Genomic DNA, 144,179 nt, shown 5'->3' with positions numbered 1-144,179 from the left:
ATAAACCCCTAGTGGCAAACACAAGGCCTGAGGGCCAAGTCAGGCCTGTAGCACAATCATATTCAGCACGCAAAATTATTTTAACTTTGTATTTATATTAGATAATTTCAAAATGAGCTGCACTATAATGTAATTAGTGCCACCGCTTCCAACAATGATCTAAGGAACAGTACCAAAAAAACAAACAAACAAACAGATGCCAGGTGTCTAGCTCAATCAAATGGGACTTTTTAAAAAAAAAATCTACTGTATGTTAGGGACATTTAAAGGTTTAACTGTGATCTGCAGCTAATGCCATCTAGTGTTCTATATAAAAATTTTCTTTGAATCGTTCAAGTTTTCATTGCCTGTTTTTTGCCACTGTAATTTTGGCATATTTAGAATAAACAATGGCCAATTTAGAATATAAAATATTAAGTAAAAATGAAACAAAACCACTGCTGGTCCACAGATTTATTGAGATTTCTGTAGCTCACTCAGACAGAAATTCAGAATGGAAACACAGCAACTACCAAACATCCACAACTATGGATAACTTTATACCGGATGCCTCATCATGGCAACTTATGCTGCATGCCTAACAGCTCTTCTACCACTCAGGAGCTTCTAACCAGTTAGACAAAACTTTTTTTTTTCCTCCTTTGTTTAAAATTGTACTTCAAGGGAAAAACTGCTGCAAGTCATCAGCTTTTACTGTGTTGTACAGCACACATTCAGAAAAGACATTAAGATAGAATCACACCAATTAAAAAAATAAATAAAATTCTGCATGTTCAAAATAGTGTCGCAGTATTTGAGTCTCAAGGCCATAAATTAACAGCTTTATCATTTTGACTGTGTCTTGTCTTGGTCTAAGTAATGCAACCGTAATAATAATATAAAATGTGTGATTGAAGGTCAACAAAACCTTCAAAGAGAATAAAACAGTCCTACATGTTAAATAAAAATCTGTTTAAAATCTGTTTCTACTTAATCTTTCCTTAGCGGATTTGATTTGTTTGTTGTTCATTGGTACCACATTTCAAACATTCCCTGAGGGCAGATCAGAATGTTATTATTAGTGTGTTTTGGATTAATAATATAATGTATATTGTTTGGTATATATTCAGTTGACTTTAGGTTTTGATTCTGACTGTTTTAGAGGAGACAGACAGAAGAACCCCATTTCCTTCCATAAATTACAACGCAAAGTTGGACTACAACTGTACCATAGTAAAACAGTCATGGTCTTGACCTTGACTCAGACTCGACTGTTACAAAGTCCAAGCCTCAGCTCAGACTCGCCTCTTGTGGCCTTAACTACAACACTACATTAAGATGCAAAACAGTCATTCAGAGTGGTTTGATGAGACAAACCTACAAAGTCAGAACTGTTCCCTCACAGAATGTTACTGCTTGACATTGTTATGAATACAGTGCCTGATCTCTGAGATATTGAGTGCATTTACATGCACATAGTACTCCAATCATAATCTGATTTCTGCAGTTTTCTGATTATTCAGGTGGTCAAGTAAATAGCACACTCCGATTTCTTAGATCAGAGTAAGGTCTAGAAATTCGATTAAGAAATCTGACAGAGAGCTGGATTTTAGCTCAGTAATCAGATTCCTCAGTGCATGTGAACTCTTACTCTGATTTCTTTCAGATTTCTCAATCTGTGCATGTGCAAAAACAGACAGCAGCACCAGAAATAAGCAGGAAGTGTTTAACACAACACCCAAGAGACAGCAATAAAACTCTCTGAGTGACGCTGGAACCAAACACATGCTTGACGAAATGAAAGACTTAAAATATCTGATCTTCTAGATGATATATGTTAATATTTTCAAGTAAAGCGATGCTTAAAAAAAAGCCACAACATGAAGTTTGAGTTTTACAATACATTTACATCACGTCTTATTTTGTGAGTTTATTTCTACAGTTACTGGATTATTATGTGCATGTAAATACACTCACTAGCCATGTTTACATGCAGCCTAATAATCTGTTAATAATTTGACTAATAGCTCAATAAGAATAGAATACTTCCAATTGTGGTGTTTACATGGAACAGTCTAGTCCGATTCAGAATACAATTTCTATCTGATTGAACAAGGTGGATAACCATGTAAATAAGTCATTAAATAGAAGAACAATGCACACGTAAACGCCTGTATCTGATTACATTCCCAATTGGAATGTGTAAGTACGTTCTACGCATGTGCGTCGCGTCACAACAAAAGTTTATAACATTGCGGAACAGAAACTGGTCTGCAGAGGAGAAAGTTCATGCTCTGAAGTTTAAAAGACGGTCGTGGGACGGACTTCCAGCATGTGTCTCAGAACATGATGCCTTCTTCTCGCTGTATAAGCACATGTGAAGTATGTTTTTCTGAGTCTGACTTAATTTTAAAGCATGTAAAACCACAAGTGTGCCAGCTGGAAACTCATCTCATGCTGACTGGACCTCATGAGCGTCATTCCGGATTGGATTACTTGTAGTGAGCATGTAAACAATCATCAAATTGTTAAATAGAGTGTGCATATAAACACCTCAGTGTGAATCTGTATTCGGACTGTATTGAATCGGATTGGCAAAAATGCATGTAAACATAACCAAGGTCTCACGACAGTTTTAAAACGTTTGATCTTAAATGTATTTTAAAATCATTTAAATTCCTGCTGTGTTGCATGGGTGCACAACTCTGGAGGGCTGGTGTGCAACAGTTTGGTGATTCACCTGCTTGAACACACCTGATTACACTTTACTGTTAATTGACAGGTCTAGTGAGTGTGTTGGAGTAGAAACACAATCAGGACACCAGCCCAGGACCAGAGTTGTGCACCCTTGCTGTAGCGGTACATGCAGGGTGAGGCAAAATAGCTCCTTAATTTTTAATCTTACAACTTATTTACAGAATAGTTGAGTTTACACAAGCCATGGCAAGTTTATAAGACATTTTCAGCAGAGTGAACCCATATCTGCTCTGAAGGGCACATCTGATACTGAAACTGTGATGCATTCTGCAAATACCATGACCCTGACTTTTATTCACAAAACTCAGCACAAGGCTCAGAGTTATATGAATAAAAGAGCCCATATCATGGAGAACTGAATTCTCAGCGACAGTGTCAAAAACATGATCAATTTTTAAGGGATAAAGAGAGGTTTAAAAAGGTAAAAAAAATTTAAAAAAAAATCTTACTCTGGTTTCAGCCACGACTCGGACTCCACCACTAGATAATCTTTTTTCTCAACTCATTTATGACGATACATGTATATTAAAAAAACAAAAAACATACACGTCATAAATGCCAGAAATAAATGAAACGTTCAAAAAATGTAGGATGATAAATGAGAAGGATTTGTGTGTTCAATGCCTTCTCATGTTTCAGATGTTGAGTGAACCAATTTTCTCTCTCTCCTCTGCTAAAGCAGTTTTTTTTTTAGTAAAACCTCACAGCATGCGTCACTTACGTCACACGGTGAGCTGATCGCAACTCACTCACATTCCATCGATAATGAAGAACAGAACATACAGAGACACAGAGGCGCAGCCAGGATGAAGATGCAGAAGGCTCAAAGATTCTCATGTAAGAAGTGATCATAATCATTTAAAGCAGAAACACTTTCCAACATCAGAGACGTGCCAGCCTCTTCATTTTGCAGTAGTGAAATAAATAAGCGGAAATTAAAGTATGATAAAAGTTCCCATTAGTAGGAAATGGCTGGCACAGATTGTGCTGAGCTTAAAATCCACCTTCTTCTGCCTTTGGGGTCTATATTTGGGGTCATAATGTATAAACTAACATGAAGACTCAGATACAAAAGGAACTCATACATTTTAAAACTGACGTGCAGTTGCACCGAATGAGCACTGAAATTTTACTATTTTTTATTTTTGGCCTTCTTACATTGTTTTGTAACAGAACCTGCTTTATATATTTATTTACCCCATTTTTTTTTGGGTAAATGTATTTTTCCCTCCATGTTTGGTTGCTTTAGCTTTATCGTATTAGTTGTAAAAGTAAAAAAAAAAACAAAAAAAACCCCTAAGTTAAACATAAATAAATAGATAAAAAGTTTATTTTAAGACAGTGGTGAACAATATCATATTGTTATTGACAATTTGTTTCTGAGCATATTGTCAATTCTGAATGCTACCAAATTGCACATTTAGCATGATTAGCCCTGTTCAATTGGACTTATCGTAGCGCAGCGTGTGAAACGAGAAAAACAAACACTCTACTGCAGTTGTTTTTTTTTATGTGGCTCTACTGGTTTCTGTTCCAACCTAACAACCCTCAGAAGTCCAACAGGGGGCCTAAACCGGATTGATAAAGGTTACTAAAGGTTATTAATCTCCTGCTGACCAGAGCTGCTTCTGGCCTAGTCATATTTAGCCCTGTCTGTGTCTATGCTGTACAAAAATGGTTATGGTTGGCTTTTCATGTAAGGTCTTGTTATAAACAACTGGCTACTGTCAAACTTTGCAAGAGTGCAGATTTACTGCTAGGTTAATAATCTGCTTTTACTAGAAGGTCTCATGTGCCTTACAGCGCTTCCTGGAGCAGAACACACAGTCATATGAGAGAGAGAGCAAGAAAGAGCGATCGGGAGAGAGAGCGGGAGAGAGGGAGAATTTATACTACACAAGAGTGAGTACACATTCTAAGTAATCCCTCACAGTATAGTGCTGCCAGATGGTTGCTATAGTACACTGGGCAGCTGTTAGGCAGTTATTGGGTGGTTTCTAGGTTCTTGCAATGACATTACAAGGTGTTTGCTATGGTGCCACATGGGACCATATGGTGCCACACAGTGTTACTACCAAGTGGTTGCTCTAGTGTTTCGGGTGGTTGCTAAGGTGATGCTAGAACCTTAGATGCCTGTTAGGGTGCTGCTTAGTAGTTCATATGTTGTTTCAGGTGGTTGCTAGAGTGTTTCAGATGGCTGCTAGGATGTTGCCATGGTATCCCATGTGGTTGCTAGGCAGCTCTTTTGGTGTTGCTAGGTTCCTGCATAGCCATGTGAAATCACTAATTATATGTATGAATTAGCATGCAATTTTTTGTTAACTATTCATGATGGAATACATATGCTTAAATGAGTAAATTCAATGAATTACTAGGGTGCTGCTAGATGGTTGCTCTGGTATGTTGGGCAGCTGTTAAGTAGTTGTTGGGAGGCTCCTAATTTGTTGCAAAGGCATTACAAGGTGGCTGCTATAGCTATGTTTGCTTTTATGGTGCTAGCTCACTGTACATTAATTTGTACTTTTAGTGAATATATGACAAAGTTTATTTGGTTGCAAAGAAACAACTGCATTCAGTTACTGTTAGAATAACTATCGACATCAACAAAACTATTATTTTGAAGAAATTTTCCTGAAGCTTTGCAAAAAGGCCACACTATGGTTTAAGTCAACAACTTATTTGATTCCAACAATGAATGTTAAAATGTTCTGATTTCACAGAACTAATAACTTTCAGTATGTTTTCAGCCCTAGAGACACACTTGCAGAGGAGTGAGAAATACCCGTGGCCTCAGGTCTAACTGGGTTCAGAGCAGAGGCTGCTGAAGGAGGGGAAAAAAAAAAAAAAAAACTCAAAAATCCCCAAACCAATCATCACATGCTCACTGGTCAGATGACAACCACTGAGAGACAACATAACAGACTTTTCTAAGTATGTCTGCACATAAGCATAACACCCAGACTCTACACACAGCAAAATCAACAACCCTAAACAAACTCCACCAGCGTTAAACGAGCAGTGCTGTGCAAAACTGAACACCAACTTCCAGTGAAAATGGCCATTATCTTTGAGAGAGAGGAGAAAATCAAGCTACTTCAGATCTGAACATCCACAGGAGTTTGTCCATCCTTCCACTGTGAGAGGATGACATAACCCTATAGGTCTGAAAGGATGTGTAGCCATCAAGAAGAACTTCACTGAGAAAAGGAGATGGACACATCAAACAAAGGCGCTGACTGATGGACTGACCACCCCAGAGTCCAGACCTCAACACCGCTGAAAGTGTCTGTTTACTTCAGAAAATGATCAACCAGCTTCTAAGACTGAACTCTGGAGGTGTGTCTGCAGATTCTTTGAGAAACTGAAAGTGAGTCTCCTAAAGGAACTGAAGCTGTACTAAAGGCATGATGTTTACATGAAATTGTATTTCGTTTTTGAGGCTCATGTGTAACTCTTAATATTTAATGTTTTATGTTTTTTCTTTACATAAAAAAACATGTAACTTGTACTTAATGGCTATCAAAAACAAATGTAATATGATGCTAGAATTATGCAACTTTGCAAGTATGCAAATAATTCAGAAGCTGTGCAAAACACACAAGGAAATATGTCTAGAAAGATAAACAGGTGACTTCTAAATGTTTTTGAAGGCTGTACAGCACTGAGAGCAAAGTTACAATAAAATAATCTAGAGACCGAATAAAGGGAAAATTCCATTAATAAATAATTACAGTATATTGTTCATCATTTAATAACTTCTGATTGTTCTCAAAATACTTGACATGGTAAATAAAAATTCTGAAATACATTTACAGTCTGATTTATGTTAAATCCATAGTTATAAGTGAAATTAACTAAAAACTGCCAATGAAAGGTGATTTGAAAATGAGCAGAAGTGCAAATAGCACAACTGTTAACCTTTAATTTTGAACAACCACCCCCACCACCACCCCCACCACCCCCAGCATGATGTTACCTGAGCATTTTTCCTTTCACCTGTAGGCCCACAGTCTTAAAGGTTCCCAACTGCTTCCCAGCTTCAGCGTACAACAGTAGGAAAAGCGCTTGGTCACCGATATAGAACCTTTAGGTTATGTGGAGGTTCTTTTTACTTCTTTCTCTGTTCTATAGTTTTGCTCTAAAGACCCCTTTTGGAATTCATTTAGCATCTTTACATTATTAACATCAGCATCTAGCTAAGATCACCACGGCTGTCAAATAAATTAAAATAATTGACTGTGATTAATAGCATCAGTTTCTCATGATTAATCATGTTTTTTCAATCAATTTGTTCAAACATGACCCTAAAAAAAGTTTCCATTTAAACAGTAGTGTATACAAACCTGAACATGAAAATGTGAGTTCAGACTGAACATTTTCCAATTTTTATCACTGATGGTCACAGAGAGCAACAGTGTCTGCATGTTCCAACCAATCACTGAACATTATATATACGGTCAATGTTCCCAACTCCTCCACAACTGTAGCTTCTCACTCTCGTTTCAAGCAGTTACATCACGTCTCACTGAGTGCATTAATATGCACTCAATAATGTGATCATAATTTCTGCAGTTATCTGATTATTCCAATGGTCATGTAAACAGCACAAATCAATTTCTTAGATTGGATTAAAGCCTACAAATAGAGAGACAGATAAAAAAAAAGCTGGATTTTAGCTCAGTAATCAGATTTCTCAGTGCATGTGAACTCTTACTCTGATTTATTAGTCTGTGCATATGCAAAAACAGACAGCAATACCAAAAATGAGCGAGCAACATCGCCTATGGCAGCAGAACACTTTTGGAGAGACGCGGAAACCAAAGATATGCTTGACAAAATTAAGGATTTAAATTTTCTTCATCTTATAGATGATGTATATTCATTATGTCAGGTAAATTGACAATTCTTAAAGTTTTACATTGTGTTTATGTCACGTTTTCTTCTTTAAGCTTATTCACTGGTTGCAAAGCAGAAATCAGATTAATATCTGACTCATATAGACCCAGTTTCCCCATTATCTGAGTACTCAAGAGCATGGAAACATGATCGGATTACTAACAAAATGCAATTTTCTGCAGTTATCGGATTATTAAGTGCCTGTAAACACACTCACTGATTTATCCACAGGTCTTATCCTTAGCGACCCCTCCTGGAGAACATTCAGACTGCAACACGTGCTCTAAACAAGCAAGGTTTAAATTCAAGTCTACATGCTTTACAGATTGAGTACTAAGGTCGGAAGATAAATAAATATTTTAAAATAATTAAAAAGTGCAGCTTTCCTACACCACCAGCACAACCTCAGAGACTGTTTTCAGCACGCTCAGAACAAAACACCAATAAAAAAAAAACAGTCGGCGGCAGCTCCTTGCACAGATGACTGAAGATCCTCTTACACACCTTTCTCCAGGAACCCATTTCAGCACAGTTATAACAATGAAGGCCGCAGTATGTGCGCATAATACAGTGGGGTAATTAATCAAATTCTATCTTCAAATTACGATTTTGTAGTGGTTGGATAGTGTAGTGGTTAACACCTCTGCCTTCTATGCTGTAGGCTGGGGTTCAATCCCCCACCTGGGTAAGCACCCTACACTATACCAATAAGGGTCCTTGGGCAAGACTCCTAACACCACCTTCGCCTACTTGTGTAAAATGATCAAATTGTAAGTCGCTCTGGATAAGAGCGTCAGCCAAATGCTGTAAATGTAAATGACTTTGAACAATTATAAATACAAGATAATGGAGACAAAACAATATTGTGCCACATTTAGTCTTGCAGTATAAATCTAGTGCACCTTTTCCCCTTATTTTTTTATTTGTTTTCACTTAATTTATTTTATATTTTATTTCAAGGAAATCAACTTAATTTTTCTATGTTCAATAAATGCATGCTGTGTCCAAAGTCAACAAGTAATCATGTCAAATAATCTCAATAAGACACTGTTCATGAGCCGATTACTTGGATCACTACTAAAAACACTAAAAAGTGCAGTGAAGTGGGTCTCCAGGAGCAGGGTTGAGTAACACCGTCATAGAGGGGCACTCTTGAGCACTCTGTCAAGAGTAAAATGAGACCTGTAGAGCAGGGGTGCTCAATGCTGGTCCTGGAGAGTTCAAAAACCCTTCTGGCTCTAATATTCGAATCCCTGAAGGCTGTCACTGCCTGGATGGAGCCAAACTCTGCAGGGTGGTAGATGTCCAGCACCAGGATCAAGCGCTCCTGCCCTACAGCCTTGTGGTTCTCACGTGCATGCACAAGTGTGGAATGCAGGACTGTGAGTGTGCCGTATGAGACTGGGCTTTAGATCCTCCCTACTGAAAACAATCATAGAAACCATTCAAAGTTTTTTTGGCTCATGACAGCGTTTAACAGTGAGTAAAGCAATTCTGCATTTTCTTGATGGGCTAATATCACAGTGTTAAAGATTCTGATGGTTTAACACAGGGGTGCTCAATCCTGGTCCTGGAGATCTACCACCCCGGAGAGATCAGATCCAGCAAACCTGGCTCATATATTCAGATGCTTATGAAGGCCTTAATTACACTGTATTTGCTTGTCTGCCTTCACACGCATACAAACTCGAGTGACATCCCATTCTTAATCCATGGGATTTAATATGATGTTGGCCCACCCTTTGCAGCTATAACAGCGTCAACTCTTCTGGGGAGGTTTTCCACAAGGGTTAGGAGTGTGTTTATGGGAATTTTTGACCATTCTTCCAAAAACGCATTTGTGAGGTCAGACACTGATTTTGGACAAGAAGGCCTGGCTCAGAATCTCTGCTCTAATTCATCCCAAAAGTGTTCTATTGGGTTGAGGCCAAGACTCCACACCAAACTCGCTGATCCCTGGACCTTGCTTTGTGTACAGGTGCACAGTTATGTTGGAACAGGAAGGGGCCATCCCCAAATCTCTTGGTCTGCTGAAGCATTAAGAGTTCTTTTCACTGGAACTAAAGGACCAAGCCCAACTCCTGAAAAACAACCCCACAGCATAACTCCCCCCTTCACCATACACTTGGCACAATGCAGTCAGACTAGTACCGTTGGCAATCACCAAACCCAGAGTCATCAATCAGATTGCCAGACGGAGAAGCATGATTCGTCACTCCAGAGAACACGTCTCCACTGCTCTAGAGTCCAGTGGCGGTACTTTACACCACCGCGTTCAACGCTTTGCATTGCGCTTGGTGATGCAGCTGCTCGGCCATAGAAACCTATTCCATGAAGCTCTATACGCTGTTATAGAGCTGATATGAAGGCCACATGAAATTTAGATGTCTGTAGTGACTAACTCTGCAGAAAGTTGGTGACCTCATCACCCACTGATCCCACTCTGTCATTTTACGTGGTCTACCACTTCATGGCTGAGCTGTCGTTCCCAATCATTTCCACTTTGTTATAATACCACCGACAGTTGACTCTGGAACATTCAGTAGTGAGGAAATTTCACGACTGGACTGGACTCCTATCACAGTACCATGCTGGAATTCACTGAGCTCCTGAGAGCGACCAATTCTTTCACTAATGTTTGTAGAAGCAGTCTGCAGGCCTAGGTGCTCGGTTTTACACACGTGTGGCCATGGATGAGTAATTAAGGTCGGTGGGACCTTCTGCGTTATAACACATGATCATACCGGTGTTTTAAAGCTGCAGCTTCAGAGTCTTGACTTAATTTATTCCACAATTCCAGCTTGTTCTACAGTAAACTACACCCAGCAGCTTAGAGACCACAGAATGAAGTTTGTGCAGATCTCCTCGCTGCTGAAAAAGACCATTAGGATTAAAACCTGGTTGTGCTTTCAGAACAATATTGGTTTTATGTACCTGGTTTTGGTTACCATTAGAGACAACTCGTTTACTGAAGAACACCTGTAGGAAGCCATCAGGTGCATTTTGAATCATCCATTTTCACCAGTTACACCATTAGGAGGTTTTATATTGTGATATCAACCCATCAAAAAAAGCCAAAACACATTACAAAACCATCGGGAACTAACACTTTTTTCCCAGCAAAAACTTATTTCAGTATTGTACTTTATTTGAACTTATTGTGGGGTTTTATGTGCCAAACAGACCCATAATTAGTTGTACTGGACCGCTTTCCAGTCTCTTTTAGCCCTTAAGATTAAACAGGCTGGTTTAGTTATTGTGGCTTTTCGATGTATGAAAAATGAGCTCTGTTCTGATTGGCTGTCCTTTTGTAATAGAACATCTTTAGATACCATTGAGAAACCATCAAATGGATCTGGACTCTGTCCTAGAACACCTGTTAACGCAGTACAATCCTTTACACAGCTGTGAAAAGTGTTGCTGTTGTTTTTAATGCGCTTTTTAACAGGTTGATATCACAGTGTAAAGGATTCTAATGGGTTAACAAATGACAAATGACTGATTTTAAATGGTTTCTATTGGAAACCATTAATTCCAATCCCATCAGCAAAAAAGCAAAAAACACTCAGTTTTAATCCTAATGGACCTTTTTCTTCTTTTTTTTTTTTTTTTTTATTTTCTTTAAAGAGCAAGACCAAAAGCAAACATATCACAGCATTAATTACAAGAAAATAGAGAACAGCACTGTCTATGCTCAAAATTTTTCCCCATTTTCTCCCCCAAACATTTTGGTCCACCCCCAATCATACCAACCCACAGAGGAGCAAAACAGAATAACATATAATGGACCTTTTTCAACAGGGAACCCATCAGCAAAACACTAAACCCCATAAGTGACTGCTGGACACTTGAACAGAAACTTAATGGCTTGCTTTTTGTCAGCAGAGCTTTTTTGGCTTCTTTGATTTTTTTTTTTTAACCTAAAGCCACAGTGAAACATGTTCGTGTGCGCTGGAAACTTTTCCCTAAACAAGAAATGAACTTCCTGTTTGGTTTTGCTCGGGCTGACAGTCTGAGGGACTAAAGCGGAGCTTCACAGAGGAGGAAAACTCCCAAAGCTCTGGCCAACTAACCGCAGCTAGTCGAGTTCAGGGAGGTAATTCAGACTAACCTGGTCTTTCTCGCTCTTCCCAGCTCCGTTTCTGTTATCTTCGTTTTCTTTCTCTGTCAGAGTCATGACTTCTCTGTCCACTCCCTACAGGCGCTGTACGGTACTGGACTTCCAGAGGGGGCCAGTCAGAACCGGTGGGTCTCCACAGCCATCTACTCCAGGCTGACCTCCAAACGCGCTTCGGGATGTAGCCGCTCCCTGCGCCAGCTCGAGCTCTACCGCTCTGTCGACCATCCGGGAACCTTCCCCTCAGAGCGGCCACGCCCAACACAGGTGGAGGAGGCTGGTCTGGAGAGGAGGGAAGTGTTTTTTAAAGGAGGGATTTTTTTAGGACTTTTTTTATTGAGGAGATTATTCCAAACAATTATAACACATCACTACAACATATACCACTACTACACTAAATGGGTGAATTAACAGCAGCAAAGTACTCTAAAATAACAAATTAAAAGTCAAACAATAGATACATAAATATATATATAATATATATATATATATATATATATATATATATATATATAATATATTCACATATTAGGGGAATTAAAATACAAGGAGGAGGATGGTTGCAGGCAGTTCAGGGAAAAATTGCAACAGGCCCTTGGGGGCAGTGAGAAGCTACCTGAGGACTGGGAAACTACAGCTAAGGTGGTGAGAGAAACTGGCAAAAATGTGTTGGGTGTGTCGTCTGGTCAGAGGAAAGAAGACAAGGAAAGTTGGTGGTGGAATGAGGAAGTCCAGGAGAGTATTCAGAAGAAGAAGGCAACTAAGAAAAAGTGGGATAACCAGAGAGATGAAGGAAGTAGGCAGGAGTTCTGTGAGGCTAGTCGCATAGCGAAAAGAATGGTGGCAAAGGCAAAGGCTCAGGCCTATGATGAGCTGTATGAGAGGCTGGACAGTAAAGAAGGAGTAAAGGACTTGTATCGTTTGGCTAAACAGAGAGATAGGGCTGGAAAGGATGTACAGCAGGTTAGGCTGATAATAATGGAGAGGGAAATGTACTAGTGAGTGAACAGAGAGTGATGAGTAGATGGAAGGAGTACTTTGAAGAACTAATGAATGAGGAAAACGAGAGAGAGAGGAGGACAATGGGGGGAGAGATACTGGATCAGGAAGTGCAGAGAATTAGTAAGGTGAAAGTGAGGGCAGCTTTAAAAAGGATGAAGAATGGAAAGGCAGTTGGTCCAGATGACATACCTGTAGAGGTATGGAGATGTTTAGGAGAGAGGCAGTGGACTTTTTAACCAGGTTGTTTAACAAAATCCTGGAGAGTGAGAGGATGCCTGATGACTGGAGAAGTAGTGTACTGGTCCCAATTTTTAAGAACAAGGGTGATGTGCAGAGCTGCAGTAACTACAGAGGTATAAAGTTGATGAGCCACACCATGAAGGTATGGGAAAGAGTTGTTGAAGCAAGGCTAAGGCGAGAGGTTCAGATCAGTGAGCAGCAGTTTGGTTTCATGCCCAGAAAGTGAAATGCCCAATTTTTGCATTGAGAGTGTTGGTAGAAAAGTACAGAGAAGGTCAGAAAGAGCTACATTGTGTCGTAGTGGATCTAGAGAAGGCATATGAAAGGGTGCCAAGAGAGGAACTGTGGTACTGTATGAGGAAGTCAGGTGTAGCTGAAAAGTATGTTTGAGTGGTGCAGGACATGTATGAGGATAGTGAGACAGTAGTGAGGTGTGCAGTTGGAGTGACAAATGGTTTCAAGGTGAAGGTAGGGTTACATCAGTGATCAGCTTTAAGCCCATTCTTGTTTGCAATAGTGATGGAAAGGTTGACAGATAAGGTCAGGCAGGAGGCTCCATGGACCATGATGTTTGCAGATGACATTGTAATTTGTGGTGAGAGTAGATAGCAGGTGGAAGAGAATCTGGAGAGGTGGAGGTTTGCACTGGAGAGGAGAGGAATGAAGGTCAGTAGAGACAAGACGGAATACATGTGTGTGAATGAGAGAGAGGCAGGTGGAAAGGTGAAGATGCAAGGAGTAGAGGTCGTAAAGGTGGATGACTTCAAATATCTTGGGTCAACCATCCAGAGCAATGGACAGTGTAGAAAAGAGGTGAAGAAGAGGGTGCAGGCAAGATGGAGTGGGTGGAGACGGGTGTCAGGGCTGATGTGTGACAGAAGGATAGCAGCAAGAGTGAAAGGGAAGGTTTACAAGACAGTCGTGCGTCCTGCTATGATGTATGGTTTGGAGACTGTGGCTCTGTCTAAAAGACAGGAGGCTGAGCTAGAGGTGGTGGATATGAAGATGCTGATGGACAAGATTAGAAATGAGCAGATCAGAGGGACAGTGAAGGTGGAGCAGTTTGGAGATAAAGCCAGAGAGGCCAGGTTGAGATGGTTTGGACATGTGTTGAGGAGGAATAGTGGATATATTGGTCAAAGAATGTTGGAGATGGAGCTGCCGGGTAGAAGGAGAAGCGGTAGACCTCAAAGAAGGTTTATGGATGTAGTGAAGGTGGACATGGAGATGGTTGGTGTAAAAGTAGAGGAGGCAGTGGATAGGGCAAGATGGAGGCAGATGATCCGCTGTGGCGACCCCTAAAGGGAGCAGCCGAAAGAAGAAGATAAAAATACAATACAAATACAAAATACAAAAATTTAAGCAAAGTGATGCTCTTCTTATCATTTATCAGCTTAAGAGAGGTAACCAAATACTCAATTTCTATGAGTGAATGGTGATTCTAGGAAATATAGAAAAAGAAACAGACTTAGCCGAGACCAGAAAAGAGACACAAAGATGCAGTCATAAAACAAGCAAACTACACAGTTAGAAATAAAGGTTCTGTTTAGGTACATTTGTCATTTATCAAGGTACAAACAATGTAAATGTTCCCTCAAAGGTACAACAGTGGTTTTGTGGTCCAATTGTGTACCTTAAATAAGTCTTATTCAGTGAAAAATACATATTTGAACCCTTTTTATAACCGAATGTTTTAAAACAGAACAATAAAATAAAAAGGCTGGGGACATGATGTAGTATGTAAAACATGTTTTTAAAACGTAATTTTCAGTCCCCACATACAGTCAGTATAAGGGAAATTCTGCCCATTCACACTAAAGTTATAAGGAGTGTTTCCACACAGGCCTAATGGCTTTTGAATGAGGCCACAAAACAGGACAGCCAATAAGAATAAGCTCATTTGCATATATTAGTCCTAAAGCCACAGTAACTAAACCAGCCTGTTTAAATTTAAGGGCTAGAGACTGGAAAATGGTTGTGCTTGCTGCATAAAATCACATTATAAGCTAAGTACTATAGTACTAAAGTACAATACTGAAAAAAAGTTTCCTAATATCCCTGCTGAAAAACATAGACATGTGGTTTTGTAATATTTGTTTTGGCTTTGGCTTCATTCTTTTCCAATCTTGCTTCTGAAGTCTCCACAGCACATTTTAAATTTTTCTTGCTATAACACGCCCATTTCAACCTCAGTAAGGGCTTCCTAATGAACTAATAGGTTGTCATTCATAAGCTGAATCAGTTAATCCAGAGAAAAGAAATACCCTAAATATTCTTAGGTCTCCTCTTGATCTCAGGTATTTCTCCTAGATGTGGTTAAGTCCCGTTTGAAATCAGAACTCTGAAATTCAGCTCTAGAGAAATAAATAACACTCATAATTTTTTCATTTTGATCAAAATAATGTCACACATATAGATGGACCTGGATAAACTGAATAATATTCCCCAAAGAAAAGAGTAAGAGCTCATAGTTTTGTTATACAGCTCTATTCTATATTACAGAACTCTCTCAGCTGTCTGTCAGTGCAGAAGGAGAACTCATGCTTTTCTCCTTGATCACCAGAACTTCTCACAAAGAAATGCTGGTGTTAATCTTCTCTTTTCTCCCAGGGCAGGTTTAGGAGAATATACAATATGCAGTGATGTGGCCCCTTCCGCACTTTATTATAACCATTTCCTGATTGAACTCATAACAGTCAAAGTTCAACAGTTTTTTTTTTGCCCAAGGCCTTAAGCTTAGTCATTCTCACTACAGTCTACATCCCACCACAGGCAGATACAGACAGATGTACGAGACCATTAATGGACTTGGGAATGTTCACCCTGAGCCTGCTTTCACTCTTGACCACTGTTACACCATAATCAAGAACAGTTACAAACCCCCTCACCCTGCCTTCGGCAAAACTGATCACACATCTATTCTTCTCCTGTCCACATACAAACAAAGACTTAAACAGGCAAAACGAGCTCTCAGATCAGTGGAGTGAGGAGGCCATCTTCACACTTCAGGACTGCTTTGAATCCACAGACTGGAAGATGTTCCGTGATGCGGCTGGCACAGACATCAACGAATACACTGACCTCATCACAAGCTGCATGAGTAAATGCACTGAAGACATTGTAACAAAAATCAATGTCAGATCATTTCCCAACCAGGTTCGAGCCAAACTAAGAGCTCGGGCTGCTGCCTACAACTCAGGTGACCCAGCTAGCTACATGAAGGCCAGATATGACCTTCAGAGGACCATCAGGCTGGCCAAAAGGAGCTACAGGGACAGAGTGGAATCCAACTATCGTGGCTCTGAGCTCAGACATATGAGGAGAGCTGCACTCTAGCCATTCCATTGTCTGAGGTGGTGAGATCCTTCAGGGCAGTTAACCCGCGTAAGGCACCCAGTCCCGATGGCGTTCACAGCCGTGTACATGTGGCAACCAGCTGGCTGAGGTTTTCTCTGATATCTTTAAACTCTCCTTAAGACTGTCAGTGATTCCCAAGTGCTTTAAGGAAACCACAATTGTTCCAGTCCCCAAGAAATCATCTGTCACCTGCCTGAATGACTACCGCCCTGTTGTACTGACATCTACAGTTATGAAGTGCTTCAAGCAGCTGGTCAAAGGTCACATCTGCTCAACGCTTCCAGCCACCATGGACCCTCACCAATTTGCATACTGCTCTAACAGATCCACAGACGACGCCATTGCACTAACAATACACACTGGTCTTACACACCTGGTCAGAAAGAACACATATGTAAGAATTCTGTTCATAGATTACAGCTCAGCATTCAACACAATCATCCCTGCTAAATTCATTCCTAAGCTCACAGGGTTTGAACTCTCATCTCTGCAACTGGATACTGGACTTCCTGATGAACAGACCCCAGGTGGTGAAAGTTGGGAACAGCTTCTCTTCCACACTGACTCTGAGCACAGGGGCTCCCCAGGGATGTGTGCTCAGCCCCCTCCTGTACTCCCTGTATACACATAACTGTAACAAACTACTAAACTTACAGCACATCTACCAGTCCCGCTGCCTCAGGAACATCAAAAAGATCGTCAGACAGCGTCACCCAGAACACAGCCTGTTCACCATCCTGCCATCAGGCAGGAGATTTCACAGCGTCGAGGTCAGAACAACCTGCTTAATGAATAGTTTCTACCCACAGGCTGTCAGGCTTCTGAACCAGCTGTGAAGCTGTGGGTCTTTCCCCAACTGCAATTTCACTCAGCCACTCTTTCATTATTATTATTATTATATCATATCATCTCTGCTATGGACAATAACACCTTAAGACTAAGTCACTTTAAAGAACAATAACACTGAGTCACTTAAGTCACTTTAAAATGTATATTGACTCTATATTTTGTGTATATTTAATATATTTTGAATTTGTTTTTTTATATTTAACTTTTACTTATTTACTTTCTGTAGAGTGATTATCTGACCACATGTTGTGCAAATGACAAATAAACTTGAAACATAGAGTCCTTATATGGAACCAAAAACAATCTATTTTCAATGTTTTGTTTTTGTGATGTCACAACACATTTGTGTTTATCTGACTATTTCTTGTACAGCAGTATATGCCCACCAACTCACACTGGAGAGACCTTATAACTCTTAATAAATAAAGCTTTTTTGAAAGAGGTGCATTTAGGGCAGCCAATCAGAGCAGACCATTAACACTCCAGTCTTAAAGGCACAGTAGGTTGGACAACATCAGTACTCCTGAATCAGCTATTCATTGTGTGTGTTGTGTTACCCTTATGAGCTGATTTAGGTGTTGTAAAGATGACTTAATGCTGAATGCAGTGCTGTGGCTATCCAGGATGTGTATGTATGAGCTAGAAGGGAAGTTCATCATGAAACCTGATTCCGTATGTTACTCGCATGTTACAACCATGTGCTGCTCCCTGTTAAAGAAACAGGACACCTCAGCTAGTGTGTAGTAAAAGGTTTAGTGGGTGGGTACCGGCATTAAATTACCACTGTAAGTGAAGATAACCTTTGCAGGTAGGATGAAAAGCTTAATTCATGCTTTTTTTTTAACATTGCAAACCCTTGTTATTCCTTTCAGAAGTATTTTCACCATCTCTCCAGGGGCGTTCACGTTTAATGAGACTTGTACAACCTGGTCATGCTGGTTTTCATGAGTTTGTGGTTACCACATCCAGGAAAAAGATTTCAGGCGTGCTGGCATTTGGCTTTGTGCTAGAGACAATGAACCATGGAAGCTGAAGGCTGATCAGTATTCAGGGGTGTCCAGTGGTCACACAGCGAACAGGAAACCACAATGGCAGACCACGATAACACAGCAGAGGCCCTGGAGGAGGACATTTCCGCTCTTACACAGTTTAGCACTGGGATATCTGCACTGCTGTTTGGGGAAAATGTCATGACGTACAGCACTGTGAAAAAGTCAGACACCAACCTTCATTTAAGTTCCACTCAAGCAGCCACTGAGTACAAGCTATTCATTCTTTAGGGGTATTTCTGAGGAGATTAGGTATAAGGCAATCACCTTGCATAATGGAGAAAGTAAAAAAAGAGTAGATAAAAAAAGCAGGTTTTTCAACAATAACATTTAAAAAGTAATTAAAAGCAAGTGAGAAAATAGGCCTCCTAACAACTACCTGGAAGACCCGGTAGACACCAAAACTGCCCCCATCAGCTGAACAGCACTTAAAGCTTTTATCTTTGAGAGAAAGGAGAAAATCAAGCTGCTTCAGACCTGAAAACATCCACAGGTGTTTCTGTCCATCCTTCCACTGTCAACTCCGACTCAGCACTATGGGTCTGAAAGGATGTGTAGCTGTTCAAGAAGAACCTCACTGAGAAAAGGAGACGGACACAAACAAAGAAGCTGAACAATGGACTGACCACCCCAGAGTATAGACTTCTGCAGAAAATGCCAGACCAACTTCTAAGACTGTACTTTGGAGGTGAGTCTGCAGATTTACTTGAGGAACCGACAGTGAGTCTACTGAAAAGAATGGAAGCTGGAATAAAGGTAAAGTGTGGACACATTAAATACTGAAAAATATTATATTTAGTTGTTGAAGCTTTTCAACAAAATGTTTTTTGCTCATTTCCTGATACTGAAAAATGAATAAGTTGTACTTAAAGGCTGTCAAAGGTGGTCTCTGACTTTTGCACTGTACTGCACGTTTACATATCATACACTCACCGGCCACTTTATTAGGTTCAGTTGCTTGTTAACAGAAATAGCTAATCAGTCAATCACGTGGCCACAACTCAACACATTTAGGCATGTAGAGGTGGTCAAGATAACTTGCTGAAGTGCAGACCGAGCATCAGAATGGGGAAGAAAGGTGATTTAAGAGACTTTGAACGTGGCGTGGTTGTTGGTGCCAGACGGGCTGGTCTGAGTATTTCAGAAACTGCTGATCTACTGGGATTTTCATGCACAACCATCTCTACAGAGAATGGTCCGAAAAAGAGAAAATATCCAGTGAGCAGTCAGTTGTGTGGACGAAAATGCCTTGCTGATGTGAGAGGTCAGAGGAGAATGGGCAGACTGGTCCGAGATGATAGAAAGGCAACAGTAACTCAAATAACCAACCAGAATCTCTGAGGAATGTTTCCACACCTTGTTGAAAGTATGCCACGAAGAATTAAGGCAGTTCTGAAGGCAAAAGGGGGTCCAACCTTTTCTTTAGTATGGATTTAAAGGGCCACCAACTGTTCCTTTTTAAATAAACAAAAGTTTGATGCTGTATGTAAACACTGTTTTAAAGTTTTAAAGTGTACCATCCACACCCAAGTCCACATAGTCACACCCACTACAGAGAACTCATTGGAATATGGCAAAATAAAATATCAAATATATAATGTGCTGTATCTTTTGCACAGGCCACATTTTCCATTCTTTCCCCAACATGTTAAATTCAGCAAATAAACAGTAACTGTGTATTAAAATATGCTGAAGTGTGTTCTCTGTAGATGACGTGTTGACTTAATTTCAACATGTGTCTTGACCAGGGATGCCAAAACTTATGCATACAACTGTATTTGGAAATTATGCTGCAAAACCAGCCTTACTTATGTTGGTTGTTTTTGTGATGTCACATAAAACAACACATTTACATATCTGCTTATTCCAGCTGCAGCAGATCAGAGCTCATGTACATATGTCAGTCTTAATGGGACAGACAAAACAGCCTGTTTAATAAGGCATAAAGAGAGGTTTGAAAATGGTCATGTTAATATGAATTATGTTAATGAGGACAAACATCAACCAGAGGAAGTAAATGGCCCTTTAAGCTACTCTATATAAGATTAAGAGACCCTTATTAGTCCCACAACAGGGAAATTTCACCTCCGCATTTAACCCATCCGTGAAGTGAAACACCACATACACTCTAGTGAGCACACACACACTAGGGGGCAGTGAGCACACTTGCCCGGAGCGGTGGGCAGTCCAATCCGCAGCGCCCAGGGAGCAGTTGGGGGTTAGGTATCTTGCTCAAGGACACCTCAGTCATGTGCTGTCGGCTCTTGGGATCGAACCAGCGACCTTCCGGTGACAAGGTTGGTTCCCTAACCTCCAGCCCACGACTGCCCCTATACACATCCATACACATATGGATATATGGAAACGGATTTAATATGCGCTCTTAAAAGTGATAGTTCTTCAAGGGTTCTTCAAGGATTCTATATAGAACCATGAACACTGCATGATTAAAGTGTTCTTCAGATTGATGGACAGTAGTTGATAATTCACTCAAATTTACTCATAAGACATGTCCTTCATTACGTTTTGACTGAGTCATTTTTAAATGCTCTTTCACTGAGCTCACAATCATCAGATTTAGCCACACAGGGAAGGAGACCAAATCACAACCCATGTTAATAAATGTTCTTCCACATGTTCCACACTGAAAGGATGTGTAGCTGTTATGAAGCCCTTATTGAGAAAAGGAGACAGACTCATCAAACAATGAAGTTGAACAGTGGACTGAATACCCCAGAGTCCAGGCCTCAACATCACTGAATGTGTTTGATTACTTCAGAAAATGATCAACCAACTTCTAAGATAAGATTAAGTGACTCTTATTAGTCCCACCTTCCGCCCAATGACTGCTGGGATAGGCTCCAACACCACCCTGCAACCCTGACAGAGGTTACAACTGTGTTCCCTGACTGATATTGAAATGCACCCTTGAGGGTACCACCCCAGTGACAAGAGGGGTACTGCCCGAGTGGCAGTTTACTACCTTTTTCTCTGAGAATGTAAGCCTAAGTCCCTATCCTGAAAACCAACCCAAAGTGTCCCATCTTATTGTTTTATCTCGTTCTAATATTTTTCTATCTTGTGTTTTTTTTACTCTTTATCTCTTCTACTTTCTCAGATATTGATATATAGTTGTACTAATGAAGATAGCACTTCTGAACTGTACTTCATAATCAACTTGGAGGGTGGAAAATATTAAAATTGTAAACTGCACCTTCTACATCCTTGAAATAAAATGAAAAGAGTAGTTTTAAATGCCCAACAGCACAAGCATGCCCAGCTCTCCAGCAGGAAACATAGGAGCCACAATCCTGCAACAGCCGCAGCTATGAGCCCTGAGTTTAATAACACAGCTCAGAGGATGGAAACACCTCTGACGTCAAAGACGGCAGAAAAAAGGTGAGATTTCATGTCGTGGCTTGCCAATAACTGTATGTTGCACCATAATAAGACAGGTGGGGAAAAAAACTGTAGCTCAAATAAGCATTGGATTGGTATGGTAGAAATTTATATTTTAAGAAAGATAATGTAATTTTCTTGTTCACTCACTGTTGGTACTGCATGTCTCAACCCAGCTGCTGCTTGGACATCGGCCGATCCTGATATTATCATAGCTACCCATGAGTCATGGATGTAAAACTGTTTACATAGCGTAGGCGTGTCTAATAGAGCGGGCAATAAATGGACTCTGTGTCTGATCCCCTCATACCGACACAGCTCACTACCACATCAGTGTCACTAAGAATGATCCACCACTCAAATAATACCTGCTCTATGGTGGTCCTGTGGGGGTCCTGACCACTGAAGAAGAGGGTGAAGGGATAGCAATTTCTGCAGAGACTAAAATCTGACATTATAGAACTACAAAGTGCATTTATCATCTTATGCAAACACTTTAACACCCCTGGTCAAATTACAGTATTACTGTGGGGGTGTGGGTGGCTGGAGTAGTGGACCACTGATGGCACATTGTCATAAAAATCAGTGAAAGACAGATTGACTTAACAGGAAAAAGAGAAGTATAACATATTTTCAAATAGCAAGCAAAAATCATTTAAGCTCTACAGTATCATAACATTACATGCACTTAATCAGATAACTGGAGAAAATCAGATTTTGTCAGTGATCTGATCAACAGGTTTACATACACTTGAGTAATCAGATAATGTGAAACTCCAGGTCTACATGAGTCCAATTTTTTGCAACCAGCCAATGAACTCACAGAATAAGACATGAAGTAACGTCATGCAGTGGCTTTTTTTTCCAAAACATTGCGCCGCTTTACCTGAAAATATGAACCTACATCATCTAGAACATGAAGAATATTTAAATTCTTAATTTTGTCACGCATGTATTTGGTTTCGGCGTCAACACTGCTCGCTTATTTCTGGTACTGCAGTCTGTTTCGCACATGCACAGACTACAAAATCTGAAAGAAATCAGAGTAAGAGTTTACACTGAGAAAATCAGATTACTGAGCTAAAATCCAGCCTCTTCATCAGATTTCTTAAGATTTATAGACCTTACTCTGATCTAAGAAATCAGAGTGTGCTGTTTACATGACTATTTGCATATTCAGATAACTGCAGAAATCAGATTATGATTGGATTATTGAGTGCACGTAAACACACTCGATGACACCAAAAGGCAGCCTTGTCCATTTTTCACCTCTTGCCTCTAGAAACAACATTTACACTCCTTCCCCAAAAGGTGTTCACTTGCAAGTGACCGCTGTGAGACATTGAGCTGTAGAAACATTGAGCTGTAGAAACATTTCACTTAATTCGCCACTATTCTGCCTGATGTCTGGTATCAAACAAGCTTACATTAGCATTTATATTTTTGTTTACTGACACACGTTGCATATTGCTCAACAAAAATCCCAAACATAGCTGTGATAAAAAAAACTCCCAATTTTTTTAAGCAGAAAGGTTGTTTTCCTGTAGGCCTTGAGACAGAAAGGTTTAAGCACCCCTGCTATGGAGGAAACCAGCTCAAATCTGCACATTTTAGTGCGCTATATTTTTTTATTTTTTTTTGCTGAGATTGGAAAAAATTAAACATAAAATATACTTTTGCACAGGCATATTTTTCCCCAGTATGTTAAATTCAGCAAATAAACAGGAACTGTGGATTACTGTACTGATTTGGGATCAGTTTACGCCTTTTACACTTCCACTCAATAGAACTAAATCCAGTGACTTCAGGTCAGTATTTTTACTCTGAGATCCTTGATAAATGTGGGCCAATGGGTGTAGACAGGTAGGTGTTTTTAATAAAGTGACCAGTAAGTTTATAAATATGCAGAGATATGTAAGTATATGAGGATATATAAGCAAGAATCTATATTTACTTTTGTTAATCTGTTCTTTTTTGCTTATAATTAAAACTAATAAGTTTTATGGAGACTTCTTATTTGTGTGTTACCTAACCAGATTCCACATTTACTACCTACTACCTACCACTACCTATTTTCAGAAAGTTTCTGGTCAATTTCATCAGTCATGATGTGGGGTACTTTTGCAGGTCAGCGCTGCTAGTCTCATTCTGTAACCCTCAGGGACCCCAGCCTCAGGTTGCCAGGCTCTCTGCAAAGAAGTTCTCAAAGTTGTAACTAAGTGACGAGCAGTCAGATAACCCTGCTGAGACACAGACAGGAAAAAACAGTGAGTCAGCGCTCTTGTATTGGAAGCTGCGGCTCAGCTTTTTATCTCAAAACTGGCAAATGACCCTCATTACAGTATCCTGAAGCACATGCAAGCCTGCCTGGGTAACATACTTTCGCTAATGTACTTTTACAAGCCTGGACAGTGGAGTTTGTCTCTGCATGACTGGCTTTAAGCTACCAGACAAAATTCAACAAATAATTTATTCTGTTCATTAAAATAAAAACAATATATAAAATGACCTTAAACAAACTGTTACCTATCTTAAACATGCACACATTTTTATGCTTAAGTTTGAGTTGAATCTGCACTTGATCTATCCATGCCACACCTACAAATGCATTCTTTATAGAACAGTACCAGAATCCCAGTAAACATGAGAAATTGAAGCTATCTTTGTTTAGAGTCGCCAGGGCTGCATGTAATTGCAAATTTTCCTTCAGTAAAGATTCCTAAACAATACTTTTTCTCCCATAACTTTTAAAATGACAAACTAAAGGTGGATGTGGCTTAAACCAGAAACGAGTATGAGGTGCTGGCAGCAGGTGTATTGACCACAGAACTGCAGACTAACTAAGAAATGTTAATAACGTTTATATGGTTGCTGTCAGAACAAATTTTGTGTCTCCATTTTTGTTGCTTTAATTTTTTGACATTTGAAAATAAAAGCTGTCTCTGAAAATTTCATGAAGCACAGACCAGCAAAAATGGTCCAAAGCTGATAAATATAAAATATCTTTACATTAATTTACATTAAAATTCACAATGTCTTTTCCTTCCTTCACCTGTTAGCAAGTTATCATGGAAATACAAGGTTTTGTTCTAACAGTAGTAATATGAGATAACATTTAGACAGCCAATCAGCAGTCTAGATTTTGGAAGAAGCATGCCTAATGGCTCACTGACGCTCATATTACTGACTACTTAGGTACTGAAATTTGCTATCAAATGACTATTTTTTGATACTTAAGGATGAGACTATGGAGTTAACTGAAACAAAGCAGGTTAGAAGTGACTAGGCCTGAATGTCGTTCAGCATCTTTTGATATCTAAGCAAATACCACACCTGTAATATCAACTCCTTAATAATACTTTTCCAGTCTTTCTTCTAAATTACACACAAAACAGGGCGTGGCTTAAACCTGAAATAAGTGGGGTGTGCTGGAAGTGGGCATTCTGGACTGGACTGACTGCAAGAAGCATGTTTATAATTAGATTATTTAGGTAGCCCATCAGCAGCTTAGATTTAGGCCCAACCTCATTTCACCCCTTGCCCCTGCCACTTAGCCCTCTGTTTTGCATGTTGACGTCTAGGGGTACGGTGTCCCGATTCTTGTTGAGACAGAAAGGTAGGGCGAAGTGTTAGGGCTACATAGCCCTCCAAACGGAGGTTTGACAAAGGTTCAAGAAGCTGGTGCATATCTGACTTCAGACTACATTGGACTATATAGCCCAGCAGTGAGGAGCCGAACTTCACCTTCCTCTGCGATCACTGCACACTGGCAGGGTCGCACTAGTAACCTGATAATGAAGTAATGTTTCGTCCCAAATTCGTAGGGCAAGATTTCAACCACTACCAACTCGGCTCCAATGGGTTAGGGTGACACTCGAAAACAAGTGGTAGGGGTGAAAAGAAGAAATGCGACTGGGCCTAAGGAACAAGCATGTATCGACCTCAGAACTTTAGTCAGCGTTATGCCCATATTAGGACCTCTATGAAATTTATGTATAAGCTTCTTGTCTCTCTGACAAAAATTAAGCGGCCTATCCTGCGTACATTTTCCTCTGAACGTCACTGGATCGTCTGAATTATAAGATTGTCAAGGACTTCAAGTGTGGATACTGCTACATCCATGCCAACAGCAAGCTGACACGCCTGTGCAACTGAAATGATGCTGATGTACACCGTGAGCGTGCAACAGTTACACAATAACAGCAGCTACTCCAAAAGCACTGCCAAAGCAACTCAACTACCACATTTTGGTGAGGTTGCGTATCTTGTGATTTAGCGTGAAGCAGTGTTAGCTTGCAATAAGCAAAATTCAAATTTTGACTCCATAACATAGTAATTCAGAGGATCCAGCGACAGTCAGAGGCAAAATTAACATTACACTCGATGGTTCTTCAAGGGTCGTTAGTAAAGATGATGGTTCTATATAGAACCATGAACACTCAAAGAACACTCTACATGATTAAAGGGTTCTTTGCATCATGACAGGGTTCTTCAGATTGCTGTAGATGGTTCTACATAGGACCTTTTTGAAAAGGGTTCTTCTATTGTTATGATGTCAAGTTTGCAATAATAGAAGAAACCCTTTTGGGTGCTATATAGAACCCTTTTCAAAAAGTTTCTATACAGATTCTCCATCAATCTGAAGAACACTTTCACGATGCAAAGAACACTTTAATTTGAATGTTCATGGTTCTGTACAGAACCATTTTTTTTATTCAAGAACCCTTGAAGAACCATGGTAGTAGGACAAAACAGGCTTGGAACATTTTGCTTACCACATGATGCAATTTTGAAATTCCCATTTAATTTTTCCTCACAGAAACACAAGCATGACGCTGACTAGAGTAATGAGACCATTTCAGTTCACAGAGACTGATGAGTCTGATCACTTAAAGTATTGAAATTTGGTATAGAATGAAACAGAATGTTTAGATCAGTGGTCTCCAGCCCCGGTTGCGGAGGATGATTCCTGCAGAGTTTAGTTCCAAGCACAATTTGCTACACCTGCTCCAGAATTAGAATTTACGACCATTTTCACTGTTTGCACACTGTGAAATTAGACCTCTGCATTCAACCCATCCGTGCAGTGAAACACCCACATACATGCACACTAGTGAACACACACACTAGGGGGAAGTGAGCACACTTGCCTGGAGCAGTGGGCAGCCCTATCCACAGTGCCCAGGGAGCAATTGGGGGCTAGGTGCCTTGTGCAAGGGCACTTCAGTCATGGACTGTCAGCCAAAGGGATCAAACCGGCAACCTTCCGGTCAGAGGGCTGGTTCCCTAACCTCCAGCCCACGACTGCCCCCTGTCCCCTAATCAACCTCTTCCCAAGTCTCTGATTCACTGGATTAGAGGTATAAGAGTTAATCAAGGCATGGAGCAGCTTACTGGATACAGGTTGGAACTAAACTTTGCAGGAAAGTGGCCCTCCCTAACAAGGGATAAAAAGCACTGGTTTAAATACTTGGGGACTGGACTACGCCAGTCAAAACAAGGCAGTTTAGAAAAGTGTAGCAGAGTATATTTAGGAACGTGTCTAGAATTAGGATCAAGCTTGTGTATTGGCTCATGGACGCTGAGAAGTCTGACTAAAGACTCAAGCTTGGTTTTGAATGACAAATGTTGATACTCTGTGGTACTGATGTAATTCAGATGGCACCACAAAAGTACTCTTTTGATAAGCAGGCCTAGAAAGGACAGCAACACCAACCCTGCTAATGACAAATCTGACTATTTTTTGTATCTTTTAAAATAATACAGAAAGTTATGCTTGTCCAACTCAGCAACAATAACTACGAAAAATAACACTTGCAAATGAAGCATATATGGGTCAACTACTGTGGGAAAACCTCATAGCGTAACAACCTCTATTCGGAAGCTATAGGCTGACCGTGACCCTGTCTATGTGGGCCTTTTATGGCCCTAATAAGCGCACACATATTCTAAAACTATAAACAGATATTTGCCTGCCATTCTCTGCAAAAACAAAGAAAAGAAAGCAAGATTAAACAGAAAGTCTCACACACCTGTAGTGCCCAAAAGCTGTCTCTGTATGTATCAGAGTAATAAAAGAACAAAGACAAAATGTGGATGTGTTCATCACTTCATACTAAGTTTGTATTTGGGGGTCTCTAGGTTTTGTTTTTTTGTTAACCATACTCTGAGTCACACTTAATCATTTAATCATACATCTGGATTGCGAGACAAAAGACAGACAGAGGAAGGGGAATGGAGTACATGTTTACACAACGTCAGCACACAGGGCGTAACTCTCGCTCGGTTGCTTTGATGGGTTACAGTCACGTGCAAGATAGAGGGAGGGTCCTCAAAATACTCGTCCAATCAGAATGGGGCATTAAAGCGGTCTATGTCCAGTCACGCTGAGGAGTGCAGGGAGGCGGACTCGCGCTCTTCCTTTTCCTCCTCGTCCATTTTGCGCCCATGCTTCCGGAAATACTTGTACCTCTGGACGTAGAGCTTGACCAGGTTGCTCACCTTCACTGGATTAATCTCACCCGTCCTACTGTGACAAATCTGAAAGACAAAAAAATGACAAAAATTTAATTAATGACTCACAGAAACACATTATTTATAATTATTTCAGTCATATGACTTTTGTGCAGCAGCCGTGGACTGTCCTGCAGTGCCTCAGTTGGTGTGACGATTGATGGTGGTGAATACTAGAACTGAAAAACATTTCAAACACAGAAATAACAGGTCTAGATGTGTATATGGGCGTTTTCAAACTTTTTCAGCCATTTCAATGTCCGAAAGTAGACTCCCGAGTCCATTTTGCTGAGTCATGGTTTTTTGTGCATATGTGAACAAGCCAAACAAACTCAGAACCCTTTAAACAGGCCCAACAGTCTGGTGGTTCCACTCAGCAGCTGAAAGGTTAGATTTATCATGCAACGCTGCCCACCTTACAAACACTGCACTCACCGTGAGTAGCGTGAGAGGGGTCTGAGCTCTAGAAAGACCAGAATGAAACCTGAATCCTCGTTATAATTCACTTACATTGTCAGCACAAAAAGAGGTAATTTGCAGTTGGTTCCCTTACAGGTTCACTTTAATAAAACTCAGTTCAGTTCATTTAAAAAGAATTACATGTGAAAATCCTATAATTCAGTATGATTGGTGAACTATTTGGGCCGTTATGCTTAGTTATCAGTTTGATTAGTTTTGATAGCTTTTCCACAGCAGACATTAAAGGGAAATTCCACATTAGTTTTTGGATGTTTTTTGGTAAAATTAAGAGGTTAAGATGTAGTCTAAGTGTTGGCCTTATGATGATCTGTGGCCAGGAGTCCAAGAACGCACAGTTGGCCTCGCTCACTGAGTGGGTAGGATTGGGGGCCCCCACGTCTCACTCCTATCAGAATTTATCCTGAGAAGGTGTCTGTTAGCTGACGGAACAGAATTTTATTATTATGTTTTTTGTTTAGTAAAATGACAGATGCATGTGGTTTAGTTTACATTCAATTCAAGAAGTTTTAGAGAAAAGGGGAGAGAAAATAACCTTACTATCACTTGTTTCCAAATAGTTACAGCTGGATCAAGACTACAATATAACCATATTTAATACAATTTAGGACTGTATAACTGTATTCGCTTGGTCTTGACTCAGACTTTTCCCTAACAGACTTGACTACAACACTAATAGACATGACACAAACTACAAAGTGATGACGTGACTTCAGAGGTCTATAGAAGCCCATATTAAACAATGTAGTTCAAACTTTCTGTGCAAGAAGCAGCTCATCTGTAGCTATGCGCACGCAACTTTTTCTATATTCTATATTTATATATATTTTCTATATTGATCACATTGTGCAAAACTGCCACTAGAAAAAGAGTAATCCATCATTTTTGTCTGCTTGTTTGGTTTCTGCTTTCACAAATATCCTCTTTATTACAGGATTAAAAAAGGCCAGTAAACAAAGCTTTTAGAAACTGATCCTAGCATAACGTCATCATGCCTTTTGTGAATACAAGAATGCAAACAGAGGTTAGGGCTGGCCGAGCTCCCATCGCCGAAACAGATTTACAGAGAGAATCTGTGTTTACCTTGTGCACAGCTTTTCTCAAGATGTCCTTGTACTCTTCTTTGTTGATGTCTTTGCGCTGGTAGTAGGGTTTGATGGCCAACTTCACTTCCTCTACTGCCCTCTCCTGGGTGTGTAGCTTCTTCAAATACTGAGGGAGAGTTAAGATTTGGGGTAAAACTTCTTTGAGTGACAGGAGTAACATTCAGTGAATAGTATGGCTATACCTATGTGGAAACTGTGGACCAACGCTGATATCCGACATTTTTCATGTATCTTCAGATACATAAACATTTACAAATTGTTTATAAATTTACTGGGACATCTACTTTAGCATCATGGCACATGATATTTATTTCTATATAGTTACATACGTTGTAAAATAACTAAAATACAGACACAGTAACCCTGAATTGCTGCACCTCAGGTTACAATAAATACATAATTTTAAATATTGGTGAAATAGAAATATCTGTCCAATATTTGGCACTTATCTTTCAATATCAATATGAATACAACATCACTGCACATCCCTAGATCCCTTACAGAAAGTAGCACCAACAGAAGAAAATACCTTATCAGGGTCTTTACTTTCACTGTCCCAGCCTGTCTCATTTGCTCCCCCTGTTGACACAGACAGACCTGTAGGCAACGGAGGAGGTGGCGTCTGTGCACATCCACCACCCAGTGAAAGTCCAGGGTGTAAATGAGAAGGTGGGGTTTTAGTACAGCCGACCAATGGGAGCGAGCCGTGGAGAATAAACTGAGCTGGCGCAGGACCTGAAGGTGGAGCATGTGATGGAGGAGGAGGAACTTGTGTGGAGGAAGAAGAGGAGGAGGAAGAAGGATGTGTCTGCGACTGATTCTGGTTAGCCTGAGAGAGAATCTGAGAGAAAATATGGCGGAAATACTCATTTATTTTCAATTTTTACAGAAAAACAAACAAACAGAAAAACATATGAAAGTACACAGGAACTCACCTGACTTGTGGCCTGAATAAACTCCTGTGCTTTGGCTCGGCTGGCAATATTGGCCTCTTCCATCTTAAACAGGAGAGCCGTCACTGCAGGAGAGATTCTGAATTAGGCTTTCATATATGTAGCATTTAAGGAGTTTTAAATCATACCTGTGACTATTCTGCTTCATTATTTTTACATCTACATCATGTCAACTGATTTCTTTTGCCAAAATCCCACAGTTCCTCTCTATACTACACCTACACTGCACAGACTGTCCTATTGACTGTTCATTACAATCTAAGGTTTTCATAGGTGAGAACTGAGTAAAAATTTGTTCACAATGATGATAGGAACCTAATGTTCAAAACATTAATGCAATCACTGAAAGTTATTAAATTAAACAGTTATAACATGCTGCCTGGTGCATGATACACACATTTATGGTTAGTTAATGATTTGGTCTAAAACATTTTTTTTTTAATCAATTCATGGGAGAGATGTACATTGGGGACCATGGTAAAACAAATTAGTCTCCAAAGAAAGCTTATTTTTCAGAAGGTACCATTTATGATCAGTAACATTACATGTGAAAACTTAGAAGACTCAACGATTTCACATGAAAGCATTCTGAATCACCCTGTTTACATCTTAATGACAGAAATATGCAAATTTTTAAAAACTGGTGGAATTCCAACAACAGGAATGAAAAACTCACTTTTAAAAGCCAGAGAACTGGATAATTTCATTGTTTGTCTTATTTCTAATATATCTGATTGAACTGATCATTCAGAACACTTGATTCAATTAATTGAACGGCTGAATCAGGTGAAGACACAGTGGTCCTCCAGGACTGGAGTTTGAGAACCCTGCTTTAAACAGTATGAACGCAATATAAGGGGAAAAAAAAGCTTACATGCTAAAACACCTCCAGCGGTGCAGTCTACCCCTGCCTGCAGGCTCCAGGGCAAAGGCGGGGCTGCAGGGGGCGGGGGTGGAGGAGGCGGCGGCTTACTGACAGAGGATGAAGACACGGAAGATGAGGAGGATGAGGAAGGGTCTGCAGCTGGAGGAGGAATGGAATGAGAGAGGGAAGCAGCAACCAAGGCCGATGAAGAAGTGGAGCACGGTGGCGATGTTTTCTGGTCATCTGAGGGGGGGGGCTTGGAGGCAGACTGGGATATGCTGTCCCCTCTTGACTGTGGAGGGCTAGGGGGAGACTTTGAGGGTGCATGGAGCAAGGATTGGGACTGAGCTGGGCACTCCTCTGAAAGAAACGAGGGTTCTGGTGTTTTGCAACTGCTGTCCACAGTCTGAGAGTCTGGAGATGATTCCCTTGTATCTCGTGAGGGTGGCAAAGAAAGCGGAGGGGTGTGGGGGGGTGAGGACGATGGGGGAAGGACGCTTGTAGATGAGGATGAGGACGATGATGATGATGATGATGACGGTGTGGGGCCAGGGAGAGCAGAAGGAGGACTGGAAGGTTTAGGACCAACTCCACTCAAAGGCTGAATATCTGCTGTCGCTCCAGCCCAACCGGAGCCCAAAGTGCTACTGTTGGTGCCTTTAATATCAGGCCCGTCCACTGCTAGGCCTTTTTCCCGGGGTTTCTTTCCTGGCCTCCGCCTACGCTTGGCTGCTGAAGATGATGTGGGTGAGGACGCAGATGATGATGTGGAGGTGGTAGAGCTTGGCTTGGCTTTCTTTGACTTAAGTCCTGCTGGGTTAGCTGAAGAAAGTGGTGCAAGGGTATTGCGTTGTTTGCTAGTCTTACTAAGATCCTTGGCTCTGCCAGGCAGGGACAGCGGCTCTGAGCAAGGCTTCAGGAAAGGCGATCGACTCTCGTTGTCCCGACGGAACACGACAGCTATAGACCCTCCCACTACTGAGGGTCCTGCAGCTCCACCCACGACCCCACTAGGTCCCAATAGGTCGATGCCCAATTTGCCAGAGTTCCCTGTGGTGCTGCTAACACCCTCGCGCACCAGCACTGATACTTTAGACTGGAGTTTAGCCTTCCTGCTGCTTCCACCTAACTTCTTGGATCTGCCAGAACGTCCTGACTCCTTCTTGCCTCCTTTTTCTTTGCCTGCCTTGCGTCTTTTGCCTGTAGATGAGGAGGCAGCAGGTGGAAGGGAAGTAGTGTTACCAGAAGAAGCAGACAGAGGCGGGGAGAGTGAGGGCAAGAGGTTTTTGCTTTTCGCTTTGGGTCTGTGAGATGATGATGAGGTGGATGACTCTGACTGGCCTGTCTTTTTGTTGGATCTGGATTTCTTCTTTTCATGGCGCCGGCTGCTTTTGGGGGCTGTGGCCTTGGGTTTGGGACTAGGGAGAGGGGGTTCAGGAGGAGGAGGTGGGAGCAGAGGTGAATCCTCCAATGAAGGGTAATCGGAGTCCAGTGCCTCTCCATCCAGAGATAGCATGTCAGGTTCTGGTCGGTCTGAATGACGGTCAGATTCGTAACTGTGGTAACGTGGAGGGCTTAGCGAGGAAGGACGCGACCTGCTCCTGCAGTCCTCATCCATTCTTTCATCATCAGAGCGTCTCCTCCGTTTCCTCTTTCGCTTGCGGGGTTTGTCCGAGCTTTGTCCAGGACTTCGTTGGTGGTCCTGGCCATGAGCTGGAGAACTGGGGACCGTAGTGGTGGGTGTAGAGGTAACAGTGATGGTGCGTTTAATGGCAAAAAGATCCGACCCGTTTAGATCCTGAATAGATGGAGGTACAACCGGTCGACCATCTCTTCTCCTGTCCCTCTCTCTTTCTCGTTCTCTTTCCTTCTCCCTATCTCTCCTCTCACTGCTTTCTCTTCTCCTTTTTGCATTGCCCCTTTCTCTGCTACTGGACCTCCTGCTTTCTTCATCCCGATCTCTTTTACTTCTCTCTTTTCTTCTGGAGTCTCTCTCTCTTTCCCTGTCCCTGTCATCTCTCCTCCTGTCCCTGTATCGGTCTCTTTCCCGATCTCTGTCTCTATCTCTCTCCTTGTCTCTTTCTTTGTCCTTGTCTCTGTCCCGTTCTCGTCCTCGATGGCGACCCTCCGAAGGGCTGGACCAGGACCTGCAGCTGCGTGCATGTCGCGATGCATTTTGGGAGTGGGAGTGGGAGGAAGGTTCCGGAGTATTGTTACGTCTGCTCTTTCTCTTGCGACTGTCACTTCTGCTGCTCCTCCTCCTGTCCTTGTCCTTCTCTTTTCCACTTCTTCTACTCTTTCTCTCACGATCCCTCTCTTTGCTTTCTCCACTCCCTCCACCTGATTCCCCTTTTCCCTCTTTCCTCTTTTTCCGTTTCTCTTTGTCTTCTCCTTTGCCCTCTTTCCGCTTGCGTCGGTCCCTCTCCTTGGAGCTCTTTGACGATTTGCGACTCCTGGCTTTTTCTGTGGACTGGAGTTGTGAGGCAGGAGGTGAGGGAGGAGGTAGTGGCAGAGTAGAGGGTGGAGGAGGTGAAATGGAGGCGGAAGAAGGGCAAGATCGGAACCTCTCTTTTCGCCTGCTGGTAAGTTTTCTCCTCAAGTCCCCCATGCCTACCGGGGGTGCTGGTTCCCTATCCCACTCCCCCTCAGTTCGGACTGACACAAAACCTTCACCATCCAGAACTCGCAAGATCCTCTCGGGTTTGAGGCCTCCACCCTGAAGGAATGGAGGACTTCCAGAGGATGGAAGCAGTACCTCCCTTCTTCTCTCTATTTCTCTTTCCCTCCCTCTGTCACTAGCACCCACTATCTCACCTTCTTCTATCTCAGAGTCATGCTCAGAGTCATCCTGTGTCCTCTGACACATTCCTTTCCCTCTCTCCCTCGGGGGTTTGACCCTGTTTAACTCTGTGCATGCATCCTCATCCTCGGGAGGTGGAACTAAGGTCTCTGTTGAGTCTGGAGGTGGACCTCCTGGCTCAGCAGCTGCCTCCAGCTCCAGTTCTTTATCTTCCTTCACCTCACAAGGTATGCTACTCACAGTACTTCCCTCTTCCTCCATCTCCATCTCTCCTTCCTCCTCTTTCTCTGAGGCTGGCGAGCCAGTGGGTTCAAAGGGGTCATACTTATCTCCCTCATCTTCTTCTTCCTCCTCATCCTGACCTGTGCCTTGTTCTCCCTCTCCATCTGTAGGGTGAAAGGGGTCATAGATCTCCATCTCTGCGCCCTCCATTTGGTCATCGCCATGCAGGTGGGGGGATGAGGAAACATGGCGCAATAGATCCAAAGAAGACGAGGGAGGCACAGAGAGTGAAGATGGAGCTAGAGATGATGAAGTGGACGAAACTCCATCTCCCGCCGCTCTGCTGACCATACCGTCCCCAGCATGGCCATCATCCTCGTCCTCATGATAGCCCGTCCCTCTACCACCAGGGGAGCAAGAGGAGGGAGAGGAGGAGGGGGAAGAGGGTGCAGAAGAGGGGGAGGAAGGTGATGTAGAAGGAGAAGTAGGCACAGGGCTTTTGGCAGTCTCTGTTTCCCTCTGAGAGGTGCAGAGAGAAGATGGCCTGGGCATTTGTGCTGCAGTCCACGTGGGGAAAGGGACAGGGGGAAAAAGGCAGTCTGTATAGTCCCTCTGTGATCCAGGGGCTGCCGTGGAAAGGAACTGTCTGTCAAATGCGTATCCTGACAACACAGAAAGGAAAGTAAGGCAATTCAGATAAATCTATAAATCATCTGTAAAGAAAAAAGCCAAACAAAAAAAAAGAAGAGTCTGGGCCTGGAGGGCCAGAGTAAAACACAATGTCCATTTCCCTTTCTTCTCTTTCTTTCTTAAGCAGAAAAAAACACCAAATCATGTAGTAGTCTGGCCCTCCAGGCCCAGAGCTGGAACTAAAGGACTATAAATAACATAAGGGAGCATATATGTTCTTGCCTGTCTTGAAACGAGGGGCAACAGGCACCAAAAAAGCCAGCGATGAAGCTTCGTCTACTCTCACCTCTGCTGTAAGCTCCCCATCAAAGTCACTTCGAAAAGAAAACAACACATTTTGCATATATACATCCTTAACAACTGGCTCATATGAAGGCACGTGTTTCAGTGTGGCAGATACCTACAAAACCATAATATCTTACAGTCTTGTGAAAACATAAATGTGGCGTTTTGTGAATTGTCTCTAGATTGTTTTTGTCTTCCTGTGACGACACGTAACGAGTGCCCAAATGGTGTCCATATTCAAACACTGACACCTCAACGGTTAACCAAGAACTTTAGTCTAGTACCTATGCACATACCTACTTCATAATATACATAAGTACTTTTTATTCTCTTACACCTACCTGTCGGCAAAATGTTGTTCAGAGCACTGCTGAGGCATAAGGAATGTAGTGTCAGAGGAAGTAGCAGCAGAAGCCTCCTATACAAGCACAACACAAACACACACACAATGCACTTGGGTCAACTTGGGCAAATCTGCCAAGCTCGTTGCATTACAGGCAGATGGTCCGAATTAAAGAGGAGGAACAAGTACATCACACTTCCATTGACAGATTGATGCTTTGGCCATTTCACATTTACCAGCTCACTGGGCTCATCATCTGTGGTCTCTCTGTTTCCTTGGTAACACCTTAGGCCAGTCGTCCTTCTGGCTGCCTCAGACTCCTCCTCTTCTTCTTCCACTTCATCTGAATGTTGTTCAGGCTGTGACAAGACACAAAGGAAACTGTGAGAAACTAACAAACTGCAACATATGGACTGACGTGGGCAGATCAATCTATCTAGCATGTCCAGATGTTGAGGTCATTTAAACAACTACTAACCTGAGCTTCTAGGAGGCCCGCTTCATCCTAATCAAACTCTCCCTCTGAACCCATCTAGAAGTAGTGGAATGAAAATCCACAACCTTCCAGATAGCAAAGTTGGACAAGTGGGCGAAATAGCATGGTGCGTTGGCACCATATAAGTTTCCACCACTTAAGCGTGTGATTAAATAGGCAGAACAAACATGAGACAAAATTAACTTACTTCTGTGCTTAGAAAAGATCTCCATCTGTCTTGAGGGTTCAAGTCAAAAGGCTCCAAAGCTAAATTACTCTTGGAGCAAGCTTTCTGGTTAAATGTAAGCATGACATCAGGACTAAATGACAAAGTAAACTGGAATTTTGCACTGGAAAGGGTCTTCCGATTGTCTTTTTAATGTTTCCCACCTTAATCACAGTCACTGAAAACACTGGATGTGATTATATGCAACACAACAACTTGAAAATGAGTGTTCTAACAATCTGTACTACCCATTAAATAGTAGCCTCAAGTTGATTGCAGAGACACAGGTTAATATTACCGCTAACCCCTGATAACGTGATTTAAGCTTCAAAATATCCTAGTTATTATTTTAGTGTCAGTAATTTTTTCTGATATGAGGATTTAGACTGTAACCTACTGATACATTTCAAGACTTAGTATTTCTGTTAAGGCGTTTCAGACGATCAAAATATTCTACCTATATGTTTCAAGGTTGATCGTATTTTTGATAAGGTGAGTCTAAAGGTGCTAAATGTAGTTGTACTGCTGATAGCATTTTCTGATCTTGTGATTTAGGTTATCTAAATATTCTACCTGTAGTTTTATAGCTGGTGTCATCTTCTGACACAGTGATTCAGTCCATCAGAATATCCTACCTGTAGTTGTAATGCTTGTAGCATTTTCTAACACAGTGATTTAGTCTATCAAAACATCATACCCGTAGTTTTACTGCGGGCAGCATTTTCTGACACAGTGATTTTGGCTATCAAAACATCTCACCTACAGTTTAATGCGGAAAGCTATAATTACGTGCTACAGTAGGACGTTTCCCACTGTAGGGTAGGTTAGTTAGCCAAGGTAACGTTAGCACAATCGGTCAGGACACCGGTGCCGGTTTTCTGTTTATCCCACAAAGCTAGCAGTTCACTTGGCTACTTAAGCTGCAGTAAACAACGACATCATCGCTGAAATCGCCCAGTTCTCCTTAACGAATATCTAGAACACAATAACAGCAAACGCTAAACGCAGCCAATCTCAGCTGTCCAGTCCGTATCTAACTTCTGTCTTGGCTATGGCGAACTGGCTAGCTGCACAGCCAGCTAACCAAGCTATATTAGCTCACCGTGTTGTTTTAAATTATCACTGAACAAATGTAATAAACTCTACTGCCACCGCAGGCACAATAATGGTGTACTCCAACGGACAGCTCCTAACATAATCTCTCTAAAAGAAAAGTATCAAGCGTATTTGCTTTATCCAGCTGCATCACGGTGGCTTTAGCTGCTCGATCGATTGCCTCCAATTTGATATTCAGCTAGCAGCTAAAACTCAAACAAACCGTGAAATTACTCACCCTCAGCGGGTAAAGACAAGTCGGTAGGTTGAAATCCAAAATGGTGACCTTCCTAAAGCTTTCTTAAAGTACCTCAATAATCTCTAAAACACGGTATAAAAGGCTGAAACATTTTTTTTCTGTTAAGAACACAATAAGAGGCCCATCCCATCCTAATCCGCCATTTTACTTCCCTCACTGTAAACCAGCCGACGGGTGCTCATGGGAAACGTAGTTTTTAGCGCGGCTTGTGTAGTTTATGTTTATGAATTTATTACTCCGAGGCTCTTTCACTTTACATGCAAACCATACTTCCTACTTAAGGAAAGGATCTGTGTTTTAATCATAATCCATAGTGAATTTCCATGCTGCAAAAAAATAATGGAAACCATCAAAAGCTCTCCTAATGGGATCTAAAGGTCTTCTACATTCTAGAGGTCTGAATCTGATGGTTCCAGTGGTTCTTTTTCAACAGAGACCCAATATTTCATGTACTAAATAACATTTTTATGTACTACAAAACATTTTTGTACTAAATGCAAATAGTATTAATGTTTCTAACACAATTATATACATTGAATGTAATGCCTATGCATTACGAGATAATTATGAGATAATAAACGTTTACAAAAAAGTGTTTTTGTACAGAAGTCTATAGAGGCCATAAGCTGTTGCTATAATTTTCTGGATTGTTCTCTTAAAATCACAAGATAATTAACTTGTTATCTCAAGATAAAAACTTGTTTATCTTGAGGTAATAATAAGATAACAAGAAGATAAACAGTATATGGAGGTCCAGAGATGATAAGAGGTAGTTATTACTTTTTTGAATTGTTATTTTGAGATAATGAGTCAATTATTTTCTTATCTCAAGAAAACAAAATTGTTATCTTGAAATAACATATTTTTTATTATCTCGAGATAATAAGAGATTTTATGTTGAGATAACAAATAACTTATCCTGTCATCTCAAGATGACAAAATTGTTTGCTTGAGATAATGAGTTATTTATCTTGTTATCTCAAAGGAACAAAATTGTTATCTTGAAATAATAAGTTAATCATCTTGTTATCTGGAGATAACATTTTTATCTTGAAATAACAAGTTACTTATCTTGGTATCTCAAGATAACAAAGCTGTTTTCTGAGATAATGAGTTACTTATCTTGTTATCTCAAGATAACAAAAAGTTGTTATTTTGAAATAATGAGTAACCTATCTTGTTATCTCAATATAGCAAAATGGTTATCTTGAAATAACAAGTTACTTATCTTGTTATCTTGAGATACCAACAGTTGTTGTCTTTAGAAGATGAGTTAATTAGCTTGTGATCTCAAGATAACAAAACTGTCCAAATCAATCCAGAAAATGAAAGCAACAGCTCATGGCCTCTCTGGACATCCATAATGATAACAATAAAATAATCAAAAACAACCTTGTTATCTTGAGATCACAAAATAATTAAGTCGTTATCTCAAGATGTAAACCCTGAAAATTATAACTACCTCATAGCCTCTCCAGATTTCCATAATTCTGAGATGGAGAAGAGCTTTTAAAAATGAGTATAGGTTAAATTTAAGGTTTTAAAAATGTAAGAAAGTGATACTCTTGACACTCAGTATGTACATTCATATGATTTACACACTGATGACCCTTAAATGATTGGGTTTTATTGATTTTATTTGTTACATCTTTGGACTTTGTTGTTAATTGATGCTGAGGAGTTTATGTATATTTTTCATATGTGTGCTGAAGCTGTCTGTCAGTGATTCAGATCAGTCTTGTGCCATTCTGTTTTCATGCTTTAATCCATTCAGTATAAGGACCCCATCCACATCTACAGAGACACTCTATGTGTTGCAATAGTTCTCCAGGTCATAGTAGTCGCAGTAGAAATGGCAGCATTGCTCTACAATTCCTCTCTTTCTCATTCTGAATCCAGCCGAGGGCCTTTTCTGCATGACCTCTCTGACCTCCTGAGGGAAGAAGGTGCCGTCCTTCATCATCACACCTGCAGGGAGAGATGCAGAGTGATGGCAGGGCTGGTGAGGAGAAGCAGCATAATATAGAAACGAAAATAAAAGCAATTTCCATCTGTTTTGGAGGGCTATTGTTTTTTTATTTTGTCAGTTGCGCAGGATAACATGAAGAGAGCTGCAGCTGTGCCTGTTTTATCTGAGCATTGCCGTCTTTCTGGAGAGGTGGGAATTGTATTCACTGTAGGGGGTTCTTATCCTGCCCACTTTCACCCCTCATTGCTGGCTAGCACCTCAACACAGAGTTACAACACTTCACACACAGAGAGACAACAGTGTCCTAGTTCAACCCGGTATCACAGTTACAGGAGAAAACTATTTTGTTTGTGAGTCAACTTTGCCGCAGGCAGAATGGCCACTAGGAGGCCAGCAGGAAGAGGATAAAGCTGCTCCTGTTAACCTCTTGTAGTCCAAATTGTAGGCCATTGTTCTAGCAATACCAAGTTCATGGGTTCAATTCAATGGATATAAAACGATTCTGCATCTTTTTGGTGCTGTAAGCTGCTCTGGATAAATGCGTCTGCTAAATAAATAATGTAAATATATTGTTCTGTGCTAATGTGCTGAGGGTCAGTGCAAACCTAACCACTTCTGTAAGACAACTGCAAGTATAGAGATGCTATAAGTGGCATAAGCAGTTGCTTAGGAGTGCTGTAGTTATGTTCATTTTTAAAAGATTATTTATTTATTTTTACTTAATTGTGTCATGATACTGGTGGTTTCTGAAGACATTACAGATGAATTAAAAAAAAACAAGAAAACAGAAATGATGTGTATTTATTTACTGTAATTATATATATATATATATATATATATATATATATATATATATATATATATATATATATATATATATAAAGATATTTATATATCAAATACTCTCGATCTAAAGACACGTCACTATTTAAATTCAGAAAATAAACAGTAACTGTGTATTAAAATGTGTACAAGTGTGTTCGGTGTAGAGAATGTGTTCACTTAGACTGCTGGCACTTAAACTTTTGTATTATATTTACATATACATACATATGTACACACACATTATATATATATATATATATATATATATATATATATATATATATATATATATGTATACTTATTTGTACACACTTATATATATATATATATGGTATGTAATGACTTTCTTCTTCTTTACAATAATTCTTGTATTGTGTTTAGCATACTATTGCTTTTGGGTCAAAAACTTATATTTATATTTTTGTCATTTTTTAAATTATTTGAAACTGTCACTGTAATTTACATTATGTAATAATTTCATGATAAATGGACTAACAAAAGTGGTTCAAATGACAAAAAGAGAGCTTACAGGGGAATTCCAACTATTTTTCTACAGGTCTGCATAAATCAGTCCTTGAGATGTAAACAAATTTTGATGTGAAATGCCTGACTATAGAGAAACTCACAGACTGTAGATTTCTTCACAGTGGTGGTGATAGGAACCAGAGCTCTACAACACAAATATAGCCATTTTCTTTACTATTCAGAACCCCCAGTGAACCTACACTTGTCTTCTGAGTTTTATATGTAATGGTGATGAAGGTAAAATAGTGGTAAATACATTTTTGGGGGATCAGAACCCCACTTCAGGTACCCCTCCACTATGAATGGATTAAAATACATTTTAAGCCAAAACTTTCTCACAAAACTATTATAAAACAATGTGTCAGACATTATGTGTTAGCATGTATCTAACCATTTGATGTAGTAACTTTCTTTGAGGGATCTTTTAGAGTCATAAAACTATGTCTGGTTCTCATCAGCGCCGCTGTGAATAGTTCTGACTTGGTAGGTGTCTCTAAAACTATGCCGAATGATTTTGCTTACATCTCAACCGTTTAATTATGTGGAATTTTTGAAAAATGTTGGAGTTCCCCTTAAGTAGTTGAACTAACTAATCAGAAAGGATGGACTGGACACTTTTGGACATGCAGTGTACCTTCTAACAACATAATTCTACGTGAGGACCATCAAATTAGACAAGAAACGTAGAAATGCAATGACACAGGTGGATAGATACACACACACACACACACACACACACACACACACACACACACACACACACACACACACACACACACACACAGTGTGCTTGCGTGCTTACGGATGCTGTCATGTCGCATGCGCCTCCCAGGCTGGTAGAAGAGGCCTTTCTCTCCACACACAAACAGCAGCGCCTCCACCAGCTGAATACCACACAGCCTGCGGTTCCCAAACCCGCCACAAGAGGTCAGCAGAGAGGCCGCGCCAATCAGCATCAGCAGCAGAGAGGGATTCTGCATCCTGCAGCAGAGAAAAGGCTGAGTCCCAATTATGTACTAAACACGAACTCTAACTGTGTTTAATAACTGACTGAACAAACTGTAATATACACAGCAAAAATGGTTCTATATTGTGGCTAATTGTGGACAAATACAGAACCATTTTGGTGCTACAGTGCACAGCATAGAAAAGTATGAGGACACCTAACCATCATACATATGTGAGTTCGTTGGACATCCCATTCCAAAACCATGGGCATTAATATGGAGCTCCTGTGCTCTTGTATTATTGTTTTGCTATTCGGTGTCAGCCAAAGGAGGATGGGTTCCCCTTCTGAATCTTGGTTCCGCTCAAGGTTTCTTCTTCTTTCTGTTAGGGAGTTTTTCTTGCCACTGTCACCATTGGCTTGCTCATGAGGACTTGGACCTCACAGTCATGCCAGAACACATAAGGGTGTTCCCCAAACTGTTGACACCAAGTGGGAAGCATATAACTGTCTAAAATGTCTTTGAATGCTGTAGCATTAACATTACCCTTTGTTGGAACTGAGGGCCTCTGAAAAACAGTCCAGCCCATTATCCTTCCTCTACCAAACTTTACTACCTAGAACATTTGATCAGACTGTCAGATTGTGAAGTGTAATTCACCACTCCAGATAACATTTCCACAGCTCTAGAGTTCAGTGGCAGTGTGCTTTGCACCACTCCAGCCAATGCTTAGTATTGTGCATAGTGAGTTTAGGCTTATGTGCAGCTACTCAGCCATGGAAACCCATTTTGTGAAGTTCTGAACGCACAGTTCATATGCTGATATTGCTTTCAGAGGCACAAACTCTGCAGTGAGGGATGCAACAGATGAGACAATTTTCACTCACTGCCCGCTTCAGCATTCAGAGGCCCTGCTCTGTGAGTTTGCTTGGTCTATTACCTTGTTGCTGAACTGTTGTTGCTCCTCGATGTTTGCATTTCACAATAACAGCACTCAGAGTTGACAGGGGCAGAAATTTCACTGACTTTTGGCAAAGGTGGCATCCTGTGACAGTGCCACGTTTGATGTCACTGAGCTCTTCAGTATGACCTATTCTACTGCCAGTGTTAGCCTATGGAGATTTCATGGCAATGTGCTTGATTGTATACCTGTTAGCATTATGTGTGACTGAAGCACCTGAACTGTAAATAAGTATTTAAAGGGGAATTTCTCAGATTTTTCAAAATATCTGAAAAGATCAATGGTTGAGACATGAGAGAAGTCGTTCAAAGTGGTTTGGTTCACTGTAGAGAAACTTAATGATTTGGATTTCTTTATAGTGGTGGTGACAGGAACCAGGGGCTCAATGTGTATAATGCAATATAACCATTGTATTCACTATCCAAAATCCAAAGGTGTGCATTCATAACCATTTCACATACGTGTCTGTGAGGGAGGTTTTAGAGGCATTAAACTCTTCAGATGTCTGGTTCCCATCAACACCACTGTGATCAATTCAGTACATTTCTCTAGAATTGTCAATTTCACATCAAACATGACTTTATTTATGTTTCAACATGTGAACTGTAGGAAGTTTGAAAAGTCTTGAAATTTAATAATAATAATAATATCTGTTATGGCAGAACAGTATAGTATAACAGATTAATACACTGAAAACCTATCAGAAAGTTCAGACTAGTCAAAGAGCATGATCAGGTATTTGATAAGTAAAGATTTCAAAAAGTAAATGTATGTCATTAAATGTAAATATCAATAAATGACCTATTTATTATTATACCTTATACATTAATGATAATAAATAATTTATTGATATGTACACGTAATATAATGTAAATGTAATCTATTTATTATTGTATGTTACATATTAATAATAATAGGTCATATATTGATATGTACAATTGAATGTAAATAGCATTAAATGTAAATATCAATAAATGACCTACTGCACATTAATAACAATATAGATAATTTGTTGATATTTACATTTAAGGCAATACAAGTTTAATATCAATAAATGGAAATATATAATAAATGATTATTTATTATTGTACATTACATGTTAATATAATAAATAGGTCATATAATGACGTTATAAATATCAATGAATATAAATATCAATAAAAAAGGACCAATTTATTATTATAAACTGAACAAATATACACACCCACGTTTTCCAAACTGCTTTTCCTTTTGGGTCACAGTTATAAATTGCATATTAATAATAATTTATTCATTTTAACACATTAATATAGAAATCATTTACTAATAATTAAACAAATTTGAGTAAGTGAAGACTGTGAGAAAAAAGTAATGAGAATAAAGAGCTCGTAATGTTTACATCATAACGAGGAATGTAGATTATTATCAATAGTATAAATATTACACTTACTTGTCTCTTTTCCGTGGTCCAGATGAGTGTATCTGGTCAGAATGAGTGCGATTCTGCAGGAAAACCTGGGGTCGCTCTGTCCCCAACATTCTCTGTCTCTCTCTTTCTGTCTCTTTCTCTCTCTCTCTATCTCTCTCTCTCTCTAATGCATCCCATCCTGGTGATGAGGGTCCATCACTGTGCTGTATCTGATCAACTGCCTCCAATTAATCACCTGTGGTCAGTCTGAGTGATTACCCTTATCAGAGCATCCCTCGCTCTCTCTCACTCTAATTACCCTTATTAAACCCGACCCAAGCGCTGCAGTTCGCTTTCATCCCCCACCACCCCTCCATCCCTCTCTCACCGTGAAGGAACCTCTCGTTCTCTTTCAGACTTTCTCCTTCTCTTATTTCTTTTTTCTTTCTTTTTTGTCTTTCTCTCTTTTTTTGTCTTTCTCTCTATCCATTCTCCTTCTCTCTCTCTCCCTTGTTCTCTTTCAGACTTTCTCTGTACTTTCTGCTTCTCACAATCCAAATAGTCCCAAACCCATTCAATGATGTTGAGGTCTGGACTCTGGGGTGGTCAGTCCATTGTTCAGCTTCTTTGTTTGTGTCTGTCTTTTTTTCTCAGTGGGGTTCTTCTTGAACAGCTACACATTCTTTCAGACCCACAGCACTGAGTTGTCTTCTTACAGTGGAAGGATGGACAGAAACACCTGTGGACGTTTTCAGATCTGAAGCAGCTTGATTTTCTCCTCTTTCTCAAAAATGAAAACTTTAAGTGCTGTTTATTTGATGGGGGTGTCTTGGGGGTCTTTTTTAGTGTCTACCAGGTCTTCCAGGTGGTTATTAGGAGCTTCATTTTCTTAATAGCTTTTCATTTGTTGAACTAATAAATAGGTCATTTTTGGAAGCCCCTGTTTTTTCACTTGTTTTCTGTTGACTTTCCTCTTTTTAATACAGGTAGATTATTTTATGTCTAGCCTCCTCTGAAATATCTCCTGAAAATGAATAACTTGTGTCTAATAGCCGTGTTGCCTAGAAATGAAATAAATTAAATGTGGTTTCTGACTTTTACACAATACTATTGTATTGTGTAAGTTTACTTTTATAGTCAGTAGCTCATCTTTTGCAATTTTTATTGGATAAAATGACCAATGAATGAAGGTATGACTTAGGCGTTTTTGATAAATTGGCAATAAAATATACACTCTCAAAAAGATTTTTCTTTTAAGGTTCTTTAGTAAAGACAGTGGTTCGATATATAACCTCAAAGAGCCATTTGCAAGACTTAGGGGTTCCTTGCAAGGTTGCGTGTGTCATATATGGTTCTATATAGCACTAATAAGGGTTCTTTCATTGTTATAATGTCAAGCTTGTAACAATAGAAGAACCCTTTCAATGCTGTAGAACCATTTTCAAAAGGTTTCCTAATAGAACCATATACAACACATTCTACATCGATCTGAAGAACCATTTCACCATGCAAAGAACCCTTTAAGCATGAAAATGGTTCTTTGCATGGTGAAATGTGTTGTATACAGTTCTATATAGCACTAAAATGGTTCTGTCATTGTTACAATGTCAAGCTTGTAAAAATACAAGAACTGTTTTAATTCTATATAGAACCATCTAGCCCTGCGATGGACTGGCGACCTGTCCAGGGTGTATCCTGCCTTTCGCCCGAAGACTGCTGGGATAGGCTCCAGCACCCTGACGGAGAAGCGGCTTAGAAAATGGATGGATGGATGGATGGATGGATAGAACCATCTACAACACATTCTGCATCAATCTAAAGAACCATTTCACCATGCAAAACACAATTTAAGCATAAAATGGTTCTTTGAGCATTTATGGTTATATAGAACCATTGTCTTTCCTGTAGAACCCTTAAGAAGCATTTTATGGATGTACATATGTAGCAGCATAACAGTATCATTTTATTGCAAGTCCTGGTTCTGGCTCCTCAGTCATGTACAGTGTAGAGAGTCCTTGTCTCGCAGTGTTAATTACAGATAAAGCTTATTGCTCTCCTACAGGTCCTCTATGAAAGATGGACACTCTAACGGCTCGTGTGGAGTGACCATACACAGCGGATTATGAACAGTGAGACGAGGTTGAGATTAGATTAGAAAAACTAAGAACTAAATCTCAGAGCTGATTACAAAAAGGAGAGAGAGGAGAAGAACACACAGCGCTGCAGCACACTCATCAGCAGGACTGTTCACTGGTCACTGCCCTGCAGAAGGTAAGCACAGGAAGAAAACACTTTATACTCTTTAGCTTATTCTGAGTTACATGACTGGTGATACAGTAAGCCTGAAGTGAGGAGCACTTCGCTGATAGTTGGCTGTGTTTTATGTGTTATAAGAACATCTCAAATGAAAATATCACTCTCGGGGCCACGTAAACCACCTGCTGTCGGAACGAAACCTTGTATCTCAATTTGGTCATTTTTCAGTTGACATAATTTGAAAATGCTAGTTCCACTGACTTACATTAAAAGAGAAGTACACTTTTCTTTCTCCTGTAAAGTTACCATTTTGGAGATACAAGCTTTTGTTCCCTCAGCAGCAGTATACATATACATATATTTGTCAGCAGTGGTGAACAGTAACTAAGTACATGTATCTGTACTTTACTGAAGTTTTCCATTTTGAGTGACTTTTTACTTTCACTCCACTACATTTCAAAGTCAAATATCTTACTTATTACTCCACTACACTTTGAGAAATCTGTCCTTCCTTTTGGTTTTTGTGTGTATAAAAATGTAACACATCAAATCAAAAGAAGTGCAAAGCAAGAGCACCAATCAGGGCACAGCGGTCACTTTGTTCTGAGCTTGTTTTGACCTGTTGGTCATACCGACCCAGTGCAGCACACAGTTCAACGTCAGTGCAGCAGTGTAAAGATTTGGGAGCACATACGTCACCTAAATGATGAACTAACCTAACTTTGTAAATAGACCACAATATAGAAATATGTACACATAAGCAGTCGTGACTGGCACGTTTCTTTTTTACTGAATTCATACAAACACTTTCATTTTATAGTAAATTAGTTTCAGTTAGTTTATGTTTATGAACAGGGACCTACAGATCAACATAGTAAAGGAAACTCATTTGTGATCCTGAATTTAAAGACAGTTTTTATTCAACTTGTAACTAATTTACAAAGTGATCTTAAACTGAAACTTTGCTTGTTTGTAAAAGTGATTTCAGAGCCACTCGGTTCTCCCTGATGGAAACTGTTTACCTTCAGTGTTTTGTGCTTATGATCATTTTAATAGATGTCAGCGTCACTAATTAATGACGTTCTATTAAAAGACTGGTTTACCAAGAGAGACGCTGGAAGATTTCCACCTAAAATGAGTTCATGAAGCGAGTCTTGTTATAAAACCGATAACAGGACATTAAAGTCATAGTGAATCTTTTAGTACTTTTACTTTCAATACTTAAGTACATTTGAAGCCAAATACTTTTGTACTTTTACTCAAGTTGAGGTCTAGAGTAAGGACTTCTACTTTTACTGGAGTAATATTTTACCTTGGGTGTCTCTACTTTAACTCAAGTACATGATTTGTGTACTTCGTCCAACTCTGTTTGTCAGATCAAAACCTAAAAACCTAGTATCTCCAAAATGGTCAATTTATAGGAGAAGGAAAAATCTACTTTACTTTTAAAGTCAATGGAACCAGACCAAGTCATTTTGAGCTGTTTCTTTTGGCCCATTTATCATGAAATTTACAAACAATGTAAAAAAACAACAGGCATCTTCAAATTGTATCAAAACTGAAAATCGTTAAAAATGGAGATACAAGGTTTTGTTCCAACATCGATACATATACATACACAAATGAATGATCAATATTACCAACAGACTTGCTGCTATATATACAAGTATGCAGCTCTTTTAACAATATACATGAATTTTGACTTTTTGTCCTTTAATAAATATTTTTTTCTAGGTGAAAAGTTTGTATTTGTACCTTTTCACAACCAAATGTTTAAAAACAGAACAATAAATTACAAGCCTGGAGACAAGATAGGGTGTGTGGAGTCAGTACAACTTAGAGAATATAATTTCAGTGGATTATGGTACAGTTATGTTCCCTGACTAAAGGTACTGAGATGTACCCTTGAGGAAACCACCCCAGTGATGAGAGAGGCACTGCCCCATTGATAGTTTACCACCTTTTTTCTGCCAAATTAAATGACTTTTTGTATAGAATCTTCTCAGGTGCCTAAAACCTTTGCACAGTACTGTATTTAGACAAGATTACAGTCACTGCACATATTAATACTTACTTGTATTGTGAATGTCTATATTAATGGACATATAGACAGTCAAACATAATGTAAATATATATAAGTAAATATATATATATATATATATATATTACTTATTTCTAGTGCGATAAATGATCCATATGAGCCCTGAGAGACCCGCTCTGGTTGAGCCTGTGTTAGCAGACATTTGTAGACGTGCTCACTCATCCAGTATGAGTCACAAAGCCGCTTGTGTAATAACGTCTGCGATATTTAGACCCGACAGATTGTACATAATTCAATTAGATTCCTCCATTTAGCCCCGCCCCCTTATCTATCCATATTGGTCAACAAGATCCACCTTATTATTAAGTTTAAAGAACCTTTCACACAATGTACAATGTTCTAAACCAATTGGAGCTCTTTACTAGAACCATCCATCCAAGTCAAAAAACATTTAGGAAACTTTTCTTGTAAGGGTGCAAATAATCAGTAAATAATGGAGCAATGCCATAGAAGAACCACTTTTGGATCCCTAAAGAACCTTTTAATTTATGTTTTTTTAAAAAAGAAACATTTTAGGTTTAAATAACCTTCTACATAATGTATAGTGTTATAAACCAATTAGAGCTTTTTCCTAGAACCATCCATCCAAGTCAAGAACCATTTAGGAACCTTTACTTGTAAGAGTGCAATAAATCAGTAAATAATTAAGCAATGCCATAGAAGCACCACTTTTGGTTCCCGAAAGAACATTTCAATGGATGGTTCTTTAAAGAATCATATTTTAAGTTTTAAGAACCTTCTTTAAGAGTAAAGAACCTTTTAAAGGTTTATAGAACCCTCACTCAATGTGAAGGTGGTGCTATACGGACTTTAAAGTTATTTGTAGAACCTCATTAGGTGGACTAAGGTTCTCACGCATCTCATTTACAGTAATGATTTTTAAACAACCACCTGTTCTCAAACCAGTCCTCAGGAACCCCAGGCAGTCCATGTTTTTGTTCTATCCCTATGTTTTGTGAGTTGAGTTGGAAATTGTGGACCATCTGGGGTCCCTGAGGACCAGTTTGAGAACCATGTATAAATTTTGAATCGGACAAAAGGGGCCTTTATGACCACTGACATGCAAATGGTTTAGAACAGTGGTCACCAAGCCTGGTTCTACCTTCCTGCAGACTCTAGTTCCAACACCAATCTGCCCACCTCCTCCAGCTGTAACTGACTTCTTCAGAAGTCTCTAATTGGCTCGAACAAACAGACTTCACATTTGCGATGTTTTTGTGTTTGACAGTTTCTCGTTGCAGATTAAATTGATCTGGAAACCAGCTGGAGTGATTATAAATGCAAATAAGTCCATTCGTCTCCAAGTAATCGATGTTCGTCTTCAATCTTTCTCTTTGCCGTTTTGTTAGCTACTAGCCAGATTGTAGTCTGCATGGCAACCTTCAGGTTTAAAGGGTGAATTAGCAGTTCTACATGAACTCAAACATTTAAGAGCATTTATTGTTAAATTGTGTTGAATGATCAGCAGAGCTTTCTTTTACTGTAAAGGAGGATTATTTTCCTTTTACCTATAAATCTAATTCTGCTGTGGAGTCACAACAGGAGAGTAAAAGAGCTGCATGTGGCTCCAGAGTCAAATGTTGCTGACCCCTGTTCTGCGGTATCACTCAAGATGGTGCCGACCCCTGTTCTGTGGTATCACTCTGAAGAACCCTTCTTTAAATTTTATTTTTAAGAGTGTGGATCTTGTTGACCAGCAAAGGTGTGAGTAGATGGACATTAGAAATGCAGTAGGACTAAGTTCATGTAACAAAGCAAACGTCTCTGAACAGAATACACCATGACCGTGGATGTGGAGAGGATCATTCAGTGCATCAAACAAGGAGACCAGGACAGCGTCCAGGCGCAGCTGGATGACTACAACACAGAGGTACAGAATGTTCCCTGCTACTGTAGCAAAAGTGCACAAGTGCTGCAATTGTACTGAACACTCTTGAAAATGTTCCTACATGGTTCTTTACCTTGGATATACAGTTTATGGACAAAGCTTTAATTGCTTATTTGTCCAATTATGTTTAATTTTTCAAAATTTCTGCTTAACCCCTTAAAGGTTCAGGGCCTGCTGGTGGGCCCAATGTTTTATTATACACTTCTATAACCTAAGAACAGCTCAATCAGTCCCTGTAGTTACTGAATAGTAAGTATTAGTAAGTAATAAGCCTGAGATTTTAAGGGGTTCATTTATTCATTGAGGGGTAAACAGTCATTCATGATTTGAAATGGTTCACTGTAGAGAAACTTGCAGACTCAGATTTCTTTGGTGGTGATAGGAACCAGGGGTTACAATGTCTACAACACAAATCTAGCCATTTTATTTACTATCCAAAACCAGCAGTGAACCTACATGTGTCTCCTGAGTTTTTATATGTAATGTTGATTGATGATATACGAAGTAGTAATAAATCGGGAACAAAACGTTTTTATACATCTCTCTGCCATGAATGGTTTCAGCCACAAAACATTCTCAAAAAAAAGTATCTCAGGAATTAGACAGTGCTTTCATAACTATTTCATGTAATACCTGTCTGTGGGGGAGCTTTCAGAGGTGGACATCTGGTTCCTATCACCACCACTGTGAACAATTCCCACTCGTAAGTTTAGCTAGAATGGAGCATTTCACACCAAACCACTCTGAATGACTTTGTTTACATCTCAGCCATTTAATAGAAATTCAAAAAAGATGTAGTGGATTTCTCCCTTAGGAAGGAGTAGTGTTTCTTCTACAGCATCACTCCAAGAACAGTTCAGGCACCTTCATGTTTAACAGTGTAGATGATTACTGCAGTGTTTGTATGAGTGACCTGAGCTACATTAAATCATAGCAACTGTAATATTACATGCAATAAAATGTAGTGTGATGATACGGAACCAGTGAAAAGTGCCACTACCTCATGAAGCCTCAGACAGACATACACCGTTTCCATGGCAACGGCACAGGCGAGGAAACCTGAGGGGTGTTCATTTATTTATTCAGACGTGTGGCAGAGAGGAACTTTTGGCTGTTTCGTTTCAGTAATTACTCTCTCTGTGTCTTTCTCTCTCTCATCTCTCTATTTTTCTCATTTTTCTGTTACTGCCCACCCTCTCACTCTTTCTCTTACTTTATCCATCTTCCTGTCTCTTTTCTTCCTCTGGCTCTTTCTCTCTGGCTTGTTCTCTTTCTCTCCCTCTTTCTCTCTCTCACTCATTCTCTTGCTCTCCTCTCTGTCATTTTCTCCCCCCCCTCTTATTTTCTCTCCTTTCTTTTTCCCTCCTCTGTCTCCCTCCAGTACTCTCAGTGTTTCTTCTTTAATGTTGAAGAAAAGGAGAGGAAGAAGGTAGGGGCTCAAATCTGCAGCTCTTTGAAATTCTTTATATATATATATATAGTGTGTGTGACGTCTGTATATGTGTTTGCCTTTAGTTCGCTGAGGTTTGCTAGGTTTCCTCTGGAGCTTTGAGGCTAACTGTGTGAGGTAATTTAAAAGCTCAGCTCAGTCTGATGGAGTGTGTGCTGATTGCAGTTTTCACAGTGCTAATCGGTGGGTATCGGCCTCCATTACTTGTTAGCCACATTAGCCTCACAGCTTCACTGCAAAACTAAATAAGCCAACCTCAGACACCAAACACATCTTGGCTGATTGGCGGTGTTTGGGATACGGGAACAAACACTGAACAAATAGTATTCACTGAACTATCGCTTTAATTGTGATGAAGGTTATTAATCACTCTGTCTGCTCTGCCTCATTACACTCACCACAACACGGACCGACTGGACACAGCAACAGGAACTGGAGGAGGTACAAACTCACAATAATACACAGGGGGAAAGCTCAGAAAGAGAGATGACAGAGAGAGAAAGAGAGAGAGAGAGAGAGAGATAGAATACAGTAAGATAGAAAACAGAGCAAAAGCAGAGAGATAGAGAAGAGAAAGAGACAAAGAAAAGAAAAAGAGAGTGAAGATATTGAGTGAGAGAGGAGAAAGTAATGAGAGCAAAGAGAGTGAGCAAAAGAGTGAGATGAGAAAGGAGAAGGGATGAGAGGATGATTCAGAGAGGTAGAGTGGAGAGAGTGGAGAATGAAAGAGTAGCAGGTGGTGTTGTGTTCTGTAGAGCCTCTGAGAGGATGTGCTCTGTAGTCTAGCAGCTCTAACAGCTCATATTCTCCAGAATGATATCTCTCTCTCTCTCTCCCTCCCTCTCTCTCTCTGTGACTTTCATCTGTGTCTGTCAGTTCCGCAAGAATAAAGTGAGGGAGTACGTTCCAGACTCTGACTCAGACCTTGGCTCAGACGATGATGAGTGTGAGGATACTGAGCTGGTGTTGCGGAGGGTGAGCGAGAGATGCCATTCATCTTTCAGAAGAAGAAAAGGACTCTTCCTTTTCTCACTCTGTTCTTCCACTGACTCTCCCTCTTTCTCTCAAGCTCTAAGGAGCTTTGTTGGCACAATCGTAAAGTCTACACAGTCTATATAGTCTATACAGTTTATACAGCCTACACAGTCCATACAGCCTACACAGTCTATATAGTCTATACAGTTTATACAGCTTATACAGTCCATACAGCCTACACAGTCTATATAGTCTATACAGTTTATACAGCTTATACAGTCCATACACTCTTAGAAATAAACGTACTATGCAGGTACATGATTCATTCATCAAGGTACAAACAATGTAAGTCTACCCTCAAAGGCACAACAGTGGTTTTAAGGTACAGTGGTGTACCTTACGTGAGTTTTTCCTAGCAGAAAAGTAGATATTTGTACCTTTTATAACCAAATGTTTTTAAATCAGAACATTAAAATAAAAAAATCTGGAGACAAGACAGGGGGTGTGGAGTCAATACAGCTTAGAAAATATCATTTCAATGGATTCTGGTATGGTTATGTTCCCTGACTAAAGGTACTGGGATGTACCCCTGAGGGTACCACCAAAGTGACAATAGGGGTACTACCCCTGTGACAGTGTCATACCTTTTTTCTGAGAGTGTACAGTCTACACAGTCTACATAGTGTATACAGTCCATACAACTTACAAAGTCCTTACATTCCATACAGTCTATACAGTCAATATAGTCCATACAGTCCCTATATTCCATATATACAGTCCATACAGTCTATACAGTCCATATAATCTGTAAAACCAGCCAATTTTGAATTCACTGTTTCTGTGTTGTCATGGAAACCAGATTTGCATAAATATATTATGCATATTTACAGCAGTTTAGCTCTGCACAATCACGCTGAAGTTATACGAGGTGTGTCCCAATTCAGGGGCTGCATCCCTCGAAAGACATGGCCTACAAAAAGCATGTCCTTGTAAGGCTGCGTCACAAAAAAACATTCCTGTTAAGTTCTTTTAGAGTTCTTTAAAAATGGAACCAGAAACTTTGATTTTACTTTTTTATTTATTTTTTTATTTATTCGAGCTAGAGATGCTTCTCCCTTTCTCTCCTTGCTCCATAAACAAAATAAACATCTGGTTCTTATCAGCAGCACTGTGAACAATTCTGACTCTGCAACTTTCTCTACAATTAACCAGTCAAAAATGATCTCACTAGAGTTGTGTAAGAATTTGTAACAGTTGGTGGAATTGCCCTTTATTACCCCCCCCCCCCCCCCCCCCCCCTTATTTCTCTCTCTCTCTCTCTCGCAGCGTCTGGCCTCGGCCCTGATGTGGTTTATCCGGACACAGCTGCAGCCAGGTGTTCTGAGAGTGTGTTTGAGGACCCTCCGTATCCTGTCTCGCGACCGACAGGCTCTGGCGCCCTTCATCACCGACTCCGCCATCCTCACCCTCGCCCGCCTGGGTGGCGTCAGCTCCCTGCCTATCCCTGGCCATGAGGAAGAGGAGGAGAGAGAGGAGCACGAGCAGTGGAGCTCAGCCTGCGGCACCACCAGCTCTGAGTCAAGACCCACAAACAGCAGCAACTCAGGGTCCAAGGTCAGCGTCACCGAAGCTAATGCTAGTACAGCTAATTCTCCAGCTCTAGTCAGCACAGCTCCCATTAGCCACACGGCTTACTCAGGCAGGCACGACCAAACATCACAGCGTGTCACTACCATTCAATATTCATTCAACATTCTGAGTGGTATTTCAAACCTTGAACTTTTTTGTTCAGTCCTGTTCCCACAAGATTTCATCCCACTCCCACAGAAAAGTGGAATAATTTGTCCCACTCCGACAACCAAACATTTAGGCCCGCCTCTTCCTGCGCAGCTCCTTCAAGGCGAACTGACATCCAATATCTGACACAGTCTATTCACAAACGTTGTTCTCTGCTGAAATAACCCAGCAGTCGTGGTCAATAGGCTGGCTGTGAAGTAAAGTCACCAAGCGCCATTTATTCTCAGTAAACACAAAGCAGGAACTAAAACCACAGAGCAGCTATTTTTGGTGCTTTACTGGGCAGCTGTCGTCATCTTCTCCATCTCTGTAAGCTTTGAGAATTTGCATGTTGTTCGAAGAATCTCGCCAGCTTCTTGTTCAAAATTTCTCCTTCCACCTTACAATGCAGTTAGCGTTAAGTCCATTTGTCTCCAAATGATCAATGTTCATCTTATATCCTTCTCTTTGCTGTTTCGTTAGCTACTAGCTAGGCGAGAGTGTTGCTGTTGCTATGGTGACCAGCAGTCAGGGTTAAAGGGTGATTTAGCAGTTCTACATTAACTCCAGATTTTAAGAGCATTTATTGTTAAACTGTGTTGAACGATCAGCAGAGCTTTATTTTACTGTAAAGGAGGATTATTTTATTTTTACCAACAAATCTAATTCTGCTGAGGAGCCTCAACAGGGCAGTAAAAGAGCCTCGTGTTTCCGACCCCTGGGCTAGACACTGCTGCGTGTTTACAACGGCTTTATTAATGATTACATGTTCACTTCTGTTTGAAGTGTCCCTTTAGTCACTGAATGACAAGCATTAGCTAAAGCTTTTGCAGCTAAAACTGGCTTGACGAGCTGGACAGCACAATAATGGCATCATTAGCATGGAAAATCAGCTTGATTTTGCTAATCATCACTTGTGTTTTGTCGCCCAGGCCTACACTCTGGACACACACGGCCGCATGAGAGAGGTCATCATTGAAACTCGAGGGGAGCGGCGCGGGTCATACAGGGCTGATGGGATTCACAGCATGTTGGCAAGGGGAAAGAGGGACGCCAGAGGAGAGAGGGATGAGGAGGGGGATGAGTGGTATGATGATGGAGAAGTTTGGAGGAAGGAGGCTGTGAAGGCTCTCTGTAATGTCATCTACAACAGCCAGAGGGCGCAGGAGAGGGCGAGTGCTCTGAAGTGAGACTCTCAACTTTACTTACAGCTACTGAGTCATTCTATGGAAACGTCCATTTTTGTGTCCCTAGCTTTTACAGATACATTATATACTTGAAAAACACGTTGGGGTTACAATATGTTTATATTTTTAAAAAAGAAGCTATTTTAACTATGCCATCAATCTATCAATTTTGCTTTTTAGATCAGTTATGTAGAATTCCAGGCACCACAGAGGTGCTCGTCCTCACAATCAGGTGTAAAGGGTGTGGCCATATTTTGAGGGAAAAACATGTTTTTCTACCATTTTAACTGCAATAATGTATACATGACTATGAGATATATGAATGAAAAGAAAACAAATGCCAAATAGATATATATAATGGGGCAGTTGTGGGCTGGAGGTTAGGGAACTGGCCCTGTGACCAGAAGGTCGCCGGTTCAATCTCCAGTGCCGACAGTCCATGACTGAGGTGTCCTTGAGCAAGACACCTAACCCCCAACTGCTCCCCGGGCGCCGTGGATAGGGCTGCCCACCGCTCCGGGCAAGTGTGCTCACTGCCCCCTAGTGTGTGTGTGTTCACTAGTGTGTATGTGGTGTTTCACTTCACGGATGGGTTAAATGCGGAGGTGGAATTTCCCCGGTTGTGGGATCAAAAAAGTATCACTTAACTTAATGAAAGTTGTCCACAGCAGTCATGTTACCGTGTAACAAAAAATCTTTTATTTTGAAATAAAAATCACACTGATGACATCACTTGACTTCCTTTTACCTATTTTCTGAAGGTATATGAAAAAAAGCACATGGTGAGTCCACTGTGTCTTTTCAGTTATCAGAGATTTTCTCATTTAGCTCATGATTTCATGTGAAGCCTTTAGTTGACATCACTGGTGTGACCTACTTTACTCTTAGGTAATTGTGAGGAAAAAAAACAAAAAATACAAATGGAGTAAATTACATATTTTAGTGGATATTCCATGATTGACAACATGTGCTTTGATGTTCCGTAGCATTTTTCATTAAACATGTCTCTGGTGTTACCTTTATTATGTGTAACACCAATGACAACCGGTAACACCAGTGACTCCTATGGAGAGATAGAAAAGGGGATGTTTCTATAGAATGACCTTACTATAAATGAGGGAAATTATTCTGAAGCTGTGTTTTCTTTATACGAGAAATGCTATTTCATGCAATTATGCATATGTTTGTATATGTATATTACATATAGTTGCATATAAGATTGCAGTTTCAGGTAATAATGGACAGAGTAATTTGGTTCAATTAGCATATTTACAGTATTATATTTCACTTATTACATTTTTCACATTTAAAGAATCATCAGATAAAACTGAAATAGTATGGAGCCCCACTGATGACATCCTATATAAATAAAAATAATGCGTGGCGTTTTATTAACGTGTGGGAACGAGATCCTAATGCGTGGCCACAGCTTAGTAAGGCATAGGAACAAGATCACGACTTACTAAGTCATGGCTATGCATTAGGATCTCATTCCCATGCTTTACTAAGTCGTGGCCACGACTTAATTATCTCGTTCCCAAGCCGTACTACGTCGTGGCCATGCATTATTTTTATTCATATAGGATGTGATCAGCGGGGCTCCGTAGAATAGAGAAGAATTCCTGAATTTTTTCCATCTTGTATTTTGTATTATTGTATGAAAGTCTCCCTTTTTACTCTCTCACTTTCTCTCAGGCTTCTCCCTGGATTGTCTGAGAAGCTGAAGGACAGTATCCGCTCTGCAGCGCCGCCCAGTGGGCAGTTCTATGACCTGCGTCTCCTGTTTCTGCTGACTGCTCTGCGCCCAGAGCTTAGGAAACAGCTTCAGCAGGTAGGAGAGGTTTTTTTTTTTTTTTTTTTTGGGGGGGGGGGGGGGGGGGAGAGAGAGAGAGAGAGAGAGAGAGAGAGAGAAAAAGGCAAAAATTGAGGGAGAGAGTTAAAAGAAAGTAGAAAAAACAGAAAAAAAGAGAAGAGACAGTAGAGAAAGAGAGAAAGAAAAAAGAAAAACAAAGAGCAGAATAAAAGAAAGAAGAGAAAGAAAAAGAGACAGAAAGGAGAAAAGGTATGAATTTCTCTTTGAGAGAAAAAGCAAGAATGAAGAAAGGCAAGAAAGTGTAAGAAAGGTAAAGAAAGAGAGAGAGAATGTAATGGAGAGAAAGAATGAGAGATGAGAAGACAAAAAAATAAGAAAGAAAAGAGAGACAGAGAAAAGGCAAACACAATTGAAAGAGAGAGTCAAAAGAAGGAGAAAGTAAAATGAAAGAGAGAGAAAAGAGAGAGGGCAAAAGGCAGAAGAGAAGGCGAGACAGAAAAAGAAAAACAAAGGAGGACAAGAGAAGAAAGACAGAAGAGAAGGAGAGACAGAGAAAGAAAAACAGAGGAGAGCAAGAGAGGCAGAGAGAGTGAAAGATTTAGAGAAAAGCTGAAAAAGGCATAATAATAAAGAGAGAGAGAGAGAGAGAGAGAGGTGGTATGACCAGCTGTTTGTAATGTGCTCTGCTGTACTAGACAGTGGTCAGCTCTACCCTTTCCCACTCTGGCCCTCAGGCGCGTGGTGTGTCCATGTTGACGGCGGTGCTGGAGCAGTGTCTGGAGGTGCGCTGGGTGGAGGACTATGAGGCGGTCACTGGCCCCAGAGCAGCCCCCATCAGCCGAGACGCCTCCCAGCGCGCCATAGAGATCCTGAAGATCCTCTTCAACATCACGTACAGCATGCACAGACAGGAGCCTGACGAGGTAAAGCTGGATCGGCCTGGATTACTGACTGAAATCCATACCACACATTCCTCCACTCTAAGTCTACTTTCCACTGTGGCTGGTAACAACTCTCTAATAATAGCCCAAAGCCTCACCGCCTCATCTGTTGCACCTCCAGGAGGAAGCAGCTCTGTATCGCCATCTGGCTGCAGTGCTGCGTCACTGCCTGCTGCTGTCCTGCGAAGAGGAAGAATTGGTAGATGAACTGCAGGGGTGAGAGAGAGGAAACACCAACTGTCCAGATAAATTTGGATTTAGTACATTTAAGCATTGTAAAAGCTAAGACATGTTTGTGTCTTTAGTTTTGCATGGGAGCTATGAGGCTAAAGTAGCTAACAAGAAACATAAGTTAATACCAGAGCTGGTTTATGAGGAGTCTGGCCACTTCCTGTTTCCCCGATTATATCACAAACAGTACTGCAAAATGCCGTGAACGAGTCCTCAATGAATGGGGGTGAATGGAGCTAAATGGCTAAAAACGAAAAGTTAAAATAGTTTCCAATCACTTGCCCAGAACTTTCCTTTAATTTTAGAAAGCATAAGGATGTATTTCACTAAAAAACAAATAAAACCCAATTAAATGCTTCTTACAGCAAATGGGTTTTGGGCAGCAGTTTGCTAGAATTACTGCTATTGAGAGCTGAGTGGTTGGCATTACTGCTACTGAGTGCTGATTGTTTAGCATTACTGCTACTTAAACTTGAGTTATAAGAGTTTAAAATGGCACCTCATGTATGCCGATAACGTCAGGGGCAGCAGTAGCAGTATTGCTAACCAATCAGCACTCAGTAGCAGTAATGCTAAACGATCAGCACTCAGTAGCCGTAATGCTAACGTTATGCTGCCAGAATCTCATTTGTTGTAGAAAAAAGGAAATATATATGTGAGTTTTCTTTGCTGTTTTGGTGAAATACATCCTTATACTTTCTAAAATTAAAGGAAGGTTCTGGGCAAGAAATTAGAAACTATTTTAACTTTAAATTTTTAGCCATTGAGCTCCATTTACTCCCATTCATTGAGGACTCACTCGCAGGTGCCCTCTGGCATTTTGCAGTCTTGTTTTTGATGTAATGGGGGAAATAGGAAGAGGCCAGGCTCCTCATAAACCAGCTCTGGTAATTCTCCTATCGATGGGTTCTCTGGATTACACCCCACCAATTAGCATGGGGCTAACTGCATCCTTAAATATCACACACGTACCTTAAACTGCCTCAAACGTCTAGAAAAAAATCTGCTACTCTTGTTTATGAAATGTTCATGTTTTGTCTATTTTTATGGCATACGTTGTTAAGATATGCAATATTTATTAGATTTTTAACTAGTTTTCCCTCCAATTTATGACCAATTTGCTTCAACTAGTTAGGTCTCCCACAATGCAACTATGCTTGGATGGTGAAGGCCAGGACGAGCTTCCTCCTTAGCTTCACATCTTTTCAAATTGCCGCAACGCCACTGCACAGCTTAACACACCTGGAGGAGATTGCTGACTGCTAATTCTGTTAGATTGGTTAGATAGCAGCTAGCATCATCCCAAGTGATGGGAGTAGAAGGAGGGACATGCTGACCAACCAGAGGGTATGCAGCTTGCCCAATGCTGTTAGTACCATTAGCCTTGTAGTTTCAATGTAAAAGTAAAGAAACACACTTCAGACACCAAACATGTCTTGGCTGATCAGTTGCATTAGAGGGGGGGGGCTTAGTATACATTTGATTTTTAGTTTGAACTAGATGAGATCAGCTAATCTGTGAACTTTGACCTTGAAATCTCTTCCCCCACAGCCATACAGTGAACTTGCTGTCAGCCCTCCCTCTGCAATGTCTGGACGTCCTTCTATCCGTCCGCCTGTCCAAGGGATCGAGGGAGTCCAGCGGCATCAACATGGACTGTGTCCACTCGCTGTTGCTGTTCATGGAGAAGAGATTGGACAGAGTGAGAGAGAGAGAGAGTGAGAGAGAGAGAGAGAGAGAAGGGGGGGGCAAGAGACGGGAACTTGAGAGACAAAGAACAAAGAGAGAGAGGTAGGGGAGAGAGACTGAACAGAAAGAGAGGAAGACTGGAGAGAGAAAAGAGATAAAGGGGAGAAAAATAAAGAAAATTTGAAAAGGAGAAATGTAAAAGAGGAGGAGTTAGACATACAATAAGTCAGGGGTCAAGGACTTCCTTATTTGACTTATATATCTCTATTTGACTACATTCATTTAACTCATTGTCCATTTTATTAGCTCCATTTACTATATAGAGGCACTCTGTAGTTCTGCATACTTTGTTAGCCCATTTTACCCTGTTCTTCAATGCAGGTACTGTTTGGGTGGTGGATCTTTCTCAGCACTGCACTGACATGGTGGTGGTTTGTTAGTGTGTGTTGTGCTGGTACAAGTGGATCAGACACAGCAGTGCTGCTGGAGTTTTTAAACACTGTGTTCACTCACTGTCCACTCTATTAGACACTCCTACCTTGTTGGTCCACCTTGTAGATGTAAAGTCAGAGATGATAGCTCATCTGCTGCTGCACGGTTTGTGCTGGTCATCCTCTAGTTCTTCATCAGTGGTTACAGGATGCTGTTGTTCTCAGTCCAGCAGTGACATAATACATATAGGATGTACATGCTTACATATAATGGCCAATATTGTATAAACACAAGTGTGTGTGTGTGTGGGTGTGTGCGCGCATGTGTTTAGGGTCAGAAGCTGAAAGAGAAGTTGACTCCTGTGCTGAACCTTCTGACTGAAAGCTGCAGAGGGCACAGAGAAACTCGGCACTATCTCAGACAGCAGGTGATAAACTTCTCACACTCTGAGTGCTTTACCTCAGCACGTGTGGTGCTTTACTGCAAAGCTCATAAAAAGCTGTAAATGTCAGCGCTACTGTGGTCATCCTCGTCCGCTGATGCTGTGCTGTGATTGGTCAGATCCTGCCGCCCCTCCGCGAGGTGGGCCTGAGGCCAGAGCAGGGAGACACTCTAAGGAGCAAGCTGGTCAGACTGATGACCCACGTGGACACAGACCTTAAGTACTGCGCAGCCGAACTGCTCTTTGTGCTCTGCAAGGAAAACGGTACGGGGATTAGTTTATTATAATTACTTTATCAATATTATAATACAATATGACACTCATTTAGGAATGTGATGGAAAATCACCCACATTCATACTAAACATTTACATATTTATAACAACGCACCTTTAGAGCATACACATTGTAAACATTGTTAAAGTTGCAAACTGTACAGTTCACCAATCCATGTAAAATTCACATATATATCACATGATATCACATTCACATATGACTGACCATTCAGCCGACAGGAGTTTAGCCCTGCCCACACACACACGGGCACTTAAGTTAGAAATAATTTTAATTAATTTTAAAGACAGTATGTGAAAGAGTACGAAGCCCTGCTGGTGACATCCTGGATCAATAAAAATGATGCAAGGCCATGACTTAGTAAAGCATGGGAACATGATAATAAAGTTGTGGCCTCAACTTAGTAAGTTGTGGGAATGAGATGCATGGCCATTTCTTAGTAAGGTGTGGGAACAAGATTCAAATGCATGGTCAGGACTTAGTAAGGCATTGGAATTAAATCATTGCATCATGTTGTAGCCATGACTTAATTATCTCATTCTCATGTCTTATTAAGTCATGGTCACACAGTAGGATCGTGTTCCCACATGGTAGTAAGGCGTGGCCACGTATAAATTTTATTTACACGGGATGTCACCAGCAGGGCTCTGTAAAAGAGAGAGAGAGAGAATCAGTCAGAACAGTCAGTCTTAAAGGCACAGTAACAAAAACAACCTGATTCATTCCAAGGGTTGAGGAGAGGTTAGAAAATGATCATGTAAATATAAATGACAACTTTTAAGTACATAAAACTGTCAAATGTCATGAGTGGAGTTCGAGGGAAAAAATAAAACCCAAGTAAAGTGTAGAATATGAGCTCTTTAAAGTACCTGTGAAACAGCTACATCAGCGCAATGTTTGAGGCTAATACTCCCGTGTGTGGGTCAGTGGGGCGGTTTGTGAAGTACACAGGTTACGGCAATGCAGCTGGCCTGCTGGCAGCGCGGGGTCTGCTGAGCGGCCGTGGACCCTCGCCTAAGCCACAGTACTCCAGTGACTCGGACTCAGACACAGAGGAGTACAGACAGGCCAAAGACAAAATCAACCTGGTGACAGGACGAGTGGAGGAGCAACAGCCCGACCCCATGGAAGGAATGACTGAGGAGGAGAAGGAGGCAGAGGCTGTCCGGCTCATGAGCATGTTCAACAGGCTCTCCAGGTGTGTGGGCATCTTTTGCTTTAACATCAAAAAAGCCCTGACTACATAGGAAAAACAGAAGATGGTGCTGACTTTGTAGAGTTTTAAACTGAAGTGACAAAATCATTTCTTTTTGGTCACTGAGGTTAATATGAGGGTTAGATTAAGGACTGGGCTTCCTTATTTTCTTATTACACAGTGGAGTCTGAGACCACGTTGAAGCTCTGGTATGTTTTTTTTTTTTATTTAGGCCTGAAAATAAACAACAAATTGGTTAGATTTTAAGTATCATATTTCTTTAATTGAAAATCGGATTTAGATGACCGTCAGGTGATTTGATCTACTGATCAGAGGCTTTTGCACAAACTTAGGAGGCCCAGACCAGCTTGAGTGCCAGCTGTCAAACCAGAAAGGGGATACACCAAAGTCATGAAATTATTATGCTATAAATCAGTTATAAAGAAAGTTGAATTACATTAGAAAGAAATGCAAAATAGAAGGAATCTCATCAGTGGTCTCAGACAATAAAATCACACTGCAGTTGCTGTTTTGATTAAGTAAAATAAACATAACAAAATGCAGGTAAGTTACAAAATGAAACTTTACTGAATAACTTTGAAATAGCTTTTTTTAATCTTGTTTTTTTGGCAAGAGCAGATAACTCCAATGGTCATTTCATGTTTGTCAGAGTTAAACAAAGTCATGTAATGTATACAAGTTTCTTTTACGGTCAACATTTAACATTCTTTCACATAAAACTCATCCTTAAAGTGCTAATAATTGCAACAAAAGCAGCTCATTAATGGTCAGTATTAAACATCTGTCCAGTATGAGTTGTGTACACAAGGCTGAATCTAGAGCGGTTCTGTTAGATAGACTGTGCTCTGTTTAGATGCTGTAGCTGTTATTTTAAGACCTACGTAGCGCACTGTGTAGGGAGAAGGGGGCGCTGGCGTTTGACTGTTTTTGCTGTAAAATATATACTTGTAGTTCTTAATGGTGGACAATAAAAACATATTTAGGGTCCAGGATGTGCTGTGTGTTGAGAATATCTAATGATTCTGGTTCCATTGACTTACATTAAAAGTAAAGTATGTTTTTTCCTTCTCCTGTAAAGTTGTCATTTTGCAGAGATGAGGTTTTGACAACAGTGATATGTTATTGTTTATTAATGAATTGTTATTATTATTATATATAATTATTATTAGATATTGGTACTATGTGTGTGTGTGTGTATATGTGTGTGTATATACACTGCTCAAAAAAATAAAGGGAACACTTAAACAACACAATATAACTCCAAGTAAATCAAACTTCTGTGAAATCAAACTGTCCACTTAGGAAGAAACACTGACAATCAATTTCACAGCTGTTGTGCAAATGGAACAGACAACAGGTGGAAATTATTGGCAATTAGCAAGACACACTCAATAAAGGAGTGGTTCTGCAGGTGGGGACCACAGACCACTTCTCAGTACCTTTCTGCTTTCTGACTGATGTTTTGGTCACTTTTGAATGTTGGTGGTGCTTTCACACTTGTGGTAGCATTAGACGGACTCTACAACCCACACAAGTGGCTCAGGTAGTGCAGCTCATCCAGGATGGCACATCAATGCGAGCTGTGGCAAGAAGGATTGCTGTCTGTCAGCGTAGTGTCCAGAGGCTGGAGGCGCTACCAGGAAACAGGCCAGTACACCAGGAGATGTGGAGTAGGCCGTAGGAGGGTAACAACCCAGCAGCAGCTACCTCCGCCTTTGTGCAAGGAGGAACAGGAGGAGCACTGCCAGAGCCCTGCAAAATCACCTCCAGCAGGCCACAAATGTGCATGTGTCTGCACAAACGGTTAGAAACCGACTCCATGAGGATGGTATGAGGGCCCGACATCCACAGATGGGGGTTGTGCTCACAGCCCAACACTGTGCAGGACGCTTGGCATTTGCCAGAGAACACCAGGATTGGCAAATTCGCCACTGGCGCGCTGTGCTCTTCACAGATGAAAGCAGGTTCACACTGAGCACATGTGACAGACGTGACGGAGTCTGGAGACGCCGTGGAGAGCGATCTGCTGCCTGCAACATCCTTCAGCATGACCGGTTTGGCAGTGGGTCAGTAATGGTGTGGGGTGGCATTTCTTTGGAGGGCCACACAGCCCTCCATGTGCTCGCCAGTGGTAGCCTGACTGCCATTAGGTACCGAGATGAGATCCTCAGACCCCTTGTGAGACCATATGCTGGTGCGGTTGGCCCTGGGTTCCTCCTAATGCAGGACAATGCTAGACCTCATGTGGCTGGAGTGTGTCAGCAGTTCCTGCGAGATAAAGGCATTGAAGCTATGGATTGGCCCGTCCGTTCCCCAGACCTGAATCCGATTGAGCACATCTGGGACATCATGTCTTGCTCCATCCACTAATGCCACGTTGCACCACAGACTGTCCAGGAGTTGGCGGATGCTGTAGTCCAGGTCTGGGAGGAGATCCCTCAGGAGACCATCCGCCACCTCATCAGGAGCATGCCCAGGTGTTGTAGGGAGGTCATACAGGCACGTGGAGGCCACACACACAATACTGAGCCTCATTTTGACTTGTTTTAAGGACATCACATCAAAGTTGGATCAGCCTGTAGTGTGTTTTTCCACTTTAATTTTGTGTGTGACTCCAAATCCAGGCCTCCATTGGTTAATAAATTTGATTTCCATTGATGATTTTTGTGTGATTTTGTTGTCAGCACATTCAACTTTGTACAGAACAAAGTATTCAATGAGAATATTTCATTCATTCAGATCTAGGATGTGTTATTTGAGTGTTCCCTTTATTTTTTTTGAGCAGTGTGTGTATATATATATATATATATATATATATATATATATATATATATATATATATATATATATGTGTGTGTGTGTGTGTGTGTGTGTGTGTGTGTGCGTGTGGTGTGTGTATTAATAGTTGTAATAGAGGCGCTTATGCATATTAGGAATATAAAGAAATGGCATATAAAGTAGGTGTGATTTCCCTTTGACTTGACAGTTCTAGTCTCTCTTTTCTCTGCTCGGTATTTCTCAGGAATAAGATCATCCAGCCGATGGGGGTGACAGCAGATGGCCGCTTGGCGCCCCTCTGTGGCCAATGGAGGTACAGCTCCCTGGAGGAGGAAGAGGAGGAACAGGAGATAGACTTTGAAGATGAACTGGATTAATAAGGAAGACAGAAAGAGTTTTGGACAGGAAGAGGCAACAAGTGGAGCTGAAGAGGGAAAGAGGGCGAAAAGGAAGGACAGAGGAAAAAGACTGATGTCCTAGATGAAGGAATGGAGTTTAAGATGGATATTATAATATGCTTACAAATACATGGATATGAGATAATGTGCCAGGCAGCAGTGATAGTTGTATGTACAACCAGGTGTGCAAGGATGCGTTTTCATTTGCATGCACATGTGCAGCCATACGAGCAGTACAAATTAGAAGCAGCCCTGCTGGAAATTCCTCAGTCATGTTAAAGACAGTAAGAGAATGAGGGAAGCAAAGAGAGGGAGTGCAAGAGAGAGAGAGGGGTAGAGTGAGGGGGGTGGAGAGAGAGAATAAGTAGATCGAAAAATGGACATACAGAAAGAGAACAAGAGAAGCAAAGAGAGGGAGTGCAAGGGAGCGAGAGAGGGGGTAGAGTGAGGGGGTGGAGAGAGAGAATAAGTAGATTGAAAGATGGACATACAGAAAGAGAACAAGAGAAGCAAAGAGGGAGTGCAAGGAAGCGAGAGAGGTCGTAGAGTGAGGGGGGAGAGAGTGAAGAAGTATACAGATGGACAGATAGGGACAGATAGAGAAGAAGAGCAGATAGAAACAAGAAATAGAGAGGAAAAGAAAGAGAACAAGAGAAAGAGAGAGAGGAAGTAAACACTGACAGAGCAAAAAAGAAAGATAAAAAGCAGATAGAATTAGAGAAGAGAAATAAGGAGTGTGAGTGAGAGAGAGAGAGGGTAAAAGACAAGGGGACAGAAAAAGAGGGAGCGTGAGAGAGGAGATATAGAGGGGTATAGGAAGAGAGTGGGTGAAATATGGGGACTGAAAAAGAAAGAAGAAGTAGATGGAAAGTGGAAATTGAAAGAGAATGGGAAGAAAGAGAAAGAGGTGGATAGAGAAAGGAAGGAAGCAAGGGATAGAAGGAAAGAGAAAAGAGAGAGAGATAAAAACAGAGAGAGAGAGACTGAATAAGAGGGGGATAAAGAAAGAGGAAGCAGCTAGAGAGAGAGAGAGAGAGAGAGACAAAGAAAGACAGCCATCACCACGGATAGACAAACACACTTAGAAAACGCCGGCAGTGTTGCCATGGCTGCGTTGCTATGGTAACTACAGGAAATGTAGTTCTACAGATTTGAGGGATTTTTCTCCCTTCCTCCCGAGAGTGGAGTGTTTACCTTGAAGAGAACTGCTGAGGTTCAAATCTAATGCTGTACGCGCTGTAATGAAAGAATAATATGAGCTAAATAAAAACCATTTTCATTTCCTGTGTTCTCTGAGTGATGTTTTCATTTACGACATGATCAGCATCACACAGGAGCACGTGTGGCAGTGGGGTTGGTGCAGGCTGGGGGTCCATTAACCAAATCAGGAGGTTTCAGTGCATTGCTTTGATTTCCCAGCGTCTTGCATTTGCTTCCAGAATAAGCTCTCTTTATTTCAGCTACCACCATTTGTCTCCACAGCAGCAGCCCTGAAACCCAGGTGGGAAAAGGTCAGCACAAATTGAGAGTCAACAGCACAATGAACTCTTCTTAGTTCTCTTTGAATTAGAGGAAACCTTACATAGCTTTGCAAACAGTAAGATTACAGGAAAATACTATCTGTTTAAAGCAATGTGAAGCAGCCAGCAAATGACATACACTGTTCTTAACTGTCAGGACACACACAACGAAAACAAAGTGCACAAAAATAGAAATTAAAACACTAAATATAATAAATAAGCTTGCTTTATCTATCAATATTGCAAAAACTGAAATTCAAAAGAAGTATCAGTAGAGATCATGTCAGTATTGGTATTTTTAATATCAGATACCGATACATAATTGTCATTCTCTCAAAAACTGAGGATAGTTTTTCAAATTAACAACATTATTAAATGTTTACCGAATTGTTCACAGTGGTGGTGACTGGAACCAGACATCCGAATCATTTAATAATTCTAAAAACTTCCTCGCAGAGCATCTAATGGCTACAAATTCGCTGCCCATTGAGACATTAACAATAGTTTGGGCATAAAACATTTTAATATGCAGGTACATGCAGGTGCATTGTGATGCAAAATAGCCTCAAAAGAAAACTAACATTACATATGAAAACTCAGCAGACACATGTACGCTCACTGCTCATTGAAGACAGCAAATAAAACGGCTAAACTTGTGTTGTGGAGATTTCAACCCCTGGTTTCTACCACCAGCATTCAGGTTTCTCTACAATACACCATTTCATGTTGAAACGCTGAATGACTGTTTATATCTCAGTGGTTGAACTCCACAGAAATTTAGGAAATTTGGTGGAATTGCCCTTTAAAATGGTACTCTGGCTAAAATGAAAATGTAGCATCATTACATCCGTTGAAAACCAGCCCACTCACACCCTACAGCAGTGCCTAGTCTGTAGATTAAGATTTCCCCGCTAAAACACTAGAATAAACAAACCCTTCTGATGACATAGCTTGAAGGTGGGTGGAACTTTTGAGAAACTACAAGCAGAGTCGGTTTATGAGGAGCCTGGTCACTTCTTATTCTCCCCGTTATATCAAAAACAGGACTGCTAATCAGCAGAGGGTGTGTGTCCGTGAGCGAGTCCTCAGTGAATGGGAGTAAATGGAGCTCAACGGCTAAAAACGAAATAGTTTCTAATTACGCGCTCAGAACAGAATTTTAGAAAGTAGAAGGATGTTTTTCACTAAAAGAGCAAAGAAATCGTACCTATGTATTTCCTTTTTTCTACAGCAAACGAGTTTTGGGCAGCAGGATGCTAACAGTACTGCTACTGAGTGCTGATGGGTTGGTGAGCGAAGCAGCGCATTGGCTGTTCGTGCTCACTGACGTCATGAACATACATTTTACGCTGTAATGTGTTTTTAGGAAATGACTGCATTCTTTTACATTAAAAACGTTTAAGCATTTATAAACTATGATTTTGCTCAAATGTTCCATATCAACCATTTATTTTTTGGACTCACTCTGGATCGCGATTAAGAAAACCGGAAGACATTGCAGAGTAGTAGTTCTCTCTACAAGTTCTCTGCTGAAAGCACCTCGAGAGCAGAGTTTGCAGTGTTTCTTGTGCTGAAGCAGAAGAAAGCTAGATAGCTAATGTTACTGCTAGTAAGCCACATCTGTAGCAACTAGATCAGCGACTATGATAGCAGTCAAAACGTCTCTATCGCAATCATGGACGTGCATTGCTTGTATGTTGTGTTATCGTAATTCATGCTGGGTACTGTAGCGAGAGAAGGGTGATTAACGAAAACATAAAAAGGGGCATATTATAGAAACTTCCTGTCTTAATTTAACAATCATATCCTACAGTATCTTATCTGAAGTTAGGAAATCTCAGCTTTGCAAGATTTCAGCTCCCGCTACAGAAATAAACCGGCTTTACAAGACGCTCAGTGCAGACAAACGTTTGAGTACTGACGATATGAATGTAGGTCAATTTAAAACAAAAGGAATAGACTATGGAAATCATATCTACATAAATCAAACCAGGGAAATCTTTAAGCCACTGGACATTAAAGAATTTGGTTTCCATTTCTATAGATTTTTAATAGATTTTAGCGACAAAAGCTGCCCTGACGAGCTAAAGCTAACCCTGGTAGCTAGTCAGTGCAGCGTAACATGCTGAGGGGATCTTTCAGCAATCCTGTGAATCAATATACACTTTCCTGTGTATGAGAGTAGTAATATTCATCTTCACGCAGAACATTTTAATCACAAATCTCCCTCACTTGACTTAATTTAGTAATCATATCAGAGAATTTAGGGAGGAGAATTACCAATCTACAATGTCTTCCGGTTTTCTCAAACGCTAGAGGGCGCTCCCGAGTGAGTCCAAAATGAATGGGTTGATATGGAGCATTTGAGCAAAATCATAGTTTATAAATGCTTCAACGTTTTAATGTAAAATAATGCAATCATTTCCTGAACAGAGCATATCATAAAACATTTTAACACCACTGTTATATTTTAAGAGCTTTTAAACTCGAGTTATAGGAGTTTGAAACGGCGCCTCATGCGTGTCCATGACGTCAGTGAGCGCGAACAGCCAATGAGCTGCTCCGCTCGCCCATCAATCATCACGCTCTAGCGGTAAAGCCCGCCTCCTGCTGACCAAAACCCGTTTGCTGTAGAAAAAAAGGAAATATATAGGTGATATTTTTTAGTGAAATACATTCGTCTACTTCCTAAAATTAAATGAAAGTTCTGAGCGAGTGATTATAAACTATTTTAATTTTTCGTTTTTAGCCGTTGAGCTCTATTTACTCCCAATCATTGAGGACTCCCTCACAGGCGCCTTGAGCTAATCAACATTAGCCGTCCTTTTTTTGATATAACGGGAGGAATAGGGAGAGGCCACGCTGCTCACATTATATCCTACAGTATCTCATCTGAAGTTAGGAAATCTTTACCTACCCTATTTTACCTACTTTTATAACGCTGTTAGAAAAAAACTTCATAAGTTAAAGCACCGTTTTCAGTGCAGATAAATGCATATTCAACTGTACTGCCTGACACTGCATAAACCAATAGAAACAGACTGTTAAAACAGAAATGAAGACACCTCTGTTGGTCTTAAAGTTAGGACAGGATTTAGGAAATTCTGTCAAGTTAGGATGTTTGTGTAATGCTGTTTTCATATCTAGAGTTAATAGATAAGATTATAAGCCTAAGAACATATTCTGTAATAGCTTCTGTCCTATATTCAGTCCTAACTAAAATTGTCATGGTCATTAAACAGAAAAGATTTTCAGAGTTAAGAAGGTTCTGTAATACGACCCCAGAATAGGAGACTATAGTAGGACAAATAATTTATGTAATGCTAGTTTTAGGAATTCCCCTTTAATGTGTACAGCAATAAAGTCTTGCCTATCATAGATACTGCTGATATTCATCAAACATTCAGCTCCCGCTCCGAAATAAACCGGCTTTACAAGATGCTCAGTGCAGACAAACGTCTGAGGACTGACAATATGAATGTAGAGCAAAAGAAATGGACTATTGAAATCATATATACATAAATCAAAGCAGGGAATTTTTTTAGTCACTGGACATCAAAGAATTTGGATTCCATTTCTACTAAAAAGAGATTTTAACAACAGAAGCTGCCCTGATGAGCTAATGCTAAAGCTAGCCCTGGTAGCTAGTCAGTGCAGCGTAACACGCTGAGGGGATCTTTCAGCAATCCTGTGGATCAATATAAATGTTTGTCTGTTTATGGGTATTAATATTTATCTTCACGCAGAACACGTGAGCACTACTACACAGTGCTGTTTGACGTATCATGCTAACTGTTCGCAGCTAAATCAGAGCGGACTCATTAAGCGGTAGCCGCCATATATATATATTATATATATATACACACACACAACGGTCAGTCCTGGCCGCGCAAGCTGATTGGTTGGGAGGCGCCCTAACTGCGCTGATATTTCACTCCAACATCGCGGGTTTTCTCACCAACACTTTATCACTCCGTTCACATGCCATTGCTAAGCAACGAGTTTGACAGCTGTAGGAGTTTTCTCCGCGTTTTTACTTCTTACTTTGCGTCAGACTCTGAAGATGAGACGACATTAAAGAGCAGCTTTTCAGCGGCAGCTCTGACAGAAGAACAGCTAAACAAGCTGGAATCAGCCAGAAATGAACCCAGTACCATTCGCCAGATGTGGAGTCTGATCTTCAGAGTCTGACCAAATCGGACTGAGCCATAAAACTGACCCGATAAAGACAAAAAGCTGCTCAGCGGTGACGACAGTTCGGGAGTTTAGTGCGCAGCGAGTGGGCGGAGCTCGTTACTCGTAGCAACAAGCAACCAACTGCAATTTTCATTTTTAGAGAGCAAAATTAGTCTCGATTAACTCGATTTAGCGCCGCACAGTATACCAAATCTTGAATAAAAACCATTATATTTACATTTTTTGTAGCACTATTGGTACTTTTTCTGTTTCGACTGATCAGATGTCTGAAAAAATAAATGTCATAACGTATCACATACAGTAAAACGTCTTGAAGCATCGCAATATTTGAATTTTGCCACCTCTACCACTGTCTTGAACAGCCACGCTGCATTAAGCAGTTAAGATAACACAATGATCTTAATGTTGTTAATTGACGTTATTTATCATTATAAATCATATTAAAATTAAGGTTTGCTTACCTTTTAGTCAGCACACTTTTGGCTGTTAATAGTTTTGACATATAGTGTCTTACAGTTTAATCTAAATCTATTTCACTTTCAGGAATGAAATAACAACCACAGTTATGTGTCTGAATGACAGTTTCCAATAACTCTTTTCTAAGACTTAATAATTCGGAATATTGACTGCAGTTCTCACTGCAGGTTTGTTGTAAAGTGTTTTGTCAGAGTATTTTCAGAGCTGGTCTAAGAGCTTTCTTCAGTTTGGAAAGTATAAGCATGTGTTTCATTTAAGGATCATATAAAACTTACCAGGGTTGAGTTTTTCAATTTTGATCAATGCACTTTCTGCGCTTCTTCCTGTTGCTAAGTAACAGCTAGCAATGCTAACTGACTGAAATTAGCAAAACGTCTTGCTTGTTAGTTATAGAATAACGAAACAGTAGAAAACTTACCTGAAATCTCATGGCTGCACTGATAAGACCACAGCTTTGCTAGCAAGCTAGCTATAATTTATGTACAGGCAGTAAGTACTACCATTAACTAGCAAATGTTGCGCTGTTAGCAAAACAAGGTAGTTAGCTAATCAATGCTGCTTTTTTGTTCATGTCATCATCTGGATCTGTGAAGGACTGCAGCCACATACACCTCCCTGTAGAGGCTTATCTAACTTTTGACCTGCAAAACGTGTCTCTGCCATTAAAGCCAACAGAAAAAGGCCCCTCAGCCTGCAAAAACACATCCAGTGTGAACCCCAATGTTGTTCTCGCTAACTGACACCATGCATGTACTTAAAATACTATTAACGGTTAGAAAGTCCTTTAACTGGACTTCAACCTATGTAAGAATTTGCTATATTTTTGCTTTTAAACTCCAGTTATAAGACTTTCTAACACTGTATCCTGTCCACTCATGATGTCTGTGAGCCAAACTCAATGCAAAGCCAATGAGCTTATCAGCTCACTAACCAATGGCAGCACTCAGTAGCAGTAATGCTAGCATCCAACAACCCAAAAGCTATTTGCTGTAGAAAAACAGAAAGATACAGTTAATTTTCTTGAATTTGTAAAATGAAATACATCTTCCTGCTTTCCAAAATTAAAGAAACACATTTAATTTTAGTTTTTAGTCTTTTAGCTCCATTCACCCCTATTCATTGACGATTACTTGCAGGATGTCAATTACTATTTTGCAAACAGGGCTCAACAACAAAAACAATAAATCGCTTTTTCGCTTGTTCCCGCCGTTTTTCATCCTTTGAACATTTTCTGTTTTTATTTGCGCTTGTCAAATACAGGAGGGCTCATGATCAGATGAGGGATCGGGAGCTTGAGACTGAAGCAGCTGTACAATATTTACAGAGAGATCAAATGAATGGGCAAACCTCCAAAATAATAATAATAATAACAATAATAATAATAATAATGCTGCTAATAATAACAAGAATAATTATCATAGTAAACGACCAACAGATAAAAAAAAACAAACACAGACAAGTTCACACATTAAAAATTTGTTACATCCCTCTGCACCATCACGCTTTCTTAGAGAAAACGAACAGATACTCCACTTTTTTCTTTTTCTTTTGAAGAACAAACAGAAAAAACACGTCTTTTTTGACTTTAAATACATTTTCCCACGCTCTTGTTTTTTTTTTCTTCCCAAGAACAGAAATGAATGCAAACACACAGCTTACACTCTCCCCTCAAAGTCCGTGTCCGACCCCCTTTAGTTTCCTTCAGTTTTGCGAGTGGGGGGGGGGGGGGGGGGGGGGGGCAGGAAGAGCAGGGAACTATGGGTAGATCATTTCATGTACACCCTAATAAAACAGGAGTATTATTATTCAAAATAATAACAGCAAACTGCCCCAGCTTTCTGCACGTGGGGGGTGTACTTGTTAAAAATGTCCTTGTATAAATAATACAAATCATAATCATCAATAATACATATTTATATATTTAAGAGTGTGCGTGGAACGTAGCATTCAAAGCTCACCTCTGGGCTCGAGAGGTTCTAACCCTGTTCACATTGGCACTGACTCTATCCTTCTTCTTCATCTATTCACATTCTCTCTCTTCTTTCTGCTCCATCTCATGTTTTTTTCTCCTCTTCCACCGAGGAGCATTTACATCATACAAAAAAGAGGAAAAAAAAAAACAAAAACAAAAAAGTGTCACAGAAAAAAAAAAGCATTTTCAAGTTACGATGCAACAGCCCGGAACACTGCTTTGCTCCTCACACACACACTGTGTTAGGAAAAATGGTACATTCTGACTTTCTGCCGCTCAGAGGTCCACAACGGTCTAGTCCGCCCTCCGCTCAGCATGTGCCGTAAGGGCGCTTTGACCTTTTGACCACCATCACCCTAAGCCTTGTTACTCAGGGTCAGAAGCTCAATGAAAGAGTTGAAGAGGGTCTCCAGCCAGCCCTGGTTGGCCATACACTGCTGGACCACCTCCTCCTGACCGGGGTCCTCCGCTGCCTGCTCTATACTGTCCGTCTGAGAGAGAGACAGAGAGAGAGAGAGAGAGACAGTAGTGACACTACTGCTGTGTGGTACAAATAAAATTCAATATCACAATAAGGCTCAGCGTTATGAGGAATAAATGAATAAAAATACAGTGTAAAAAAAGAATTTGGTGTTTCAGTTAAAAAAGTCTGAAGTTTACTGAACTTCAAATAGGGAGCCAACAGAACACAAGACACAGATTTTCATTCTGTGAACTATTAGAAGTGCAATTAATGCGAAATTACTAGCTGTAAGTTAAAACAGAAATTTTTAAATTGCAGAAATAAGTAATATGGAATAAAAACTAACGAAATAAATAAATGTGGGACACAAAAATGTGAATAAATGTTTTCTTTCTGCATTTATACATTTCTAAATGTATTAATTTATTAATAGTACATTAAAACAATAGTTAAGATTTTAAGTTATTGATTGATTGATTAGGTCTCCCACAAAGTGTCAAAAGTTAATTTGTCTGTTTTATTTCTATATGTATTAAATAATTTATTTTTGGTTTTATCCATTCATTTACTTAATTGTTCACATGTTCATTTTTTATTTTTATTACATACCTCAGGGTAGCACATAGAATAGGGTATCAAAACTGAATTAAAAAAAAAGAAAAGAAAATCTGTGTCCAAATCCAAATTTCAATACTTAAATTTTTAAAATATAATTTAGCATCAGTGAGCCAATAAGCATCCTTATTCCAAAATCTAGATTGCTGACTGCCTGTTTAAATTTGTATGTGTGTGTGTGTGTGTGCGCGTTTCATCCTCTACCAGGCATCATAATCAAAACCCCTTTGAACCCTAATAACATATTTCCAAATATGTATATATATATATATATATATATATATATATATATATATATATATATATACACATACATATATGTGTGTGTGTGTGTGTGTGTGTGTGTATGTGTGTATATGTATATATATGTGTGTGTGTGTGTGTATGTGTGTGTATATATATATATATATATATATATATATATATATATATATATAGTATCACAGTATTTGATTATTTTAAATTTGCCTGATTAAAGCTAATGATGGTGAGAGTGTCTTTTAGCTTCATAGAGTTTGACTGAAATTAAAACATCCAAACCAAAGCCATACATTGTAGTTAACCGTCAGGTGTTTGGCACTGTGTGTAAAATGCACAAAAAAGAAACAAACTAATAAAAAAAATAAGATCAATACAGCTAAAACTGAAATCAGCAGTGCTGTGTCATAGCAATATATGAATATTAGTGTATACATTATATTGACCCTGAGATGTTTTGTGTGTCTGTGTGGTTTTAGACTTGCTCTCTATATTCCCACTCTGTATTGTAAAGGACCCATCCAACATTTTTTCTTACACATCTTCTACATAACTTAAATGTGTTGTAGGCTGGACAAGTGGAAACATGTAAATGAGTAGATTTTTCATGACATCACAGAAATTCAAACCAGCTCAGTTTCCATATATGGACATTATGGACTAGGGAGTGAATGGTATATTCTGAAACTGACTTTTCATATTATATCACACGCCGAATCGAAAAAAGCAAGAAAAATGTTCCCATCATATGGGCCCTTTAATGCTATTTTTCCCCAATCTCACCTTATTTTACACTCTGGCTGAGCTCGTCTTTATATCTCAAACCAAATGAAATAAAATGAGTTCAAAAAAGGCTGAGTGTCAGATTAGTCAGAAATTAGCTGCTCAGTTAGAAAATGTTCCAGATGGAGTGACTGTCAGAACTCTATCAATTATTTTTTCCTGGCAAGTCTATATGAAAAGGACATATATCTACCTCCTTCTTGCAGTGCAGGAAGGTGTGATATTTATAATGATGCAGAGAGTGATATAGACTGTAGATCCGACACGTCTCCGTCGAGAGCTTCAGATCCTGGGTAAAGAGAAGGAGAGAGAGAGTGATGGTAAGTCATTCAGACAGAAAGAATAAACTGAATGCAATGGAAGTGAATAAAGTGTTTTCAGACCGGACAGCAATGTTAGTTCATTTTAGAGCTTGCTGCAGCTTGCTGTACTTGCCTGTTGCTTAGGAACGCTCCTTTTGATGCGATTGAGGGTTTTGCGGTTGTAACCCTCCCCTCCGAGGCGCACTTTCACTGTGCTGGATTCCAGAGCATCAGCCGTCATCTGAGGGAACATGTGCAGCGCCTCCTGCACGGCACACACAGACACTTCACTGAGATAAAGACCAGCCTCATCTTTGTCTACAGGAATAATGCTTTCCCTGCACAGTTTCAGTTTGCTCCAAAACATCTGAGTCATCCCTGAGTCACACGCGATTTTCCTGCCCCAACATACCTGCTACAGCTCAGGAAGGATTATAAGCTGATTAGGGTCAGATGCGTTGAGGCAAAAATCAAAGAAAATGCCCCGTCAACTAGGATTCCCATCTCTCCCCTTACACCCTTCATTGCTCACTAGCAGCCCAACATAGAGTCACAACTTTACACCACGACAATCACACAGAGACATCAGTGTCTTAGTCAACCTGTTGTTGAGCATTACAGGGAAACAACAGCCAACAAAGGATCCACAGCCAGTTGCATCAGCTGAACATAAGTCAGATTGTAAGTTGGGGCGTCCGTCCTAAACCTCACACTGAGAGCAGTTAGTTTAAAACTAGCGACACAGAATTTTTTGGTCGCACCACAGACACTTACGATACATCTTAACTAGTAGAGCGTAAAGTAAAGTAATAGAACTAGTAGATCTTAGATTAAAACACTGTCGCACAGAATTATGTTTTCACTGCAGCCAATCAGTAACGCTACTCAACATAAACGGGCAACATTACATGCAGTGAAATGCCTCGCATTTCTCTCTTTTCATGATGAGTTTATTCGCTTAAGGCGTGTCACTCATATTAGCTATAATTCAGAAAGAGACTGTGTGTACAATAATGTGGTGTCCTCAAAGTGTCCGTCTCTTGTATGTGTGTTTAGTCTGTTCTGCTGCTGGAATTGTTCCATTGTTCAAACTCACAATATTTTAACAGCATTTTATCAGTGAATGTCTGTAACGTTAGTGAAGCTACGGCTAACGTAACTGCTATTAAAATCTGCTGAATGGCAAAAAGGTAATCACAGCAATGTTGATTATATTTTAAAAATAATCTGTTATGTGTTGTATAATAATATAATACAGTCACCGTCACACAACGTGAGCATTATTGGTCTATGAGCAGTTGAGTTGAATAGTGTCCCCCACTAGGTTTAGGAACAACCCGATAGTAAAATATCTCAGTGCCAGACACAAAGTAGGACTTGGCGCTCCCTTTGTGTCTGTGATTTGTTCCAAAACTGTGCTGTGGCTAGGCGGGCTGTGATCTTTTCTATCTCCATTCGATGAAAGCGGGTGTAAGCTATCCTGCAGAAGTGGTTGCCGATGCAAACCGATACATATTTCATTTTCTTGCAACTTTTCCAATCGATAAAATCGACCCAGCCAATTTTACTGGTGTTTATGGCAGAACTTTAAGCTTGGTTGAAACTTTGTTATTGGCGCAATTGATTAAATTCTAGTAGCTTGTGAACTTGAACGTAGTGGAAGTTTATATTCAAGCTAGGCAACGATTGATCTGTTCAGCTGGTGCAATCTGGCTGCTGCTTCTGATACATCAACATACAGACACAGTAGATGGGAATTTCAGAAGGGAGGTTCATCTCCAGGACATGAAGTTGAGCTTGCTGTCTTATGCCAATTTGAAAGGTAAGGATACTTCAGGGAAGCTGAGGTGGGGTGCAAGAGGGGTACCACACAAATCACAAATTGCTCCTGGTAAACTAGGCATGTCCATTTTTATCTCTTTTTGATTGTGTTTACGTTGATATAATTTACAATACAATCTTTATTCCATCAAAAGCTTTTTTGTCCCTGAAATAAAAGGTAAATACACTTATAGTTCATGACGACACCCCAGTGAACATTTTTACAGTTCAACACCGGGAAACACCAATCTAGTATATGGACATGAACTAAAACAGTAGTACACAAACCAAATGGATCTGCTTTTCCACAGACAACGGTGCAACTAAAGTCAATGGGAGCCAGTGTTACCTGGTGCTGAGCGCTCATGTTGATCCTCCGCAGCAGCCGTCGTTTCTGTTCGGTCAGAAGGCTGTCAATCTTCCTCATGGGTGGGAGATATAGCTCATCTAAAGAAAGAGAGAGGAATTCAGCGTCCACACATGCAAAGATTCAGGCAGACATGGGCTATGTCCAAAACAATGCCTTATTCACTAGATAGTAATCTGAAAACAACCCCACTCTTAGAACCCCACAGTCAACCCACTTAGGGGACACCCATAATGTACTGTGTCATTTGGTTCAAAGATTCACACGGAACCTCTCTGAGGGGGAAAGTCATAATGGATATTGCTTTAAAGCAGAATTCCTGAAATTTCTGCATAATACCATTATCAAGATGTAAAATGTCACTCAGCGTGGTTTGATGTGAAGTGATTAATCGTAGAGAAACTTAATGACTCTGATTTCTTTACAGTGGTGATAGGAACCAGGGGTCACAATGTCTATAACACAAATATAGACATTTTAATTATTATACACCACCAGGAACCTATACATGTTTATATGTAATGTTGATCATGGTAAACCTAAGAAAACATTTTTTGGGGACTATTTCATCTTGCATGTATTTCACACTTCATGTATTCCTCTGCTGTAATTGTTTAGAAATAAAAAAAGAAAAAATCTCATAGCTATCAGAAAAAACTGTGTCACAGGCATCAGTCAGAATAATCATCACCATTTCATATTATAACTTTCTGTGAGGGAGCTTTTAAAGGCATTCAACTCTTCAGACGTCTGGTTCCTATCACCTCCATTGTGAACAATTCTGACTCTACACATTTCTCTAAAACAGTTTCTCCACACCAAACCACTCTAAATGAATTTTTTACATCTCAAATTATGCAGGAAATAAAGTAAAAATAATTAAGTACATTGCCTAAAGTCATACACTTAAATCACAAACTATATTTAATTTTTAATAATAGTGTTCTATATAGTGCTCCAATATAAGGAATAGTGAACAGTCTCTATTTCTGTGCCTTATTGTAGTGTTTCTAGTTAAGTGACCCTTATTAGTCCCACAACAGGGAAATTTCACATCCGCATTTAACCCATTCATGCTTTGAAACACCACATACACACAAGTTAGCACACACACACACAGGGAAATTGGGCACACACTTGCCCTGAGCAGTGGGCAGCCCTATCCACAGCACTTGGGGAGCAGTTGGGGGTTAGGTGCCTGGCTCAAGGGCACTTCAGTCACGAACTGTCAGCTCAGGGGTTTGAACCATATAGGGCTCCGTTGTAGGGAATAGTGATTAGGGGACCATTTATTTTCACTCTAATAATATTCTTTGTAATGATCTATTTCTGTTCACTATAATAGTGTGCTACGTTGAGCTGCATTGCAATAACAGTGATTAGGGAAGTGTTTTAAACACAAAAGCAATCCTTCCTTCAGCAAAACTCATCTCCACTCTGCTTTGCTCTTTTCCATTTTTCCTTTCCTTTCTCACTCCACACCCCCTTCCATCTCCTTCACTCTTATCCATCATCACTTTATCAGCTATCCTTCTTCATCACTTCATCATTCTCCACTCTGAGTTGATCATTCTGCCCTGTCCTCCACTCCCTCGCTTCATCATTCCTTCTATCTGTCCCTGCAGTTTTCTCACTCACCGTTGGTGTCCTCCAAAGCCTGGATCATGTCGGGGTCGAGTGCCGTGCTGACCAGCATTTCCACATAACTGCGGAACATCTCACGCATTGCTCGACTGTTTAACCCACTGCGCACTGAACCTGTAAGCACACACAAATACAGGGTTAACACACACATACACACAAGGCACAGAGCTGGCCTGTCTGATAGGCTGTGTAAGCTGAGGCCTGGCATGGTAAGTGAGCCCCCTTGTGTGTAAATATACATTTATATATATATATATATAAACACATACTAGTTAATTAAATAATTTAGAGTAGTTACTGAATACTTCATGGTAGTTACTGAATGCTATGTCTGGAAGGGGAATTCCACTAATCTCTTATCCATAATCAAATGGTTGAGATGTAAATAAAGTCATTCGGAGTGGTTTGTGTGAAATGCTCTGTTCCAGAGAACCTTAGTAAGATCACAGTGGTAGTGATAGGAACCAGACATTCAGATGGTTACATCACATAAAGCTACTACTTTAAAAGTTATGAATACCCTGCTTGAGGCCTGGAATATTGTAAGATACTGGATAATTTTAAGATACATTTTTGGTCTAAAACATTTTTAAAAACCGATCCATGTTATGGAGGTACACGAAGGGCATTGCGAGGCAAATTAGTCTCCAAAGAAAACATTTTTTTAAAGATTTACTGCTATTTTATCATCATCAACCTCACATATAAACAATCACTGGTTCACTGATGGTTTTGGCTAGTAAATAAAATGGCTATATTTGTAGACATCATGACCCCTAGTTCCTATCACCACCAATGTAAAGAAATCAGTCAGTAAGTTTCATTACAATGAACCATTTCACATTAACCTTAAGCAAATTTCCCTTTCAGGTTATTAAATGAATGATCAATCTTTATGTTAAACACATTTAAACACGTGCTCACCTTCATCTTCACTGGCAGGTGATGAGTCGGACTCAGAGGAGGGAACTTCAGGAAGTTCCTTCAGCCATTTCTTCCTCTTCTTGGGTGGAGGCTCTGCTTTGACTTTAACAGGTCGGCTCCGAGCTCTCTCTGCTCTCCTTTCTCCTCCTTTCTTTTCCTCCTTTACCCTCCCTCGCTCCACGCCTCCTCTCCTCTCCACCTTCTCCTGATTCTGCCTCTCCTGGAGCTTCCTTTCCTTTTCCCTTTCTTTCTCCTTCTCCTCTCTCTCCCTCTCTCCTTGTTTCTCCCTCTCTCGTTCCCGTTGATTCTCCCTCTCCCTCTCTCTCTGTTTCTCCTTCTCTCGCTCCCTTTCTCTCTGCTTTTCTCGCTCCCTCTCCTTCTCTTTCTCCCTCTCTCGTTGTTTTTCCCTCTCTTTCTCTCTCTCCCGCTCCTTTTGCTTCTCTCTTTCCTTTGCTCTCTCTTTCTCTCGCTCCTTTTCCCTTTGCTTCTCCCTCTCCCGCTCCCTTTCTTTCTCTCTCTCCTTCTCTTTCTCCCGCTCCCTTTGCTTTTCCCTCTCCCTCTCCTCCCTCTCTCTCTCTTTTTGCCTCTCGCGCTCTCTTTCCCTTTCTCTCTCCTTCTCCTTTTCCCTCCTCTCTTTCTCCCGCTGCTCTGCCTCCTTCTCTCGCTCCCTTTCCCTCTCCTTTCTTTCCCTCTCTTTCTCCTTCTCTCTCTCCCTCTGCTCTTTCTCTCGCTGCCTCTCTCTCTCTTTTTCTCGCTCTTCTCGGTCCACACGGGGCGGAGTTTGGACAAGTGCCGTTGGCTTAGGGAGTGACTGGCGTCTGGCCAGAGGAAACGAACACAGACTACTGTTTGAAAGGTTGTCATCACTTGTAAGATTTTTGTCATTTTATTCCATAACAATTTATATAATGTTTTCACATAACACAAGGTAAAGTGCTGTACAAAAGTCAGAGACTAGTCTTCATTCAGACTACACAGAAACATCAACAGCGAATGGTGAGTTCAGACCATGCCTTCAACATGGTGGTAGTATGAGGGAAGACTGATTGAGGGAGGGGGAAGGACTCTGAGAACTTGGGCTGGAGTTCTGGGTAGTTTCTGCCTGTTGCAAGAAGGCCAGACCCTCTCATAGCTGTAGCAGGATTGATGTAGGACTGAGGAAGAGGGAGGTATTAATATATTACTGCTGTAAGAACAAAACTTCATATCTCCATTTTTGTCATTTTTCAGTTTTTGACATAATTTGAAAATGTCTGTTATCTTTTATATTATGTGTAAATTTCAAAATGAGTGGACCAAATGAAATGACCCAAAATTACTTGAAAAAATGTCTGGTTCCACTGACTTACATTAAGAGTAAAGTGCGTTTTTTCCTTCTCCTGAAAAGTTATCATTTTGGAGATGCGAGGTTTTGTTCTGACAGCAGTGACATATGTATTTGTATTAGTATAAACAAATAAATATATGCTGAAAAATAAATAACTTGGCCGTTTTGACTGGAAATGGAATAAAGGAGAGGGTGGTCTCTGACTTTTGCACAGTGTGAATTATAATTGCACAGTATTGAATTATAAATAATATACTATTATCCATTTGAAGCACTATATGTACTCAATATCTGATCACCACTTGTAAAATATAAGAAATTCTGGATAGTAGTTCTATGAAAATTTTATCCTTAAGGTTCTACAGCTTTCCAAAATACTGTGTATCATCTAAAGGTCTGTTAATCATTCTGCACACAACTGAAACTGCTAAATCTTTACAGCTTCCCACAAATGATTTGAAACCTATTATGTTGTATATTAGTAGCAACATATTAAAATGATTGTGAACATCTGCAAAAAATGTGGTTTTATATTATTGAAAACCAGGATGTCAAGCTTTAGGATCCTTTACCTGAGTGTAATTCCAGCTCTGTGCCAGGGTTTCCGTGAGCACACTCTGACGTAATCCTTTTTATTCACGTTTTCCAAGAACTTCACATACAAGCGCTGATAACGCATCTTTGCATCTCCGAAGTAGCCCAGATACTGCCATTGAGTGACAGAAGAGCGGTTAAGAGGAAAAAGGGAAAAAAATACAGCTTATTATGCCTTTCAGTGCTGGCAGGAGACAGAAGCGTTCACTGGCAGGAAAATGGAAGACAAAAGACTCGCCTGACCGCTGGAGGAGGTCATGAAAGGGGAATGTGTGTGACACTCACATTACTAGTAGCACAGAACTGCCGCTGGCCATCCTTGATCTCAGGGGCGAATTTCTGCAACAGAGCTTTCTGCACCCTCCAAATCGGAGGAGGCTCCCTGCCTGTCTGTAGAGCCAGCTGGGAGAGTGAGAGTGAGAGGGAGAGGGAAACAGAGAGAGAGATCAGTAATTTACTGTACACATGCTGTACTAAATGGGTAATTCCATGATTGGAGTGCCTGTTGAATCCCACTTATATTATATATACAAGCAAAATAAAAGTAATACATTTTAAACATAGTGTTCTTCACAAAATAACATGCTTCAGATATGGTTGTACACAATTTTTCAGCATAATTTCTATTTATTTGCTGAGTTTATTACATATTGGGAAAAAAAAGAAAACATAAAACATAAAATGTGCTGTAACATTTGCACAGACCACATTTTGTTTCCCAAATATGTTCAATTCAGTAAATAAACAGTAACTGTGCATTAAAATATGTGTAAATGTGGTTTCTGTACTGGATGTGTAACTTATTTTCACTTAAAAAATCAACAAGTCATCTGACCAGGGGAGCACAAACTTTTACACACTACTGGAGCTATGGAATAACTGGACTTTGGATATTTTTATTTATAGCAGTCTGCTGTGTTTAAGGAATAGAGTAGATTACTGTAGTGTTTCCACTATAAATGTACAACGGTCCTTCACATTGTGTCATATCAGAACCTCATAACTAATTTTTTTCCCGTTTGTAAAATATGCTCTTTACATTGTGTAAATATTTTATCATCAGTGTATCAACAGAAATTGTTTAAAATGAGAGAACAAAAATGCATTACATTAAAGAGAAATTCCAATTTTCAAATTTCAAAATTTCAAAATTCAGTCCTTGAGATGCAAACACAGAGTCATTCAGGGTGGTTTGATATGAGTTTGAATAGTACATTCCAGAGAAACTTATAAACTCAAATGTCTTTACAGTGGTGGTGACAGGAACCAGCGGTCAAAATGTCTACATCACAAATATAACCATTTAGTTTACTATTCCAGACCACCAGTGAGCACCTTTTGAGTTTTTAAATGCAATGTTGATGATGGTCAAATAGTCAAAAATCTGTATATTGAAATAATCTGAAAATCTAAAATAAGTTTACTTTGGGGATTACTCTGACTATTTGGAGGGCAGAGAAAGCAGTGGAGGTGGCAGAGTCACGCCTGAGACAAAAGGCGCTGGTGGCTACCATGGCGACTGGAAGAGAGCTTAGGATACTTCCCAAAGACACAGGTGGGCATGGCCCAGGGTAAGGACAGGCTCCACCTTATCCAGGATGAGGTCCGAGCAGGCGTGGAGGAAAAGCGTGCTTTGGATTAAGAGAGCTGATCTGTGGGCAGTTGCTGCTAGGAAGCAAGTGGGGGCCTGACTTACCCTGGCTGGGTCGCCTGGGCCTGATTTTGAGAGACCCGAAATACCCAAGGATCCCAGGATGCATCACTGATGATGCGTCCCAGCGCATCTAAAAGATGTACCTTGCACACTTTAGAGCACCCGCAGACATCAGGCTGCGTTTTTTTTTGGTGGGGGCGCTTTTACAGGCATTAAACTCTATAGACGTTCCTATCACCACCATTGTGAAAAATTCTGACTTGGCAAGTTTCTCTAAAATGGGCATTTCATATCAAACCACTCTGAATGAGTTTGTTTACATCTTAATCGTTTAATTATGTGGGATTTTTGAAAAATTGGTGGAGTTCCCCTTTAATGTACATTAAACACCAGAAAATATGTGTTCCATAGATGTGTGCAAATGACTGTTAAGACATATGGCTAAAATCAGAGTAGTTTATCAGAACATTCATTAGGACTGCTGCACTGGTTAAAACCATGCTTAGTCACTAGTCGGCACTACTGCTTTTAAAGCATGGTAAATGCACTGTATACAGTTTTACTGGAATAGCAGAAGGGGGCAATATAACGCAACAAAAGTTTGACACTTGGCTTAAAATCAACCTGTATTCATCTTGAAGCTTTTATTGAATACATGTGTATATCCCAAGATATTCCAATGACTATAGCTTACATGACATCAGAGTTACGCTCTTAAGAGAAGATCTTCACTAATGTTTAAAAGTACACTGTAAAGTCTATTTTAACCTGGTTACTGTGTCCACAGACTAATACTGTTCAGGGAACTTTATATCTGCTCTCATATGCAACATCGTGATGGGATGTTTGTTATGAGTTAATTTTACTTAAATCAAGCTAAAGCAAAGCAAAAATATCCATGCATTTTGTTCCTATATATTTTTGAGTATGCTTAAATGCTTAAAAACAGAACATATAATAAATTTATTAAATTAAATTAAACTAAATAATTGTTCTTCTACCCCTAAAGGTATATTCTAAACTGTTAAAAATTATTTATGTTAAACTAAAATTGCTATATACAATAATAAGGGCCAACATTGGAAACAGAACCTTATTTTTAAACCTCAGGCCGACCAAAGAGGAGACATTTGTTGACCAAAATTGGGGTGTTTTTTTGTATCAAAATGGTTAATTTAGTAAGTGACTGTGAATTTAGTAAGTGACTGTGAATTTAGTGATTGTGTATTTAGTAAGTGACTGAAATTAGTAAGTGAGTGTGAATATTAGTGATTGTGAATTTAGTAAGTGACTGTGAATTTAGTGACTGAATTTAGTAAGTGACTGTGAATTTAGGGACTGTGAATTTAGTGATTGTGAATTTAGGGACTGTGAATTTAGTGATTGTGAATTTAGTAAGTGACTGTGAATCTAGTAAGTTTGTTGCTACTGCACTTTTGTACTGTAACAAATGTTACGACAATTACCTGCCAGTAAACTAACCTGCATTTGTTATAGGTGGACACAAGTGGGATTTCAGTATTTTTTCAGTATTTTCTAGTTTGGTAATATTCTAAATAATTACAAGAGTGGCAAGCCCTGTCAAAATATACAATACACAACACAGATTTAGACTGAGGTGATTATATCACACTCTCCAGAACAATCTTATGGAAAATCTCCATTTACATCCTCACTACAAGTTATCAGATCAAAATGACACGCATGACTGGAGAACCACTTAGTGTAGATGTTACCATGACAAACAGCACCACGTCCAGTCAGAGTGAGATGAGCAGCAGTGAGCAGTGCTTGTGTTTTTAATCGCTTTAAAACGATGTCAGACTCAAGGAAACGTATTTCACCTGTACTTATAAAAGAAGGCAGAGAGGAAGACATCGTGCTCTGAGACACATAAAGTGGACGTCCGTTCCACCACTGTCTATTCCTCTGCAGACCAGTTTCTGCTCTGCCATGTTGAACATTATAAACTTTCACTATGATGCAACACACACGCAGAACGGACTTAAACTTTGTATTCAGAATGATCTCGATCGGCTTGAGACTATTCATACTGAGGTGTATACATGGACGTATTTTTACTTTTAGCAAATGTTATGTTTATGTATTTGCTTCCATTCAGCTTCAGCTTTCAAGCTAGTTAGCTAATGTTAATGACAGCAAGCTATCAGCCTGGCCACAGCAATTATTTACCAACCCCTAACCTAAAAATGCAAACTATATTGCAATATATACAGTACAAAATATTGCACTTCAGCACTATTCACCATTAACGAACAACCTAACAGTAGTATGAGCAGTGGACCATATTCCTATAAATGTTGGCTAGATTGCTAACTGTGCTGTGCGAACATCACTAACATTAGCTAACTAAATTTTACAGATTTTGCAGCTAAATGTGTCTGTTTCCCTCCTCTTTTTCATCTCATAAGCATATTTTAGCATTTCATGATTCATAGTGCCAGACTAAATATTTTTACACAGACATTCTGATAAAGTATTTATTTTAAATAAAGAAATACAAAATGCCATGCTATGTTAAAAAAAGAAGTCTAGATAATAATTATCAGACACCGAAAAGGAGTTGAGTGTAAAAAAAACACATTTTTGAGTGCAGGGTGTTATGAACTCCATTTACCTTTAGGGTGCCGATGTCTTCAGTGCGTACCACAAACTCATCCCTCTCTCTGAATATTCCCTCACCACCGCTCTCACTGTCCTCCTCTTCACTCTCTCCAGCAATGGCGGCGTTGTCCTGCTTCTTGGCCAGGTGGAGGGAGGTGATCTGAGGTGTGGGGGCGTCTTCTGGGGTAGGGGGTGAAGGAGGTGAAGGTTGGGGCAGATCAGCTGGAGGAGGAGGGGAGGAGGAGGGTGGAGGGGTGGTGGAGGGAGGGAGTGTAGGAGGTGGAGGAGATGGAGAGGGGAGGGCAGGAGGAGAAGGACTGGGGGGCAGAGACTGATGGTGTAGGGGAGCTGACTGTGGCAAAGGCTGTGATTTTGATGACGGTTGCGATGGAGATGGTAGCTGCAGCTGTGATGGTAGTTGTGGTTGTGGTGGTGACAATGGAGGTTCTGGACTGTCCTCTTCTTCCTGGGCACGAGGAGGGGAGGGAAGAGAGAGAGGAGGTGGGGGAAGAGGAGATGGAGAAGAGGAGGAAGAGCTTGGTGGAGAAGGAGAAAGGAAAGGAGGAGAAGGCGGCGCAGGAACAGGAGGAGGCTCAGTTGAAGAATCTGTGAAAATGTGAGGGAGGGAAGGAGTGGGTAAATACAAGAGAAGAGAGGGAAAGAAAAAGGAGTTAAAGCTGAATGCAAAGTGTTCAGATATATGATACACTGTGTTCTGTGCAGGTACATTTTTCGTTCATCAAGGCACAAATGTACATGTTCCCTTAAAGGTACAACAGTGATTTTAAGATCCAACTGTGTACCTTAAATAAGTTTTTCCCAGGTGAAAAGTTCGTATTTGTACCTTTTCATAACCAAATGTTTTAAGACAGAACAATAAAACAGAAAGCTTTGAGACAAGACAGGGACAGTGGAGTCAATACAACTCAAAAATATAACTGTAATAGATTAGGTAAAAGTATGTTTCATAACTAAAGGTATTGGAGATGTAGCCTTGAGGAGTACCATCCCAGAGACAAAAGCGGTACCACACCAGTAACAAGAGTGGTACTGCCCCAGTGACACTTTAGTACCATTTTTCACTTGTAAAATATGAGACATTCTAGATATTAATTTCAGTATTACTTCATTATCAGTGCTGCAGAGCTTTCTCTGTCAGTTTAGAAGCATCTATAGCTATGTCTATTATTCTATACACGTATGCTGTGCTCAAACTGACTGCCCAAATTTTTGGCATTTCCAGATTGTATCCAGATTGATTTTTGATGGCCTGGACAGGAAAAAACATCACATAAAATCTAATTTTGCAAATTGGATCCAAACCACATTTGGAGGTGGTTGACATGAGATTGTCACTAGCAGAACGACAAACAGAACTCAAGAAGAGCACCAAAGATTAGGCCATTGGCTTGCCAGAGGATTTTGAAGAGTTTGGAGGGCAAGATGATGCACCTACATCTCTCTTGCATCCATGTTTGAAATCTGCAGCTAAAGTGTAGTTACGTAGTTACTGACGCCTATGTTGTTACCATAGAAACCCATGCAGATAAGTTAGTGATGTTTGTACACACAAATCTGAACTGATCACTTACTATAACAGTGCGGACAGTCGTCTCAAATAAATCTGAGTTGGTGAGTTTCAGTGCACCCTTTCACATCAAAATTCTCTGAATTACTTAAGTATCCATTTCAACAAATGAATGATGCAGAAATTGATGAAGAAGCATGTATGCACATGCTGCCTCACTCACCTTCACCCTTGGGAGCACCCAGCATATCATACTCTGTCGTCTCCTCCTCCTCCTCTTCCTCGTCCCCCTCTCTCTCCTCTCCTTCCCTCTGCACGACATTCTCTTCTTCTGTTCTGTCTTCCTCCATCTCATCTTCCTCATTTTCTTCTTGCTGTGAACTTTCTGGCTCCACCTCCTCCAGCTCCTCCTGCTCTTGGTCCTGCAGGTGTCCCTCTTCCTCCAGAGCGTGAGGCGTCTGTACGCTCTCCAAATGTGTGTGAGGATCCACATCAGGGGGTGATATGGAGGCTTCTGTTTCGTGTTCTTGCTCGCTGTGTGAGTGAAGGAGAGGTTCTGAATGAGGAGGCGGGGGAGGCGTGTCAAGGGGCGGGTCCTGTGGAGTGGGCGGGGATGGAGTGGGAGGAGGTGGGACCGCTGCCAGACTGTGGGGCGTGTCGTAGAGTGCAGAGATGGCAGAGGAGATGCTTTTCTGCAGGTCCTGGTTCTTGCTCACAGAGTCTTCCTCATCAGAGGAGAATGAGGGCAGTGTCTCCAGGTTCCTCTTAAGCTCCTCGTCCAGGCGCTTGCATGGTGATGGGCAGTTGCTAAGGGCCAGACCCCCCTCACCCTCGCTTTCTCCGAACGGTGGGGGAGGCGGCGGTGGTGGAGGAGGCGGAGGTGGGGATAATGGACGTATCCCGCCTTTGACCGATGGGTCATCTGTAGGGGCAGAGCCGTCCATGGAAGGGACAACAGGGCCTGACTGCTTCTTCTCCGTTTTCAAGAAATCCAAGAAAGAAGTTATGAAACCAGACTTCAGCTCTGGGGGTTTCTCATCAGCCTAAAAGAAGGGGGAAAGAATGAAATTAGGGGAAACACAAATGTGTGTGTGCGTGTGTGTGTGTGTAGTACGTTGATAAATATACATATATATATATATATATATATATATATATATATATATATATATATATATATATATATATATGCAAATGAGAGGAATAATAATAACAGACATAACAGAACAGAAAATGAAGAGATGTCTGAGGTAAACTGGAAATTCAAGTAGTTTGAAAATTGAAGTTTAAAATAACCAGAAATGTTTTTTTGTATCTGATTTTCTTTTTTCAATTCTCTCTCTCTATGTTAGGTGTGTCTAAGGGGGAGGTAGTACACCTTGCTGAACAGCAGGGGGGCTGGATGACGGTTACTATGAATGGGTAACCGTGGCAACAGCTACCCTGGCAACAGCCAGCTCTCTCCCTTTCTTTTATTGCATTTTTTAAGGACAGAGCCATCACGGTAGTCTGTCAATCATCTCAGACTCATACTACTCCCTCTAGTGGAACTAAATGCACAAGCACACTGAGGACAATGCATTCCCTCTGAAATAAATGTGGAGGAGACATATGCGGTTTTCTTCATTTTTCAAATACTGGCAACATTCTGTTACATTCAAAAGAAGCAGTTACATTTTTATGACATTCTTGCTAAATTATTCCATGCATCATGATATTCCATATGCACAACTGTGCCTTTATTAATGAATCATGAAATACTCAATGAGTGTTTGATCAAGTGTCTTACTGAGCTGGATAGCTTTTGCATGGTAGCCCAGGCCTCTGGGGTCAGGTCTTCTTCCATGTCCCTCTCCCAGGACATCTGTGGAGAAACCACAGACATCTTCACATTACATATTCAATAACTAAAGATATCTACATATTACACCCTCCGTTTCTTTTTCCTTCCTTCTCTTCTGAGGTTACCTGTTGCTGAGGCAACAAGAGCAATTTCACAAGTACAATTTTACACAAAGGCATACAGAAAGGGACCATTTGATTAAAGTTTCAGCATCTTTGGGCTCTGAAAAATCTGCACACTGAATTAAACACTTTTTGTATGTGCTTCATATATTTCTATATTTTTAGAGAATTTTTTGTCAAAAATAGGCAGAGATAATGACATTTTGTTGTAAAGATGAGAGGACAAATTACTTTTCAGCCTGACTCAACCTTATAAATGTCAAAAAGAATTTTCAGTTTTAATGCACTTGAATATTTAGCTGTTAAACATGTAAATTTATCCCCTTGCTATGATACACACACACACACACACACACACACACACACACACACACACACATATTTGTATCCCAAAAAATTTAATATCTTAAATTTTGGATAACAATTAACAATATCAAGTCGTTTTCCTAATACAGTGAGTTTGTTGGCATGCTAAGACAGGTAAATTCATTCTTATAATTATTGGTTATTGAGAAGATATAATATACATATATAATCTAATATAATATAAAGATTTTCATTGTCCTTACTAGTAATCAGAAGCATTATTTCCCTTTGATATACCCTGAGCAACAAAATATTAAAAAGTCTTATCAGAAAAAAAGAAACAGTGCATGGGTATCTTTCAGCGACATAAAAATAAAATTCAAATTAAGAAAATAAAAGATACTGTATCCCGCTCCATTTTATGTACCTCTTGGTCCTTCTGTTTCATCTTTTCCTGAACACGGTTCATGTCAGCCCTGTTCATATCCAGTGCAGATGTGGGCCCAGGGCTCAGGCCTAGAGATGGAGCAGATCCTACTGAGCCATCAGACAGAACTGGATCTGTGCTTGACAAGGAATCTGTCCTCAAGAGGGACTCAGATGAAGGCATGGAGGGAAGAGGGAGCTTGATCTAAGAGGGATAAATAATGATTGCAGATCTGAAGACTTACAATACATTATTTATATAAATTTATACCAGTATTCAGTATATCCAGTATCAGTATTCAAAAATAAAGCATTGTCATATTCCACATGTTTATCATACCTCTTTCACTCACCTTAATTGGTTTGATAGGTTCCTGATACTGTTGTTGAGGCTGATGTTGGGGATGTTGTTGATGTTGGTGCTGTGGCTGCTGTTGATGATGTTGCTGCTGTTGATGTAGATGTTGCTGATGGTGTTGTGCATGTAGGTGCTGTTGTTGGTGCATGTGTTGCTGCTGGGGTTGGAGATGCTGCTGTGGCTGTGGGTGGTGGTGCATATGTTGCTGTAAGTGTTGTTGTTGATGTTGCTGTTGTTGGAGTTGCTGTTGTTGGTGATGGAGATGAGGTGCTTGTTGATGAGGTTGTTGATGGTAATTTTGTCCTTTGTTCATGTCTCTGTGCATTTCCAGCATAAGATCGTCTTTCCTGCCACGACCCCTTCCTCGACCACGGCCCCTTCGGGTTTCACCAGTACCAGGTCCCATCAGGCCTCTACAGTATGGAGGTTCTGGTAGTGGACGAATACGGGGTCTACCCCTGGGCCTGGGAGGGCCTTCTCTTTTGGGTTTGGTGGGCTTTCTACCCCTCTTCTTTGGGCCTTCATGTGGAAGAAGTTGTGGAGGTGGTCCAAGAGACGGGTACCCTGAGGGGTGGCAGAAATCCAAGTCACTCATTAGGGGACTTAGGCTACCAACCCCTGAACCGCCACTGGACTTTCGGCAACTTGACACCAGGTCAGGAAGTAAATCTGGGAGTCGCCTACTGTTTAGTCGTATGTCAGCAGGGACATCTGCTTTGTCCTCATCATCCTCAAATTCATATTCTTGGGCATATGTTTTCTTGGCCTGTGGCTGGGAGTTGGGGTCCCTTCGCTGTTTCAGAAGGTGGAAGGAGCTGGTCTTTAGTAGTTTTTTGGGTCTAGAGGAACAAAAGATGGGTGAGGTCAGCCCACTTGTTCCAGACCCACTTCCTACACCTGAAGTTCCCATCATTTTGTTCCCTGTTCCATCTACACCAGACCCTGTCCCACCCATTCCAATGCCTGGAGTCTGAGACTGGATCAGGCCCAGTTGCTCTGTGTTCACAGTGGATGGGAGTTCATGGGTTTTCAGAGAGTCTAAATCTAGATGCATGGTGCCATTGCCAGTTTCAGAAAGACTGTGACAGTACTGCCCATAACCTTGGTCACCATGGTGACCCATCATGTCATATCCACCTGCCCCTCCACCTGTTTTAACTGATTCTATTCCATCTTGAACATTTACACGCCCCTCAGACACCATATCCTGATCTCCTTGGCCTGCACCACCTCCTCCTGTACAACTTGACTTATAATCCTCAGAGCAGAACATGTCCTCCATTCCTGGGAAAAATGACCGATCTTCATCTTGGAGAAGAGAGTCAGGGAAACAGATGGAGGTCAGAGGCACAAACCTCTGCTGTTGCTGCTGGCTCTGTCCCTGATTCTGAGTTTGTTTCCCTACAGGACTTCCTGTGTCAAACTGGTGCTCCTTGAGCTGATCTAGTTGTGTCTGGGCAAGCTGGGGCTCTGGTTCCCTGGGCTGGGCCTGGGGCTGCAGAGAGGCAGAATTGGTTGGCATGTGATGAGAGTGCTGGTGAGAGTGCTGGTGATGAGGGTGGGGCTGTGGCTGGTGGTGGGCATGAGGGTGTGCATGGTGTGAAGTCATATGGTGCAGATGAGTCTGAGTTGACATGCTTAAATTCGGCTCATTCAGGAAATCAAGCTCTGAAGGTGTTTGTTGAGGATGATGAGACTGGTGGTGTGAAGGCATCCTGTGCTGCTGCTGCTGCTGCAGCTGTTGTTGTTGCTGTTGTGGTCTATGATGTTCGCTGGTACCACCATCTCCACCAACAATCCTCTCAGTGGACCCTGAACCTTCACGGCTGTTTGTCCTTGAGAGCGACCGTTCAAGCATGTCTAGCTGCGAGACAGAATTTTGACTTGACTGACTTTGGTTTCGCTGTGCTTCATGTCCATAATGGGCCTCCATAGCCTGGGATTGAAGCTGTAGCTGAAGCTGAGAGGCCTGTGGCTGGGTTTCCACTCCCCCACCACTAGTAGTCCCAAGACCTCCAGTTGGTCCCATCAAAGCATGTTGGCTCATAGGGTGCGGTTGTTGCTGGGGGGCCTGTTGAATATCTATCTTGTTACGTGTGGTGTGAGAAAGAACAGACTGGAGAAGGTGAGCTTGCTGAGGTTGCTGAGTCTGGTCAGGTGGTGAATCCATGTGCGAAAGAGAAGTTTGGGACTGTCTCTGCTGCAAATCTGGGGTCTTTCTCAAAAAGGGCAGCTCTGATGTATCAGGAGCTTTCTTGAGCTCCATGTGGGAGTGAGACAGAGAATGTGGGTGAGAATGCTGCGTATGTTGGGAGTGCTGTGTGTGTGAAGTGAGAGAAGAGTGATGTTGGTGTGTCTGGTGGACATATGGGTCCCCTCTCCCATAGTGAACCACTGAACCAAGGGAGTCATGTTGGTGAGTGTGAGCTGCATGGGGATGAGAGTGAGAGAGTGAATCCATTCCGCCTCGCCCTCCATTTGCCCCAGCTCCAGACACTGGTCTATCTGTTTTTGCTTGCTGCTGCTTCTTAAGAGACAACTCCAGCTGACTCTCTGAAGGAGTGCTTAGTCCTGTGGCACTTGCAGCACCAGGAGTCACATTATTGGTGGCATTATTCGTGCGAATGACACTCTGAAGGTGGTAGCGTTCCTCAGAAGCCTTGTTTAGTTCATAGGCAGACATCCCCTTTGTTCCTTCCCTACTTTGGGGCACTGTCTGGGACTGCTGCTGCTGCTGTTGGGAAGAAACCTGTGGTGGCTGTTGTTGAGTGTGGTGCTGAGAGGGGGGAGGTGCTGGACTCTGAGAGTGCAATAGATGCTGAATTAGAAAATCATCATCATCTTCTTCATCCTCTTCTTGGGATCGATCAATGCTGAGCATATCAGACTCTGACTTGGACTTCGGTGGTGCTGAATGATAAGACTGTGTTTGGGGTGGTGGTGCCCTTGTGTCTGAATATCCCTGTGGAGATGCTAAGAAAGCAGGAGAAAGAACTGAGGACAGGTATTTGGTACCCCCAGTTCCTCCTGGAGACTGTGCAGGGCGAGTAGGGGCAGGTGAGTGTAGTCCTGGGCGGATAATTCCAGAGTTACTTGAAGGGGATGGGCTGGAATCTGGTAGATGGTATGATCCTCCACCTCCACCACTTGCAACAGTGTTACTGCCAGCACCTCCACCACCTGAACTACCCCCTCCTGAGCCAGTACCACCACTTGTTGTACCTGTACTCCCGCCAGATCCAATCAGGGCAGGTGAATGTCCTGGACCACCATAGCCCATTGAAGGACTTCCTGCTCCTCCAAGAGAGGGTGGTAAAGAACCATAACCTGATTCAGAGCCATATACCACCTCAGCTGAAAACGACCGTCCCGTTGCTCCAAGACCTCCAAACCCTTTTCCTGACCCTCCAGGACCAGAGCTCAGATCCTGGGCCTGTGGGGAGCTGAATCCTCCATAAGGCTGGGAGAGATGGGAGGATGGGGGCTGACTTGGTGAATACGATTGTGAATGTTGCTGTGGCGGGGTTTGGCCAGGGAGCCCAGAGGTGGGTTTAACAGGAGCAACAGGAGAGCCATATGTGGAAAGGCAGGGTTTGGGGGGAGGTTGTTGTGCAGCAGAAGAGGACACAGGGGGAGGCGGAGGAGGTGGTGGAGGGGGTTGGGGTGCAGGCTGCGGTGGTGGCTGCTGTCTTGAAGGGGCAGAGGAGGAGCTAGATGAAGCACTGGGGTTAGATGAAGCGGAGGAGGAGGAAGAAGTTGAGGAAGCGGAGGGGGGTGTGTGAGGCGTTCTGGATGAAGAAGAGCTAGAGGACGAGTAGCCACTGCTTGAACTAGAACTCTTTCCTGTTTTCCCGATACCACCTCCTGTGGCAGCTGATGAAGATGTAGAGGAAGAGCTATATGGGGGCTGTATTATGGGGCGGTAAATTTGCTCTGACCGCGGTGAAGGTTTGGGATCAGAAGATGGGCTCTGGTCACCCAGAGGACTACAGTTTACCCCTCCATGTCTATGGTGGGAGATCTGCTGGTACCCCGAAGCTCCACAGCTAAGATAATGTTGTAGGGGATGGGGCGTGGTGGAGGACAACTGGGACTGTGCAGGGGAAGGTCTTTGATAGTGCTTGATCACACTGTCTTGCCTGGGAATGGCTCTTTCCTGGGGGGTAGGGGGCTGTGGAGGTGCAGGAGCTGAGGAGAATACAGAGGCATTGTACAGCTGGGAGGACTGGTCTTGAAGTTGTGAGGAGAGCAGGTTAAACTGGGGAGGAGGTAAGTGGCGAGAGGACGATGATGTGGATGCTTGAGCTGGAGGTGGAGGAGCACTGGAGGGCTCCTGAGCCCCTCTATATGCCGCTGCTGCACTCTGAGAGGAGAGAAGACGGTCAAAGCCAAGGCTGGACTGGGAAGGTGTTTTTATGTGCAGCAATGGATCGTGTGGTGACAGGAGGCCATTAGAGGTGGGACTGAAGGTGGGCGTGTCCTGAAGAGACAGCGATGGGGTTACTCCAGGGAAGGAGCGCCCTGAGAAAGAAGCAGGGTGCTGATACGCTGACAGGGCTGAGGAAGAAGGGAAGGAGCCAGATCCAGGCAAAGCACTGGAGATGAAGAGCTCTGCAGGGGCTGGAGTATGCATTGCTACAGCAACAGAAAGGAAGACAGAGAAACCAGAATGATCAACAGGTAAAAACTGCATCTGTGTAAATATGTATCTGTTTGCTGTTTAATTAAGTACTGCACTCAGTGTATTACAAAGCTCTACGCTCAATACTAAAGAAAGAATGTGGCAGAGTTACATACCAGTCTGCCAAGAGGGGGTACGAAACTGAGAGAGGAGGGAAGAGGCAGAAGGGGGAGGCTGTGGACCTCGGGATTCCAAAGCAGAGATCAGGTTCATGACGGAAGCGTCAGGCCCTGAGGAGCTAGCATGGTGTAACCCAGCATCAAACAATCCTGAAAGCCCTGTGAGAAAAGGAACAGTCGTACTAAAATGAGTAGGGATTATCATTATACTGGTCAGTAAACAGTCTTAATGCACCCATAATAAACAGACATGTACATTTTACTAATCAGGGTAAATGAACAAGTTTGTGTCCCTCACCTAAACTCCGGCCAGCTGCACCCCACGCTCCACCCTGTCCAGAGCTGCCTGGGTGATGATTGGTTGCATAGCCCTGCAGGGGGTGTGCTGTGGCGTATGCTTGACGATGGAGCAGTTCTGAGTCCGGATGGGAGGATCTGGTACTCCCATACATCAGACTGAAAGCACAAGAGAAAGAGAAGGGACAAAAAAAGAAGGATGGAGGGTGCGTGAGTGGAGAATTACTATGCAGACAAAAGAGCTTCAGATTGCTTGCATATAATTAACCCTTATCTGATAAACTACAGGCTAAGTATACCTTGGTGATACTGTAAAACATTAACAAAAAAATATGCACACAATTCCTTCTCTCACTTAACACGGCACTGAAAAGGTCTGTTGGGCTGTACTCTTTGTAAATCCCTGTATAGAATATCAGCTGACCAAGCTCTGCATTATCCCCTTCTCACTAGAGCCACACACGCAGATTAGCTGTTTAAGCAGCCTATTCGCTTCCATATCCTCCCTCTCCCAAATAGCCTCTGGATCTGACTATATGCAGACTGCTTTACAACAATGCACATGCTCATTATCCTACTCACACACAACCTCTCTGGGCTACGAACGACAAGACCTGGTTTTGAAGTCCCGAGGGCCACTATTAACCCCCACCCCACTGTATGTTGATCAGTAATCAAAATTCAATGCTGACCAGCAAGTAGTGGTGGGTGATATGGCAAGAATATAATATCACAATACTTTCACAATACAGGATGTCCTGCAAAAGTTTGTGTGCCCCTGGTCAAATGACATTCTTATATTGATTATTGCCTTAAATAAAGACACTATATAAATAAATACCTTTTAAATGCAATGATTTTTTCCCCAACATTTCACATATTGTCCTGCACTAAATACAATTAAACAGGACTAATTATGCTGGATAAGTAATGATTATAATAATTATACAAATTTGTAATGAAACATGTTGACAATATACACAATAAGCTCAGTAAAGCCTGTGACATCATTTATCACAATAACATCATATTACCCACCTCTACCTGCATTTAATTCCATGTATTCCATATTTGATGCAATTACATCACATACTTAGACTCTGAGAGCAAACAGAAAGGACTGAGAGCTGGTCAAAACTGACTGACCTGTTTTCTTTCCCTCTATTTATTTGAACAGATACACTGATGTATGTCTTTTGGCAAAAGCTAGATGAAATTGTCTCATGATCTTGCATTTTCGCTTATTACATTCTCCAGGGCTGTGGTTCTCTCTCTGCTGCAGTCATTCACCATGATTGGCTACAGCTCGGCACATTGTCAGCCAATCAGCTGTCTTTTGGCATCTCTACAGACTGTTGTTCTCTTTCCTTAGAGTGGGCAGTTGAGTTGACAATGGCGGTTAGGATGTTGCTGAGGTGAGACAGAGCGCTCATTGATAAAAGCTCTCCTGTGACTGAATTGCCTTGGTAACCCCCTCCCCTCCATCCTCGACAGGCTCTTAATGTGAGTACAGCTCAGTTAGTGTGGATCGCTCTACTTGGAGACCAGTGTGGGAAGCCACAGACACCACACACTGAGCCAGCACGTGGTGAGGGGGTGGGTGTCATTCAATACGAGCAACGAAACGGACCAGTCTGTCTATCTTTAAACCTACAGAGAAAAGACCCAAATAAGTTCATTCTACATTGGTTCTGTGCAAAAAATCACAATCCAGAAATATACCCAAAGAGGCACATATGGTATTGTTGTTATATTCAGTACTGTGAGAAATGAACACTAACACAAAAATAATCATACTCCAGCAGGCTCTGATGGCCATGGACAGTGCAATAATACTGATGTCCACTGTATTTATCAAGGTGTTCTAAGCAGGAATGACAGAAACTCATCCTGAGGGGACGCCATCTGGGAGTTTGTCCGTCCCTCTTAAACAGACGCCCATCTCCAAGCCAGGGCACTTGTGTAATTAGCTGGATAAAAGCTCTAATGAACTGAGTTAAATGTTCAAATGCACAAGCGAAAGAGCACAAATCTCACTCTTGCGCTGCCTCACTGACACATCTGGAATACAGCATGGCCACTGAATAACTACACTTGCTGGAGCCATGGTGAATTCTTTGCAGTCAGCATCCTAACAAATTCTCATTTAAACACTGCATGCTTCTGCACATAGCAGTTTTAGACTAGGCTAAGGAGACTGGATCAAAAACTGAGGTTGGTACATTAATCAGCAAAAGCAACTTGATGGTATTTTCCAAAACAGCACACCACATATGGGAAGAAAGACTGGAATGCTCTCTCCTGAATAATTAATGTCTCCCGGCATCCATCAAACATCAGCCTTCATATACATTGAAAAGATTCTTCTCTGGAGGTCTCTCGCTGGATCAAAGGGACTGTCATGTGCTAAAACTCATTAAGATTGACATGAGGTTGATAGGAATCAGACCTTAATTGGATGCTAATCCCAAAGAGGCGGTCCAGAGACCCAGAAGGAGTGAGGGATTGATCCCAGGGGGAAAAGGGTAATTGATGGCTGTCTTCCATATACACTCTAACACGAGACGGCACGGCACTAGCTTTTCTTTTTCTGATATTGATATTATGATAGCAAGCTTTTATGGATACATGTACCGATCTGATATTTTTTATGCTTTAAAATGAGCTATTCTTAACTGAAACTCTTCATTTAAGAGGGACGTTTAAAATAGAGGTGCAACAATATGGGATTTGTGAGCCTATATCCAGTATTTATTCTGTAAAATGAAGAAAATACATTTTTGACTATGTAGAAACTGCACTGTAAAAATATGGAAAGGAAATGGTAAAAAAATTTAATGAGTCTTTAATGAGTTGGAACCAATACTTCATAGTAAAAGCACGCTTTGGAAAAAATCTGTAAAATTACAGTCATTTCATTTCTGAGAAATTCTGAGAATTTCTTTTACTGTAATTCAGTTGTTCCACTAGTTATTCTGACATACAGTATTTTGCCATCATGATAACAGCAACAAGAAAAATAACAGAAATGTCTGTAAAATAAAGGCGATCATCTGTTATTCTCAATTTACATTCTATTTCTGTAAATTCATGACAGTACTGTTAGAATATAACATATGTAGTATATTGTTATAATATACTGGGCATCTGAGCATTACATTTTACAGTACTGTGACAGTGAAAATACCTTTTTTTATAGTGTTTTAGACTAGACCTTCTTGGATTTGCATTACAAACAGATAACACTTATTTGTATAGGGCTACAAATGCAGTGAAATGCGTATATTTTAGCACAGTAACCCAGTGTCGTCTAAACAGTCTGTTCCTCCAGTGTACAGAATACACTTCCTCAAATGCTTATTGGAGATATTGGTCAAATCTAAACAGCTGTCTGATGCTAGTCTTCTTTTCTTTTGAAGCAAACATCTGCCGATGCCAATATGTTTTCCGATATCATCATGCATCCGTAAACTCAATTAAGGCTATAATATTCAAACCATTTACATAATGCGACTGAATGCCGTTTTAGCATAGATTTGTTACAACATTCGATCGGACTCATTCTTTTTTCGCCTCTGATATCAACACCAGCATTTTCTGCTGATGTTGGCCTGATCCCAAAACCCATCGACATAGATGTGCCATCTTCAGCCCTGCTTTGCTTCTACTCTCATGCCCTTTTCATTCTTATTGCTTAACACTGGTTCACTTTTTCTCTAGTTAAGTTCTTCCCTTTCTATTTCTCTTCTCACTACTCCAATAGGTTCCATGTGATCATCACCCCTTCAAGCCAGCCCTTCCACGCATTGATCAAGCCCAGTACACCTTCCCTCTGCCCTCTCTATTTCCTCTCTTTTTCTAAGCTTCATCACCTTTTATCCACACCTTTAGCCAATCATTTTCTTCATCTCTCGTCCTCGCTCGCTTCCAGACTGTGATAATGGGATAATACATCTGAAGTTTGATGGATAGAGGAGACGTGAGAGAAAGAGCACAGTCTACAATGAAGGTTCTAGGCAAAAACATTTGATCGGTATGGAGGTTCTGCACGCTCACAATGACAAAAAATGGAATCTCGTGGGAAAAAAGTTTTCTTAACTAGGAGAGCTTGACATAGTATGTAAGCACTGTTAAAGTTCCAAAAAGTACCATTCACTCTACAGTCATCACTGTTTTTGTGACGGCACAAAATCCAACACATTTTCATATACCTGCCTATTCGGCTTACAGTAGTTTAGCCCCGCCTATTCATGCTGAAGTTGAATAGGGAGCACTATGCACTAACCAATCAGAACAGAGCTCATTTACATATATCAGACTTACAGGCACATAACAAAAAGGGGTCTGTTTAACGCCTTAAAATCCCAACCTTAGTACATACTACGGTTTTTTATTCAGTAACTACAGTGACTTCAATGAAAACTGGCTGTGCTATTCTTAGGTTATAGAAATGTGTAATAAAACTTCAGGCCTGCTGCTGTGACCTATTAAGGGGTTAATATTAAGGGATAAAGAGAGGTTGGAAAATGATCATGTAAAAATTAATTACAGTACATAAAACCACACAAATGTTATAAGTGGAAAAAATGCACTATGCAGTGCATTTGGTCCTAAGGGACCCCGAGACAGTCCAAACTAACTTGCAGCACACAATTTTACAGCACAAAAGTGGACAATCTGGGTGTCCCTGTGGACCAGTTTGAGAGCCATTGCTTTACAGACCCACAGACCAAAAAAGTTATTTGGGAAACAAAAGTGGTACTGCTCCAGAGAAGCCCTTATTTGTGAGGGTACACGCATGAGATGAATTAGAGTCTGAATTAGAAAGCTCTATTAAACGGACTGTACAGGGCTGCTCCCAATTATAAGGAGGGTAATTTAACAGTCCTTCCTAACAGGTGCAAAATGTTTATGAGCTGATGGGAAACTCAATCGTGCCCATTAATCTCCATTAGAAACGTGACGGGGTGTCAGTGTGTGGTGGGACCCATGGTGCCCTGCACAAGACGGAGGCTGGTGCTCTTTGGTCAAGCGTCATATCTGAAATTCCTGGGCTTGCATGGCCTATCAGGCCGTACCAAAGAGGTGATGTCGTCTTTCCTAATACTAGGGTTTCATGAGTCCGGGAGCATAAATTAGCTTTCTTGGTCTTGTCTCACATCTCTCAACATCATTTGGACTCTTGTTTCTTGTCTCGGGTAAGGCTGACCTGGAAAGCGTTCTGGAAACCGAGGGTAACGCCTCCATCTGAGGTCATTAGAAATTTTTTCACTATCATTATTGAAGATAAACAGATTTAAACAGTCCTTTTCCTACATGTTTAAGTAAAATCTGTTGGCTGCCACTCGAGGATCTAATTGATCTTTCCATGATGGTTTAAGTGGGTATGATTAGTTTTTTAATGCTCATTGGTTTCAAACTTCAATTATCCTCTGAGGGCAGACTGGAATGTTATTATTACTATGTTTTCATTTCATAATTAAAAATAAATGTATGTTGCTTGGTTTATATTCAGTTGAGTGGATTTTTTTTTTTTTTTAGTTTTTGAAAATTCCTGTTGCTCTTTATGGACTAAAAGAAACTGCCCAAAATAACTTTTTACAAAATTTATATATATATATATATATATATATATATATATATATATATATATATATATATATATGCACATATAAAACCTCGAAGGAAAAAAACCTTTACTTTTAATGTAAGTCAACGGAACCTGACATATTTCTAAGCAATTTTGGGCTGTTTCTTTTGGCCCATTCATCATGAAACTTTGAAACAATATAAAGAAGAAAATGTAGTTTCAAATTATGTAAAAAAAACACTGGAAAATGACAAAAATGGAGATACAAGGTTTTGTTACGACAGCAGCGATATATGTCATGCACAAAGAATGAACTACGGATGAATTTCAGTTTTATCCCCTTTGTTCATTTTAAATTTCTAATCAGGAAAAACCTTAATCTGGTCCTGGTCTTCTCTCAGTTTCAGCCACTCCTGATCTCAGGTCTCAAACTTGACTGCCACAGAGTCTTGGTCTTGATTCAGATTCATGTGTCTAGGCCTCGGTCTTGACTTGGACTCGCCTCTAGCGGTCCTAGCGGTGAGCACTTGCTTACACGATGCGAAACACATAACTGAATGAATAAAAGTGTATCTACTTTTGATAACAACCAAACCTAATTCCTCTGTTGCGGTGGCAAATTCAGACAAATGCACTGTACGAATGTGTTTGAGTCATGGCATTATCAGGTTAAAGGCGGTGAATCTCTGTCTCCGCATGCAGTTAATTCACACACGACAATGCAGCTGGTCTTATTTGACTAAGTACTGGGAAAATAATGGAGGAAAAAAAATCACTTTCATTTTATTTCACTTCATTTCATATTCATTTAATACTTCAGTGTGTTTCATCGCGGACTAATGGAGGCACGTGTATAGTCCCACAACAGCACTCTCGCTCAGAACTAATATTAATTCAAAACAAAAAAAAAAAAGAAAGAAAAAAACAATTACAATTTCTAACCCCCAAAACTAAAAGAGGAGAGATTCAATTTCATTTCATTTCATCTCACTCAGAAAAAAACTCTCAGGCTGCTGCACGCCAGTGCTGAGGCTTGTCCAACGCCTTATGAGTAAGAATTGCTCATTAAGGATCCTGGGTGCCATCCATCCGCCTGTGCTGTGAGAGATGCCCTTGACTCAGAAAGGCAATCATAAACTATCCAATAGCCCAGGAGCAATCACTCCCACTGGGCAGAGTCTACAGGAAAGAGGCTGAGTGTACCTGGACAAGAAACCAAGTCTCACCTGGTCCTTTCAAACACCACAGATACCTGCTATTCAACACCCTGGTGTGTTCCCATCCACTGGAATAAAAGACAATACTGGCAACCTCACATACAGTACACTCTGTCCAAAAAGTGTTGCAAGTAAGCAGTACTGCAAAGAACCCCCCCCCCCCCCCCCCCCCCAAAAAAAAAAGAGGTGCTGAAAACATCTAGCTGGAACTGCACTGTTCTTGGAGCTGCATTAAATAGCTGAATCTGGCATAATGGTGAAGGTGGGCTCACTGTGGACAAGTTAGGGCTGGGCATATGGTGATATTTGTCATTACTGTACATCACAATATGCAAAATATACACAGAAGAGCTGCATCTTGCATTATAAAGACAGCATTATTAATCCTGATTAACTGTATATATAACAATGACGAATAAAAAAATCAATGTATTTATAGTTTTTGTTAGTGCTTAATTGAATGTGGCACTGCTGTTTTTTGTCTGTTCCAACTTATCAGACATCAGAAAAACAATATTGTCTACTGTGAAAATTTCATGATATATGCCGTTTCACCCACCTGTAGCATTAGTACAGCACATTCTTACCTCTCACATTTGAAATGGTTTTTATTTAATATCAAAACTGTTAGGGCAGCTGATTTTATATAACAATACGTAAAGTTTTTTTTACAGCAATATGTATCAGAATATTTAAATGCACAGACAAAATGCACAACTAAGGTTAGAAAAACTTCTATCAACAACTATTACAATGATTTGTATTCTAAATTATCTGCACTACATCCAAAAAAAAGGAATAAAATTTATCATGACAACAAACAAATCTGAATATTACACACATCTGTGGCAAACAAAGCTAGGAAGCCAATGCATGGGTGACAGAGTAGAGGGAATATACCGATTTTTATTACATTGCAGAAATAATTTGAGAACACTCACTTATTATTCAGAGATGATTTTTTTGTTCCAGCATGGTTTTGTTCTCTTACAATAGCCTGCAGACTAATACTAATAATAATAATAATAATAATAATAACTGTCACAGCAGTAGTGGTAATATAATTATAACATTAGTACAATAATGCAATAGTAACAGTATGGAATACTGATATTGGTATACTAATTGGTATCAGTATTGGGTTGATATCAGAAAATGCTGGATGGGACATCAGTGGGAAAAAATGAATCTAGTTAAATCCTGTAATGTGTCCTGAAAGAAAAATATCAGGTTTGAATCTTGTAATACCCAAGCTTTCGATATCAGTATGTTACTGTCATCCATAATAATAACAGGAAGAAGAAGAAGATGAAGAAGAAGAATTTGGACTTGTATATTATATTTTATCATTACTGCTGATGTACAATTGTTATATATTTAATTAAAACCTCAACCATTATAATTATAGAACAATTAAATTATTATTTAGTCAAGTTAAAACTATATTATTATTATTATTATTATTACAAACATAACATGTGATGTGGGTCATTTCTCACAGTGTATGATACTAACTGTACTCTACCATTACTACTGTGACTATTATTATTATTATTATTATTATTATTCAGTCATCTGTATGTATGCACTACACAGTAAAATAAAACATTATTATTGCTGTTGTTGTTATGACAGAAGTGAGTCTGGCCTTTTATCACAACCAGAGTACAGTACTAAAGCATCTGATGTGAACGCTGTGTCCTGCACCGTGCACTGTTCTGATTGATCCGGTTGTCAGGGCGACCGCTAACATACCGCGCGCCTTTGAACTGTAAGTAGGCCGCGAAAACACAACATGGTCTGCGCACTTACACTCACATTAATACAGTTACACTGACATTCATACAGTCACACTCACATCAATAGTTACACTCAGATTACTACAGTTACATTCACATTCATAGTCACACTCACATTCATACAGTTACATTCACAGTAATACAGATACAGTCGTATTAAAACAGTCACATACATTACATACAGTCACACGTTAATAGTTACACTCACATTAATACAGCTACACTCACACTAATACAACTACACTCACATTAATACAACTACACTCACACTAACACAGCTTCACTCACATTAATACAGCTACACTCACACTGATAATCACACTCACATTAAAACAGCCACACTCACACCAATACAGCTATACTCACATTAATAGTTACACTCATATTAATACAGTTACACTCAAACTAATACAGCTACACACACTAATACAACTACACTCACACTAACACAGCTACACTCATATTAATACAGCTACACTCAGACTGACAATCACACTCACACTTATACAGCCAAACTCACATTAAATAAGCTATGCTCACACTAATACAGCTATAGTCACATTAATAGTTACACTCATATTAATACAGTTACATTCAAACTAATACAGCTACACTCACACTAATACAGCTGCACTCAAATTAATACAGCTACACTCATACTGACAACCACACTCACACTAATACAGCTACACTCAAATTAATACAGCTACACTCAGACTGACAACCACACTCACACTAATACAGTTATACCCACATTAACAGTTACACTCATATTAATACAGCTACACTCACACTAATACAGCTATACTCACATTAAAACAGCTACACTCACAATAATACAGCTACACTCACATTAATACAGCTACACTCAGACTGACAATCACACTCACACTAATACAGCCATACTCACATTAAAACAGCTACATTCACACTAATACAGCTATATTCACATTAATAGTTACACTCCTAATAATACAGTTACACTCAAACTAATACAGGTACACTCACACTAATACAGCTACACTCAGACTGACAATCGCACTCACACTAATACAGCCACACTCACATTAAAACAGCTACATTCACACTAATAGTTACACTCATATTAATATAGTTACACTCAAACTAATACAGCTACACTCACACTAATACAGCTATACTCACATTAAAACAGCTATACTCACACTAATACAACTACACTCACATTAATACAGCTACACTCAGACTGACAATCACACTCACACTAATACAGCTACACTCATATTAATACAGCTACACACAGACTGACAATCACACTCACACTAATACAGCTACACTCAGACTGACAATCACATTCCCATTAATACAGCTACATTCACATTAAAACAGCTACACTCACACTAATACAGCTATACTCACATTAAAACAGCTATACTCACACTAATACAACTACACTCACATTAATACAGCTACACTCAGACTGACAATCACACTCACACTAATACAGCTACACTCAGACTGACAATCACACTCACATTAATACAGCTACTCTGACAATCACACTCATATTAATACAGCTACATTCACATTAAAACAGCTACACTCACACTAATACAGCTATACTCACATTAAAACAGCTACACTCACACTAATACAGCTACACTCAGACTGACAATTGCACTCACACTAATACAGCTACACTCATATTAATACAGCCACATTCACAATAATACAGCTAGACTCACATTAATAGTTACACTCTTATTAACGTAGTTACACTCGAAATAATACAGCTACACTCATATTTATACAGCCACATTCACAATAATACAGCTAGACTCACATTAATAGTTATTAATATACTCTTATTAATGTAGTTACTCTCGAAATAATACAGCTACACTCACATTTATACAGCCACACACACAAAAATACAGCTACACTCACAGTAATCCAGCTATGCTGATTAATACAGCTACACTCACCTTAATACAGCTACACTCACACTAGTATAGCTACAGTCACACTAATACAGCTACACTCACACTAATACAGTTACACTCATATTAATACAGTCACACTCACATTAATACAGCTATACTCATTAATACAGTTACACCCACATTAATACAGCTACACACACACTGATAGTTACACTCATTAACATAGCTACACACATTAACTGCTCACATTAATGTAGCTACACTCACATTGATACTTACATTCAGACTAATACAGCTACACACTCATTAATACAGCTACACTCACATTAACACAGTTCTACTCACATCAATACAGCTATTCTTGCATTAGTATAGCTACACACACTAATACAGCTACACTCACACTACTACAGTCACACTTACTTTACTACAGCTGCAATCACACTGCCACATTACTAAAGTCATACTCACATTAATAGAGTTAAACTTACATTAATATAGTCGCACAATAACAGAGCTACACTCACACTGATAACAGATACACTGTTATAAGAAAACACAGGCTCTGCGCTGCACAGTATGAACACGAAATGGTCGCAAATGGAGCAGCGCTGTGTCTGGCTCAGTGTGCTGCAGGTAGCCACAACAACAAGCCAAACATGCCAGCACTTAGTCCAGGAATTTTAATGTCTAAAGCTACCGGGGCCACTCGGCCAGCCTCCTTACAGAGCTGGCTTATGGTCCAAAACTGCATCTGCAACATATTAGAGCGTCTGACCTTATACAGTGTGTTTACTGTGGGCCTGACCTGCTCACATTCACCACCTCCCTCCTCTCCCCTTCCCCACTCCACCCCCCTCAAAAAGATGTACGCGTTGAAATTTGAAATGAAATAATCTCAGCAGCTCAGCACCCGGACCTGCCAGCCTTACTTAATCACCTGGCCAGGTGACATGACTGTACCTGGGCTGACATGAACACGCACAAAAACGTTGGTATCGGAAAAAGGGGTGATGTTCCGCTGCAGTCGGTGCTAAGCTGTAGCACTTACGAGCAGCATGGAAGAAATGTGCAGCCACATGGAATGCAACCTTTGCAGAAGGAAGCTTCCAGCATTTTTGGAGTCAAAACAATAGGCTATGCAGCCCCGTCGTGTTTCCAAGAGGCCACACAGCATTAGCCACGCTGGGATACAGTAGCAAGCGAGCAAAAAAAAAAACCCAACTGGCCGCCAAATAATAAAACAGTGCTTTGTCAACACATAAACAGCGTGTCATAAATCAGACACGGTCCAGGGCTCGGAGAGCTTCCCAGTGGAGGCTTCATACATGTATTTTTGACGAAGCTGAAGTCGCGAGCTTCTTGTTCGAATTTTCCCGTTCTACCTTAAATGGTGCAGCAGTTACATTCTAGCGCCCGAGGCTCCACAACGTAACTGCTGCACCATTTAAGGTGGAACGGGGAAATTCGAACAAGCCTGCTTATTTTTGTGCATTCTTTTTAGCTAGCTTTAGCAGCGTCCCATCCCCCCTCTTTTCGCCCCTCTCCCCTCTTTTTTTCTGTCTCAGTCTCAGTCTACCTTCCCTATCACGCATTAACTCTCAATCGCATTCCTTGCATTTTCCAAGACACCCCCACCTCCACCTCCTCCAACTCAACCCCCCCATTTCACCACCACCTCCTCCTCCTCGCTCGGTAATGACAATAACCTGGACCCCATAATCAGAGCAGCATGCATTTGCACCATCGGCATTGGGGCATTGTTGCAGCTACCCCCCCACCCCGTGCACGAGGGGCAAAATACAATAAATAAAAATAAAACAGACAGTGCAACCCCCTCCTCTCTTTCTCTCTCTCTCTCTCTCCTCTTGCACGCACGCCCTTACCTTGCCTTCGCTGATCTCTCGTAACTCCATCCCGTTCCTGCGCCCAGATCACCGAATCCTGTGCCAGGATAATTCCTATCCATTAAAGAAAAAAGAACGAGGGATGAAGATGGAGAGATAGACAAGGGAGGGAGGGGAAGAGGAGGAGGTGGAGGAGGAGGAGGAGGAGAGGGGAGGAGGAGAGGGGAGGGAGGTTGTTTCCTAAATTCTAATGCACCGTCTCTCGCTCTCTCTCTCTCACTCTCACTCTCTCTCTCTCTCTCTCTCTCGCTCTCTCTCTCTCTCTCCCCTTGTCCTTTCCTCGGCGCTCCGCACGTCTGTTTATCTCTCCCGTTTCACATGCAAGTCCTCAAGAATGGGAGCAGCTCGGAGGGGGGGGGGCAGAGAGAGAGAGAGAGAGAGAGAGAGAGGAATGGAGGGAGGAGGAGAAGGAGGAGGAGGGGGAGATGGAGGATACGGAGAAGAGAGGAGGGGGTTACATGGGTAGGGGAGGAGGGTGGAGGAGGAAAAGGGGGGATGTGGGGTGCAAACCAAACCACAAAAAAAATCCAGCTTCTTCCCTCCCCTCTATATATTTCAACGTCTATTGTCCTTGTCTACAGAGAGACAGCAGCAGCAGCAGCAGCGAGGCTTGATGCTCGTGCACGCGCGCGCGCTCACGCTGTCTCTCGTTCTCACTCTCTCGCTCACCCACGTACACATTTGTACCCCGTCGTTTTTTTTTCTGCCCTCTTTTTTTTACTCCATGCATATTGCAATACAGTCCACGTATCAGTTCAGTGTGTTCGAATATAGCGAATTAATAAATAAACAACAACAAAACAAACAAATAAATATAAACAGCCATATTAAAGTAGCCTGAATGTGGCAGCATTTTTATATTGTTATTATTTGTTTGCATTTTTTTGAGTGCAGCTGTTGCACACCAGCAAACAATATTAGCATGCATTGCAAAAAAAAAAAAAGAGAGAAAAAACGCCGCGTTGTTAAGGTGCTACGCACGCGGGATTTTTTATTTATTTATTTGGACGCGCGTGACAATGTGAACCATAACACGGAATGAAGTGGATATTTTATGATATTTCTGCTCTGGAGACGCCATTTTTTGCGTGACTCCCCTCTTCCCTCTCTCTCTCTCTCTCTCTCTCTCTCGCTCCACACACAGACACACTATACGCACAGTCTGTCTGTAAAGTCTTGTGCTCACTGCTGCCCGCCCGTACTCCGTGCCTTACGCCCCGCCCCTCCCACACCAGGATTGGCTACCTCTCCGTACGTCCACGCTATCCAGCTATTGGCGGGCTTCACGCGAATATGAACAAGTAGCCAATAATAGCGCACGACGCAAGATATTGCTAGCCAATCATAGCGCAGTAGGGGCGGGACTATCCTGAAAACGGTTGGGAAATAAAAATATTAGCGCGTATGAACTCCAGCTCCGACAATCAGACTTGGATTCGCAGAAAGGAAGAACACCACGGCGGATTACTGAAATTATTACAACTGCAAACTCCAAATAGCTGAAATACGATATTGAGGCATGTAAAGGGCCCATATCATTCATTTTTCTATTTTTATTTTGTCCTTTGAGGTCTATTTTATGACGTTTGTGTGGGTTTATGCACAAAAAAAACAGCAATAACTCATTTTTTTTACTCCTTAGACTCTAACAGGCTGTTTTTAGTAATGTGACTTTTAACAGTGATATATGTAAATGACCTCTGTTCTGATCAGTGCCATATTTGATAAGCAGTTGTTAACAAGTAGTTGTTTTATTAAAAACAGACTCCTCATAGTAATTCAAAAGCAACAAAAAAGGGTTTATTAAAAAATCAGCTGTTCAAGGAAAATAGAATGACATTAAATATAGAAAACTACAATGTGCTGACACAAAGAAAATAAATAGTCCATGGTGGATTGAAATACAGCTGTTGCTGTTTGTGTACCTTTGTCTTTAGAACAATTACATGCATTAAAAAAAATCTAAAAGTAGGTCTACATACAAATCCCTTATATCACTACCCCAGACCCTCGAAGTTTCCTGCTAGAGCAGAATTTCATCAGCTGTTTTCTGAGTCTCACTCCTCATTCTGGGATTCTGGAGGGGCAGATGGCGTCTCCCTAAGAAGAACAATACAGAAAAAGAACAAACAGACAAGTGAAAAAGTTATTTTGTGCATACATAACCAAAATCTAAATTTCTACAGTATACACTACTATGAAGTATACACACACACACACTAATATTATATATATATATATATATATACACACATACACATATACATACATTGCTCAAAAAATAAAGGGAACACTTAAACAACACAATATAACTCCTAGTAAATCAAACTTCTGTGAAATCAAACTGTCCACTTAGGAAGCAACACTGATTGACAATCAATTTCACAGCTGTTGTGCAAATGGAACAGACAACAGGTGGAAATTATTGGCAATTAGCAAGACACACTCAATAAAGGAGTGGTTCTGCAGGTGGGGACCACAGACCACTTCTCAGTACCTTTCTGCTTTCTGGCTGATGTTTTGGTCACTTTTGAATGTTGGTGCTGCTTTCACACTCGTGGTAGCATGAGACGGACTCTACAACCCACACAAGTGGCTCAGGTAGTGCAGCTCATCCAGGATGGCACATCAATGCGAGCTGTGGCAAGAAGGTTTGCTGTGTCTGTCAGCGTAGTGTCCAAAGGCTGGAGGCGCTACCAGGAAACAGGCCAGTACACCAGGAGACGTGGAGGAGGCCGTAGAAGGGCAACAACCCAGCAGCAGGACCGCTACCTCCGCCTTTGTGCAAGGAGGAACAGGAGGAGCACTGCCAGAGCCCTGCAAAATGACCTCCAGCAGGCCACAAATGCGCATGTGTCTGCACAAACGGTTAGAAACCGACTCCATGAGGATGGTATGAGGGCCCGACGTCCACAGATGGGGCTTCTGCTCAAAGCCCAACACCGTGCAGGACGCTTGGCATTTGCCAGAGAACACCAGGATTGGCAAATTCGCCACTGGCGCCCTGTGCTCTTCACAGATGAAAGCAGGTTCACACTGAGCACATGTGCCAGACGTGACAGAGTCTGGAGACGCCGTGGAGAGCGATCTGCTGCCTGCAACATCCTTCAGCATGACCAGTTTGGCAGTGGGTCAGTAATGGTGTGGGGTGGCATTTCTTTGGGGGGCCGCACAGTCCTCCATGTGCTCGCCAGTGGTAGCCTGACTGCCATAAGGTACCGAGATGAGATCCTCAGACCCCTTGTGAGACCATATGCTGGTGCAGTTGGCCCTGGGTTCCTCCTAATGCAGGACAATGCTAGACCTCATGTGGCTCGAGTGTGTCAGCAGTTCCTGCAAGATGAAGGCATTGAAGCTATGGACTGGCCCGTCCGTTCCGAATCCGACTGAGCACATCTGGGACATCATGTCTCGCTCCATCCACTAATGCCACGTTGCACCACAGACTGTCCAGGAGTTGGCGGATGCTGTAGTCCAGGTCTGGGAGGAGATCCCTCAGGAGACCATCCGCCACCTCATCAGGAGCATGCCCAGGTGTTGTAGGGAGGTCATACAGGCACGTGGAGGCCACACACACAATACTGAGCCTCATTTTGACTTGTTTTAAGGACATTACATCAAAGTTGGATCAGCCTGTAGTGTGTTTTTCCACTTTAATTTTGTGTGCGACTCCAAATCCAGGCCTCCATTGGTTAATAAATTTGATTTCCATTGATGATTTTTGTGTGATTTTGTTGTCAGCACATTCAACTTTGTACAGAACAAAGTATTCAATGAGAATATTTCATTCATTCAGATGTAGGATGTTATTTGAGTGTTCCCTTTATTTTTTGAGCAGTGTATATGTACTACACACACACACACTTTATATATAAAGTATTTAAACTACTGAAAAGTGTCAAGTACTGAAAATGACTTAAGTCTGCATTTAAGTGCAGTTGAGCTTAAATATTGTATTGGCACCACTTAACCAAACAGTTTCAAAGTCAGAGCTGAAAACATATTTCAGACTTTTTAGCTGAACTTTAGACTAAAATTTTTTTTTTAAATTTACTCTAGGCCTTGATTATGTTTAGTTTATTTACTAACAGTCTTTAGAGATATTAAAGGGATTGTCAAGTACCAAACAGTGGTCAAAACTGAGATGGCAAAACATGAGAAAAAGTAGATGAAGCCAAAGGACAGTAGGAAAAGAAAGCTTGGTATGGACTTTCCTAGACGTACTTCTCAATGAGTGAATAAACTGAACCAGCCTATAAATGATGGTTTTGTATATACTTAGCTTATTTCTATCTCAATGAACACCTTGGGTTTAAATAGATCATAATCTAACCCTTGTAAATATCTAAGGTCTGAATATTTAATTGCTTTTTAAAATAGTTTTTTCATTGTGGGATCACAGTTTGAACTCATTCAGTAAAATGATTCATATATAAACGCACAAAACATAAACTGAGGTGTTACCCTATGTAGGGCGGTGGAGGGCCATCGTACTGCCCGCTGCGGTCCAGGGCTTCATTGTAGGACGGCAAACCTGGAGCCTCGATATTAGACAAAGGTACCATCTCTGGCGCTGGACAAGTGTCTGCTGGCATTTGCACCGGCACACTGTGGTGAAGGTGTAGCGGCAGGAGGGAAAGTGACACAATGAGACACACACACTGGGACCCAGGACAGTGACTGATGATCTCTCTCTCTTACACACAGGGGTTTGTTTTTATACAGTGTCAGGATGTAGGGTCATATGTCCTATATGTGTTACATGTACAATACTGTGCTGAAGTCTTAGACACCTGAGCACACTATTTAAAACCCTCTATCTCAGCAGTGAGCATGTTTATACCAGTGAAGTCAATACACTGTACATCGTTAGAACGAATACAAATAAACATAAATGCAGTCAAAAGTAACAAATTTCTTATTTAAAATAACAGCTTAGATCTTGTGAGCTAGTCTGAAGAATACTAAATGATAACTACAAATAGTCCAGGGCTTCCTCGAGGAGAGGTTTGGAAATGGCTAAACAAACATAGTGACATACACAAAATCACTGCTAACTGTATTAAACGTATGCATTAATTAATATATGAATCATTTTTTCTAACAAATATATATATTTTAAACTCTTAGTAAACAGATTTTTAGTTCAGTTTAGTTTAGTTTATTTACTTATTATAAGTGTATATATGTGTGTGTGTAATATTATATTTAAAACCTTGTATCTCCATTTTTGGTGTTTTTCAGTTAATTTGAAAATGCCTGTTGTTCTTTACATTGTGTGTAAAGTTTATGATTATTGGACTAAAAGAAACAGCTCAAAATGACTTGGAAAAAATTCTGGTTGACTGACTTATATTAAAAGTAAAGTATGTTTTTTCCTTCTCCTGTAAAGTTACCATTTTGGAGATGGTTTTGTTCAGACAGCAGTGACATATATCAACTTTTAAAAGAAGTAAATGGAAAAAAAAATTTTTTCAGTAACAACAAGTAATTTTGGACCATTTCTGCCCATCATGAAATTTTGACACAACAAAAAGAACACCTGCCTCTTTCAAATGATGTTGTCCTGACAGTAACAATACACACACATTAAGGGAGATTAAAATAATACAGGAGTGAATTAATAACGCAATAATACTTAGAATGAAATTACTTATGGAAGCTGGAGAAATATGCTGATTGCTGTTGCTATGGGAATACAAGATGACCAAATGTTCTATTAGAACCTGTTTAACTACATCAAAAAAGTCCCATGCTATGTTTTACCTCATGTTATACAACAGTTAGTGCTGGCCATGCAAGCTGATTGGTTGAGAGGCCGTATATCACCACAACATCACAGGTTTTTCACAAACACTGCATCACTCCACTGAGACGCCGTTGATAAGCAAAGACTTTGACAGCTGTAGGAGGCGCTCAAGCCATTTGAACATTTTTACTTCTTACTTTGGGCACAAAAACAAAATGGATATGTTTAAGATCACATTTGACTGACATCTTATTTGGTCAGACTCTGAAGATGAGACTACACTATTCTTAATTCCTAAACTGTCAGTTGGTCTGTGTGGAGCTGGAGAACGAACTGCTGGCTGTGCAGCAAGTGGGTGGAGCTCCTTACTCTGATGTAGCATCAAGCTGCTGGTTAAGGAACAATAATTTGGCGGAAGGATCTGATAATATTAAAACACATTAAATGCCACGTTCACAGCCCAGTTTCTTTATTTATTTAACTGTTGTATAAAAGCAATAGAACATTCAAGGTCGCGTGTTATCGCTATAACAACACGACTGTGATGATCTACGGTGACCAAATCACAGCCGTGATGTTTTTTCGCGATAACACACTCCCTCTCATGTTCTATTGCTTAATTACTTTGTGCCCCTCATTCCCTGACATATATGTTTATTATGACATATGTAAGTATCTGTATGTGCAATGATGTAACATGCATATAAGTACCTATATGTAATATGTTACACATGCTTTATATGTGTAAGTTGCTATAAGTAACAATAATGTTGCATATGTATAATATATAAGTACATATCTGTAATAATGTGCTTTACTTGTATTATATATGTAAGTACCTACACTCTGAAATAAAGGTATGAAACTGTCACTCTTGTCACTGGGGTACATCTTAGTACCTTTAGTCAGGGAACATAACTGAAGCACAATCCACTGAAATGATATTTTCTAAGTTGTGTAGACTCCAAACACCTCGTCTCAGCTCCAGGCTTTTTATTTTACTGTTCTGTTTTAAAACATGAGATTATGAAAAGGTACAAATATGTACTTTTCACCTGGAAAATCTTCTTTAAGGTTCACAGTTGGACCTTAAAACACCACTAACACCCCTGTTGCACCACTGAGAGAACATTTACATTGTTTGTACCTTTATTTATAATAATGTATGTGTAATAGATTTTTTCTAACTAACCTTATCCTCAGTAAAAATTTTGTCCTTTCAGATTTAAAAACTGAAATATGGCACTTTCTTAAGAAGCCATTTTGGTTTGTACTGACAAAGTAGATTCCCTGTTTATCCTCCAAAGGGAAGGCACTTTTCCATTTGATTTTTTTTTGACATATTTACACATTTTTACACTGCCACTCACCTGGCCCTTTGCCTTGTGCTTTTGCCACGGTTCTTGTAACAGTAGCAGCCGATCACAACAGCTATAGCAGCTATGATCACAGCTGCCAGAATCCCAGACACGAGACCAGGCAAATCCACACGGCCAGAAGTTCCTGAGCAAGCATACAAGCCATCGTTATTACCTGTTAATGAATCCACTTCAAACAACTTACTGAACTAATAAACATGGACGTTCCACCAATCATGCCACTATAGCAACCCTGAATCACAACAACAACCGCAGCCACTTAATTTACGCCCAAGAACAACTAAGAATGTGTCACTCTGATGGAGTTATGAGTCATTCAAGCAGTTTAGGGCAGTGTTTTCCAGTCATGGTCCTGGAGCTCCCATGCCCTGCATGTGAGAAAGTTCCTGCTATAGCACACCTATATCTTAAAGGGTGGATCCTAATGAGATGAGTCAGGTGGGTTGGGAAAAGGGGAAACCCTGGACAGCAGGGCTGGGCCATGTATCATCTAGTCTGATATACAGTGATACTGATTTGGAGAGATACTGTTTTTCAGTTCAGCAGTGTTGATATAGTTATATACAAATGTGTGAACACTTCTTGTTTGATAACATGTTTTGTTGATTTTCTAAGTGAAAATAAGATTTAGCAAGTAAATTTGCAGAAAAATGCCAGATCGCTGTTGTCTGAACAAAATATTGTATCTCCAAAATGATGACTTTACAGGAGAAGTAACACTTTACTTTTAATGTAAGTCAATGGAACCAGGTAATTTTGGGCCATTTCTTTTGGTTCATTCATCATGAAATTTACATCCAATGTAAAGGAGGTAATGTAAAGGCACTGTCAGATTATGTCAAAAACTCAAAAAAGACCTAAATGTACATATGAGGTTTTGTTCCAACAGCAGCGATATATGAGTTTGTTCTCTGTGGAGGATGTGTTATTTCCCTGGGAAAATCAATAAACCAATTCATTTGGCTGGGGTGTTCAAACCTTTGCATACAACTGTACCTCTCTGTCATGAATGAATAAAAAAGTAAATAAATGTAAGACCAAACCATTAAATCTTAAAACTCTTACACGAATATCATAAGACAATGCCTCAGGCATCAGGCAGAGGATTTAATGTAAAAATTTTAATGTAAATGGGAGGGAGAATAGAGGTCAGGCGCCTGGTTCCTATCTCCCTAGAACAGAGCATTTCACACAGAACCACTTTTTAAAAATCTGTTTACATCATAAACCCATTTACTTCCCCTTTAAAAGAGGAAGACTGAATAAAACAGTCCACTCAGAACAAGCTGTGTCAGGTCTGTAAGACATTCTATTAGTATTGTGTGCCAGTATCAGTATCAGTAATATATTTCGAAAATAAAGTGATATTAAATTTCATAGATGCCACCCGGCACTACCACATGCCTTGAGTCCAGAAAGGATATTACAATGTCTAGAACGTGAGGCGAGAAAAACCCTGGGACCAAGGACCAAGACTGGTAAACACAGTTTCAGGTTTTCTGAAGGTTATATGAGTTGTGATTGGCCATCTTACCAGTACCACTACCACCATGCACATATGTCTTCCAAAAATGGGCCTGTGGGGAAACAAAGGACAGCATGATCCAAGAATTTAAATGATCCCACTACTTTTACACAAGATTACTTTATCATTTGAGATCCATTCATTTCATATGAAGGGGGCTTGATAATACCCACCATTTTGGTATTACTGTTCTCACTGTAAAAAACACCAATAAAAAGACAAGAAAGAACATCTAAGAGACGTGTTTGAAACCACCTGCAACACGCACAGGTCTGTCTTCCTCACACACTCACACATGCACTCACCGTCTTTGTGTCATCCTCAAACACCTCTCTGGCCTCCTCATAGGAACAGATCTCCTCGATGCACTCTCTCTCCAGGTCGCCCGGTGTTACCAGCTCAAAGTCCCAGCTGTTGTACAGCAGTGAACGAGACAGGAACGAGTCTGCAGATTTCTCATAGATGAAAACTGGAGCACGGAGCAGGACAGAACAAACCCAATGCATGAATCACTCAGAAAAAACACCCAAGAAGGAAAAGAAGAGATATACAAAACAAGAAGCAGGAACAACCAGCATCACTTCACATTACTGAATGTAGGACAGCAAGAATTTATATTCCTTTTACCATTGTCGCCGTTGTTGATGCATCTTGCCCATGCCAGATGAAACAAGGACAGCATGCAAAAGCATATTTCAGCAAGTCCTGGCATCTTGCCTGTCCAAAACATGGCATCAGAATGTGTACACACAGTACAAAAAGCACATTAAGCATTCAACTCATAGCAGTAAGTGAAATCTCAAACAACACTACTGGACAGCATACAGTACTAAATATATATAAAAATGTATAATATATTAAAAAAGTTAGTCCACAGTGATGAGTTCAAGTTTTTTTTATAGTAGAAACTATTTATCTTAAATCATTAAGGAAAAAAGTGATGAATCTTGTGATGAAGGATTCTAAACCCCCCCCCCCCCCCCCCCACCCCCCCCATTCCTCAGTCCTACATCAGTCCTACTACAGCTTTGAGGGGTTCTGGCCTTCTAGAACTCCAGACCAACTTTTAAAAGTTCTGTCCCTCCCTCAGTCTGTCTTCCCTCATACTACCACCATGCTGAAGGCATAGTTTGAACTCACAAACATCCATTCATGGCAGAGAGCTAGATGCAGGTTGTAAGTGTTGTAAGGACAAATAGTCCTTATATAAAACGTTGTCTTTTTTTGCTCAGACGTACCTCTATTTCAATATTAGCAGCATGACATAAAACTCAGGAGATGTGGGCTCACTGGTTGTTTTAGACAGTAAATATTTGTGTTTTAAATAAAAAAAAATTAAGTGACCCTTATTAGTCCCACGACAGGGAAATTTCACCTCTGCATTTAACCCATCCGTGAAGTGCAACACCACATACACACTAGTGAGCACACACACACACTAGGTGACAGTGAGCACACTGGGGATCGAACCAGCGACCTTCCGGTCACGAGGCTGGTTCCCTAACCTCCAGCCCACGACTGCCCCGCCAGAGTGGTGGGCAGCCCTATCCACGGCGCCCGGGGAGCAGTTGGGGGTTAGGTGTCTTGCTCAAGGACACCTCAGTCATGGACTGTTGGCCCTGGGGATCGAACCAGCAACCTTCCGGTCACAGGGCCAGCTTTAGTTTCTAAACCTCCAGCCCACGACTGCCCCAGTGTTTGAGACACCTGCCAAGAAATCTAGATCAGCAAGTTTGCCTAAAATGCACCATTTCACATCAAATCACCACCTGAACGATCACTTTGTTTACATCTCAATGAATTATGCGGGAATTTTGAAAGAAAAAAAATTGGAGGAATTCCCCTGTGATTCTCTCCTATGTCGGAACAAGGCCTGTTGCGTTTTTAGAGCGAAATTTATACTGCAATGTCGCCCTCTGTCGGTAGCTGGAAGTAAGAGCAGCCTATTTGTTCCAAAACGAATAACACTGATATTAATTTCTGTAGCTACTGATATTAATTTTTAATACGATAACCAGGCTTAAGAGGATACTAATTAGAAAAAGGGTACAACAAACGAGGTCGAGGAATCACATAGTTGAAGGAAAGACATTGTAGACTGACATGAAAAAGGCTGCGGACCTGTTGACGGTTAACCGTATTCAGAACAGCGTTTAGGGCAGTGTTTCTCAGCCCTGCACCTGGTGGCCGATTGTCCTGCACATTTTAGTGCTTTTTCTCATTTAACACACCCACTTTAATGCAATAGTTGAGAACAGAGAAAACAGAATTAAGTGCAGGACAGTGGGCCTGTGCTGAGAAACGGATCAAGAGGACATAAGTCGACTTTAAAAACAAACAGCCTTCATGTAGCTGAAAGCGAATGAGGAAATGAAAACGACTGAATGCGACTTACCTAGAAACTAAAATGCTACCCGGACCAGGAAATTTGGAGTGAACTGTAGGATAAAGTGTCTCGGGAATCTTCTTTTCTCTGCTCTATGAATCGGCTAAACTAACCTACAGCAGCTCTCACATACTCGAAAGTTTGAGTACGAGAGGAATAAAAAATTGCGTGTTAGCTCGTTCACCTGTGATGATTAGCAACTGGCTCATTAGCAACTGACAAAATCCCCACAGCTCTTCTTCCCTCAATCAGAGAGACTTTACCTGTTTGACAACATGCCTCAGTCCGCTCACGGTGGGTGGGGAGCTTTTCCCAGGCTTCCCTCAACACCCACACCGTATGTGTGACATAACAGGACGAGTAGAGCGCGGTAAAGATCGAGATTCGACACATATTCGCACTTGCGATGTCAACAGCGTTAAGAGAGCATATGGCCACATGTTTTCTTACATATTCTTTCTCCACAGGGCACAAACTGCTGACTACACTTTTCCTTTTTTACTGTAATTGTTTTTTTAAAAGAACTTGTGGTTGGTTAGTGTAGTGGGTAACATCTCTGCCTTCTACGCTGTAGACTGGGGTTCAATCCCCCCCTTGGCAAATACCCTACACTATACCAATAAGAGTCCTTGGGCAAGACTCCTAACATTACCTCCGCCTACCTGTGTGAAAATAATCAAATTGTATGCTGTAAAAGAAATTGTCGACACAATACCCCAAGCTGAACCGAAAACAAAGGGCCTCTATTCCATCATTCCAACTAACCATAGCAAGTCAATAAATAGTTTTAATTACTGTTTAAAACTTAAAAAAAAATCAATAGCCTTATTACTGTAAGGCCTGACATTTTATGAAGAAATGCATTAATATGTGCCCTATTATTGCAACTTTTTTATAATTTTTTATAATTAATTTTAATTGTGTTAAAATTTAAAACTTAAAAATGGATGAGTTTGTTTACTCTGGGGCCTTGATTTATGAAAATCATTGTAGATTGTAAAGAATCAAAATTCAATAGCTTCTTTACAGTTGGAGTCAAAATGATAAAACCAATCACATTAAAGTGTCTTATTACTACTAAACTACCAAACTACTACATGAGACTGAATTTTAAAAAAGCCCTGTGGTGAATATTAATTAATCTTTTAATAATTAAACATACAAATTAAATTTACTGTTGGAATGAAGTATATTTAATATTTTATGTACAAAAAATTCAATAGTTTCGTTACTAAAGGGCCGACAGTTGTCCAAACAAATGTACTGAAGAGTTCCCCATTACTGTAACTAACTACAGCAAGCAGAATTTGAAGTAAGTGCTGCAATGAATTATAATCACTGTACTGGGGGGAATATGTTATATGTAATTATAGAAAAAATGTACAAACAATTAGTTTTGCATCTGTAGAATGTAAATTAAACAATACATTTATTTTTTGTGCTGAAATCATATTTAAAGATTTAAAATAAAAAAAATCTTACTGCTGTATTTTTTGGCAATTACAAAAATAGTAAAATACTATTATTGTCTTTAATGCATGTGGTGTCATAATTACAAGCCCTACAGAAAAGATGCTATTAATTGTTTTGTGATTGGGAAATTAAACACAATATTTATATTATATTTATTCAAATTTTGCTTGCTATAGTAAGTTGTAATAAAAGGATTGTTTTGCTGTGGTTAGTTCAAACAACAAGATGAATGTGTGAGTGATTGTGTATGTCTGTTTGTCTGCCCTGCAATGGACTGGCGTCCTGTCCAGGGTATATCCTGCTTTCCGCCCGATGACCGCTGGAATAGGCTTCACCACTGCCCCCCGTTACCCTGAGGGAGATGCGGCTTAGAAAATGGATGGATGGATGGATGAAAACTGGAGTTTACTGACCTGCTGTAGTTAGTTGAAATAATAGAACAGACTTTAATGCCTTTAATTCTACAAGTGTGGGCCCTAAGTTGTTTTTTATTTTATTTTGTCAATTCAGAATATTAATCATAAATCCATCTATCCATCCATTTCTAAGCCGCTTCTCCCTCAGGGTCGCGGGGGGGGGGGGGTTGGGGGGGGGGTGCTGGAGCCTATCCCAGCGGTCATCAGGCAGAAGGCAGGATACACCCTGGACAGGCCCCCTGAGGATGCTCACTTTGATGACGGTCCCTTACTTTTGTACATGAAGATTCGATTAATGTACTGTTCAGTTTGAGGTAATGTGTCCATAATTTCTTTTACAAAAACAATTACAGTGAAAAGAAATAATGTAGTCAGGAGCTTGTGTTCTGTGGAGAAAGAATATGTAAGAGAACATTTTGTCATATGCTCTGTCTTAACGCTTTTGACATTGGAAATAGGAATGTGCGTCACATGACGAACAGAATATGGCTAACGTTAGCAGGCCTGAGCAATTATTAACCTGTTAAAATTTACATTTCCGTTGGACAGTATGTTCTCTGAGTGTGTCTGTGGACAAATCTGCAGAAATTCATCAAACTATGGCTAAAAAATAGGTTAGCACGCTAATTAGCGCTCATGTTAAACAGGGTTGGGATAGCTACTGAAAAATTAGAAGTAAGCTACTGTGTAGCAACTTTCCCAGAATCTGTAGCTAGCTTCAATTTAGCTACTTTTCCAGAAAAAAAGTAGTGCACTATTTTTTAGCTACTTTCAAAGCATGAGTGTTACAATGTTTGTTAATCTCCACCTGACACATCAAACAAGCCCAACTCACAGTGTGAACACGACACTGCACTTAACCATGTGTCAGAAATAAACATACAGTGGAAAAGCTGCAAATACACAAAAAGATCACGAAAAAGTGTAACCAACAATTAACTTACACACCCAAAGGTGTGACCTCGAACAAACATTTTGGCTGCAGGGGCCAAGTCAGTCATTCCAGGTTTTTCCTAATAAAAATCAACAAAAATAACCGAATACAGAGTAAACATCCATCCATCCATCTTCCGCTTCTCCGGGGTCTCCTCTCAGGTGGACTTGCCTGTGACACCTCCTGACGGAGGCGTCCAGGAGGCATCCTAACCAGATGCCCGAACCACCTCAGCTGGCTCCTCTCGACATGAAGAAGCAGCGGCTCTACTCCGAGTCCCTCCCGGATGACCAAACTTCTCACCCTACCTCTAAGGGAGAGTCCAGACACCCTGCGGAGGAAACTCATTTCGGCCGCTTGTAATCGCGATCTTATTCTTTTGGTCATTACCCAAAGCTCATGACCATAGGTGAGGGTGGGAATGTAGATTGACCGGTAAATCAAGAGCCTTGTTTTATGGCTCAGCTCTTTCTTTACCACAACAGACCGGTAAAGAGCCCGCATCACTGCTGACCCAGCACCAATCCGCCTGTCAATCCCCCTTGTACCATCACTCGTGAACAAGACCCCGAGATACTTGAACTCCTCCACTTGAGGCAAGAGCCTATCCCCAACCCAGAGAGGGCTCTCCGCCCTTTTCCGCCTGAGAACCATGGACTCGGATTTAGAGATACTGATTCTCATCCCGGCCGCTTCACACTCGGCTGCAAACCGATCCAGTGAAAGCTGAAGTTTGCGGCCTGATGTCCCCAATAGGACCACATCATCTGCAAACAGCAGTGATGTGACCCTGAGGTCACCAAACCGGACACCCTCCACCCCCTGACTGTGCCTAGAAATTCTATCCATAAAAATTATGAATAGAATCGGTGACAAAGGGCAGCCCTGATGGAGTCCAACTCTCACTGGGAACGAGTCTGACTTACTGCCAGCTATGCGAACCAAACTCCAGCTTTGTTTGTACAGGGCCTGAATGGCTCGTAGCAAAGAGCCATGTACCCCGTACTCCCAAAGCACCTCCCACAGAATACCCCAGGGAACACAGTCAAATGCCTTCTCCAGATCCACAAATAACATGTGGACTGGTTGGGCAAACTCCCATGAACCCTCCAGAATCCTGGAGAGGGTGAAGAGTTGGTCCAGTGTTGCACAACCAGGGCGGAACCCGCACTGCTCCTCCTGGATCCGAGGTTCGACTATAAGCCAGACTCTCTTCTCCAGTACCCCTGCATAGACCTTACCAGGGAGGCTGAGGAGTGTGATTCCCCTGTAGTTGAAACACACCCTCCGGTCCCCTTTTTAAAAAGAGGCACCACCACCCCAGTCTGCCAATCCAGTGGCACTGCCCCCGATGTCCACGCAATGTTGAAAAGGCGTGTCAGCCAAGACAGCTCCACAACATCCAGAGCCTTGAGGAACTCAGGGCGGATCTCATCCACCCCTGGAGCCTTGCCACCTAGGAGCTTCTTAACTACCTTAGCGACTTCGGCCTCAGTAATGGACAAGCCTATTCCCATGTCCCCAGACTCTGCCTCCTCACTGGAGAATGTATCGGTGGGATTGAGAAGGTCCTCAAAGTATTCCTTCCACCGCCCAATGACGTCTTCAGTCGAAGTCAGCAGCACACCATCTCCACTATATACAGTGCTAGTGGCACACTGCTTTCCCCTTCTGAGTCGCCTGATGGTTTGCCAGAATCTATTTGGAGCCACCTTAAAGACACTTTCCAAGGCCTCACCAAACTCCTCCCACACACGGGTTGGCGACGACTGAAGCCGCAGATTGCTTGGCCTGTCGATACCTGCCAGCTGCCTCTGGTGTCCCACAGGCTAACCATGCCCAGTAGGACTCCTTCTTCAGCTTGACGGCATCTCTCACCTGGGGTGTCCACCACCGGGTTCGAGGATTACCGCCCCGACAGGCACCAATTACCTTATGGCCACAGCTACAGTCAGCCGCTTCAACAATGGAGGAGCGGAACATGGCCCATTCTGAGTCAATGTCCCCCACCTCCCCCGATATCTGGTCAGAGTTCTGACGGAGGTGTGAGTTAAAGATCAATCTGACACGTTCTTCTGCCAGACGATCCCAGCAAATCCTTAGTATACATTTGGGCTTGCCTGGTCTGACCGGCATCTTCCCTCACCACCTGATCCAACTCACCACCAGGTGGTGATCAGTTGACAGCTCAGCTCCTCTCTTTACCCGAGTGTCCAAAACACATGGCCGCAAGTCCGATGACACGACTACAAAGTCAATCATTGAACTGCAGCCTAGGGTGTCCTGGTGCCATGTGCACTTATGGACATCCTTGTGTTCAAACATGGTGTTCGTGATGGACAAACTGTGGTTTGCACAGAAGTCCAAAAACTGAACACCACTCGGGTTCAGATCAGAGAGGCCATTCCTCCCAATCACATCCCTCCAGGTCTCACTGTCATTGCCCACGTGAGCGTTAAAGTACCCCAGTAGGACAATAGAGTCTCCAGGACGAGCACTTTCAAGCATCCTTCCCAAGGACTCTAAGAAGGCTGGGTACTCTGAACTGCTGTTCGGTGCATAAGCACAGACCCGTTCCCCAACCCGAAGGCGTAGGGAAGCTACCCTCTCGTCCACCGGAGAAAACCCCAACATACAGGCACCGAGTCGAGGGGCTATGAGAAAGCCCACACTTGCCAGCCGCCTCTCAACATGGGCAACTCCATAAAAGAATAAAGTCCAGCCCCTCTCACGGAGATTGGACTCAGAGCCCAAGCTGTGTGTTGAGGTGAGCCTGGCTATATCTAGCCGGTACCTCTCAAACTCGCGCAACCACTAAGTTGTTGCATTGGTTGTGTTTGGTTTCGTGTTTGTTTGAACTTGTAATGAAAGTAAAGGCTGCTGCAGTTCTGAATCCTGTGTCCAGCGTCCTCCTTGAGCCCAGGTTAGCACATGCCATGCTACAAGACTCTTCCAAAATTTTACGCTGCTGCACTGATGTTGAACCATGTGCTTGCACTGGGCCGGTATGTCCAACAGGTCAAAACAAGCTCAAAACAAAGTGCACTGTGCGGCTCCTGAGCTAAGCCTGTAAGGGGTGATGAATGCACAGGACACGGCTCAGTCCGGATTGCACAGTCGCCACCAGCCGTGTTGATGGCCACGGTATGTGGTTCCGATTACAGTAGCGGCTACGGCCACGACTATAACGTGGGAATGAGATCACACCTTACTAAGTTGTGGACACGCATTAGGATCTTCTTCCCATGCCTTCCTAAATCATGACTACAACTTAATTATCTCGTTCTCACACCTTGGGAAGACTTGCCCACACATTATTTCTATTTATACGGGATGTCACCAGCAGGGTAAGATAATTAAGCCTTTGCCACAGCTTAACAAGGGGTGATTTTGTTCACAAGCCTTACTAAGTCATGGCCACAATTTAATTATCTTGTTCCCATGCCTTACTGTCGTGCCACGCATTTGGATCCTATGTGTCACGGCCATGCATTATTATTTATATGGGATGTCAATAGCGGGGCTCCATGGTGGAACCATGTCATTTAATGCCTCTAAATCCCACTTCACTAAAAGCTATTACACTAAATACTTAAGAAAACCAGTCTGAAGTATGAATAAAGTAATACAGTATGATACTTTTTTGAAAGCTTTTGACTCAAAACATATTTTTAAAAATACATTTGTGGTGGAGAGGTACATGAAGGGTGTTGTAAGGCCCTGGAAAAAAAAGATTTTTAAAGAATTACCACTATTTTACCACCATCATTATATATATATATATATATATATATATATATATATATATATATATATATATACATATAATAACTCAGAAGACTCATGTAGGTTCACTGCTGGTTTTGGATAGTAAATAAAATGGCTATATTTGTGTTGTAGACATCTGGGCCCCTTTCACCACTGCTGTAAAGATATCTGAGTCTTTAAGTTTCTCTACAATTAACCATTTACACCACACCACTCTGAACGACATTGTTTACATCTTAGCAACAGAATTATACAGAAATTTCTAGAAAAATGAAGAGTTCCCCTTTAAACTCCATCCGTTTTAACAAAAACAAAAGGAATTTCAAATTTGTGAAAAAAAAGGATGAAAATGTAATGCAATAAAACAAAAGTTGGTTCTATAAGATATTCATCTGAAGTATAACTGTACATCATTTCATCTCTTCAGATCAAACAGAATCAGTTCTGTGACATGTTCTTTCTAAACCACACTAAATTTAGTTGATGTTAGTTATCACGTCTTTTTTAGGCTTCCAGTTTCTCAACTGTAAAAAATTCTGGTGAAGACACGTCAGCGAACTTCAGACTAACATATCAAAACAAAAATCAGAGATCACCTTTTGGTTTATTCAGTTTCCATGTGAAACAGCCGTTGAGGACAAGTTATTTCTTTTTCAGCTTCAGGGCAAAAAGCAGAAAACATTTAACACAAAATGACACAGAAGCCTTTTTGGTCAGCATTTACTGTGTCACTCTTTTCCTTCATTTCTCTTTTCAGGAGACCCACTTTCAGTTTCTCAAAGAATCTGCAGAGACTTTTTTTCTACACCTCCAAAATTCAGTTAATTTTGCACTTACTATCCAAATAATCCGGGGCTGGACTCTGTCGTGGTCAGTCCATTGTTCTGAAAACCCCAGCAGCTTCTTTGTTTATTTTCTTTTCTCAGTAGGGTCTAATATAAACTCCAGTTTCACTTCAATCAGTCAATGAACATTTATTTAACATCGGAGAACATTGAGGGTGACCCTCATTTACAATGTAGCCAACTTGATAAATGTGTAAGAGCATATCAAATAATAATAATAATAATAATATATATATATATATATATATATATATATATATATATATATGTGTGTAAATATATAAAAGTAATAATAAAAATGATGCAAATCAGGTATCAAAAATTAAACAATAATAAAAATACAAACAATAAAAAGTACAAAACAATAATGAAAGTGTAACTAAAACGTTAAAGTTAATAAAATCAAACTCAAAAGAGATTACATAGAACAAAAGAAGGATAAGACCAAAAAAGGAAACTGGAAAAAAGACTGAAATAATAATAAATAAGACAATAATATGAAAAATCTGGTAAAACAGCTGCAGGCAGACTGGAGGTGGTTAGAGAGTAAAAGTTTAAATGACTGAGTGACCCCAGAGAGCTGAGCTGTAGTGTTTTCTGTAGTGAGGGTCCAGCTTGTTGGTGCTGTAACTAAAGGCAGATTTTCCCAGTTCAGTAAAAGCTCTCGGTACCTGGCATGTGATCCAACCACTGGAGCGAGTCTGATAAATACTATAATTCAGTGAAGTAATATAATGAAGTAGTATATCACCGTTGTCAAAAGAAGATGATAACTTTACAGGATAAGGAAAAAAACCTACTTTACTTGTAATGTAAGTCAATAGAACCAGAACTTTTTCAAAGTCATTTTGGTTCATATCTTTAAGTCCATTCATCACGAAATTTACACACATGGTAAAGAGCAAGAGGTGCTAAAATGGAGATACAAGGTTTTCTTCAGACAGCGGTGATATGCTGGTTTATTTCATCTTCCTTAAGCAAGTGGGCTTTTTTACATCTAATCCCAGAAATATATCCTGAAAGATGAGTAACTTGTACTTAAACACCTTTTTGGATTGGAAATTAAATGAATGAAGGGCTGTTTCTCTGCACATTTGCATGGTGACCCAGATTACAGCCCAAACACCTCCAAAGAACACCTGCACACACGCACTAACCCCAGTCTAGGACTAACTGTAACATCAATGGTGATTCACCACTGAAAAGCCTTTTTAGTCAAGGATTAAGATTAATCTCTATCCGGGAAACTGGCCCATGAACTCGCATACCAGGAACTTTTAAAGTGGCTGCAGCTTTTTGGAAAACCCAAATGAACACGGAGGGGCCCCGAGCCACACCCTGCTTAGAGCGGCCTCCCCACCCACACCAATTGTATTACTTTCATTTGTTTAATTTTGATTAGGGGAAAAAAGTTTTAAGGTAGTAAAATACTGATCACAATAAAGCAACACTAGAAAGGAAACAATCAACCACATTTTCTATATACTTTAATTTAATATAACAATAATGTATATTTAAGTGGGATCATCCTTTCAGCTTTCAGACATCAGCGGAGTTCTAATGAGATAATTTTATGGCAAAATCATTGAACAAACAACCTGTGGGCCCCATGTAAGTTCGGGGCCCTAATCAATTGCTCATATCACTTTAGCAGGTAACATCTCTGCCCAAATGCATTTACATGTGCCACTGCTTTGCACGGTATCATACATAGGGTAGCCACTGTTAGGAAGCCAGCTGGGTCACAATGTTTATGAACATAAGCACAATTAAAGGATATTTCACTGATTTCTACAGAAATGTCCATTTTTGTGTACCTAGCGTTTATAGATATATTAGATTTAGAAAAACACGTTAGGGGTTACAATTTATTAATATTTTAAAATAAAACAATGTTATTTTAACAATGACACCTTTACAAGCCGTGAATTTACTATATTGGTACAATATTGGTTTTTAGATCAATTATCTAGAATTCCAAGCACAACAGAAGTGCTTGTCCCCACAGTCATGTGTAAAGGCTGAGGCCATATTTTGAAGAAAAAGTTTTTCTGCTATTTTAACTACAATAATCTATACATGACTATGAAACATATAATTTAAATGACAAAGAAAACAATAAATATTCTCAAAAACATATAATGAAAGTTGTGGTGCCCAGGAGTCGTGTCACTGGTGTTATTGCGTAAAAATACCTCTTATTTTGAAATAAGTCACGCTGATGACATCACTTGACTTCCTTTGACATATTTTCTGAGGATCTATGAAGAAAAGCACATGGTAAGTCCACTGTGTCTTTTCAGTTATCAGAAAATTTAGCTCATTAATTTATATGAAGTACAGGGATTACTAGCTGGTTTGTTGTGATAGATAAAGAATCTGATTGAGTTTAAAGAAGAAAGCTTAAAGAACACCAGTTTGACCTGGTATAACCTTACAAAGTGACTATAGCTCTGTCGGGTTTTCATGGTGCGTATCGAAAATACAACATAACAGGAACATGGTTGGATTCCAGCTTCAACACTGCAAAAGATCTATTCTTTTGGCCTTCTGTCTCTTTCTCTCTCGCACACACTCGAACATGATTGGGATAAAGTATATGTCCAAAAGCATCTTGACAGTCCTTCTAATTTGTGAATTCAACTATTTTAAAGTCACCCCTTGTGCACATAGAGCTTGTATGGTCTCCATAGAAAAGCACTGACCAGTGAAAAGGGGAACTCTGGAGCAGCCACACATGAACCTAAGGTCACCAAACCTAATGTAAATCATTTTTAGCTGTGGAGCAATGGAACTGCGTTCTCTGGAATGATGGAGCTCCATCCAGTACCTATGGGATGAGTTGGAGCGATACAGAACTGACCATCCAACATCAGTACCAGGCCTCACTAATGCTCTTGTGGCTGAATGCAAAGAAACCCTCACAACAATGTTCTAGCTTCTAGTGCCTTCCCATAAGAGTGGAGGCTGTAACTACAGCAAGACACTGCAGCTTCAGTGCACCTCATTTACATATTGTTTACGTGAAGTATGCATTTGTTTTGGAACAGCATTTAACAGCTTTTGAGCCCATGGCTGTGCTCATTGGGGGAGTTTTAGGTGGAGCAATGAGTGCAGTGCTCCCCCTACTGACCAAACTTTAGATTGAAAAATTTAGATTAGGTGACCTTTACTAGTCCCACAACAGGGAAATTTCACCTCTGCATTTAACCCACCCGTGAAGTGAAACACCACATACACTCTAGTGAGCGCACACACACACACACACACACACACACACACACACACACACTAGGGGGCAGTGAGCACACTTGCCCAGAGTGGTGGGCAGCCCAATCTGCAGTGCCCGGGGAGCAGTTGGGGGTTAGGTGTCTTGCTCAAAGTCACCTCAGTCATGTGCTGTCGGCTGTGGGGATCGAACCGGTGACCTTCCGGTCACAAGGCTGGTTCCCTAACCTCCAGCCCATGACTGCCCCAATTACCATGATTGGCAAAAAAAAAACAAACATCTAAGCTTTTTAAAGACTGACTGTGTTATAATCTTCCTAAAATAAGATATTTAAACACTGTGGTATTGGTGTGTAGGAGATGCTTCTGCACTAGTTGTGTTTTGTATTGTTTATTTTGTGGGCGGAGTCAGTAGTATAAAACAAACGCACAGTGTAATATTTCTTTAAATGGAACGTGGAATAGTTGCAACATTTGTTTATATCAAAGAGCATGTACAATAAGCACATCCACTTTTGTAGTGGATTACCATGATTATTAGTTTTTTTCTATTTGTATTCTTTGGTATTAAAGATAACACTGATAATAGTTTTGGTTAGTTAACTGCAAATCATTTACATTTATGGCATTTGGCAGACGCTCTTATCCAGAGGGACTTACAGTTTGATCATTTACACAGGTAGGCAAAGGTGGTGTTAGGAGTCTTGCCCAAGGACTCTTATTGGTATAGTGTAGGGTGCTTATCCAAATAGGGACTGAACCCCAGTCTACAGCATAGAAGGCAGAGGTGTTACCCACTACACTATCCCAAATCGAGCATTTTTTAGGTAGTTGAAGTATTGTGCATTTTGCATAAACTCTTACCAGACATGAGTTTGATCATACAGACTCTCCAAAGAAGGAACTGATCAATAACAGAACTGTTGATGAAATTGTGTGTGCTTATTTTGTGATCAGGTTTGACTGTAGCACAATAAGAGTCCTTGGACAAGTCATCTAACATTACACTCACTCACCTCACTCCGGAGAAGGGCATCTGCTAAATGTACATTTGTATTATACTGTGAATTACAATACTCAATAATGTTGATGAGTTTTCCCTGGACACATATAGAATGCATCTCTGGCAGGAAACTTTTCCGCAAAAGTAGATTCTTGTAAAGTTTCTTGTAAAATGTCTCAACATTTCACCTTTTTTAAGGCTGAAGCTGCTTCTCATTCACCAGCTTTTGAATTTTCCTGTTCTCTCTTAAATGGAACCATTAAAGGTGGAACAGGATGATTCTAACAAGAGGCCGACTTCATCTTTGTGACTTTTTAGTGTTTGACATATTTCACCAGCAAAGAGAAACTATCAGGAAACCAGCTGGAGTGCTTAGAAATGCAAATGAGTCCATTCGTCTCCAAATTATCAATGTTTGTCTTCAATCGTTCTCTTGTTGTTTCGTTAGCTACTAGCTGGGTGGGGCTATTGTCTGTGTTGATGTGACCAGCAGTCTGCGCACCAGTTTTCAGGGTTAAAGGTCAGTAAGTTATCAGTTATAGGTTATATAACTCCACTGTTTAAGACCATTTGTTAAACTGTATTGAACAAAAAGTAAAGGAGGATTATTTTAATTTTACCTACAAATCTAATTCTGCTGAGGAGCCTCAACAGGGCAGTAAAAGAGCTGCATGTGGCCCTGGAGCTCTGTCCGTCAGTCCATCACACACATTCACACTCACTCCTAGGGTGAATTTAGCATCTCTTTACCTGACTGTATGTCTTTGGACTGTGGGAGGAAACGAGAGCACCAAAACCCATACAAACATGGGGAAAGCATGCAAACACCACACAGAAAGGACCCTGGTCGCCTAGCTGGGAAATCGAGCCCAGGCCATTCTTGCTGTGAAGTTTTTGAAGTTTATGCATGAGAGCATAGAACACAGCTGGGTCTTCTAGATTCAGGCCTACTGAAAAATGACGAGAGCAGCTACAATTAGCATCGTTTGGGATCAGTCTTCAAGAAGATGACAGCAAAACTACAACAATATACTATATTGAAAGCAAACATCTGCAAGCTATAAGACAGAAGCCCATCATGAGAACGCGTGTTGCACAGCAGAGTGAGGAAATCGCACCTAGGTGTTTAAAATTATAGAGAAGGATGTGGTGGACAGACTTTCAAGTGCTACTGAGGTACACTGAGCCAAAGCTGCCCCAGTCATGGTCTTTAACTTGGGCTGGTAACAATAACTGTTGAATTTCAGAACCTGGAACTTTTAGGAGCTCATCACATGTTCCAGTCATGTCAACAACGTGTGCATTTATATATATATATATATATATATATATATATATATATATATATATATATATATATATATATATATATATATGTGTGTGTATATATATATATATATATATATATATATATATATATATATATATATATATATATACATACAAATTTCAAAGTTTGTGAAGCCTTCATCATTTGGGAATTTTAATAAATATCATCTAAAATATAATCAGACCTTCATTTAACTCATAACAGATAAAGAAAATCTAAATAAACAAATAATCATTTATATCAAGAATATGATATATAAGGATTAGATTTGCAACATCTTCTGCTTTCACTATGGTTTTTCATTAACTAGAAAGTGGTCTTTTTGCAGGACCCACCTTCTGCTGTGGTTCAGTTCACGGATGGATGCCCCAACACTCTCCTGTTGAATTTCTTGATACAATTAAAAATTTAAAGCTCCATTAAATGATGATAAGCTGTGCTGGAGAAACTTCTCTCATGTAAGCCTTAAAGATTCATTTGCCTTTTCTTTCACATTACATTATTTGAATAGTCTTCTGGCTCATCCAAGTGGTCTTTAGGAAACATCAAAAAGAAAGAAATGTTCTTTCTGGAGGAAAAAGGCTTTCTCCATGCTCTCCTTCCATACATACTATTCCTATTCAGGATTTCCCTGATTGTGGAGTGAAGTCCAAATTTGTCAAAAATAGTTTTGGAACCTCTTCTGGCCTAATAAACACTGGCATGCTCTGGGGCCCTCAGAAATCTCATTTGATTGACAAATGTGAGTGGTAAAGACCAGACTTTGATGGTGAACAGGGTGATGTTTCTTAAATGGGGTGAGGTCATCCATACTGATTGAACCAGTGATCCAACACAACAAACTGATCATTTTAGAGGTTAACGCACTTTTGCCAAGGGAGACATTTAATGTTGGAGTACGTTTTAAATAAATGGTTGAAAAACTATGCAGTTGTTTGTGTTACTTGTTTATTTGGGTTCTCATTACTTAGTGCCATGACAATAAGATCTGGTTTTTATGGTTAAATTTATGCAGAAATTGACAAAATGATAAAGGGTTCACAAACTTTCAAGCAGCGCTATTATGGATTTAAGCCCCAGTTTTGGTCAAACCGGGTTCTTAGGTACCATAAACGTCAAATAAGCTGTCTGACCCCACTGATCAGTAATGCATTCCACTGTCCACTGCATTAATATAGAATTCAGTCTTGTTTGCTTATAAGCGTGCGTATATCAATGACTGAACATTGTTCAAAATTCCTGTACACTGTTAGAAATAAAGGTTCTATGCATGTAGATTTTTCATTCATCAAGGTACAAACAATGTAAATGCTCTCTCAAAAAGGTATAACACTAGTTTTAAGGTCAAATTGTGAACCTTAAGATTTTTTCCAGGTGAAAAGTTCATATTTGTACCTTTCCATAACCGAAGGTTTTCAAACAGAACAGGTTTGTGTGGAGTCAGTACAGCTTAGAACATATCGTGTCAATAGATTATGGTACAATGGTTACGAGAGTGTACAGGTTCTGATTCATAACTGACATTTTGACAGGTCAGCTTCCAGTTCATCTTTAACCGTTGACTCATGATGGTCAGTTATCTGTCCACAGAATGTGCCAAAATTTGCATCACTGATATAAGCACAAGGGCTTATACATAAAAACTGTTAGAAATGACTGTGGTGACTGACCACGGATGCAGCAGATAGACATCAGGTTAAAACACAGAGTTTTCCTTATATAGAAGCTAATACAGTTTAATTTTGCTCAAGTAACGTACTCAATTTGACAAATGATCCACTACCTAGTAAACCTATGAAATTAAGACATTGGCAAACTTAATTTACATAAATGTAATTAACCCAAATTTACTGAAAAGGTCCCAATACAACAGCAACACATAAGAAAGAAAACACAATCATTAGGCTTAAGTAAATATCACTTTAATTGTGTACAAAAACGTTTTAGATCCATTTCAGTATAAAAATGTCAACGTTCTATAATGGAAGCCTAAATGTTGCAGCATATTAGATTGATGTCTATTCAGAGCCACCTAGTATGTTTACACGCGCTTAATAACCCGATCATTAATGGATTTCTGCAGTTATTGGATCATAAATTGCATATAAAAACACACTCCGTGATAAAGAGTTTGATTTAAAATAAATGAAATTATAGGACTTGTATGAAGGATTATTTAAAATTATACAATCCTGTATCACATTACAATATGCATTTCTTACAGACTCCAGCCTTAAGACTGAAAACACTGCTGTCTTGAGTCCTGTCTTAGTTCAGAAGTTTGGCGCCCTCCTGTGTGTCAAAAAGGAACAGCTGTATTCCACTTTGAGCACTTAAAAGAGGAATTCAGATTTTTTTGAAACTTTCTGTATAATTAAATGAATAATGTGTAAACAAACTCATTCAGAGCGGTTTGGAGTGAAATGCTCCGTTCTAGAGAAACCTACCTAATCAGAATTGTTCACTGTGGTGGTGATAGGAACCAGACGTCTGAAGAGTTTAATCCCCTGAAAAGCCACTCACAGAAACTTATTACATGAAATGGCAGCCGAATGCCTGAGACATTGTTTTATGATAGTCTTTAGTCAAAGTTTTTGCCTAAAATTTATTTATTTAAAAAAAAAGAGAGAAGTACATGCCATCATCTGCATTACACATAAACACAAAGAAGGCACACATAGGTACACATGTGCTTTTGGACAGTAAATAAAGTGTTTACTTATGTTGTAAACATAGTGACCCCTGTTCTCATCACCACCACTGTAGAGAAATCAGTCTGAAAGCTTCTCTATAATAAACCATGACACCAAATCACTCTGAGTGACCGTGTACACCTCAACCACTGAATTCTGTAGAAACTGAAAAATAGCATGGAATTCCCCTTTAACATAGCAAGACTGCAAATTGTGTACAAATCACCATATACTGATCAAGTAAATCAAATAGGCTTAAAGCATATCAAATAAAAACAGCACAAGCTTTACAGACAAATTGCAAATGCACAAAATACAAGTACCTTCACACAGCCACATAAAACTGTTTTCCAAAACACACACACACACACACACACACACACACACACACACACACACACACACACACACACACGAACAACCCACCCCCAGAGTTACAGTACAACAACGCACAAATAATCTAGTTTAGTGTCAAACTACTTTTGCTTAACTGTTGGTGTGCAAAGATACAGTATGTTCTTTGGTTTATATGAATACTAAATTTATACTGCCGAAGGAGCAATTAATCCAACACTGCCGAGTCATATTACTCCTCTCCTTTATAAAGCTCGTACTCGTTTTTAATGACTTATATAAGTGATGGTGACATAAATCCACACTAAACTGTCTGCGTGAAATGAAAACACCTAAAGAATCTGCTGCTTGGCACAAAGTGTGGTTCACTAGAGACAACATGAGCAGAAAGATGCGTGATGGCTGCGTGTGGATATACACACACACACACACACACACACACACAGAGTACTGTGCAAAAGTCACCTGAGGAAACTGCACAAAAAAAATTATTACTGTTGCAGTAATATGACCACAAATTTCTTGTTTTCAAAAAGGAGATGCCTGTTGAATGCCCCCAGCTATCACAAAGAGGTGTTAAACTCCACCAGCTCATCTAATTTAGTGACACATTTAAAATCACTATTTAATATTATTTGTATTTATTCTAGTTATATTTTTTCCCCCAGAGCAAATAAATGCATACATGCTTAAAACTTTTGCACAGTATTGAACGTATCGTTGTTGAGAAGACAAGCAATTCCAAAATGGTACGTTTACAGGAGATCGCAAAAACAATTTCTACTTGTAATGTATCAAATGTTTTATTCCAAGCAACTTGGGCTACATTCACATTACAAGCCCCAGTGATTCAAATCTGCCATTAAGGTGAACAAACCAGTGCCCTGAAATGACCTGCATGCGCACATCCTACTCAGTGACGTCATGTGAATGAATTGCATGCACCACATGCATCATCAGTACATCAGTAAACAGACTAACGAGCAGAAGGAACTTTGCTGTGAAGATGAATAACTCTGATCAGCTCTCAGCTTCATTATAAAAGCGAGATGAAAGAGAAAAAGGTGACATGAGCCTCTTTTCCACCGTTTACAAGGCTTGTTTGGCACTGCTGCCATGGTAACACTGAATGACGGTACAGGCGCAGTGGGAAAAAGATAGCACATGAATTCGGATCTGAGCATCACATTAAGGTCGCATGGCCACGAATCAGATACGCATTTGATCTAGGACCACATATGAAAGTGGCTAAGGTCGGATTTGAAAAGATCTGATTTGTGTGTGTCCACACAGTTTTGAAAACATCAGATCGGAGTCACATTAGGGCCAAAAAAATTAAAAATTCAGATTTGTGCCACTTCAACCTGGTACTGTAAATGTAGAATTGGAGGGTTTCTATTGGTCCATTCATCATAAACAAAGGGCAGCTGCTGTGCTGCATTTATATATATTTATAAAAAAAATTTTTTTAAGTTTTCGGACAGCGACAAGGTCTGAAACTTTCACTTGTACATTTATACATATGTGACATGCCTGTGATGTAGCTTCTGAATTAAATTTACTAAACAGTCAGTCATTTTAAAGTAGGAATACAAAACTGCAGTGCTGGATTTCACCTGGGCTGGAGCTGGAAGCACTGTCAGAGGCCAGCTTCACATATTCAAAACTGAAGAGGTTTATCTTCTTCCAATAAGCCAGGGCTGGTTAAGCGAGAAGGCTGCTTAGTTTAGAAAACCCACTGACAGATATGGGCAAAAACTTTCTCTCTTATGTGATTTATACAGAACACCTGCCTAATAAAGCAGCTTTATCAGTCCAACCATGTCAAAGCAGCCAGATACTGTGTACAGTCTGTATACACATATGTGGTACACACATATAGTAATGTCCCTCCCTCTATCCTCCATTCTCTACTGCAGTCTTTCTGGATAGAAATCAGAGATGCAGGATATCAGAATCACAGCTGTATTGACAGATATTTGCATTTAAAACGTATTAAATTTGACCGATATTTTGTTTACATATCAGCAGACATGTACAGAAAAGGCACAGAAATAGACCTAAGAGAAATGTTTGAAATGCTGACTCAGAAATGACCAAACCCCTCACTGAAAAATGCATAAAATTAATTTAAAAAAAAATAAAAATAAAATAAAAAATAAAAAAATAAAACGTGGTTGTTTAAAAAAAAAAAAAAAAAAAAAAAAGTGCAGAGGCGGAAATTAAACTGTTAAGATTAGACGCTGTGCTCCCTCACGAAGAGAATCACTTCCCATATTACCAATGTACGCTCCCGCTACTATGACTAAGAGCATTCATTCATGCACGCACACACTTTTGTTCACTTGCACTGGGCACATACGATGCCACCATAAGCAGTTCTGGACACTGAATCTCTCACATTCATTCTCACACACACACACACACACACACACACACACACACACACAGTGCAGACATGTAAGGCACCAGACAGGAAGGTGGGGCTTCAGTCTCCATGGCGACAGTGTGGACACAGTCAGAGGATGGTGCAGGGACAGCCACGATTCTGCTGCTTCCTACCGTGATTTGTAAGCACAGGAGGACTTTCCGTCTCCTGAAACTTTCTGTACGAGAGAGAGAGCGAGCGAGAGCGAAAGAAAGAAAGAAAGAAAGAAAGAAAGAAAAAAAAAAAACATATCAAAAGAAATAATTGAAAAAGCAAGACAAGAATGAAAAAAATCGTTAGACAAAGTGAAAGAAAGAACACAAGAAAAAGTGAGAGAGTAAGAGAAAACAACAAAAAAAGAATAAAACAAGAAAAAAGGGGGAAAAAAGAAAGTGGAAAGAGAAAAAAAAAAACAGAAAGAAAGGAAGAAAAATGAAAAAGAAAGAGAACAAAAAACAAAAACAAACAAAGTGAAAAATGCAGAAACAATGCAAAGAGAACAAAAGAATACAAAGATACAAAGAAAGAATAAGAAAATAAAAGAAGTGAGAGACAAAGTCAAAGAAACGGAGAGAAAAAAAAAAAAAAAAAAAGAGAAAGAATCCCTTTAGTAAAATCTTCCATTTTTAAAATTAAAATATGACTGGCGTGATACCCCACCAATTTTTAATTAATAAAAAATTTCAACAACTTGGCAGGAGAGCAAATTAAAATCTCCATTTAAATTTCCCAAAAAGAGAAACTTGCACAATTTCATGTTTAATAACCTAAGCATCTTCAGTGCGTTTCGCAAATAATGTTTATGAACTCTGAAATTTACCTTATTGCTCGCACCACCTCCAGGAAAGCTTCGTCCACATTGTGGCGGTTCTTAGCTGATGACTCCATATAGTGGATCCGGTTTTCTCTGGCGAACGCCATGGCCTCTTCTCTCGTGATCTGCAAACAACATACCAAACTGAGAAACAAAGGCTACGTTCACATTACAGGTTGAAGTGGCACAAATCCAATTTTTTGCCCTAATGTGACTCAGATCTGATGTTTTCAGGGCTGTGTGGACATATCTGATCTTTTCAAATCTGACCCGAGCCACTTTCATATGAGGTCCTATATCGGATACGTATCCGATTTGTGGTCATATGACGCCCAGATCGGAATTCATGTGCTCCCACCCCCCATACCACCCTGCCCCATTGCGCATGTGCCATCATTCTGCATTACCATGGCAACATCACCAAACATAAATGGAAAGAAAAGCAGCTCATCTAACCTTTTCTCTCCTTCGTCTTGCTCTAATAATGAAGCTGAGAGCTGATCAGTTATTCATCTTCACAGCGAAGCTTGTTCCGCTAGTTAGTTTGCTGCTGCTGCACGCGATTCATTCACGTGACGTTACCGAGTAGGATGTGCGTATGAGGCTCATTTCAGGAAGCTGGTTCGTTCACATTAGTGACAGTCTTGAAACACTTATCTAAACGAGTGTGAACCATGGTGTCAGAGAGAGTAGATTTGAGCAAAAAAAAAAAAAAAAAAAAAAAATCGGATTTGAGCAATGAGGCTTGTTATGTGAACGCAGCTAAAAACCTCACCCACTCGCCCAGCATGACAACACAAGCAAATAATTTACAGATTAAACTCTTCACAATCAGTTACACTTCAACACCATAGTAACAGAACAACTCTCCATGACATCATCCACAGTAATAACAGCCTGGTTGTCTGTGTTATGGGTATTTACCACTCTATGCTGGTCCAGATCCGACTTGTTGCCAACGAGGACCATGGGGAAGTCATCCCGATCCTTTACTCGGAGAATCTGAGTGTGAAACTTCTGAATTTCATTGTAACTGAAAAAGAGGATTCAAACACAGAGTTTTACTATTCACAGCAAGTTTCCCCCCCCCCCATTATGTTTAATGCTTGAACTCATGAAGCCCACTAGAAGTTCCAGATGGCCTTGTATGGAATAAGCCAGTGTTGTTCTACCTGCCAACACCTGTAGCATCTGGGCTGATCATCACAGACAATGCATTTTTATATATCCGTCTCATCCTAAGAGCAGTGCAGTGTTTGGGTGTGAACTTAATTACTATCTATTCAGATGTATTAAATGGTTATTTGTGGATTTTAAAACCACCAATATTGGCAACTAGGCTTGGAATAATAATTTGAAAAAGTTGTGGAGGAAACATTGCAGGACCATGTAAATGGAAGAAAACATTTTAGAACAGTTTAAGTAGGGGGTGACATTCCAGAACAGTGTGAATGAGAAAGTACTTTCCAGAACAGTGTAAACAACACAGTGTGAAAGGAGGGGAACATTCTAGATCAGCATGACTAGCACAATGTGAGGTGGGGATAACATTCTAGAACAATATGAACAGAGAAAGATACTACAGAACAGTGTGAACAGGGCCAAACATTCTTGGACAGTGTGAATGGGGACAACATTCTACAACAGTGTAAATAGGGAAGAACTTTTTAGAACAGCGTGACTACAACAGTGCGAAGTAGGGATAACATTTTAAAACCATGTGATTGGGGAACAACATTCTAGAACACTGAACAACACAACATGAAGCAGGGATAACATTCTAGAACAGAATGAATGGGAAGACTAAATAGTGTGAATGGGCCGGATATCGTAGAACAGTTTGAACAGGGAGAACATTCTAGAAAAGGGAAAACACCCTACAGCAATGTGAAAGACAGCAAACATTTAGTGACTCCCACAAACCCCACAGTGGAACAGAACACTGAACCAACATTAGAGGTAAGCAAATGGGGGGAAAAACAAAATAAAACATACACTGATCAGGCATAACATTATGACCACCTCCTTGTTTCTGCACTCATTGTCCATTTTATCAACAGAACTTACTCTATAGGTGCACAGTGTCATTCTACAATTACAGACTGTAGTCCGTCTGTTTCTCTGCATACTTTGTTAGCCCCCTTTTTCCCTGTTCTTCAGGGGTCAGAACCACCCATGGACCCTCACAGAGCAGACACTATTTGGGTGGTGGATCATTCTCAGCACTGCAGTAACACTCATCAGACACAGCAGTGGTGCTAGAGGATTTAAACACTGTGTCCACTCTATTAGACACTCCAACCTTGTCAGTCCACCTCGTAGATGTAAAGTCAGAGACGACAGCTCATCTGCTGCTGCACAGTTTGTGTTGGTCATCCTCTAGTTCTTCATCAGTGGTCACAGAACACTGCGCACAGGATGTTGCCTACAGGATACTGTTGGCTGGATATTTTTGGTTGGTGGCCTATTCTCAGTCCAGCAGTGACACTGAGGTGTTTAAAAACTCCAGCAGCACTGCTGTGTCTGATCCACTCAGACCAGCACAACACACACTAACACACCACCAAATCAGTGTTACTGCAGTGCTGAGAATGATCCACCACCCAAATAGTACCTGCTCTTTGAGGGTCCATGAGGGTCCTGACCACTGAAGAACAGGGTAAAAGGGGGCTAACAAAGTATCAGAGAAACAGATGGACTACAGTCTGTAATTGTAGAACTACATAGTGCACCTATACAGTAAGTGGAGCTGATAAAAAGGACGATGAGTGTAGAAACAAGAAGGTGGACATAAATGTTATGTGCTCTTCATTTGTACTTAGTCGATATACACAAATATGTACTCAGAATGTAACTCATTGAGTTAATTTTTCATGATAGTCACATTGCTCACTCCTACCCAGTGTTTGGGTTTCATGGAGATTTAAGTCAGTATGATCTTAACACTAGTTGTAGAAAAAACAAAGCTTTGCTGAGTCTCTCTCTTGGCTATTGTGCTTGTAGAGGATTTACTTCAGGCAATAATGCTGTTAGAAAAACAGCTACTACTATTCACCATGACGTCTCTACATGACTGGAGACTCCCATGCAGCAGATTAGAAGTAGCCTGCTAAACCACACCAGCACACAAACAGTCTTTAGTTAAGCCATTTTCTCAGCACCTGACCACAAACATTATCGCTCTCACTCACACATAGGTTCTCTCTCTTGTGAAAAGAAAAGACAAAAAAAAAAAACAAACAAAAAAAAAAAAAAAACCACAACAACAACTTTCACACCTACACAGTCTCTGTTCCCTTTCACTCATTCAAACACAAAGGCAAGACACTCTCTGTTCCTCTACAGACACAACACACACACGTTTTATATCAAGCCACGGTGTGGGGTTGTCCCCTCTGCATATAACTATGTTAGCACCTACAGTGCTGTGCAAGAGCTTAAAGATATGGAAGACTTGCATTAAGAAAATGATTTAATTTGAACAGGAAACCTTCAACGACAACAGACCTAAAAGATGAACTACTGCTTAACCCACTGTGGTAAATACACTAAAATAACTTTGTCTTTCTCACTTAGCACCACTAGATGCTCTGTGCAACAGACCAATAGCAATTTCAAGTATGCTGCTGGCTTTACTGCAAACTTACCTTCCACTGTCATTGAGGGCAAACACCAGCAGAAATCCCTCTCCTGAACGCATATACTGCTCCCTCATCGCTCCAAACTCTTCTTGACCTGCGGTGTCCAGAACTAATGAAACCAC

General features: G+C 40.6%; 7 protein-coding genes across 10 annotated transcripts in view; 1 reads left to right on the top strand and 6 right to left on the bottom strand.

The window, feature by feature from the left end:
• The window catches only part of trpm4a (transient receptor potential cation channel, subfamily M, member 4a), a 42,190-nt gene extending 30,311 nt beyond the window's left edge, over positions 1-11,879 (bottom strand). The window contains exon 1 of the mRNA XM_017697429.2: positions 11,744-11,879. Coding sequence (XP_017552918.1) covers positions 11,744-11,809 — 66 coding nt within the window. The 5' untranslated portion in view covers positions 11,810-11,879. The remainder of the gene's footprint in view (positions 1-11,743) is intronic.
• Positions 11,880-27,738: 15,859 nt separating this feature from the next.
• scaf1 (SR-related CTD-associated factor 1) lies at positions 27,739-38,118 on the bottom strand. Of its 2 annotated transcripts, none has more exons than XM_017697430.2 (9): positions 37,934-38,118; positions 36,136-36,258; positions 35,898-35,974; positions 35,494-35,585; positions 31,569-35,243; positions 30,677-30,759; positions 30,271-30,582; positions 29,719-29,847; positions 27,739-28,185 (listed from the first exon to the last, which is right to left on the bottom strand). In XM_017697430.2, the coding sequence occupies exons 3-9, from the start codon at positions 35,933-35,935 to the stop codon at positions 28,027-28,029; spliced, it is 4,488 nt and encodes a 1,495-aa protein (XP_017552919.1). In that variant the 5' UTR covers positions 35,936-35,974; positions 36,136-36,258; positions 37,934-38,118; the 3' UTR covers positions 27,739-28,026. The 2 variants fall into 2 exon arrangements, with proteins under 2 accessions (XP_017552919.1, XP_017552920.1); XM_017697431.2 differs by lacking the exon at positions 37,934-38,118 and adding an exon at positions 36,378-37,769.
• A 1,406-nt stretch (positions 38,119-39,524) lies between these two features.
• LOC108427318 (insulin) lies at positions 39,525-44,892 on the bottom strand. Its single transcript, XM_017697371.2, has 3 exons — positions 44,611-44,892; positions 42,076-42,254; positions 39,525-39,922 (listed from the first exon to the last, which is right to left on the bottom strand). Exons 1-3 carry the CDS (start codon positions 44,697-44,699, stop codon positions 39,762-39,764), a joined length of 429 nt encoding a protein of 142 aa, XP_017552860.2. The 5' UTR covers positions 44,700-44,892; the 3' UTR covers positions 39,525-39,761.
• A 1,859-nt stretch (positions 44,893-46,751) lies between these two features.
• Positions 46,752-67,721, top strand: si:ch211-195b15.7 (synembryn-A). The gene is made up of 15 exons (XM_017697433.2): positions 46,752-46,839; positions 50,698-50,795; positions 52,195-52,242; positions 52,687-52,704; positions 53,140-53,238; positions 54,565-54,852; positions 55,947-56,200; positions 57,897-58,032; positions 58,749-58,937; positions 59,077-59,171; positions 60,738-60,888; positions 61,639-61,734; positions 61,869-62,013; positions 62,969-63,239; positions 66,280-67,721. The coding sequence occupies exons 2-15, from the start codon at positions 50,706-50,708 to the stop codon at positions 66,410-66,412; spliced, it is 2,013 nt and encodes a 670-aa protein (XP_017552922.1). The 5' UTR covers positions 46,752-46,839; positions 50,698-50,705; the 3' UTR covers positions 66,413-67,721.
• Positions 67,722-74,155: 6,434 nt separating this feature from the next.
• prr12b (proline rich 12b) lies at positions 74,156-110,416 on the bottom strand. Its single transcript, XM_037544636.1, has 16 exons — positions 110,071-110,416; positions 97,658-97,815; positions 97,357-97,518; positions 92,555-97,194; positions 92,203-92,406; positions 91,294-91,368; positions 89,728-90,547; positions 87,990-88,582; positions 83,983-84,099; positions 83,676-83,809; positions 81,777-82,594; positions 80,847-80,966; positions 79,191-79,288; positions 77,154-77,285; positions 76,912-77,007; positions 74,156-75,090 (listed from the first exon to the last, which is right to left on the bottom strand). Exons 1-16 carry the CDS (start codon positions 110,151-110,153, stop codon positions 74,956-74,958), a joined length of 8,385 nt encoding a protein of 2,794 aa, XP_037400533.1. The 5' UTR covers positions 110,154-110,416; the 3' UTR covers positions 74,156-74,955.
• A 1,453-nt stretch (positions 110,417-111,869) lies between these two features.
• On the bottom strand, positions 111,870-121,472 carry prrg2 (proline rich Gla (G-carboxyglutamic acid) 2). Of its 3 annotated transcripts, none has more exons than XM_017697372.1 (7): positions 121,315-121,370; positions 119,372-119,461; positions 119,050-119,213; positions 118,754-118,796; positions 117,211-117,343; positions 114,556-114,699; positions 111,870-112,191 (listed from the first exon to the last, which is right to left on the bottom strand). In XM_017697372.1, exons 1-7 carry the CDS (start codon positions 121,337-121,339, stop codon positions 112,149-112,151), a joined length of 642 nt encoding a protein of 213 aa, XP_017552861.1. In that variant the 5' UTR covers positions 121,340-121,370; the 3' UTR covers positions 111,870-112,148. The 3 variants fall into 3 exon arrangements, with proteins under 3 accessions (XP_017552861.1, XP_017552863.1, XP_017552862.1); XM_017697374.2 differs by lacking the exon at positions 121,315-121,370 and adding an exon at positions 121,394-121,472 and having other exon boundaries at positions 112,060-112,191; XM_017697373.2 differs by having other exon boundaries at positions 112,060-112,191; positions 121,140-121,378.
• A 14,560-nt stretch (positions 121,473-136,032) lies between these two features.
• The window catches only part of rras (RAS related), a 12,906-nt gene continuing 4,759 nt past the window's right edge, over positions 136,033-144,179 (bottom strand). The window contains exons 4-7 of the mRNA XM_037544488.1: positions 144,064-144,166; positions 141,341-141,449; positions 140,423-140,541; positions 136,033-139,780 (exon numbers count right to left, since the gene is read on the bottom strand). Coding sequence (XP_037400385.1) covers positions 139,693-139,780; positions 140,423-140,541; positions 141,341-141,449; positions 144,064-144,166 — 419 coding nt within the window. The 3' untranslated portion in view covers positions 136,033-139,692. The remainder of the gene's footprint in view (positions 139,781-140,422; positions 140,542-141,340; positions 141,450-144,063; positions 144,167-144,179) is intronic.

This window comes from Pygocentrus nattereri, chromosome 14 (assembly GCF_015220715.1).
Source record: "Pygocentrus nattereri isolate fPygNat1 chromosome 14, fPygNat1.pri, whole genome shotgun sequence".
Taxonomy (NCBI): Eukaryota; Metazoa; Chordata; class Actinopteri; order Characiformes; family Serrasalmidae; genus Pygocentrus; species Pygocentrus nattereri.
The sequence above is the reverse complement of the archived record's forward strand: the minus strand, read 5'-3'. Positions and strand labels throughout refer to the sequence as shown.

Coding starts and splice junctions, on each gene's coding strand:
- prrg2 (XM_017697372.1), bottom strand. CDS start 121,339: ATGAGCCAGTTGCTAATCATCACAG. Junction 119,462..121,314: donor CCAGTTGCTAATCATCACAG/GTGAACGAGCTA, acceptor TGTTTTGGACAG/GCAAGATGCCAGGACTTGCT. Junction 114,700..117,210: donor AGCACAAGGCAAAGGGCCAG/GTGAGTGGCAGT, acceptor CCTTCACCACAG/TGTGCCGGTGCAAATGCCAG.
- prr12b (XM_037544636.1), bottom strand. CDS start 110,153: ATGGATAGGAATTATCCTGGCACAGGATTCGGTGATCTGGGCGCAGGA. Junction 97,195..97,356: donor TACCCCCTCTTGGCAGACTG/GTATGTAACTCT, acceptor CTGTTGCTGTAG/CAATGCATACTCCAGCCCCT. Junction 79,289..80,846: donor GGCTTTGGAGGACACCAACG/GTGAGTGAGAAA, acceptor CTCTTTCTTTAG/ATGAGCTATATCTCCCACCC.
- scaf1 (XM_017697430.2), bottom strand. CDS start 35,935: ATGCCTCAGCAGTGCTCTGAACAACATTTTGCCGACAG. Junction 30,583..30,676: donor TTATTCAGGCCACAAGTCAG/GTGAGTTCCTGT, acceptor ATTTTCTCTCAG/ATTCTCTCTCAGGCTAACCA. Junction 29,848..30,270: donor AAAGTAAAGACCCTGATAAG/GTATTTTCTTCT, acceptor ACTCTCCCTCAG/TATTTGAAGAAGCTACACAC.
- LOC108427318 (XM_017697371.2), bottom strand. CDS start 44,699: ATGTTGGGGACAGAGCGACCCCAGGTTTTCCTGCAGAATCGCACTCAT. Junction 42,255..44,610: donor GGACCACGGAAAAGAGACAA/GTAAGTGTAATA, acceptor TCTCTGCTGCAG/GATGCAGAATCCCTCTCTGC. Junction 39,923..42,075: donor CATGCGACATGACAGCATCC/GTAAGCACGCAA, acceptor CTCTCCCTGCAG/GTGTGATGATGAAGGACGGC.
- si:ch211-195b15.7 (XM_017697433.2), top strand. CDS start 50,706: ATGACCGTGGATGTGGAGAGGATCATTCAGTGCATCAAACAAGGAGAC. Junction 53,239..54,564: donor CTGAGCTGGTGTTGCGGAGG/GTGAGCGAGAGA, acceptor TCTCTCTCGCAG/CGTCTGGCCTCGGCCCTGAT. Junction 54,853..55,946: donor GCAGCAACTCAGGGTCCAAG/GTCAGCGTCACC, acceptor TTTGTCGCCCAG/GCCTACACTCTGGACACACA.